The sequence below is a fragment of the Pelmatolapia mariae genome, linkage group LG7 (assembly GCF_036321145.2).
Source record: "Pelmatolapia mariae isolate MD_Pm_ZW linkage group LG7, Pm_UMD_F_2, whole genome shotgun sequence".
In the NCBI taxonomy this organism is placed as follows: Eukaryota; Metazoa; Chordata; class Actinopteri; order Cichliformes; family Cichlidae; genus Pelmatolapia; species Pelmatolapia mariae.
The window spans coordinates 33,365,123-33,491,626 of record NC_086233.1 but is presented as its reverse complement, the minus strand read 5'-3'; the positions used below and the strand labels follow the sequence as shown (position 1 = coordinate 33,491,626).

Genomic DNA, 126,504 nt, shown 5'->3' with positions numbered 1-126,504 from the left:
TTTTAAGATTTCAAGTGTGTATTACATGATTAAAAGGTTTTGTATTGCCCTTTGCGTTGTTTTTGTGTTTAAGTTACATACAGAACAACAAAAATCTAGACAATAAGTGGTAGAATTTTTATATAAAAACGTGAGGGGGGGGGGGGGGGGGGGGGAAACAACTAAAAAATGAAACAAAAGTAAAAGCTCTGCAGTCAGAAGAAATTAGACAATGTACAGTAAAGACATTTTTAAGAACCTTGTGTATCATCTGTACCGGACCCCCATTAGATTTTGTTTAATACCTTAAAAAAAATACACCTTTTCCTAGCTGTTTGACATTTAAGAAGAACACTTGTTCTGCATTTTCCCAAAAGATGAGTACATTTCTGAGATCAGTGTTTTTTGGTTGTTGTTTTTCCACGGCCCTCTTTTTTTTTTTTTTTTTAATTTACTTGTACTCTTGTGTTTGTTGTGTTGCTTCCACTAGAGGACACTGTTCCTCCAAAAACTGACGTCAGACTCTGCAGCCATGTTAGGATCAACCATAGTCTTTGGGATCAACAGGTAAGGCAGCCTGGTAAATACGTTGTTATGCAGGTAATCACCGTAGATGTTTTAGATCCTTAGGCTGTTAATGGTGCTGTTAAAGTGTGTGTATAAACATAAAAATATGTGTATATTTATTTATATAAAAGTATTGATAATATTGCCAATGACTCTTCACATTAATTATTTTTCTTTAATACTTCTACCATCATCTACTGTCTATAAATACTGCATACAGAAAACTAGACACAATGATTTACTGATTAATAAATACAACTGAGTTTTTACTAATACAAAAATGAATAGGTTTTTTGTCATTTTGCGTTGTATTTTTTCTGCTTATGGATTGCATGTTTATGTATGTGACTTTGCATGTTGCATCAGTTCCCAGTTCTCTGGGCCTGACTGCTGACTCTCATCCTGCTTCAGAGAATTATTTTTTTTCTGAATACAACCGACCAAGTATGATTAGTTTATCAAACGTGTGCATATGTATTGCACGAGAGAGAGTCCTAAAAAAAAAGAAAAAAAAAGAAGAAGGGGGGGAAAAAGTGATATGATTAATTTACCAGCATTCCGCAGGGTCAAGGAAATTGATGCAGGATAATTGGGCACATAGGGAATCCTTGGCAATTTGTGCTTTCAGACTCTACTTGAGAAATTAGATGTCAGTGCAAATGTGAAATTGCTCCTCAATGTTCTCAAAGATTCCATGAAAATTTAAATATAAATCTTAAGTATTTCCAGCAAAGGGATTCTTCCTTTTCTTTTTCTTTTTTTTTTGGTGCAAACTTGAAATGAAGCCCTGTGAAAATGATCTGAATGAAGTGAAAGTGTATGAGAGGGGAAAAAGACATCGAAGCTTGTGTAAAGTTTGGGGCTGCACTCCGAGGAAGATGTCAGGGCTGTTGCTCTCAGTAAAATCCTCATGCAAGAATTCATTAGATTCTTTCTGACAGGAAGTTTGAATTCATCTGAAGACGTGTAATTATAATATTCAAGATATGTACACCTATAATGTAGAATATAACTCAGATGGTGCAGTATAGCCTACTTTTTTCCCTTTGGGCTGTCAGCTTGGAAGCTACAATATACCAGTGTATGACGTGTGTTTGCATGAAGGGGAATAACTTACACAGGCGTGAATAGCTGATGTAAAACAGTTCAATCCCAAGGCTGTTGATTGATAACGTTGTCATGGGTGTTTTAATTGGAAATAAATGAGAAAACTCTTATTCTGAAAAACACCCAGACTCCTATAATTTCAGTTTCTTTTTTTTGTTGTTGTTGTTGTAGCGGTTATCAATGAGATTTAGCTCCAGTTACAAGGAACGCTGAAAATTGTTAAATCATAATCAGCATCATCTGCATCATCATTACAGAATTTGATCAAAACTTGCGGGAGATTTGATGTTTGTATGCAAGATCAAGATAAACTGATTGCTCCAAACTCCTAGTTATATTTAAATGTTAGTGTTTATTCCTCGCGGACACACAGTGCAAAAGAAAATGCTAAACAAGAATATTTTTGGTAAGCATACTACATACTGACACTCTGAAAAACGCCTTCATTTGTCCTCATTAAAAGCTTAAAAGTCCATGAATAAATAATCATTAAAGAGGATACTCCCGCCCTCCTTTTTTCTTTTCTTTTTTTTTTATCTTTGGCCTTATGCAAAATACACTCACTGACTAAATAAATATGCTCCATAAAGACTGTTTAGAAGTGTGCCCTCCTCCCCCCACCGCTTCCACATTTAGAAGGCTGACATGCACCTAAAGATCAGATCCTACATTGGCTGTTGGTTTTGGAGGGAAAAATTGGACCTCCGAGAGTCAACTTAATGCAATTAAGTGAGGATGATGAGTCTTTCTCTCTCTCCCTCTCTTTTTCTGTGCTGCTTGAATCGGTAAGCAAGGCGGAATCAAAACTTAAAGGCAAGAAGAAAAGAAAAGAGCCGGAGATGAGCGTGCACAGACCGGTCCCAGCGGTTTAATTATTTTAATTATCTCTCCTCTTTCAGCTTTCCTAAAAAAGAGGCCATTAAAGGATGCCCGTTTGGGTTAATCTGATTAAAAAAACAAGATGGAGGGAGAGATGAAAGGCTGCAGATGTCAGTGCTAATCAGGGGAGTTAAAACTACTATTTGTGAACTGGGACGGTTGTTAAAGTGGGTAGAAAGTGCGTGCAGCGTGAGTGTTTTTTTAAATGCGCTTTTCCTCACTTCAAAACACCTCCTTCCTGCAGCCTCTGTTGATAAACTTCCCTCTTATGCATCTTCTCAAACTAACGCCATGTTTAATTCTCCGCCGTGTTCTGTAACTGCGTTGGCAGCAGGTCAGGCGAGCACAGTGATGATGGGAGAGAAGTAATAAAAGTTTAAGTTGAGTCCCCAACGGTATGGTTTAGTTTTCATAAAGGGAGGATGGCACTGGAGGAAGTGATAAAAGCAGTATTAGAAATTAGCAAATTTGGAGTGAGAGTTTCTTTTTTGCCTTTATTTGGTAAGATTCTGCAGAAAGTTGGCCACTAAGGTATGGGAGTATCGATCTGCCAGTTTCTTTGGTTTTATTCTGAAATGTGAAATGCTTCTTACTAAAGATTTTTTTTGCCAAGTTTAAATTTTCTCAGCATCCAAGGGTTTAAGGGCTGGCAAGCGTCTTGGAGATCAGAAAGTATAAAATGTCTGCACATCTTCTTTTAATTGTATATTGATCTTAAAGTTTCTATCTTCAGCACTGGAAACACATTGGTTTCATTTTCACTGTACTAACAGATTTTTTTTGGTGTGTGTATGCGTGTGTTTTATGAAAAAAGAAATCTTTCTCGCGAAAACATCAATATTTCTGTCAACATATTAGCTTTTGATCGACAGAATGTTTATTGCACTGTAATACATATTATTGCACAGACTTTATGTCACTCAGCAGGCCAAATGCAACACTGTCAACTTTCATAATGCAAGGAGTTGTTAAAGTTCCTCTGACTGCAGAGCTTGACATTTGTTCAGGCAGGAATGAGCACAAAACAAGCACAGGTGTTGAGCCACAGCATGGCGAGAGAGGAGGGGAAAGGAGAGGGAGGGAAAAAAAACCCCCAAAAAAACAAAGATCTACTTTCAAACTAAATCAAGCAGAAGGAATGTCCTGAGTGTGTACAGAGATGGACGGGAGCCCATGCAATATTAAAGCGCCGTGTCTGGCAATGCCAACCGTGCCACTCCTCTCCGCGGCTCCCGCCCTCCCGGCTTCCCGGCCATCGGCTCTTCCCTCAAGGTGACACTTCAAAGCGGGCACGCAGACGTGGCAGGCCTGGCTGTCGGCATGAAGCCAGCCCCCCAACCCCCACCCCTCATCCGCCACCTTCCTCCTCTTTCTCTCCCGCCTACCACCTATTCTAGCCCCCGTCTATTCCCCTCCACCACCGCCACCACCACCTCAAAGACACAGCTCCTTCCCCTGCTGGGCCAGGTCAGCGCCAAGATCCACACCGCTCGCCGCCTCGGGAGTCCGCTGTCAAAAAACTCTTCTCCACGAGCTTAATTAATAACGGGCCATTCCTAATGCAAAACCTCTGAATCTGCAGCCTGTTTCCCTCCGATCCGATTGGTGAGCTCTGAGGCCTCGACAGAAGGCAGACAAGGAGAGGAGGGCTGGTTGGGGATGCATCCAAATCATTTGAATTTCGATGATTGAGATTCACATGCATTATTCTCCGTGCTTTATAACCTATTTTCTGTGTTGTACAGTGTGCCTGCCTGCCCACCCGCCCGTCTGTCTGGGTGTTTTTTAAAGATGTCTCTCTTCTGCAGATGATTGGAGACATTCGAACCAAAGAATATGGGGCTGCTCTCCTCAGCCTGTCTGGGAGGTGGGGTAGGAGAAAACCTAAATGTCCACACATACACACACACACAGGCTGCATCAGCTGGGTCCAAGGCCTGTAATCACCTCTCAGACCTGAAGGGAGAATTTTACCGAGAGCGCTGTGATCGATATTTGCCAATCCGTCTGCCTGTATCAACCTCAAATAAAAGCAGAGAGCAGGAGACAAGGCAGCACAGGCAGGTCGTGGGGAGGTCTGCGGCACTCTCGTTTGATGTCTGTGAAAGCGCTCATCAGTGTGTGGAACCGGCCTCATCTTGGCACGCCGGGTCACCTGCCGCCTCACCCTTAGCAGCTCACGGCTGATTGTCTCACTGTCGGAGCGAGTGGGGTTGTTGTTTTCCAAGGTGAGAGGACGGATCTTTTCCAGCAAGCTGGGCTTCGGGGTTTTTTTCCTTCCTCTTTTTTTTAATAGGGCCCCAGCTATGGCACCTCGCAGGCCTGCTCTGGCCGACATGCTGATGATGAGGAGGGGAACTTGTCCAGACCCACTCCTTTTCCTCCTCCTCGTCCTCTTCCTCCTCCTGCCAGTCCTGAGCTCATGTTGTTACTGTATTTTCATTCGCCACATGTGGTCCTCTGCCTTGTCCGTTGCATTCTTGATGGGCAGAGTAGGGGTACAAAAAAAGAGCAGGCTAAACAACCCTGTGAGCCTTGAGAAGCCGTGGTTAAATGGTACACAGCTCAGAAACATAAGGTCTGCAAGTACGAGCTCAGTCACAAGAGCATTGCGGCATTTAGGGCAAGGAGCTGGTTGTGTTAGCTGACACACTGATATAATTAGGTCGTAATAAATAAGAAAGGCAACGGGGAGTGAGGGCGTGCCTCAACAGTGGCCATTAGAGAAACCACATGGGTTGCTTTTTAAGAAAAAAGTCACCCGTCTACCTGGAAATACGCACACTTTCTCTTCTTCCCGCTTGGTCTCGCACACATTTGCTCAGTGTCCTACTTGCAGAGTCCTTAAGAGTGTTGTTCCAAACCCCAGAAGCCCTGGCCCTTTAAGTGAGCTAACTGGGATGGTTGTAGGCTCAAACCAACCTTAATTAGTACACTTACTGCACAGCGAGGGCAGGTATGAACTCGAGCCTCTGCACTGCAGTTTCCCTCAGATTAAGCCTCTTTTAGACGAGGCTGTAACCTCCCACAATGACTCAGTAATTAACTTCATTAGCTTCCCATTCTCTTTTTGGTTTGGCAAAGTAGGTTAGGCTTAGTTTTGGCCTCTGTTGAGATAATAGTCTTAGAATTCAGTTAATCTTGTCCGTCTGTGTTCTATCTCCTCTATCTCCACCGGAGTTGCTGTATTTCATGAGTGTTACCTGCTGTTCATCTCAGAGACACGCACGTGCGCAAGCAGGTTGTAATGACTCAGGCATCGGGTTTTAATAAGCAGAGCTTTACCCGTAGATCCTTCTGTGATTTGCATCCATGTCGGACACGAGGCGTAAAGCGAGGCTGATTGATTCATGGCTCGTCCTATATTGGAGCGAGAGAGAGGGAGAGAGAGATAGAGGAAGGCCGTAGATTTATTATCAAGCTCAGCGACAAAGGGAGGAAGAGAGTGTGCATATGTTAATCCGCTGGGTGAACGATGATCAAAGACTGGAACAAGCTGAGCCCTGCTGATCGCCTCGGGGCAAACGATGCTCTCCAAGCAGCTGGGAAAGTGTGAAGACGAGGAGTAAACAGATAGTTAGAAAAATCAATAGCTGAGGTTTTGGGCCATGGCTCGGTGTGAAGGTCAAAGTAGGCTGGTGTCCGCTGCGCGTGAAGGGAAGTCTAGAAACCAGGAGTGCTTTTAGGCCAATTTGCAAGCAGTGATGTGTTTACAGCTGAGTTGTTTCCAGGAATGGAGTTGAATTTGAGGTTACGGCCGCTCTGGTCGTCTGAGTTTTATATATGTATAAAACGCCATGAAAAGAAAAAAAAATCAGATTTCTGGTTGATTCTTAAGGATTCAGTTCATGAGCAGTGGCATGGGTGTGTGTGTGGAATATGAGGACCTCACGTCAGCTCATTTGGGCTTCAAAGGAAGCAGGATTTTCTTTTTAGTGTCAGTACACCCTGCGTGGGTCTCGTTTGTTCATCATCTGTTATCCCACCATTTTCTTCACACTGACCTAAAGCATTCCCATGAGACCTCTGCCTCAGATGCCCACACTGCCTGACTGCTTTAAGAATTTAAGCCATCTGTGTGATCCCGCCCTCGAAGATCATTTTTGGCTTGAATTATGAACTTCCTTCATTATAAACTTCTAATTCTTCTGTGGGCTATGGAAGAAATGCAGATAAGCAAGCAAATTCTTTTTCATCAAAATTGTCTGTTAAAAAAAATCTATTATCTGTCAGCACTCTGTTTTTATGTATTCATATCTTTTGTTTGCCAATAGCTGAATAATTAAGATTGCTTAGCTTTTTACCCCCAAACTTTGCCGTCTTTTGACTTTCTCCACTTCTGAAGCGGATTATTTTTGTGATTAGTCACTTTGTTTAATCTGTTAATGATGGCGTCCCCTCAGGCTAAATGCCTGATTCGCGCTTACCGGCTTATTTATTCATTTGTACTTGTGACGTGTTAATCTGCATAAACGGCAAAGAGCTCCACGAGGACCCCCGAACGTCTCTCTGCACCTGTCAATTACAAGAAATCCAAGACACCAGGAAGCAGCCACCCTGGTCTCCTCACCTTGATCAGGGTAGAAGGCTGCCTGTCAATCAGCTCTCATCTTCCCCGTCCTGTCAGGGAGATACTGATATTCAAAGCTTCATCTCTACCTCAGGTCTGCGGCATTAATCGAAAAGAACTGCTGCTAATTAGAGTTGATTAAAGAAAGCGCTGTACGCCGGAGAAACCGACAATACAAAAGCAACATCATGCAGTGCTTTTTTTCTTTTATTACTCTGGGGCAGTGGCTGACATCTTTAGGCTTGCGGCCACCTGTCATAGTCTGCATATATTAAATGCTCTATAATCACATATTTTGACCCAGCCATCATAGATTGCTTAATCGTGCAATGACTTTTGGAATGTGTCTCAATTATGTATTTTCTGGCAATCTCATTTTTGTCCATTTTTGTTTTGTACCATGTTGCAGCTGCCCAGTAATTTAACTGTGATGACAACCCCTCATTGCTTTGCAGTGGCAGTGCATGAGTTTACAGTGTTGCCTTGCTAACTGTCTACACCTGACAAGGTATGGATGAGGGTAGTCCAATTAAGAGACACCAATTCTCGCAAGACTTTGGCTGAAGCTAAATTATTTATAGTTTAATCATTTAAAATGGTTTTCTAAAAACTCCAGGCCTAGGCCAAGATTCCAAAAGTTTTGATTATCGAGTGGCGATTTTAAGAGTCAGCATGTAACTGAGGACTACACAAGAAAAACGCACACACTGAACATGGTGGTGTTTGTCACTGTTGTAGAGATTAAGTCTGGTAGAACAGAAGAGTTGAAACTGAAGACTCCCTCAGTCTTGTTCTGTGGCGCTTTATCTTTGTATCAAATGAATTGTAGACAAATGAAAAGTACCACACTGTAGTTTTTTTTCCTTGCCGTGTTCAAGGGATCCACAACATGCAACCACTTTGAGGATGCTGGGCCTACATCTAGGTAATTTTTGCTACTTTTAGAGTGCAGTTGGAGAAATGAAGCAAAGCTTGTCTTGGTTAAAGCAATTTGAGCATTTTTGGTAGTCGGGTGATACCTTACACCTTTACACCTTGAGCGACGTCATAAATCACAGACTGTTTCATCATTTACGTGCAACCTCGTGTGAGGAGGGGGAGGATGATCCAGATGAAGAATATTGAAAAGCACAATGCATACTATTCACAAGTTTTGACTAAACTGCCAGGAGAATGAATGTGCACAGTACATCTAAAAAGGAAGACCTCTCTGCAGATGACCTGTTCTGCAGAGTGGCCATTAGCAAATCCTCCAGTTTGTTGTTGGACAGTCTGAGACCTATAATTTACTGCAGCACAGTTCGCTTAGCCCTACAGCAGGCCTCTGGTTATCAGATGCAAATTTTCCCAAATGAAACGAATGGGAAATATCAACAAGCTCTGAGTAATTGCAGCTGATAAAAAATGCATGGGGGTTGTGGTGCCGGACTCGATTCCTGCAGAAGCAGGGAAGTTATCTCTCATTACCCAGACTGTGATAAAGCACATCGACTTCGCCATCAAGCCAAAGCAATGCATTCAGCTCCGTCTAATAAAGCCTGTCTACCACGCGTTTCCTTGTGAAATCCATTGAAGGAGTTTGTTACGGACAAGAATATTGTTAGTGGCTGCAACGATTAATTTTGTTTCTCTCTGCTTTTGACGCTTGCCACTGACTAAAAGTCTATGCATGTGAAGTTTAGATGTTTTATTCATTGTGAAACTTAATTTATATACAAGTATAAATGTACACTGTGAAAATCTCACTCTAACAACCTCCACAGCACACTTAAAAACTACAGTCTTTTGCAATTCATCATCGGCGTACTGAGGGGTTACAACATCGGCTTCTTTCCTTTTTTTTTTTTAACTGTGCCACAATGCAAGAATTCAGTCCTTCTATCCATCACCGGAGTAAGTAAAGGAGTCACGACAAGCTCTGATTCAATCTGCCATGCAAAACAGCTGTTTGGCTCCAAGAAACTTGAATAATAAAAAGGGTGGCATGACGGCTGTCGCAGTGAGCACAGCTGGAGATCCAAAACCAAAAACACGACACTAGATTATAAGGAATGAATGAGGGTGATTTCAGAGCAACGATAAGCAGATTTTTTTTGTGCTTACAGGACACGAGTCCAAACTGTTGAGATTTGAAAAACATTCCAAATTGAAAAGCAGATACAGATGAAAATCTAGGAAGTTTCTTAGCTCTTTTACTGCTTATTACATAAACTCACTGTGACTATTTCTGTTGTTTATTTTTGAACCTTTTCATCTGTGCATTACTGTAGTTTGTGCTAAGATGTTTGCAAAACTAAACGCAGCTTCAGCTATACTTTAATTGAATGATAATCAAAAAATTCTCCATCTGCTAAACTACATTGTAAATGTAATATAAATGCATTATCATACTCACCATATTGGCCTAATACAAACCCACTTAAGTCACAGCAGTCAAATCTATATTTTTGTACCCTGTGTGTCCAAATCTCATTGTGCATTCATGCAGTGTTGGAATAACGTAAAAAATTAATTTCCAACTGGGAAAATTCACGTGAACTCTTCCTCAAGTTGTATTAAAAAAAACCAAACAGATACAATTTTGGCAACTTGTTGATGTTCTACACAAAAACACAGTGAATGAAAATAAATTTGTCAAATCAAATCATAGAATGGTGGAAAAATTGCAGGTAAGGTACAGCTGTGTTTTTATTATTACTCCTTATACTGGAAACGCAGCTTCCAGCATGTTTTGTAAACACTCTGAGCATTAAAATTCAACAAATCTTATATGTAGCGTCCGTGTTGTTTCCACATTCTGGCTTTAAAAACGCACGAACACACTAAAATTGGAGAAACAACTTTGCAGTTTTGAACAGTGACTGCAGCTGTATGTGAGACAGTGAAGTAGTTTGAAAACAATGCATTACTGCTGGAGGATTTCACAGCTCTGAAATAAAAGAAATTTAATACCTTCCTGGCCCAAAAACCCCCACAAAAAAACAAAAACAACAAATTTTTAAAGTATACTTTGGAAAATGTTGGGCAGCTGAGCAAAGTATACTTGTAATAAACACCAGACACCTGCAAAAATCAAGTTTTTAATATTCACCGTGCTGTTCGAGCTGTCAGAAGACGCTGCCTGCTTGATGGCAGATTAACTGTGAACTTAGAGATCTGCCTGTATGATGCCCATGCATGCAGACGGGAAAAAAAAACCAACTTCATATCTCAACAAGGGTTAACGCTTGTGGCAGTGCACTGACGTCAACAGCTGTTCTCAAACAAGCCCTTTGATGACTCATTGACAGCAGAAGCTCCGGATTGCCACTTTCACTAACTGGGGAAATGTCAGCGTCTGTGCTCGACTGAGGCTGATCACAGTCCCCAACAGCTCCCGCCTGCCAGAACAAGGCAGTGATGAAATAGCTCCGGTGTTAATGGATGTGAGAGCAATCTTGACCCTTTCCAAAGAGCAGGCTCTCTCTCTCCATTAAAAGGGGCCCTTGCTTTGGTTGGGATCAGAGCCTTGGCTCTCTCTGTGCCATGGGGAGTAACCAGACAAAGGTAATTGTACGCCTCCTCTGCCCCTCCACCTCCACACCAGGACTCTGGGGAGAGCCCGTGGAGGACACAGACTTTGAAATGGAGAGAAAACACACCCAGACAAGCAATGATTAGGTTATTAGTGCCGAGGTGACTAATTACCTAAATGTACTGTCAAAATGGGGAGCAGGAGGGGGAGTTGAGCTGCAAGGTGAGGAGAGGAGAGCAGAGCAAAGGTGGAGTGTTTGGAGAAACTCAGGTTTATCTCCTCTCTCCCCCTTCCCCAGGCAGGGCTGCAGGGGTGGGTCCCTCACTATGTCTCTCTTTCCCTGCGGCATCCCCCCAGCCTGCTGCTCAGCTCCCAGTGACATCTGCTCGTAGCACTGCGTGCCCCCCCCCCAGCCCCTTGGACGCTGGAGTACCACACAACACATGCCTCCCCGTGCAGATGTTCAGGTCCCTGGGTCCTCCCTGCGTGGATCGCGTTGGGCCCGTTTGATGTGTGATGAAACGGAATCGAGCGAGCCACTCGGGGACCTGGGGAGCAAAGTGGGGAGAGCGGGGGGTGACGTTGGGTACCAGGGAAAACATGAGAGCCAGGGAAGGAGGTGGGGAGGAGGTGGGGAAGAGTACAGTGAAAATGGGATGTTGGGATACGTCTCATTATAATATGAATCAGAGGCCAGGCACAGACTGCAGAGCTGAGATGCTGCTTCACTGGAGGTCTGAAATGCTCAGGAGGAAGATGAGAATGGAGCAGAAGGAAGGACATAAAAAGGAAAAGGAAATAAATGAGACAAGAAGAAGATAATAAAAATGGAGGAATTAGGGAGAAGGGGGAGATAGGAAGGGAAGAGTGAAAAATAGACTGTAAAAGAAAAAAGGAAGAAAAGTAGAGGAGATGGACATATGAAGTGAGAAAACAGGAAACAAAGTTGAAATTAGAAGAAACATCAGTGCAGGAGGTCAAGTCAATGTGAGGGAAAGAGAGAAAGGAAATTCGAGGAAATGCAAAAGGAAGTTTTGGGGGAAGGGCGAAAGAGGAAGAAATTAGATAAAGAACTGGGAAGAAAGAAAGAGCAGAAATGAGAACATGAGGAAAAAGGAAAGTAAATTGGAGAAGAAGAAATTAATAAAATTAAATGAGAAACAGTGAAAATGGAAAAGTGGGCTCATGAGAAAATGAGAACAGCAAAGTAGATTTTAAAAAAGACAAAAACTTATGAAAGTAAAGAGAAGGAAATGAGACAAAGGGTGTAGGCATGGAAAAGCATGTAAAGGATGATGGGTAAAAAAAGACAGGAAAGAGGTAATGCTATTTGAAAAGAAGAAAGGATGATACAAATAGGTAAGAGGAGATTTTATAGTGAGAAGTGAGGAAGCAAGGTGGCAGGAAATGAGATAAAAGGAATTAAGTTGAAAGTAAAATAAGAAAAAGAGGAAGAAATTATGAAAAGGGATACCAGAGGGACCCATAGCGGGGGGAAAACATATATGAGAGAAAATGAAATGCGAGGAAGGAGGAAAAGGGATTAGATTAAAGAAAAAGAAGCAAGAGGATGGTAAAGGAAAGAAGATACTGAGGAGGGAAGTGTAAAAAGAAGAAGAAAGAAATAAGGGAAATGAAATGAAGGTGATAAAAGTAGAACATGGGTGAAAGAGAAAAGGAAAAGGAAAATCTGAAATGAAAGAGGAGAAGAAAATGAGAATAGACATACAAAAACATAAGAAGTAAGGAGGGATAAGTAAAGGAAAGGATGAGATAAAACAAGAGGAACCAAATGGGAATGTAAAGCATGGCAGGAGAAGCAGAAACCAGAAATGAGAAGAAGGAAGAAGTGACCGGATGAGGAGGAGGAAGAAAGTCAGAGGGAAGTAGATGAGAAGAAATATAAAAGATAAGAGGAGTGAACAAAGAAGAGAAGAAAAGATAAACAGTAAGCAGAAGAAACCAAGAGGAAAAGAAATGAAAGCAAGGAGCGATAAAAGAATGCAAATCAGAGAAACTGTGATAGGAGGAGAGAAAGCCGAGTCTTCGAGCTGGTCTCAGTGTTCTCTCATCTCCTTTCTGTCTTTTTTTTTTTCTCCAACATGGCTTCCTTCCCTCGACTCTTTGCTCTGTGTTGCTCTATATTCATTTACCACAGCATCTCTCTCTCTGCCTAATCTTGCTCCCTGTGCAGTATGTTAATTATTGTTGTGGAAGAATAGAAAGTTAATGACGAGGATGATGAGGATGATGATGCGATCATGATTGCCACTTAGTGCGGGCAGTGCTGCGCTTCGTAGGAGAAAAGTTTAACAGGAGGAAGTGGGTGAAGAAGCGCTAACGGGTGGGGGATTCAGGTGAAGTCAATGGATAGGTTAGCAGTTAAAGATCAAAGTGAAAAACAAAGGCGGATTTCAAACGGGCCCAGAGAGCTTGGCAACAGACCCGCGGCTCCTCTGATAATACTTAGATCTATAAATGTTCCTTTTTTTATTTATTTATTTTCTTATTTATTTTTAAAATTATTCATCGCCATAATAATTTGGGCCTAACAAGCACTTGAGGGAGACGGCTTCCTTTTGCATCTCTCTCCCCCATTTCCTCAGTTCCCTGCGCCGTGGTGCTGGGAGCTCAGGGATTTGGGGGCACTATTAGAGAGAATTTCTTTTATTTGCTGCTAATGAATGATATGCATGATACTATTTTCTTTTTTCTTGTGTACTTTGTGGGGGTAACTGCGAGGATTGGGGCAGGAGCTGGAGAATTGGACTCTTTTTCAAGGCTTTGTTCGCTTAACCCTCTTCTCGCCTTCCGAGCGAGTGCACAAGGTTGTTATCATCACTTTGCCAGATTTCCAATTCAAATATGTTATCATACTTCACTTGACATCACTGATATGGCATAGTTTGACTTTGTTTTGCTATTTTCAGTCACACTTTATGTTAATGAATTATGGGTTAACTGGTTTGTAGAGACAGTGAGCGGCGCAGCAGGTCTGTAAACAGCTCTGCCACAGAAATAACTGCACTTTCATTGTTCTTAACTGCTCTTCATTCTTTAAAAAAATTGAGTTCAGCGGTTTCTTCTGCACAACCAAGGTGTTTGTGCTCTGTGCCCACACTGTACTGAACTGATCAAGCAGTCGCAACATGGGCGCTAACACTAACATTAAGAGAGAAGCCTGCTTTATTTGAACACGATGGCCACGTCAGACAGAAGTGTTGACCAGCACAGACAAAAGCAGGAGAAGAAGCCAATTTGTTATCAGTCTTCTGTCAGTCTGTGATTAAATGGGGTCAAGTTGGCAATTACACACAGTCTGGTTCAGATAATACAGAAACTAACTGTGATAAATTGTTAAAGATATCTATTGCTGCAAAGAAAGAAATTCACATTTAACAGAACTGCACATTTAACTATTACATTTGCAATTAGCAACATTTATGTTCTATAGAACTATAATCAATTCAATTCAATTTATTTATACAGTTCCAAATTTCAACAACAGTTGTGAGATGCTTTATATTCTAAGACACTACAATATTAGAGAGAAACCCCAACAAATCAAATGATCCCCTCTGAGCATAACTTGAGCATAAACGTGAGAAGGTGTGAAGGAAAAACTCCCTTTTTAACAGGAAGAAACCACCAGCACAACCAGGCTGAAAGAGGGGCACCCATCTGCTTCAACTGGTTAGGTATGAAGCAAGAAAGACAGGACAAAAAACATGTTGTGGAGGATTAATAATAACTAATAACCAGAATAGAACTAGCTGCCAGCCAGCTGAGTCGAGTCCCCTCAAAGACTCATTCAAACTGATTGAAACGTGAGCAGTTTATCTGCATTTGTAAATTAGATAACAATTATTTGTAAACCTTTAACATTCTCTCTGAGATTGATTGCAGTCAGTTCAAGTTTAACAGATTGTGACTGTTTGCAGAGAGATTTCTTCCTACCAGGCAATATGAGCCCCATTATTCATAGTATTCCCACAGTATTTTTATTTATATAATGTAATAAAATTTCAATATTTGGTGTTGCTATATTGATATGATATCACATCACAAAATATCACGATACCGTGCTGTGTCGATTTTGTTTCTCCCACCTTTACAGTAAAAATGCTGTAAAGAATTTTCTGGATCTTCTATTTTCTAAAATTGCTGTATTTCAGTCAGATATTTTTAACAGCCATTAAGCATCAAAGATGCTTTTCAGATCAAGAATTGATAAAATATGCTATGCACCTTCAACGAGACAGTTAATGCTAGTTGTTGCTTTTTGAGTAAATGTATTCTGATGGGATTCATTAGTCCACGTCCCCTTTTTACCTCAGACTCAGTTTTAGAAGCAGATATTTGTTACTATTCAGGTGAGAGCCACTTTCCCTCCTTGAGTGCATTCATGTCAACTATTTGCTGTAAGCAGAAAATATTATAGGTCTTAATGGCAGTTTATTATTATTTATTTTTATGGGGAGGGGGTTGTTTAAAAAAAGCTGAAAACAAACCAAATGACTCGTTAAATCTGACATTTTTGCCGTCTAGTCTCCCGGTGCCGTACTTTCTAAAGTATTATTTTGCTGTTTATGCTGAGATGCTGCGATTGGCTGGGGAAACACTGACCTTCACCTTTCTATGCAGAAATAATGCAAATACCTTTTAAAGTGGAGTTTTTGTACAACACTCACACAGACACACGCACACAGACATAGGAACATAAACTATTTTGCCTGAAGTGATGGCTGCAGTACTGTATTTCAAATGTTAAAACAGCAACACGCATGAGTGTGCTCTGTACCGGCGTAAACATGGCCTGATAATGACCTCCCTCCTGACTGGAAAGAGATGCTCCTCCTCGACTGTCCCTGCTCGCTTCTCCTTTTTCTTCTTTGAGTATCCCAGAACTTTGAAGTTGCCTCTGTGCCACCTTTTGCCGAAATCGGCGGCTTCAGATGGGAATTGATGGAGGCGTTATTGTCTCCCTTTGGAGCATGCTGCAAGAGAGGTTTGTGTGATGAATGTTTGAGCAGTGGTGATAAAGCTGCACTTTTCCCATGCTGAGAGTCATGCCAGAGGCTTCACACACCTCACTGGTCAGGAGGGGTGAGTCCAAGCTGGGTAGCCCTGATCTTTACCTCCTACAGTGGGCTGTATAGATGGGGCTTCAGGGAGCTATTGGGCCAAAGGTCGGCTATATAAGTACCGAGTGAGTCCAGAGCGGACCATTGAGAAAAGACTTATATGTGTTGACGAGCAGATTGATTTTGCTGCTGCTTTCAACTACTTTAGACGCACTCCACAAATCTAAACTTTGTACTAACACGTGTCAACATGTCAGACTTGTGTTAATGTTTAATTCATGCCTGTAAATGACCATTAATTAATAACCCTCAAACTTCAGGCTCCTTCATATTGCATGAGCAAACATTTAACTTTTAATCTTGCAGCAGAGAGGTCGGCACATGCCGAAATTAAAAGCTACCACAGACACTCAATTAGAGCAATCCACTGAAGGATATCACTCAGATGCAACTTGGAGATGTTAAATCCCCGTCTTTGTTTGTTTGTGTGCAGCTTGTTGCTCCCCAAACCCTGAACATCTGTGCAGAGGGAGGAAAAGGGGAGGGGGCTGTGGGAGTGATGGCAGGCCACATGGGGAGGGCCTTTTCTCCCTCAGTCTGTCAGCCCACCTGACTGCTGCTATGGCAGGCCTGCCCAAGGCAAGACCACAGGCTAAGGCCTCCTGTGGGCCTCCAGCAGGGCTCGGCAGCCTCCCCAAGCCCATTAGAGCACCCCTCCTACCACCTCCACCCGAGCGGCCCCCACCCAGCCCTGCAGCCCTCTGCCCCAAGATGCCATTGCTCTCTGTCCTGCTTCTTTCTGCACTGAAATAACTCTATTGTTTTCCACTGTTTGCCATGTTGTGTATGTAATAGGAGCTGTTTGAGGGCATGTTTGATTATTTTTATTTATTTTTCTGCCTGCCTTGTCCTCAGGCTGCGAGGCATCAAATAAGGCTCCAGAGAGACTTCAGCTTCCAGTGGTGTGAGAGTATTTTTAGGGAACAAATCCCAGAAAGGCCTTTTTACAGTTACTGCACTAATGTGGTGTGACTGTCAAAGCTTCCACTTATGTCCACTGCTTCCCTGAACGGTCCAACATGGAGGGTTGCTGAAGCACTTAGGATTCACTGTATCTTACAGCGAACTCAACAGCAAGGAGTATTACTGTTGTATATTTCTCCCTCCGGTTCTTACATCTCCGATTTAATGAGATTGTCTCGGTAGCTGCTCAGATTCTCAGAGGCAAGGTGAGGTGTGATGGGGGGGATGATCAGATATTCTGGATATCCTGTGATTCTCTGTCTATTTGAGTCTTTTTGATCTAAATGAAACTACAGGGTGCAGAACAGACCCTGCATGCGAATCAGACACAGCGACTTTGCATACGAGCTGCAGAAATACCAGGAGAGCAAATTCATGTTCAACCCCAGTTGTGGATGCAATTTGTGAACGTGAGGTTCTGAAGCGTGCTGTAATAGTTCAATTTATAATTAATCATATCTGATTTGCCAGATTGCCATAAACTTGGGGAATAAAAATCTGGGAGTGTTGGGGTTTCAGATTTTTTTTTTTTTTTTTTTTTAATCATTAAGTATTTATGACCCGTGATGGATATATAAACTGTGTTAAATCTGTTGCCTTGAATATTGATTATCTCTAATTAAAAATGCAGTTTGATAAGAAGGTTAGCAGCGTTCTCTGGTCAGCCTCCCTCGTTTTACAACTTACATATTATTTTTTTAAATTCCTCACCTCCTAGTGGTTTTCTCTCTGCTTGCAGTTCAGTATGCCAATTAGCTGCAGAGGTCTTTAACAAGGAAGTCATTAGTTCTAATTAGGATGTGGTTAACTGCGATGCGTTAAAAGGCAAAACCCATCATGTTGAAGGATGGTGGTGTCGCGAATAAGCCCGACTGGAAACAGCTGTTGACTTTACAGAGAGGGTCATGCTATAAACAAATACTCCCCTGAGCACAGCAAAAGCACGGGACACCCAGTCTTACAAGATGATTGGCATGCAGAATTAAGCAGCGGTTGAGTGGAGTATATGATTGAAAATAAAATGTGCTGCTTTGTCTCTACATTTTATTTAGTGGATATAAATTGGGCATTTCTTAAAATGCTTAGAAGCACAGAGATTTCTGAGAACCTGGAAATCCAACTGTGTCTCAAAAAAACCCTCTTTATATAATAATATAATATAAAATAATGATATTTGATCACTGACATCATATTAATGTGCTTTACCCACAAAAATGGGCACCCTATGGATGCAAAAAGTCAACAGTGACAAGTTATTTGAGCCAGTTGATTGTTTACTCTTTTTCTTTTAATATTTATCCACCTTGATAAATATACTTTATTGCAGTGCACCAAAACAGACAAGGCAGAAAACAATGATCATGTTATCAGTTAGAGGAGAAGCAATATGAGGTGCGAGTACAGAGAAAGAGAGAGGAGAAAACAGAAAGCCATAATAACAAGACTCTGAAGTATACACCAATCAGACCAACAGGTGTTTTACTAGGAAAAAAAGGTCTGAGCATTGAGTTGGATGTTACTTTGACACAACTCACACACCTAAATATTGTTGCAGGGCAACACATACTCTGACAGCAATGGTACGGTCCAACAGCAAAGGTCTTCGCCAACAAATAATTGTCAGGAATGCTTTGGGGAACATTTTCAGCCCAGTGTCACAGCATTTTGTGAAATAGCCACAAAAAAGCAATTTATCTTTTGGGGTTAATAAACAAGTTATGTTTCTGTGTCAGTAAGTACAGATTTGTGAGTAATAGGAAATATATTTTTTGTAAGAAGCATAGGTTTTGTGTATGATGAGCAGGGAGGTGTCATCAATCAAGGAAAACAACGTTTTAAAAGACATAGTAACTGTTGCATTTTTACCCAAACCGTGATCTTTTACTAAAGATTACCAAAGTGGTTTTTTTGTGCTTAAACTTAACTAAAATTAAAATGTTCAGTCTGCTAAGAAGAGGCCAAGCCATTGACATGGCCTCCAAACTACCCTGATCTCAATGCGATCAATTCTCTGATCCTCTCAGAACAAGTTTGACTGAAGGAAGCCTCACACTGCAAAAGACTGAACCTAAAATATCTGTTATCAAAGTCCTGGTGCAAGACTGAAGAGATCTGTTAAGCTCTGTGAAGCTACAGATTCACTTGGAGATTCACTTCAGCTTTCAGATCCCTTTCTTGTGGAACCAAGTCCTAGTTTGGAATCAGGAGAATGATGCCATCTCTAATTTTAAGATTAGACTCAAAACTTTCAGTTTTGATAAAGCTTATAGTTAGGGCTGAATTAGGTAACTCTCACCTACCCCTTTGTTATGCTGATATAGGCTCAAACTCTTGTGAGGCTTAATTTGATGAACTGAGCACGTGTTTATGTATCACTGCAACATGTCATTACATGTCAGAGTACACGTCTTTTTTATCCTCCTCTTTTAGCACCAGAAGTGGACAAACTTGATCTTAGAGGGTTTGAATGTGCTCCAGTTTTGGCAAAAGGAGAATAGTAATGCAATGAAACTGTTAGCATTAAACTGTGATATCGGTGCAGGTTCAGGTATCTGTCCCAATAATCACAATAACCAGTTGCAATAGCTTCTAATTTTGGCTACCTATCAGGGTTGTTAACAGCCTTAAATCCACAAGTTAAGGCTGTGGTAAGGTTGAAGCTCCAAAATCGATTTAACTGTTGAGCAAAAACACACTTTTAGGACTGTGGACCTCGACATTTAGATTTCACAAACTGTTTTGTGTGAAACCTAAGAGTCTCATTACCTGAAGTGACAATAGCTGGCAGACAGCTGTTTTCGCTAATGTGCGTGCGGGGATGGGAGAGAAGGCAGAAGAAGATGGCAGGGCGGCAGCGGCGGGGTGTAGCTGAGGATGTGCAGGTGCAGAGCGAACGTGACAGAAAGGTACACAGGCAGAAAACAGGCAGAAAGTGGAATGAAACACGGAGAGAAAAGATAAAGAGGAAGAAGGGAATCAGCGAGCTTGACTCGTAATGTTTGAGTCGTGGGGCTCGGCATAAATCATTGTAGATTACCGAGCCTGTGGAGATCTTTTGACTTGTGTTCCTCCTCTTCCTACCTACTGTTTGACATGAGAGTGAATGAGGTAATCCGCGGTGCTCAGGGGTACACAGGCTCTGCTCCCATCTGGGCTTTGAACCTTTTGCTCACCTCACGCTCGGTCTCTGGTGTGTCGTGGTACAGTGGAGCATGTCAGACAAAGAAATTAAAGATGGCAGTTTACAGGGAAACACTCGGCTCTTTTGGTAACGTGGCTCCGAGAAGAACCTGACAAATTGATTTAAAAGGATGAAATACGTTCCCCAACCCACAAACGTTTTCCTCTCACCTTTTAAAATATATTTACCTCCCTGCCTGCTCCCGTTTTGTCACTTTTGGGAATGTGTGCGCACACTCCGTGCCTGTTTGCATGCCTCACATTCATTCATTTTTCATGCCCATAATGGCACTTCTTTGCAGCCATCAATCAGGTTTTCTTTTATTTGCATGTGAGATTGTATGTGAACACATACAATGTGTGTGTGTTTTTGAAAGTGCTCCTCTTGTAAGTGTGTTTTTAGAAGCAGGACTGCGACTCTTCTTTTGTTGCTCACAGCTGTCCCATATTAGGGATCAGCTGCTATTCCCCAGGCAGTAAAGTGCTTTCAGAGGACTTGCTAATTGGCTGTAATCTCCTTTTTAAACTTGAAAGCCAGCAAGCCTCCAGCCTCGCAGTTTACAAGCAATTAATGCAAGGGAACACCAATATTGCTGGTCACAATTGGTGTATGTGTGCACATTCTTCCTGCAGCTCCCTCTTATCTGATCTCACTCCTGTCTCAGAGGCGGATTGACTCCTCCTGTGTTGTGGACCCCCAGTGTAAACAGCTACTCAGCAGTGGGGCGTTCTGGGGAAGTGGCGCAACCGGAGCGGAGGGGGGGAGGGATGGGATTTGGTCTGAATCTTGAGGCGTCCATGGGGATGATGGTGGGGTTTGGGGATCGGAGGGGTTTCCTTCTTAGGCGCTGATGAAATAATAATGCACAGAGTTGGCGAGGCTGAAATTTGCACATGAAAATCCTCTCCCTTCGCTCTCCTTGCGTCTAATGTGCCGCCGATGACAATCCCTGCCTCTCACAGTTTATATGCAAATGAGTTCTCTCAGCTTCCTCCTCCTCCTCCTCAGAGAGTCGCCCAGCCGAGCTGGAAAGAGCCAGATAGACGGAGAGATAGAAAGTGAAAGAGACAGAGTGGGGCTTTTTTGTTGTGTTTTGTTTGTGTTTGTCTTGTTTATTTTTAAAAGGATTTTAAAAGATGATAATATATTTTAATTTTTTCCTTTGTTTTTTTTTTGTTCTTTGTTTTTTTTTCCTGAAAGGCAATATGCAGATTCTCTGAAGAGTTTGAAATGCCAGACTTTTCTTTTGAGTTTAATTGGAACATAATACCGGTAGTCTAAATAAAGTGTTTGTGTGAAGTGAGAAATGGTTGTATAATGACTCTTTTCTTTTTTTTCCTTTTTCCTCCAACAAACAAGGCTCATCTTTCCCACAGGAGTCTCTGAGTCTGACGATTCTCTGTCGATATAAATATTGTTTCCTCTTTGTGACCTCTGCTCTTTTTTTTTTCTATAGGCATTTGCACAGCTGTCTCGCTGAGTTATGTAAAGAAGAACTGGGTGTTAACATCACATCACCGGGCATAAAATCTTCAAAATTGAGGTAAGATGAGGGAAAGATGTGGAAATGCTCTAAAAGTGATGTTTATACTTTAAAAAAAAGCATCACCTGAAGAAGACAGAACAACTAACAAACATAGAAAGTGTCATTATAATAACAGAAAGCATGATTTACAGATTTCATGAGCTCTTCTGCAAGTTATACATATTTGTATCATTTTCCATACAGAATCTACTGGGTCAAATACTCTATTTAACTAATAATTTTAAATTTAATTAGCTAAACAGCAGATCGTCCTAAAGACAAGATAAAGCTGGAGGTTTCACTAGTTTCCTGCAACACCCAATTCAAAGCGAACAGGACCTAGTCAGATGAGGAGGGAGACAGATAGGAAGAAGAGGAGGAGGGAGAAGAGAGGAGCTTTATGTCAGCCCACTCTCCTCAGTCACGGCCAGTTAGTTAAAGCAAACGCAGGCGGACCCTTGAGAAAACGCAAGGCGGCGGAGAGTGCCAATCACGGCCGAGCCCTGGGCATTCCCTGGTACAGCTCGCCTTGAGCAACTTTTTATTAATTTAATAAACATCCCACAGAGACGGAGCGATGTGGACTTACGTACCCTTGCAGACAACAGCACTGCTTGGGCCTAATGAGATGTGCTACTCTCACACACACACACTCGCCAATTCACACAAAGTGGGCACACTCTTTCTGAAAACACACAGCCGTGCAGCCCACAGGCTCAGTTGCTCAATAAATATGTCAAAAAAATGTCACTTGCATATTGTGGTTTCTAGCCGTGAAAATAGTGTTGGTTTTATTTGCCAAAGTTTTCAGTTGTACATCCTGAGATTTCTGCCTCTACTCCACTGCAGTGAAAGTGAGTGGGATTTTATTCGTGGTTACAAGATTTAGAAAAAAATCATTCTTTTTTTTAAAATATCTTTTTCTAGGAAACACTGGTACTTTGGATCATCCACATAACACCACCGAGCGACAACAGAGAAGAGAAACGGTGAAGAGAAAAATGGTTCATATCATTATTAAGGTTCAGTCAAAAAAAATTCAGAATATTCTTTAGGACTGATGTAAGTCAGGTGTATTGGTATCAGACTAAAATGCATCCATCCATCCGCTTATCCTTTCCAGGGTCGCGGGGGGCACTGGAGCCTATCCCAGCTGTCATAGGGCAAGAGGCGGGGTACACCCTGGACAGGTCACCAGTCTGTCGCAGGGCTAACACATAGAGACAGACAGCCATTCGCCCTCACATTCACTCACCGATTCATCTAACCGATTGAGTGTAATTCATAGCCATGGGGGGCAGCGGAGTCTATCCCAGCTGCCATAGGGCAACAGCCTGTTGCAAGGCTAATGCAAAGTAACAGGCAACCATTCCCACTCTCAGTCACACCTATGGGCAATTTAAGTACCAAGTAACCTAACCCCACTAACTGCATGTCTCTGGGCTGTGGGAGGAAGTTTGAGTACCCAGGGAGGACATGCAAACTCCACAAAAAAGGCCCTGGCCAGATAGTGAATTCGAACCCAGGAGTTTCTTGCTCGAACCCTGGACACAATGCAGCTTTTAAAAATACCTATGTACAAGTGAACAAGGTGTCCAAACTTTTATATCAATTCAGTTGTTAACTTGCACTCCATTTTTTTAGAAAGTGTTACTCTTTCTAAAAAGATAGAGTACTCATCCACTAAAGGAAAATCCAGATATAGTGCTTTTAAATATGATCTTTCAATGCTTTGACCACCATAAATAAAATTCCATTCACCTCATGGCAGGCATATAGCTCAAAACTTTGCCAAAAAATTACATTTTTATAGATACTACTAAAGGCAGGAGAGAAGATATATCTTTCTTTTTTTGCACTTTGGGTGAAATGTCCTTTTAAACTGGCATGCTGTCTTTGAAGTGAACTTCTTTTCTTCGGCCTCTTAAAGCACTCCTCAGACTCGAGTTCATTGCGATTCCATGGGCAGCGTGCGATGTGCCAAGGGGTCCAACGGCAAGCACAAAACATTTTGAAAATAATAATGATCTCACTTTAACGCTTGTTTCTTCCTTCTCCGACTGCTTATGGCGGTGTCGGTGTCGATGGGAGTCATTAGAAGGGTCGGCCGCTCCTCCCAACTGATGAGGAGCGGCTGCAGCAGCAGGGACCAGGGGAGTAGGAAGAGGACATACTCCGGCACGCTAACAACCACAACCATCATCACCATCGCCACGCATACCTGCTGCTCTGGGGAGACGCTGCCTCCTGTCAAACAGCGGATGGACCCTGGTTTGCCAATGCAAAGTCGTGTGTGTTTGTATGTGTGCAAATGTATGTGACTGCAACTGCTTGTGTGTGTGTGTGCGTGCGTGCGTGTGTACTCCTTCTGTCTACATAATCCTCCCCAAGTCTCGCCTCACTCTTTGGATTTGACTGTTCACTCCTCTTTTTCTTCCTTCACCTCACCCCTCTGCCCCCCACCTCCTTCCTCCGTCTCTCACTGTATCACTCCATATATTCATGAATTTCCTGTTTATCATGAAAACTTATGCATGAAAATAGAGGGTGGGAAGGAAAAAAACAACAACAACGACAAAAAAAAAAAAACACTAAAAAACAAACAGGGTGAATTTTGATCGTCTGGGTGCAGCGCACTGTGCACAGGCAGCCCGGTCCTCGAGGGACATATTCAAGAAGCCCCTGGTTCCATCTCCCTTTTCTTTTCATTACATTTCTTTCTCTCCTCCCTTCCATCCATCCATCCACCCACCTACCGCCTCCCTCCTCTCCTTCCTAATATTCGTCCCCCTTTGCTTTAGCCTCCCCCACCACCTACCCTCTGCCTTTCTCTTCTCCGTCTCCCCTTGACAGTGTCAAAGCCAGTTACAGACAGAAGAGCTCTCCTTCTTAAATAATTCACAAGTTGATTAATAGACTCACAAGGGTATAATTAGGCAGGGGAAAGACAGTGGCTAGTGTAACCAGTACAGTGCTTAGGGGAATTAGAGAGCGGGGTTATTGAGGAAATGGAGAGTACCAGTAAAAAATAAATAAATAAATAAAATACAAAAAAAAAATGAGGCGGCTGCAGTGGTGGACTCATGAAGGGGATGAAGAAGAGGGGGAAGAAGGAGAAGAGGGGGGGCACCTTTTTCTGAGGCTATGTGTTGGATATGAGGCAGCCTCTCCAGGAGCATGGAGCCTGGGGTTTGTTTGATGTGGAAATTGGACAGTTTGAATCCGTCTCCTTTAATTTTTCACAACTTACAGGGCCCCCCTGGGTGCCTCACATTCCTCTTATAGGATATAAATTAGTTTTTTTGTCCTCTCACTCCCTCATTTTTAAACCCCTTTTTTCTCTTTCTCTTTTACACATTACCCAGGTACCCCTGTTATTATTATTATTTTTTTCCTGAACCTTCTTCCTTTTTCCTTGCTGAAGAGAGTTGTAGTTTCACCCCCGATGTTTGTCAAACAGTCAGTCATCAGCATAAAGCTTCACTTATGTTGCCTCTAAGGCATCTTTTGTATTCTGAAAGGGATGCGCTTTCTGCTGCCAGGCTGGTCTTCAAAACAAACAAACAGAACAATAGAGCAACAGATCTCTCTTCTCAGTTCAGACATCATATTTCTGTTGTGGTGATCTCTGTCTGCCTCACTTTCACTTTTAAAACAAAATGAAAAGAACCATCGGAAATACACCAAGACAGGTACAACACTGCCTTTTCCTTGCATGTGTTTTTCCCTTTCCTCCTTTCCGGGAAGTTCTCTGCGAGTTAAATCATTTATATTGGATACACACTGCTCTTTCTTTGGTTTGTTCCTCTGTATTTATTTCATTGTCAGTATCTCAGATTGCTTCCCACAGCCCTGCGCAGCTGTGGTTTTTTGCACTCGGTATACGCCAATATCCAAACAGACTGATGTGTCCATCCAGACACACCAGCACGCGGCTGACTCTGATGTGCGCCATGTCTGCCTGCATGTCGACGTGTCAACTCTAATTCAAGCTTCTCTGTTTTCCCTCTCATCTGTCTGCTCCAGATGTTGCGCTGGGTGTCAAAATGGATCTCTGCTCCGGAAAAGAAAAAGGTGGAAAGCAACATATTTCTCTGTTTGTACAAACTGAGAGATAGACTTTGAAATTCATTTCAGGCTTGCAGGAGGAGATGAGCCCAATTCAGCAAGAGTACGCCTTGATGCCACTGCTTGTTATCTGCCCTGAGACTTCTGACGTGATTGCCAGGAGAAACAAAAAAACATACAATGTTTAATGGTTAATTCACTTCTTTCATTGTCTTCCCTGTATTTGAAAATAGCACATTAATTATCCTTTTCTGTACCATGTAATTGGCCCTTCTTTGTAGTCCCCAACAGACAGCTAATGCCTTCTTTATATTTTGTAGGCTGTGCAAATACCCTGCCACCAGGAGGCGCTGAAAAGAGCGAGACCCCTGTGTGTTGATTTATTTATCTGTGTCTGGATTAAAGCCTGTATACCTGATAAAGGGGATGTCAGAGGAGCTTTGACAGCCACAGAGGCAGCAGAGTGTGTGCGATTTGGTCGCTGCGTCGGCAGAAACAAGGAGTGTCGATGGCATCTTTGAAGTCTTGACAGACGAGAGCCTCTGAACATCCCCTTAATCTTGCCTTCCCCTCAGAAAGGCGTGTGAGCAGGCAGGTTCTGAGCACACTCGGCTCCCTGTTTGCCTTATTCTCTTAATGACACAAACCATTCAGCCACCACGCATGATAGCATTTCATCTGGCATAATGTGTGGTGGCTGCTTACTTCAAACGCTTCAGCGCCTCTCCGCATTAAGCCGGCTGGAGACGGCAAGAGCCAGGACATGAACACACAAGGCTTTTCCTCGTGGCTTGATGGGATGCCTGTGTATAGTGTATGCTGTTTGATTGTGGTGATTGTTTTTCGTGAGCCCACCGAAAGCAAATACAAGGAATCTGCCGTGTATGATTGTCTGGAAATCTGATCAATGGAAAGAGATATGTTTCGCACCTGAACACTCTGTGTGCCTAGAGTAATTCACGGAGCTTATAATGACCCTTGAACCTTGAACTGTTCCCATTACTGTTTCTTCACACAGTACTTTGCGGTATTGCTTCGTCACGTAAAGACAGATCACTGCAAAGACAATGTCAGAGAAGGGTGGCTTTGCATTACTCTTCGCTCAGTTTGCAGCTTATTCGCCATCAGTGCCAGTTTGATGTTTTTCCATCAATTCCCATCTTCCACTATATCCCATTCAGAACAATGACAGACCAGGAATGCAACTGGAGTAGAATATGAGGGGAGTGTACGTGGTGGAGGACTGGAGCTTCTGGGCAGAAGAGGGCGGCAGGGTTAATTACTCCATTACTGGGTGGCTCAGCCAGGAGCTGTTTAAACAGGCCCCAGTCAGCAGGGGATTAGGCCTCATTACTCCAGCTAAAGTTACGCCCACGACCCTTCCCCACTGCCGATTACTGTGGGTTTGTCTGGTATTCTAGGGAATATTCATATAGAGGGAGGATGGGGAAATATAGAAAGGGAAAAGAGTCTAAGACCAAGCGAATGGAGAAGGATAGGTGAGGGGAAGAAGAGCAAACTGCCAAGTACAACATGGCAACTCCAGTACATCACTAGCATCATCACCTGAGCTCAGCCAAGGCTACAATTATCCCCCAAAATGCTCAAGCGTAGCAAGATTAGCATCTGAGGCTTAGGTTACCCTCCCTCCCACCAAGCCGAACTCTTCTGCCATTCTCAGCCACTGCCTCTGCATCGTCCTCCTCCAGGTGTCTGATGGCACTTGGTGATAATGACGGTACTCTCATTTGCAGGAAGGACATGTCTCCTGAAATTAGGTTGATGTTTGTGCTCCATGAGTGGAGCACGATGGGTCGGTTTACCAGGTCTATAGGGCATGAAATACTTTGGTTTACAGTGACAGTCATGCCACTCAGCGATGAAAGGAGTCTTTATGAAATTGATGATGAGGTGTTACAGCAATGAAATGCATTGCACTGGAACACTATAATGTGGCTAGAAGAATTGATGATTTATTGACTTTGATGATTTTTCCTTATCATGAGCAGAATTACCTGCAGGGTTTTACCAAACATGCAAACATGCCTTACTGCTATGCCAGTGGCACCATGGGGCTGTATGTAGGCCCACTGGTGAATCAACCTATAGAGTTTATGCTTACACAGAACACATGCCCATGCTAAGCAGGTGCAGTATTAACCTGAACTCAAGTATTTGCTCATTAGCATAAATTGTTAGTCACTAAAACAAAAATCCATAGATGTGTTGTGATCCAAGTTTAAAGATAGACCTGACCAGAGCAGAGCTGCTTGGAGCTATTCATCCTGAGGTTCAGTTCAATTCAGTTTTATTTATATAGCACCAAATCACAACAGTTGCCTCAAGGCGCTCTATATTAAGGAAAATTAAGGTAAAGAACCTACAATAATACAGAGCAAACAGAGAAAACCCCAACAATCAGATGATCCTCTATGAGCAAGCACTTTGGCGACAGTGGGAGAGAAAAACTCCCTGTTAACAGAACCAGGCTCAGGGAGGGGCAGCCATCTGCCGCAACCGGTTTGGGCTGAGGGGAGGTTACATGAACATCTGTACCAGATCCATGACAGTTTGTCTAATACTTGTTAAGTATATATGTTACTGTTTTTCCTTGTTCTGCTTTCGATTATACTAAAATACACTCCAAAGATTTGGCAATGTTCATGCTTTTTCAAGGTAGGCCAAATCAATGCCACACTAATCTAGTCATTTCAGTATATTTTGACCACAAGAATTCCTTTAACTGATTTTAGTTGAACTGGAATATAAATCACCTTCCCCTATCGGTAGATCCTTGTATGTATTAACAGCTTTTGGATGATTCTTGGACGTGACTGACCTTTACAAAGGTGTTTGAGTTTAATAGTCTTTGTCTGTGAAACAGCAGTAAGTGTCTTGTTGTGTTTTCACTCACTCCTGCATGCTCCTGTCAATATTGACATGCCTGGGAGGATAGAGAATTTACGGATGTATTCCAGCAAAGTTGCCGATGGATCAAATGGCTAAAAAAGTGGATGTCTTCCAATTAGAAGAGTCAGCTGTGTACTGGGAGAACTAATCCAGGGGCTTTTCAAAACAGATTTCTAAGAGCTTGAGTTGTGGCCTGCTGAACTGCACACTCAAAGTTTTGTGTCAGTGCCTCCTTGTCTTTAGTTCAATCACCTGGAACACTTAAAAAAAAGCAGACATACACTTTTGTGCCACACATTCACACTGTAGCCACGCAAATGCCTCCAGAGGGGCTGCCAAATGCAGTCAATAAAATTCCCATTTCATATGAGTGAAAATGCCTTTTTTTATGAAAGAGAGACACACTCGCTCACCAAACTATGTGATTTAAGTTTAAATCCAGAACAGAGCTTCTATTATATAATTGAGGACAAAAAAAAAAAAGAAAGAATAAAATCAATAGAAGCAGCTGGATGTGGCCACGGCAGGCGCGGATCACATCCATATTGAGAGTGTACCCTCTTCGATCTGTGTCTGGGCCGGGCTCAGCTTCACTAACCTAATCACATACGGAGCAGGTCGATTGGAGGACTTAGCCAGTGGCGCTCTCTGATAGCATATGTTAACACGATGCTCCCTCTTGTTCACCGTTAAGAAAAAAAAGCTGCACCTGAGATCCTTGGCCATTCAGAGCTCAAAAACCAAGGATTATTTTAAACATAGCCTGAGGTGAGAGCGAGATTCTCCGCTCCAGTAACCAGAGCGAGCTGGAGGTGGGCAGCTAAGGACAAGAGGGGCAAACAGGATATTTATCCTATTGATTTTCTAAAGTTGAAACAAGAAGATTTAGGGGGGCTTGACTCTTAAAATTCCCAAGGAGCCGCTCACTGCTCAGCCCCATGGCCATAAACACACACGCACACACACACACACGCAAACACAAAAACATCTTGCTAGTGAGAGGTGTGAGGGAGGTTTAGGGGCCTTGAGCTGCAAAGCTGTGCTGTGCTGTGGAATGATGTGCCCCAATGTGTGTCAGAGGAATCATTATAGCTAGTGCTAGAGTTGAAGCCCGCCTATGGTGTTAGCGTGTGTGTGTGTGTGTGTGTGTGTGTGTGTGTGTGTGTGTGTGTGTGTGTGTGTGTGTGTGTGTGTGTGTGTGTGTGTGTGCATGTTTGAGAGAGAGAGTCATGTAGCAAAGTGGAGGTGTGAGCAGACAACAGATGGGAAGGGCCTCGGTATTGCAGAGATGTGGCTTTTGTCTCTCCCGCTGAAGAGAGAAAAAACCTGCAAATCAATAACAAACCTGCTGTGAAAGAAAATGTGTGGGAATGTGACTGAGCTCACAGAAAGTGTCCTGGAAATTTACACATTTTGGTGGCAGGTTCGCAGTCTGAGGGATAAGAAAGTTTGGCTGTTGTTTTCTATATTCATAATCTATACTTAGTCTTAATTTTTTTTTTAAAAAAATATTTGATAAATTAAGTCTCATGGCACCTTAAAATGGTGAATTGCAGTCATTTTAAGGGTACAAAATTCTGGAGGTAAAGGCATAGGCGTTGAGTACTGACAGCTGAAACACCTCCAGTACTTAACGAGGAAAAGAAACCCTCTTCCTCTGTTGCTTAAGTGCAGAAAATGAGCAAATATCTGACTTTTTGCCAAAAAAAAAAACATACATAAAATTAGGCTTGAAATTCAGTTACATGTGCTGACAACAACAGATGAAACATTTATTGGGTCCAATCCTTTTGATCAGGGTTGTCAAGCTTATTTCACATCATGGGCCACGTACAGCCCACTTTGCCCTTAAGTGGACTCTTTCAGAGGAAAGAAGGTTAACTACACTATTATTATTTTCTAAATAATGGAACAGTTGTGGTCTATTGAATGAAATAAATCTGTCAGTATGACTCTTTGTGCTTAAACTATAAGGAATAAATGTGCAAAATTACAGAAAGACAATTCTGCTGGCTAAGTTTTTGTTAACTCACAGAAAAAAAAACTTTTTACTGTGGACCCACTATAAAAGAAATAGAAATTTCTATAGTAAATTATGAAAACCAGTGAATGTTTATCCATTACTTAGTTACTTTAGTGCACTATGAATGGCAGGAAAAGCTGGAAAAAGGCGATGAAAATGGAAATGGAGTTAGAAGTTCAAAATGAATGCCTCTGAGCCTTAAGTTTGAACCCCTGCTATAAATCCATCCACTTCACCAAGATTACTGATTTTTATCAGGTGGGCAAAATTTAGTCTCCACCCAAACAAAAATTGGTTGGCATCCCATTCCAGCTGTTCCATTTCCATCTAGACATTTCTGTCTGATGTCAAGCAAAGCAGAACATCAGTGCTGTATTTTATAGAAAATAAAGAAACAATCTGCAGCTGTTGGATTCTTGGTCAATTGTGCATAAATTCAATAGGGCATAGTTTTGTTGCTTGCTGAATTGAAGAGGAAACGATAAACAATGAGGAAAAAACAGGGACCGTTCCAAAGCAGAAAAGATTTATGAATATATTTATTTGTGAATTAATTGAAGTCTGAAGAAAACTTGAATTCCACCAGTCAAAAATTAATCAAATAGTGCTGCAGGGCTGTCTCCAAACTTTTTTCACTTTGTTAACAACTCGAATGGTAACTTTTATTGTCAATCTCCCACCTGAAATGTATTCAGATGCTCAATTTTGGTGCAAAGTTTTGAAGGAGTTTGACAATGTTTCCAGAACAACAACCAAAGTGAGTAGTACAAATAATAGTCACTGCATTCTTTGCCATGTCACCGCTATCCTGAAAAACAGACCCCCTCCTACCTCACTGACCTTCACCACAACTACAATTTTCTGCCAGCACCAGCCTCCTGTCTCCACCCCCCTCCAGAACCAGTGTCAAAGCACTGCCACCTCTACCCCATCACCCCTATTCAAAACCCCTTGCATTTTACATCCAGCCCCTCAGTAATCTCTTTACAATTTGCAGACTTTGAGGTCAAAATGTAACTAGACGTAACTAAACATTAGCCAAATTTATTTTAAAAGACAGCAATTAATTTATTACACAATTTAGACATCTAAAACATATTTCAAACAATTGTTGTTCAGTTTTAACCCAAACATTTTCAACCCTAGTTCCAAAAAAAGTTGGGATACTGTGTAAAATGTAAATAAAAACAGAATGCAATGATCTCGAATCTCATAAAGCCCAATTTTATTCACAGTAGAAAATAGAATACATATTTAGTGTTTCAACTGGGAAAATGTAACATTTTGGGAAAATTATCAGCTCATTCTGAAGCAACATGTTTCAGAACAGAGCATGTTTACCACTGTGTGGCATTTTTTTTTTTTTTTTTCGTTTCACAGCAGTCTGGAAATGAAAACTTTGGAGACCAGTTGCTGGACATTTGGAAAAGAAATACCCACTTTGCCTTAGTTTACAATGAGCTTTGGCCCATGAATCACGTGGCTTCTTCTTTGTATGATAGAGTTTAAACCAGCATTTGTGGATAGCATGGTGAACTGTGTTCACAGTGATTTTTGGAAGTGTTCCTGAACACATGCAGTGATTTCCATGACAGAATCATGCCTGTTTTTAATGCATTGCCACCTGAGGACCCAACGATCACAGGCACAGCCTCAGTTTTTACCTGTATCTATTCTTAAAGTGTAATTGCTTTGGCCACAATATTTTCCTCTTTAGTGCTCTTTGGCCTGGAGTTTAACTTTATTGCCAGTTAAGCGTTAACCCTTAAACACTCAAAGAAAAAACTTCATGTCTTCCTTCTTAGGTTGATATTGTTAAACTGGTAAATGGCGTTAAAGTAATGTAACAACTTGTATAACAAGATATTTTCTTCGGGGACTAATAAGCATAATAATATCTCATGTTTTGCTTTTGTTTTTTTAATAATAGTAACAATTCCAACACTGATGTTTACTGATAATATATGACAAATGCCAACATGTCTGACTTGGCATTGTGACATCATCTTGTAGTAACTACAGCGTCATTCGCTCACTTGTTCATGTTTATATGTCCCCTTATTAAACCACGTGGGATCCTTGATGTAGTCCATTCTTTGGCACTTGTTTGCTGATGCATTTAGAAAAGCAGTGCTTCATTCACGAAATAAATGAGCATATATATGAGTTGCAACACTTAAATGAATTACTAGCTACAGCACTGATTCTTATTCCTTTACATTGTTTCTAAACAGACTCAGTGGGAAAATGAAAAGATGGCACTTTGACATTTTAACACATTACCTTATGACTCTTGAATTGAGCGATATTTCACACAGCCAGGTTTAGTTAATCCTCATCACGAGATATTAACTAGTTAGACTTTTCAAAAGCCTAGCTAAAGATGTGCTATAAATAAATTGTGCTATTAAAAGACTGAAGGGTGTAGAATGACAATTAGACTTTTTTTTTATTCAGACACAGCACTGAAGCATGATGAAGAGACATGATCCTCTACCAATGCAGTAGAGACTCAAATCCCAAAAAGTACTTTTATAAGGTCAATACCTTAATTTAAAAAGAGGCAACAGAGTGGCAGTGAGATCAGAGAGTGTCATAAGCCACAGAAACAGTGATCACAATGTGGTTGAAAATTGACTTAGTTCTAACTAGTTCTTGTTAGTTTAACCATATTCTGACTAGCCACACCCCCCACTTCTCCCCCCTGCTGACAGATGAGCTCAATTACTGATACGTCTTTGTTTAGACACACATGCACACACGGTATGACACAGATTTTATTAGACAGCAAAAAAACCTAAGCATAAAGGTTTGTTTTTAGTTTCAATCGTTTACTGTTATAAAAACAAATATATCTCTGTGTGATTTCAGCACTTTATGCTAATTACAGCTCATCAGTCACAGGCCTGCAGTGCTGGCTGCAACTCTCATTTCTGCATTCTCCACCTGCTCCTGTTGGACCTCCTGGGTCAGTCTGCAGCCACGACTCCACGCTCAGCGGTCACAACTCGTGACTCCTCAGTCATGCTCGCAGATTATTGCTAATCTCATAGGTGGTGAAGAGGTGCTATGTTAATTGTTCTTTGGAGTGCCCCAATTATGCCATTAACGGCCCCTCAGTGATGAGGCTAATGGCGAGAGACCTCGTTTGCATAGCATTATCTTAATTGAGCCCGAGGCCTGGCATGAAAACAACCTCGAGATTATGTTACTGATGGATGGTGGCAATGGTCCGGCGGCAACCATTTACCCGACAGCTATATTAATTAACAGCTATCCAGTTACATGGGCTTTAACAGGGATGAATAAGTTAACATGGTGACTGTGATGGTGGTGGTGACAGCACTCCTGTGCCTATGTGTGGGCTTTTAATCGACGAGACACACTAATACAGGATGTGTGTGTGTGTGCGTGTGTGAAGAGGGATGCAAAAAGAAGGCCTGGCATCGGATCTTATTACCCATCTCCTAAAGGAGGAAACGGAGCCAGCATTAGTACCAGCCTTTAAATAAATCACCACACAAAGCCTGCACTAATACTTTTAATCGTGAATTAATTACACACTCATTGCAGGGAGAAGACCCATAAATGTTCCAATATGCTCAAGCCTGAAATCGTTATTGCACAATATCTCAGGAAAAGAACAACTCCAGAGTGTGTCGCCTTATGTAACGTAAAGCCAGGACTTATTGTGGATCACCCTCGGACCAGAACTTGGACTCACGCATGCAGACACGCAGAGCATCTCTGGACCAGGGTGGAGTTTTCAGTGAAGTGGGCCAGCCAGGTAACTCTTTTGTTATGTAAAGATCTGCCATGTGATCCGTTAGGATAAAAGAGGAGAGAAAAAGAAGCCGTTCAGATAAGCTTCCCCTCATCAGATAATTAAGGATGCCTTTGCTCCAGTTTCCCCTTCTTAGCATAAGTGTCTGATCAACTTTCAATAAGCTCATCAGTCAGAGTTGGTCCTCGAAGCGCCGCTGCAGGGGTTGTTGCAGGTTCCTCCAGGATGCGAGTCAAGTGCAGTACCAGGGGGTCTTGGCCTCTGGCGTGCCCAGTAGGGTGCAAATAAATTTAAAATTGTAAAAGAAAATCAACAAATTACTCTGCTAGATGCAACCAACAGTGAACAGACAGCTCAAGGATCAGTCATAGCTATTGTTTTGCAGTATATTTACAGCCTGGAGTTTGTTTTAATATTTCCATGTGGATTAGATATCATTAATCCAGCCTGCCAAGACTTTAACATTTGAGCTATGCCTTTTCTTCATTTTTCCTTCACTAATCGTTTAATCAACTAATCAATTTGTTCAACCACCACATTTGTAAATTTGTTTTTTTGATTTTAGCCTCCAGTTTCCAGCTGCCTGTGCAATCTGATGTTTTGGGGGGTTTTTTTGGTCCCATGTTCTCTCTTTAGATGTCACTGCTTTGACAAACTGTGCAAATGAGCCACAAATCCGGAAGCACAATTTGAAATAATTTTTTAATAACATGCAGAGGAAGTCAACAAGTCGCGCTTGCCTTCGGGCTACAATAAGTGAAATTACTTACTGTTTGTGCTGCCGTCTAATTGCAGCCTCTCAACAAACGGTTTAGACTTTTTTTCCCCCCCTGTTAGATTTTCCCACCTCAATAGCCCTTTGCTTCTTGTCAAAACTCTTCCTCCACCTGTCACAGTGTGTGAGTTTTGTGCACGGTCGCACCCCCCCCCCTTCTTTTCCATCGCCCCCCTGTCTCTGTCTCCCCTGCTGCCAGTTTTTAACTACACTCCACTCTGGCCTCTGCTCTACTTGTTACAGCCCCAACACGAGTGCAAACAATCAAAGTCTTTGGGAACGCTAAAATATGCATGGCTATCCGTGACAGACAGATAAAGCAGGGCAATTAGCCACGTAATCCTAGAGCATCGTACGGAATAGTCCGCCTCAGCTGTCCTCCCTCCCCTCCTTCCCTTTACTCTCTTGGTCTCCATTAGTTAAATGTACTCTGTGTGTCGGCTCCCCATCAAATCAAGTAACACTTCCCCTAATTGGCTTATAAATAATACAGCAGGGCCTACATTATAATTTCATCAGTGGTAAACATTGCGGGGGCAGTTGGTAAAGAACCTATCCCTCATTAATTTCTTAATTTGGGTAGATGGAACGAAGGGGAAGTGAGGGAATGAAAGGTGGAGAAAGAGAGGGAGCTGCGGGGATCGGATGAACGGAGGGACTCGTATCACCTCAGGTAGAGGGAAGGAGAAAGAGGGAGAGATAGACGAGGGAAAAAAAAAGAAAAAACAAGAGGAAAGATGCTGCTGCCGCTTGTGTTAAGAGATGTCGGATATTCAATCCGGGGGTTTTGTCAGTACTCCTGTGCAATAGGTGATGAGGGCCCTGCTGCCCCCATTTTACACACAAATACACACAAGTAAACACAATCTCCCTCCCCATTCTCACTTGTGTTTCTTTTTTTGTATCAACTTAATGAATATTTCATAACAAGCTGCATAAATATTCATTCTAATGGTTTTGCACATAGTTATTACCGGTATTTTCTTTTTTAAAAAAAACACACAAAAAACAAAAATACTTATTTAAAATTCAGTATAACCAGGCCCTGAAATCATTTCCCACTCCCATGCAGGCACACAGAAATTATCTAGATCAACTAGTCAAATAGTATTTCAACTGCAAGTCACTGGAGCTATTACGAAAATCCTCCCCAAAAGCTTGTTGAAGACACATATTTGTCTTTGGGAAAGGCATAAAGTTCATGTCTAATTTTTGTCATCAGCTGCAATCGCAAGACAAACCAGAGAAATTCCCAAAAGATTGGCTGTGTGATGAAATTCTTTTTGTAAAAGGCAATAGGTCTGTAACTAGCCTTCCTCCCCTTGGCAGCTAAATGTCACCCAAACCTGCAATTATATTGCATAATGCACTTTTAAGGGAATTTTACATAGCCTGTGATAGATGCTAGGAAATATGAGGTGTACGAATATGACACCCTCTGATCTCTGAAAGACAGATATTAAAGCAAACTCTCAAATGAGCCATACCCCCCCCCCCCCCCCCCCCACCCCCCACATTCTTTTCCCGCTGAAATCTGAAAAAGAAAAGGCGCCGAGAGCCCTTCAGCCATCAAAAGGAAAGTTAAGTGCTTCACATTCTTGGTGAGATTTTGAAAATGAAGCCACCTGAAGGCAATCTGTATCCGCTGGAACCTGACTTGTCACCGTTACAGAGAGCTGTCACTTCACGGTGCCAGCGCTGATGGAGACAGACATCCGTCATCCGTCATCCGCTGAAGTGATGAACACTACGTGATGTCTTGCAGGCCTGCTGAACAGGATGTTTCACTTATGATCTGCAGAAACACGCTCGTGCGGAGCCAGGAGAGCTTTTTGTTCACTTATCACTGTGATCTGAAACTAAGTAAGAAAATACAACATTTTAAGGCAAGAAAGAAAGAAAGAAAAAGAAGCAACTACCCATCAATCACACCAAAAGCCATATCACATGGATCTCATTAAACTGGAATGTACTCAGATCCTTTGTGTAAATATAGCAATCAGTTCTGAATTAGAATTGTATAGCATGTATAATTTATAGCTGAAAAATCCATTCAAGTATCAAAGGAACCCATTCTTCAGCGCTGCAAATTACTGGTAGATGATAAGACATCCATAGTCAAAATCTATAAAACAAAGAAACCAGTAATTCCTAATCTTTTCAGCTTGTAGCCCTTAAAGAAACGGTGTCTTCTGGCCCCTCACGACTGGCTGCATGTGCCTACTGGTTGTGATATATTAAAATCTTTTCTTTCCTTTTATTTTAGCAAATTTTAAAGAGGTTAATTATTCATACTTTCACAAGAAGCACAAAAAGCTAAAAAAGCAAAAAAACCAAACCCAAAACAAAACACCGAAAAGGCAAAATAAATTAATGAACTATTTTTTTTATATAACAGCAAAACCAGCATTAACTGGCATCACAAACTTGTATTAGTATACATAATGTTAGACATAATAGCTGAAATCTTATGTCCTCAGCTTTGTATAGCTTATTAATGTAGCGTATGCAAAACCCAGAGTTGTCTGTGAATTGACACTCCCTAAATTATTACTGAGTGAAGCCACACCAAGGTTTGGATTACAAACTGCACAGGCAAAGCAGAATACATGGGCCAGACTCCCGAGACCACCAAAGACCACCAAAGACCACCAAAGACTTCAGTTTTACTGTGCAGCAATCAGTTTTTAGGGATATCATCTTGTAGCTGGGATCTAAATTTAAGTCTAAATTTTAGGAGAACAGTATTTCATCATCTGGTACAATTTACAACCTAAGCTAAGAAACGTTCCATTTCATTACGACATAGTCATTTAATGTTTATAGTAATTATGATGGGTGGATGGGTGGGTAAGCAAAATACTGGACTATTTTGCTTACATGGGAACATATTAAGAAATTCGAGGTTTTTATACCAGTCAAAGATTAGCAAAATAAATACAAAATTGCACTTTAAATGATAATTTAATTTATTAAGGGAAAACAGCTAGCCAAACCTAACTGGCCCTATGTATGTTTCACTAGCCACACCCAGGCCTGATTACTGCCAGACCTGCTGAATCAAGAAATCACTTAAAGAGAATCTGTCTGAAAAAGTAAAGTAGGCACAAGAAAAGCAATGTGTTAAGTCACAATCTGAAGAAACTCAAGAACAACTGAGAAACAAAGTCATTGACATGTATCACTCTGGAAAGGGTTACAAAGCCATTTCTAAGAGTTACTCCAGTGAAAGTCATTTTCCACAAATAGAGAAGACTTGGTAAACCTTCCCAGGAATGCCCAGTCTACCATGAAAGACAAAGACTCCAGGAGGTCACAAAAACCCCAGATCAAACCCGAACTGCAGGCCTCTCTTGCCTTGACTAAAGTCAGTGTTCATGATTTAGCAATAAGGAAGAGACTGGGCAAAAATGGCATCCATGGGAGAGTTCATAGGTGAAAATTGTTTGCCAAGAAACGTCTTCATGATTCCTCAAAGTTTAGGGAAAATATTCTGCGGACCTACGAAAGCAAAGCTGAACTTTTTGGAAGGATTGAGTCCTCATATATCTGGTGTAAAAAAAATAACAGCATTTCATAAAGAGCAGTCAAACATGGTGGTGGTAGTGTGATGGTCTGGGGCTGCTCTGTTGCTTCAGGGCCTGGAGGACTTGCCATAATTGATGGAGCCTTGAATTCTGCTCTCTACCAGAAAATCTAAAGGGTTCAAACTTGCTTGATGATCTGAAACATGTAAGTGTGACAAATGTGCACAAATAAGAAATCACAGCACTGTCAAGGTTCAGATCACGGGATATTCAATTTCACAGCAGTGTCTTTTTGTTACACTCCTTTCCTAATAAATACTATCTCTTAAGATCGTGTTAAGCGTTTGACGAATTACATAAGTTATCGTTCAGACTCGTCAAAACCCCTCGGAGTGCGACTGTTCTCCTATCTATGTTAAGCAAGCAAAACTCGATTTACAAAATCAAGTCATGGGCAAATTCAGAGACAATATTAATATATCACTGAGTTCTGAACATGAAATAGTCAAGGTAAAAAAAAAAAAAAAAAGCACAGCTCTTTAGATCAAATGTAATGTTCCAGTCACTTCTGACCTCTGAAAGCAGGAGATGTTGCGCTAACCGTCAGAAAAGGTTAAACCAACCACACACTCAATGCAGCCCCTCCACTTAATTACCGAAGAACAAGAGGAGATGGGGAACATGTTGAGAATGAGCTTAATTAATGTAGCAGTAAAAAGTGGCCCTCCCTCTCCGTGTCCGTTCTGCTGTTCAGTATTAGTTCCACTTCGGTGCTCTCAAAGCCTCGAACAAATAGTGACTCTAATGATGGACATGCAACCTCCCCCCTCTATCCTCCTCACACAGCCTCACGGCTGGTCTCGGGTCACTGCCCTCCCTGCTTGTGTTCTCCCCCCCTCCAGCTTCCCCAGGGAGTGCGTGGGGGGTAGTTAGACAGCCGTGTTCACTCCATCAGCTCGGAGAAAGCAGAAGACAACCTTGCATACTGACTTCATTAGCACTGACAAGTTTGGGGGGGATGCGGCTCAGTTTATAAGACTTTAGAAACAGAAGAGAGGAGAGCCTCATGGGGGTGTAAGGGAGTCAGATGCAGCTCTGGATTGTTGCTGTGCCAAAGTGTTTATTGTGATGTATTTCTGGGCCCAAACTCTATAGACAGCCATGTTTATTTCACAGCTCAGGGACTATCTGCTTCCTGTCTGAATGATATGTAAATAAAGTAAATATAGAAGAAAAGGGAAGGAAGATTTGTCAGATGGGGCTGGCCAATCAAAGGAGTGAATTCAATTATGAATATTTGAAGTTTGATTCACTGTCACACATGGAGAAAGAGGGATTATGAGAATAGGACCTACACAAACTCTAGGCATACTTGGCATGCAGTAGTGTTGGGTAATCTGTTCCATAGTCCAATTGTCCTGTTGTCTCCCTCTGTGATCACCAATAAAATCAGCACTGGGATGGGGTTGGGGGAGTAATTAAAATGCATCCATTAAGGTAGCGTTATCCATGCGACATAATGCACAACGTGTGGCTCAAAACAGCTTTCTCACTAGAGCTGGTGACAGTGGAGCACATAAATGGACACCAAGAGAAAGAACACACCTGCAGGAAAGCTTTGTTCACCTAGAATGATGCATAATTTAGCCTACCATAATTAATGAATGTAAGTGGGCAGATATCAGCTGAACAGATAAAACAGTATTAAGTCACACTTGCCTTCCTTTTTCTTTTTTTTTAGCTTTATAGTTTTGCTTGTTGTTCAGTTTGTTTTTATGTATAAAATGGCTTACTTGTCTTTACTTCACTCTTCATAGTGCCCTTCTATAAGCTGGCTGGAGAAGTGGTAGAGGAAGTACATTTGGTTTACAGTGATTACCAGGTAAACACAACAGCTCACGCTGGATTTGAATGGAAAACAAAAACACACACAGAGAAAAACTATACCAAAAAAAAGGTAACAAACTGTTCAAAAGAACATAAAGAGACTTAGTCAAATGAAAAAAAAATGTTGCTAGGCCTGTGGCATTTGGGCAGTTGGCTCCCTCAAAAATATATTTTAGAGGTTTTGCAGACATGTTACCACTAATATTAACTTGTTTGACAATTCAGGGTCAAGTGAATAGTCACAGAGGCATAGAAATCCATCCATGACTATCTGGCTTTCATCAGTCAATAAGGAAAAATTTGTGATGTCTGTGGGAAAAGCCCCCAGTCACACAGGCCTAAAGATCAGTCAGTGACACTGCCAGTACTTAGAACGTGTTTGTAGACAAGTCGGTGTCTTCCATGCAAACTACAGGTCATGGGCTACAATTGTTATATCACTGCATTAATGCATTACTGGGAAAATTTTGCCCGGGAAGTTGTCCCCAGTCACTCTGATTATCATCAGTCTTGATTAGTACAACCCTACTAGGGAGCTCACCAATCAAAGAGCCAACAGTACACTGCCTGATGCTGATAATACGATGTGTGGAATGAAGAACAAGAACTACAATGTACAGACAATGGCTACAGGGAACAGTTTTCATTGTTTTTAACACTTGTTTTTTCTTCACAAGAAATAAGTTTTCTGTCTTCCATTTGAAGTGGGAAGTTGGAAATCCCAAGTTCTAAGATGGAATTTTCAGATGAAATACTTTCCTCCCGAGTTGTTCTATCCATTCAGAATGTCACACCAACCACCATCCCTGACTTCTTAATCCAAGATGGCAGCAGTGAGCGTAAATTGTAGTAAAACTTCCAAGTCTTCCTACAGTGTCTGTGAACAATGACCAGGCTTCATCAGTGAATGTGGTGCAGAGGTGTTTTAAAGAGCAAAAAAACCCAAGATAAATAGCTCTACCTTCTTAGTCAGCAAAACAAAAGCTGTTTTTGTTACTTGTACTACTGGAATGTGGTCAAGTCAAGTGGGACATCACTTACTGGTCCGACATTTGAGGTAAGCATAAGCTAACAGGCCAAAATAAATAAAACAATAAGAGTAACCAACATTATAACTTGTTCCACATTTTTGGCCCTGGCCCCAGTGCAGTACACAGCTACAACAAAGCTCTACATATCACAGAAGAACCACCAAAGCACGCTGATGCGGACTAAACCAAAATAAACAAAATCAATGTTACAATGTACTTGCAATATACAGCAAATGAAGAAAAATGTTGGTTTTTTTCTTGCACTATTCTGATGTTGGACATCAAGGTGCTTCCTCGCATTACAATAATGCAGTCTTGGATTAATACTACAGAAAAATTGACACTTTAATACTGCCCAACCCTATCATCAACTCCTCCTGAACAAAATGTTAAAAAATCATCAACAGACACAGTGTTGTGATCCCAACAGGCGATGCAATCACATGTCTAAGGCAGTAAAGTAGCTGCCATGTTCTGCGGTTTAAATTGGAGTATTCTGAAGCAACAAAACAAATCGATACTCTCTCGAGAATACACTGGGACTCATGTTGGAAATCTATTCTAAACAAAACAAAAGGAATATCACATGAAATTAAGGTGTGAAAAGGTGCCATGAATGTTTTATGCCTTCCAGCCACTGACATAAAGGATATAAATATTGTATGCAAAGAGAAAAATCCCCTGTTTGAAGTCTTGAGAGCAAAGACACTGGGAGAGAAAGGGAGGGGAAGCAGGTAATTACTAGTGGAGATGCTCTTTGACGGATTATTATATTAAAGCAGGAGGAGGATCAACCAAACACAGCTAACCTCTAACAGCGCTGGTCTCCACCTATCAGTGACAGGAACATTACAACCTGAGGAGCCACTTGCACTTGACAAACACGACAACGAGCAACAAATCCCCAGGCTGATAAAAAGAAACCTGACTGCCAAGAAGGCACCGCATACTGCAAACCTACCACAGTCAGATCTAATGAAAAGCTAAATACGAGGCTTTGAGTTACTTTAACTTAGGCTACAGTCACACTAGGGGAAAACACTACAGACTGCAGTACAACCAAAATCATTGCAACTTTGCAATCAGCTTGCAAATTCTTACCTCTAAAATGATCACTTTAACGACAGGAACCAGGTCTGCAACCTCTTGCAGTCAATTGCGGTCTTTAAACCAACTTGGTGCGTCAATATAGCAATAAGACAGAGTCAGTCTGCTAACTGTTTTTGATAAACCTAATAGCTATTAACATAAACCTTAACAACTCTTTTCTTTATTTGATGGAGACAGCAAAAAAAAAAAAGTAATGCAATCACTCTCCAACCACTGTTTTTCCTGGTCAGCTGGAGGTTGCCATCCTATTCTTACTGCAGTGTGAAAAGAGACACTAGAAAGGACAGCAGCTGCGCAAATATAGGAACAAATTTTTGTCCTCTGCTCCAAATTTTTATTTTTGGACTACTTACACCAGCTTTGGATTATACAAAATTCAAAATTACCTTTGAATACACCTTACACTGAGCCTTGGCACAGCCCCTCAGTTGATCAACTATGAAAACCACAGCTTATATAGAAGACTATAAAACTAGTCACTGTGACGCCACCTAATGGTAAATGAAGTCTCCTGAAACCTTGAGCTGAATGTTCTCACGGCACCATCTTTGCTATTTCAAACCAGACTGTGAATCCAAGCATGTTGCAAGCTCATTAGCTAACTTAATTAAAGAGTCATTAGTCTGTGATCACACCCTGGATAACCATAATCCTAAGAGGTGGGTGGGGCTTAAGTGTTGTATCTGAAATATCTGAATATTCCCTCTCACTGACATCATAGTGGGGCAAGAGGAGAAAAATTGAAATTGAGCATATAGAGCAGTCTGAAGTCTGGGCTTTTGGCTCATAATTCCTTGACTCTTCAGAAAATGTTTAATATAACAACAAATGTGGAAAAGCACAAAGCTCCACTTGGAATGAATAATATAACTTTTTCTTTCACGTGTTTTTTTACATGTTGCTTAAAAGTTGGAAAGTGCGCTTATCAGTTCCACCGGGGAATGCCGTATCACGCTGAGTGGTGCAACTCGCATCATACCTTACATCAAAAAAGTGTAAAAACACGCAAACAGTGTGTCTTTTATGTGTGTCTGACATTTAAAAAACAAACAAATCACAAAGGACATCACAGGGAAATAAACAATGGTTTGAAACAAACTGATGAAGAAGACAAGATGTAGATAAAAGGGCCAGAAAAAGACTAATAAATGGACTTGTTTAAAACCAGTCAAAAGTGAGCAATCCTTATTGAGAGTTTTGTAATTTTTGGTTATAAAATAAATAAAAATAAGCTGCGTCCACATGGTCTGCAGGATTTCTTTCAAATTTCAGAAGAAAACTTCACAGTAAAATGTCATTACATTTATATATTTTCTCAGTAGTCATTTGTGCACGTTTTGCACTCTGACGGCTGTGTAGTCTACAGACACGTTCGTTTAATCAATTTAGAAACTTTTAAGACTGTTCTTATAATTTTTTGGGACAGAGCAAAGGCGAGGGAAGGAAATCTGTGGGTAAAAGCACGGGAATAACATTTACACCTTTGTGGACCTCAGGAGGAGTACTGTAGAAGCCACATCAGAAGTTAAAGAGAGTTCTAGTTGTGTTCTTTATTAGCCTTGGCACTGTTCATTTAAAAAAGGACTGCCTTATGCAGCTTAAAAGCAAACTAATCATACAATAGTCCAGGGCATCTCCTGCAGCACTGCACAGGATAATGTGATAAGCGATTCAATTTCAAGCAAAACGGGAGACACTCCTTTTTTCTACCGATGCGCTGAGTCTTCTGAGTCTTGGACCAATAAATGCCACCACTGAACTGAGAAATATGGGCTTAGAAAAATAAAGTAAAAAGCTTCCCTTTCATGAGCTCCTGAGAGTTTGGAGCAGAGCTGCCTCCTCTCTCCTTGCCCGGGGGCAGGCTATCATCTCTGGTGACACCAGAGGAAGGGCAGCCCCAACCCCGCCCCTGTCGGACCTGGAGATGTAAGGCCGCAGTGGAGAAGAGGCTCTGCTGCCGGCCTGGTCTCTCAGGTCCGGCTTCCTCTTTGATCACCAGCAGCCGACCTCCATGTCTCCACAACAAGGAGGAGGGCCAGATAACACGCTGCTGAGCCTGTAACCCCACCCTGCAGCCCTTGTTCTCTCCAAATATGAAAAAAGGGTTAATTGTATTTAACAATATGCTCTCTATCCTAACACCCCCCATCTCCATCACCTCCACCCTCCCGTCCTTGATTAGAATTAGAATCACATCTGGCGCCATGTTCTGTCCCTCATTACTGCTGAATCTCATTACAACGGGCTCCCGTGGGAGGGACGCGCTGGGTTTTTAAGCACACTTTTTGCTTTCTTCCTGCCTCTTGCTCATCTCATCTGCCTCGCCGCTTCTTCTCTTCTACGTTTACATTAGCGGAAGTCCTCATCTGAGAGAATGACTGAGCACCACCACCCTCCATCTCCTCCTCCCAGAGCTTGGAAATTGTTTTACAGTGCCAATTAAAGTAGGTATGTTGAGTTTCTTCCAGAGTATGTATTATTCAGAGTGTATTATTTGTTGCACTCAAAAAAAAAAAAAAAAAAAAAAAAAGAGGAGAAGAAGAAAAAACCCACTAAAATAGGACTCGCAGAGTAAGTTCCACTTACTTGCAATAAAAACTACACCAAAGGTTTGGAAATAGAGTCAACATGAGGAAAATGAGGGAGCTTATTTATGGCGCCCTGAAGTCCTACTGAATAATAAAAACCTCCACATATAACCACATTTTAAACTTTGTTTCTGAGCATCTCTGTCCAAACACTGCTCTGAGTGGGAATTCGCTTTAGATGAGGGGTGGAAAATAAAGAAATGTGTAAAGTTTGACTCCAAAATGTTTTACCTCGGTAAAATATTAATTTAAAACTTTAGAGGCAGGAAGCACACACTGCACACTTTGTAACTGGAGTGAAATAAGAGTTTCAACAAATATTCAAAGCGTTTTATTTGCTCTTTTAACATACCAATATAAAGTAATAAAAACATGAACAAAATATATCAAATTAAGAAAAAAAAAAAGCAGTGGTGTCTGACAAGATTGGACCCGGTGTCAGAGCCGCGAGCTCTGAAGGTCGCGGGGAAGCCCTGAGGTTTTAATGATCATTTAGCTCTAGATCATCGGCGAGTCGCAGAGCGTGCAGGGTGCCTGCAGTATCTTCTTTATCCACTCTGGATCTGCGGGGAAACAAAACAACTTCTGTTTGTACTCAAGATTACGAACAACAAAATCATTTAATGTGGTTATGTATATATTGATATCACAGACTTTGAAGGGTGACAGGAGTACAATTTAAGCCCCCCCCCCCCCCAAAAAAATGGCCTCATTAAGCACTACGAGTATACAATTGAGCACAAAATAAGGGCATGTGCAAACTTACCACTGGATTCATTAAATGTGCACACTGGCCAATTTGTTCTCACTGCCATGCATATGTTACAGGATCGTTCTACAAACACAGTCGTACTCTCGTTATTTGCAATCTGCGTAGTGCCACACCCCTTTTCTCTATATAAGAAAACACAAAAATCGATAATGTTCTTGTCCACTAAAGCAATAAAAGTGGGCCAATCAATAGTGCACACCATTCCTAAGAAAAGGATGTGGCTAAATAATAAACATTTTTAGTAAGTAAGTATACAAGTGAGGTTTGAGCTGGAACAGCCGAGGTAATGTGTCGTGCCCTCCGAGACACGGACTGTAGTTCAGACAAAGAAAGAAAAGGTTTGATATCAAAAGATAGGGAGAAGTAGGTGATGAGATACAGTAAAAATGGATTGCAATGGAACGCAAACATATTTAATAATTATGTAATAACCATTTTTATATGCTGAGCATTCAAAACTGGGGTATGATCACTATTGTTTGTGAACTGTATATTTTTATTTGTGTTTTGTTGAGTCTTCATTAGTGGTACTGGAAGGCCGGCCTATTCTAATATGTTATATAAAAGTACACATACATTAAGCTAAAGCTTTATCCTGCACATTTACAGTTGTTATTCAGTGTCATTTACATAAATTAAAATACATTACAATTCATTGTTAGCGTGCATGCATAGTCTAATACCAAAGCACCAAAAAGAAAAATTCAGGTGAGAAAATATTGATGAAATATTAACAAGCTCAGCCCTAAACTTTTCACGACACACCACAATTAAGTGAGCCGCCCCTTGCACACACTGGTCTGACAAACTAAGCACTTCCTGTAATGAGAGGATGCTTCTCTCCTGCTGCTTGCTACATGCAAGACAGGACAAGTGTAAGCAATGGTCAGTCTGCATTGTCTTCCAACATTTGTCAGAAGTAATGCGAAGGAAACGGCTTACTTTTCTAAAACATCTATAACATTTGTCAGAGTTTCTGACCACTGGTTAAACAAAAACATCTATGCTTGAGTAAATTAACCCACAATGAATAAAATGGGTTAAAAATTGTATTTATCCCACTGTACAATACTGAAAAAACTAATTTTAACCTCATGTTTGAATCCTTGAGTTACATGAAATAAAAGTAAAGAAGGACATAAATAAAAGTCTTAGCTCTTTCTTATTTTATTCTTTGGGTGCTATTGACGTAGAAGTATAGAACAGGGCTTTCTAATGAAGTATGTGAGAGATAAGAAATTACTATATTAGGAAGTTTACTGTGAAAGTGCATTATCTCACATATGTGAAGTTTTGAACTCCATCAGTGAGGCAGGACTTAGGGGAAAAGAAAATTCTTCTTTGTGATCCCAAAACACCCACGACTAAAGTTAAATCTCACAGACATGATGTGCTGTGGCTCAGCTGGTGAAACGGCCTCCTGTCTGCTACACATCATGAGATCCTGGGTTTGACTCCCTGTAGTGTCTCGGGCATATTCATGATGGCAACATGGCTGGTTTGTTTATCTCTAATTATTTAATGCCATCGCCATATATTTAATATTAATGTAGGTTTTTTGTCTTTTGCTGTCAGACATAGAGCTTCTAAATTGTTTTTAAGAATTTCATGTATAAAAGGGTTTTCATTCCAAACAAACTGCTGTGATAATAATAAAAATAGTAAAATAGGAACTATAAAGAAGGCAAACATCCTCAAGATGTTTTTAGACAAGTGGGGGGTGATGCTGATTTTGACAGATGCCACAACTGCACAGACCTGTCACTCATTAGCTCAGATAGGCTGGGATGACCAGCAGAGCTGCCCCTCAGGCGGGTTTGATAAAGACCTGAGATCATTTTTTCCCCTGCAGGACCCACAGAGCCTGCTCTTTTCCCACTTCTGTGTTTATGTAGAATAATATATTTTTTTCTCATTTGTATCATTATTGAGCTTACCTCCACCCATTTATATGCTATTATGATGATATGTACATTACATGTCATAGAGACATGTACTGTAAAACCAATGCAGAGCAAAGATCTCTAACTTACAAATATATCTGAACATAAATATGTAAGAGGGTTTCCTACATTTAATGTGAAGCAAATCATACTTTCCCCAAATCCAATTAAAGAAACTGAAATACTGGACAAAATGACCACAGACAGAAATCTTCTTAATCAGTTTGAGTAAATAGTAAACGTCTGATAATCAGATTACTAATAAACGTTCCACAGACTCACCGAGGTTTTCTGCGTTTCAGGCTTTTTAAGACCGTTAAAAGAATGCAAATTATTACTGTAATGGTCAAAATATAAAGAAGGTATGAGGAACGTATGGTATGAGGAAAAAAATGATAAAGATAACAATTATTTGTTAGCATACAGTACAATTCCCCTATGTTTAAGCAGTATATTTAAATCCTAAATTCTAATGTTACAATTGTGTACTGTAATGACTCCTTATCAGAATCGATGTAGAGCTCGTACCTAATGAGTGAGCAGCACTCAGCAATGTCACTGTGGTCGGGACACCCCCAGACTGATACAAAAACCTTTGCTGGCTTGCCTGCACAGTCGAATGCGGGCTCGAGACAATACTAAAGGCTTTTGTAAACTTAATTCTTTCCTTTAAGACTTTTATGAGGAAACAGAATGCAATCATTATTTCAGATATAAAGGCAATCAGAAAACATGTTTACATGCATTATATAGTAATGATGTATGTAATGCATTCATCTCCTCTTTCATCCCGCAGCTCTGCTGTCACACCTGTGTTTCTGTTTACAGTCTGTTGTGAACAGGCTGATTAGAAATCCATCTAACTGTACACATGGCAGTGGAAATCAGCTTTTTTCCAACTAGCGCGGAAAAACCCCCCAACAGGTTTTTCTAATCCAGGTTATCGTTTACTTAAGAAATCAGGACCAACGTGTCTCCTCCTCACTGGAACCTCGGATAGTTCTGTTTTTTTTCTCCCCTGAGTATCAAAGTATTAACCCCTTCAGTAATTCACAAGCAAAAAGAAAAAAAGTAGTCACCCATTCTGTTAATTGCATTGTTGCACGTGCATGTCAGTGCACATTTCTACCCTCCCACTGAGCTGACCGACCTTAATGAAGTCATGCAAAGATCGCTTACTCCCGCTCCAGCATTCAGAATTCCCCAGCTACACATTTCACGTCCTAGCCGAGAAAGTGACAAGACTGAGCTTTGTGACCAGTAACTCAACTCTTGCCTTATAAGAAAATACAAAAGCACACTGGCTAAAAAGAAAGAAAAGACGCTGTGCTAATTTCTGCAATCAGTCACAGTTAATAAGTATTATGTTTGTGTGGCTCAGTCATCCAACATGTCGAGCATTGATCTGAGCGGCAGAGGCTGATGTTGAAGGTGACAGGAGGAGACGGCTGATCGAGAGTGCGACTGTGAAATGGAGGTGGAGGGAGATGGAAAGTGGCGCTTACCCTCAGGCTCTGGCAGTCTGGCGATGCTATCCAGCAGGAGGCACCGTCTGAACGTCAGCGTCTGGCAGGCCTGGTATGACAACGCACACCTGGAGGAGACCGAAAGAAATACATTAGAGAGCTGGCTGCCAGGGACAGTCGCGCACACACACACACACACACACACACACACACACACACACACACACACATACACATTATAAAAGTAGAGCAGAAACAGTGCTGAGGTGCAGCTGACGGGCACAGATTTCCCCTCAGTGCCCACCAGAGGCACCACGTTCAAGCTAGAGAGCAGGCAGGAGAAATGTTTGACAGACGATATTTATGAGACGATGAGAGTGCTGCATGGGTAAATATCAGAAGGAAGGAGCCTTGATTACTGCTCTGAGAAGATAAATAAACCGTCAAAGAAGGCGTTCGGCATTAAGATTCAATTCATGTCCCAACGCTCAGGCTCAGCTGTGGCATCTGAACCAACGGTGCACCTACTCATCCTGTCAGGCTAAAGCTAAGAAAAACAACCATCCTTAGACGTTTTGAGTTTCTAAAGTTGCTCAAGAATTTTCTGCATACCTGAGCCACATGTGTCCATTTTTACACATGGTTTGTTTGTGGTCTGTGAAGGGCAGCACATCCTGACACAGGCTGCAGCGCTCCGAGAACGTCTGCTTGTTCATCTTATTCTTGATGTGGCCAATCAGGACCTGAAGGACAAAGCATACAGGACCAAAGGGTCTAAATGAAAGCAACCAATGCAATCATTCCCAACTTGTATAGCGGAGGCAAAGAAGGCAGCACAAGAACAGTTTCTTCCACTGCAGCCTTACATCTAACAAGTATCCCCCTCCTACATATTTGCCAGACTTGCATGTTTCAGATAAACATAACCTGAGTAAATACAAAAGTTAGAAAACTTCCAAACCCTCTTGGTCCTGTATGGAAAAAGTAGCCCCCTAAACTTACCTGGTTGCGCCACCCTTGGCAACCACTGTAACTGCAATCAAACATTTGCAATAACTGGTAATGGGCTGGTTTCAGTCATTATGCAAATGTACTGTTTATAAAATTGAGGAAACCTGCAGTCAGCTGAGGCTACGTCCACACTAGCCCGGATAGATTTGAAAACGGCGTTTTCGTCTGAAAACGCTCCGCGTCCACACTAGCGTTTTCAGTCGTTTTCACAGAGTTGCGCGTCCACATTGAAACGGCCGAAAACGCTTACGTTCCAGTACTGCGCATGCGTGAAACGTAAGACGATTCGGCCTGCCTCATTTCTGTCTGCCGTTTATTTACTTTCCGGCTCTTTCAAACGTCGCAGCAAAATGTCGAGGAAAAGCACCGAGTTTTTTAAATGGACTAACAATGAGGTGGAGTTGTTGCTGCATCAACCTTTGGAAATTTACTTACCTGGATGATTGAGAATGCATCAAGACAAAAACTGGTAATGAGTTTAGTGAATTCTTAGCCAACTATTCTTTGTAATCGACCCGCACTGAAGGGTTTTCAAGCTAGGGTGGCCTGTTTATGGGCATGCCAAAGCACCTCAATTGGATTTAGGTGCTTGGATTGGATTTTCTAGGTCATGAAGCAACAACTGAAGCAACTGGGGTCTCCAGTTCTTTAGATGCTGTTCTAGGTTCTTTTGTGACTTCCTGGATGAGTCTTTGATGAAATGTTTTAGGAGGCCGGCCACTCCTGGGCAGTGATGGGAATAACGGCGTTACAAGTAACGGCGTTACTAACGGCGTTACTTTTTTCAGTAACGAGTAATCTAAATAATTACTATTCCTATCGTTACAACGCCGTTACAGTTACTAACAAGGAAACGCGGTCCGTTACTATTTTTCAACAAACAGACGGTTGAAGCTGTGTTCAGCTTACCGCATCTTATATCAGTAGCACGGAAGTAGCTGACTACGTAAGTAATCTGGACGCTACAGCTTTAAGCAGCTGCGTGCGCTCCCGCGGACGCGAAAATCACGATCACTGTCTAGCACAACACCTGGAGCTAAGGGGGCAAAACAATCGCATGAGTGCTGCTGTTTGACTGAGGAAGAATAAAGTAGTCGTGGTAAGCCAATCACATGACCACTTAAAGACAAAGCAACAAGGTGATATATACCAGTTTATAAATTGTGTTGATAGGCCACGTAAAACCAGAGTCATGATAAACAATATATACGCGGCGTTTTTTCCTCAATAGTTTCGTCACGTTTACTGTCTAAGGACAGCACTAGCAAGCACTCTCTGCTTATGACCAAAAAAAACAAAAAAACAGCGGAAGTTTTAGGAGTGACGGCGAGAGAGAGAGAGAGAGAGCAGAAAAAGAGAGAGAGCGAGTTTTGAGATGTGAGAGATTTGTGACGTTTAGCGTGTTTGGAGTGTGTAGTTAATGTGTTGTCTTGTGTAGTTAGTGTGTAGTGTTGTGGATAGTTTTGTGTTGTGTGTCAGAACAGTGAGGTGTCTCCAAGTAGAAAACAGGAGTGATACACCTGCTGTCAGACCTGCAGGTATCAGGCTGTGATGTTCTCCTTTATAGTGGACAGAAATATTTGGAGTGGCACAAATAATTTGTGTGGCATCTTATTGAAGAACAGCTGATTGTTCTGTAAATAGTTTGAAATGGTTATTTAAAAAAAGGGTAAAAGTAAACTTGTGCATAGGATTTTAAAATTGACAATTTATAGTTGCATTTAAAGTTATGAAATATGATTCATTAAAGATGTTTGTGGTTGTTACAGTAAAAAATATAACTTTTTCTACTCTGATTTTATGGTTTTTGTCTGATTTTAGATCAATTGTGTTAATACAGTATGTCAAAATGAAAACATGACTGTAAATTCAGACACGTGAGGTTGTGCTGAAAAGGATGATACCAAACAAGGCAAAGTAAATAGTTTTTAAAGGTGAAATGTGGAGGGCAAATAAAAGTAGTTAAAATGGCCAATTATACCCTGGACCCCAGAGGGTTAAACTTTTTTTTTTTAAAGTAACGCAATAGTTACTTTTCAGGTAATTAATTACTTTTAGAATATTGTAACTCAGTTACCAACTCAGTTACTTTTTTGAAGAAGTAACTAGTAACTATAATTGAATTACTTTTTCAAAGTAACTTGCCCAACACTGCTCCTGGGAAGGTTTACTACTGTTCCAAATTTTCCTCATTTGTGGATCATTGTTCTCACCGTGGTTCACTGGAGTCCCCAAAGCCTAAGAAATTTTTTTGTAACACTGTCCAGAGTGATAGATGTCATTGAATTTGTTTCTATAATCTACAGGTTCTATTCAAATGATCATGTAAAAACTCTGTCCTTTGACTACTACTAGAGCTGGGCGATATAAGATTTTTTCATATCACGATATGTTTTTTTCATTTCAGGCGATAACGATATATATCACGATATAAGCCAAATAACTATATTTGTAAGATTGAAATGTGCCGTTGCTCACAAGTAAAATGTGAAATAATCTGCAGCTTGTTTTGATTTAAATATTTATTTCCCATAATAAGTTCAACAGGGTAGATGTACTTAAGGAACATGAGACTTCAGTTTCAGATAAATAAAGGCAAATATTGCAAACTACACAAAAGGCAGCCGCTAAAGCGTTTAAGTTTCAAAATAGAACAAACAAAACAGACTACTAAATTGTCAATTCCACTTAGAAACAAAATATTAATTCTAAAAATAAATCTTAGTTCGTTTTACAGAAGAACTGACAAAATTGACTAACTTTTGTCAATATCAAATAAACTGAGAACTAAAAGGAAATTCTCAATCTCTCCTTGTTGTATAGCTTAGCTTTTCAAACAGTTTTAACAGTTACTTTATTCTGACAAAAGCCGAATGACGAATTAGCGCTTTCAAACAAATACACATGTGCGCCTTGGCACTTGTGCTGTACGTAACAAGTCACGTGATGTGACGCTGTGGCTGTGATTGGTTCGGCTCTGCGCTACTTAATTTGGATTGGCTGTTCTTTTTTTTTTTTTTAAGAGGACAAGAGAGATGAGGCCTATCGCAATAGTTAAATTTTTCTATCGAGAAAAAGTTATTTCGCAATACATATTGTTATCGTTCTATCGCCCAGCTCTAACTACTACTAACATTTTTTAAATAATCTGAAACATTTAAGCTTTTCAAATACTTTTCACAGCGCTGTATTCAGGAAAACCAAACCAAAAGAACGTGCAGTGGTGTCTTAAGCAGAAAAAAATAACACGTGAGTCATTACCTCTGATGCTCTGTCGTTGGTGTCTTTAGAGAGATACTCCACCAGGCCACAGGTGGGTATGCTAATGTTCTCTGCTAGCCAGGTATTGAGGTACACCACCCCTAACACCTTCTTCATGTTTTCTCTCATCAAGTGAGTCTCTACGGTGTTCATCCAAGCCTGTACCTCTGCCCTTTGCTCCTCCTGATTTTCCTCCTTCTCCAGTTTTTCTCCTCCGGGCTCACCTTCCTCTTTCACAGCATCTTCTTTGTCTTCTCCATCCTCCTCTTCCTCATCTCTTATGAACACCTTGCTTCCCTCTTTTGCAGGTTTCCAGTTGTTTTCTGTGTTAGGTGACTGCAGTGACTGGTGAAGTATTCGCACCAAAAAGAGCTTGAACCGCCACAAGTAAGGCGAATCCGCTTCCCGGATCTTCTGATCGAGCTCGTCCTGCAGTGATGCAGGGATGGACTTGTTTTTCAAAATCTGCCACCTCACCAGGTCGAGCAGGTCGGCCATTTTATACAAGTTCTGCGTAGGGGACCTAAGCAACAACGCTGCTGCGGCTTCTGGAGTTTTTAAGGTCACAAAGTGAACCTGGTAAGTCCTGTTAACTGGATGATAGCCATCAACCATACCTTGCGTGCTGACAAGTGCAATATATGCTCCGTTGCGGCTCACTGCAATCCCGTGTATCCTCCTCCCCGTGAGGTTCTCTGGTCGCATCATTTCCTCCTGCTTAAATATTAAAGTGCTCTCTGTAAAAGTTGGCGTCAGCTTTTTAATCCACCCGTCTGTGGAACAAGTGTACACCGCGACACCTTGTTGACTGACCGCTAGGGAGACTACAGGAAGGGAGTGCAGCCCAGCCACGTGAGAGTTGTGTACATTTAGTCCAGCTGGGGAAATCACAAGTAAACACCAAAAGACGTAGCAGCCACGTGATGCGACGATGAGGCTGCAGCTGGATTTATGTATCGGGTGGATCATCGGGACACATTTGATGTTTTCAACAGCGATTTCATCGCACTCCTTCCACAGGATGACGGGGTGTCGGAGGGTGAAGTACCCCTTCACTCCTGACAGGCTGACTGGCATGATCTTGACGGGTCCCACCTCACTGCCGACGATCAGGCCGCTCATGCGACGATCTGCGTTTTCATACTCCCACCACGCTAAGTCACTTGGTCTGGTCACGCCTGATTCGATGATGTCATAAAACGTGACATCTGCCCCATCCGTAAAAGGCAACACAAACTTCCACAAGACGAGGTCACCGTTTTCCATCAAGACAGCGAGGAGGACCATCTCTAAGTCTACGCCCGTGTTGTCTGGCTGAACCTGTTTAATCGTGTAAATACTCGACCACTCCATTCTCAGAGGCGTCTGCATACGGAAACGCCGCTGCAGCTCGTCAAAGTCCTGTAGGTTAGTCTGCGGCAGCTTGTCATCCTTTCTGGCATAATTCCGCTCTTTTAGCCTCTCGCTGTACTTTTTAGTAAGATCAACTAGCGTGTTCCACTCAAGACGCTTGTGGCTGTTATGAATGGTAAGTCTGTGGTCAAGTGTTAGGCAAGCGAGCAAGCAGCGTCCACTCGAGTCACAACCCAACGGAGACCAGCTGGCGTACTTTATTCCTTTGTGCACGCCTACTGATGGGTTGATCACGCTGTCGGCCAAAAATGCTTGCCTTACTGTGGGATCTGGATGTGTAGCGAACTTCACCATTGCTTCAGACAGCTCTACTGATGGCCCCACCTTAAAAGGCAAAAACAACATATATTTAAGGATTATAAAGTCAAGTTTGTTCTTAATTTCATGTGCAGAAATATTTTATTTGATAAACCACCAACACTTCAAATTGATACACCTGTATCAATTTGAAAAGCTGTGTGTTTACACTACTGCCATTTTTGGTGCTTTGACCAAATGTGAGGACTGAGGGTGGATCAGCAGAGTGGACATCCAATGAGCATACCCTGGATAATCCCACTGACTCCAACAATGACCATAATTGCCTAAATTAATTTGATGTTTTAATCCCCATGACTTGACCCATAAAATCAAACAGCAAAGTATTAACTTAGGTCAGAAAAGTAAGGCACAAGAGGGCTGATTTTCCCATAGCCTCCTATACAAACATTATACATAGGTGTTGACCCCTGCTGGCCATTGAAAATAATGCTGGTTTAAAGCACTTTTGTATTGCTTTACTATGATATTTTATATCATCAAGCCAACATGCCCCAGCCCTTCCTGTCTTGTTTTCTTACAGGTTGTCTCAGCTTGGGGGGGGGGGGGGGGGGGGGGGGGCACTGTAACAACACCCTGCTACAGGCACAAAACTGGTTCTTTATGCCAGACTTGCTCAGGCTACAAGGAACGTGCCATATCATAGCATCTGCTATAACGCAGATATAAAATTTTCACGTGATATAAAAGTATCATATCTTGGTGTCAGTGACATAGGGATGGCACATGTTTACATTCCTATGCACCTACAACAACAGCACAAGAGCCACATCATCAGCCTCTGATGATGATTAAGTACAGAAAAAAAGAAGCAACTTCAACAACATCCAAAAGAGCTGAATACTTTGCAAAATATGCAAGAAAACTATGCAAAGTGAGAGCAGAACAGAAGTAACGTCATCAGCTACAACTCAAGACCTACCACAAAGTCCTTAGAGATGTTGCAATATTGCAAAGATTTACAGAGAAGCACCATATAAACAGTATTTTTGAAAACTATTTAAAAAGTGTGCATTTATCTCACATATAAATGCACTTATATATATATCATGCTTCTATGTGCACATCTGAATGACAGTATGCACTGCTAGATGTTAAAAAAGCATTAGAAGCACTACATATAATTAGCTGTAATTATCTCTTTTTAGCAATCATTTATTTCTTCTGTTAAGCAACAAAATCATCATCAGGTTTTAGCTTAATAAGTGGTATTTCCACAGAAAAGACTAAAACTGTTACCAAAGCACTGATGATTTTCTGTTTCTCATCTAATGAAATAACCACCTAATTATTGCTGCTCTACAGCGAGTAAAACCTAGAAAAAGTTTTATGTCAACAAAATGGACAAACAGGATAGACGCAGTATAACCAAACAGACTGCAATGAATAAATTAGAGATATCTAAGTTTTGTTACCTCTTTTTTTTAATGCAGGATCATTTTAGGTAAATGGTGAACATCATGGCCCAGCTTCACCACAGAAAACAGCCTCCTGGGTGGCTGTACTATTATACAGACAATATCATGGCCATGCTTTGTGAGCCACAGTCTACAGCTCCCAGCTCAGTACCTCCCATTAAAAAGCAGTTATTCATATCAGCCATTGACAGCTGGAAACCAACTTGCCTGTCTGCCACCGTGCCTAGTGGATTATAAAATTCAGCTAGGTCCAACAATGTATCTGCCAAGTGGATTTTTGGACTGGAGACGAAACCTAAAAGCACTCATGTTTATACACAAGAGCAGCTGCGAAGAGACAAATTTACCGCAACAAAATTGTTTCTCTCGTTTTTTTGTTTGTTTAAAATCAGCATTTGTATTCTATTACTTTGATTATCTTCCCTGCGCTTTAGTAAATAATGAAAATACAGAAACATTCACCACTGCCAAACTTATAGCACAAAAGTGAATATTAGCTTGGCTCCCTTTCTGAGACATGTGTACACAATTTGTTTAATGAGAAAACAAACATCAACACCATTACAGGAGTAACACATATCAGTTTGTGATCACCTATTTATGTTATTTATTTACTGAGGCAATGACTTTAATAATTTATGAGCAGTGATCATGCTCTGAAAGGTCTTGCACAAAGCTAATGGGTCAATAAGTTGAACACGCAATGCAATCTGTAACTGAGTCAGGGTTTTACTTTTTTTTGCTTCTGCAGACTGAAACAATTGGGAATGTGTTACAAGCCATTTTGTGCTTCAGGCCTGTAATGTGACGAAAGTACATACTTCATACACCTTCATTTAAAGGGGTTTCACAAAAATACTGCATCAACTGTTTAGAGTACAGCCATTTTTAAGCACTGTCGCCCAAATCACAGTTTCATGTCACTGGCAAGCAGTTTCATGGCCAGGAGAGACCTGTTCCTTTGTTATTTCATAACAAATTAAGCAAATCGAGGATATGGAGTTCTGCTGTTCAGAGGTGCCCATGCAAGTTAAAGAAAGTATTACTATTACTAACAAAACAAACGTAGCAGAGATACAAAAAAAAAAACTTCAGTAGTGGCCAAATCCAAATCAGTAACCTGGTGCATTCTTAAAAAGAAAGAATGCACTGCCCAACTCAGAAACAAAAAGACCAAAGATGATATCATGAAGTTCAAGACGACAAAATTAATTCCAAGGTCTAGAAAAACCAGCACGTAGCCAAGTCAAGAACATTCGCTTGCCATTGTGAAAGTCTAAAATCAAGAGACGCCTTCATGAATGCAAACACAAAGGGTTTAATACAGGGTGCAAACCACAAAAACCTATGGGTCCAACTGTATGTAAAGCTCTGATCACAAGAGGAGACACGAGGGAGACTGAGGGAAGAACCTAAGAGTTTATTTATTTCCCACTTCCTTCCTGAAGCAATGTTTGAAAATCTCATTTAGAAACAACATTAAACAGCTGATTTAGTCTACCTTGATTAGTAGACATAAGTGGACAGATGTGAGCTTGTTAGCTGTACCCTACATGACAGGAAGAGTAGTTACATGGTGGAAAAGCAGGGCCTTAAACAGCTGGTTAAAAAGCTCAACCGAAGATAAAACATCCCAGCAAGAAAACATTTTTTTCTGTTTTATGATGTGACAATATTGTGAAGCTCCTAAAGAGTTTCAAGGCTAGTTGCTCTTAAGGTCAGCTGTTTAGCAGTTATACTCTTTCTTTTGTTCCTCGGTTAATGAATGACTGTCTTGCAGTGTATTTAGTATAGCTATAAGATTAGCTATTAACCTTGATTAACATGGTTTGAGGAAGTTACAGTTAACTCTTCCTGTTTTCCTTTATATCCATATATACAGTGGCTTGCAAAAGTATTCGGCCCCCTTAAACTTTCCCACATTTTGTCACATTACAGCCACAAACATGAATCAATTTTATTGGAATTCCACGTGAAAGACCAATACAAAGTGGTGTACACGTGAGAAGTGGAACGAAAATCATACATGATTCCAAACATTTTTTACAAATAAATAACTGCAAAGTGGGGTGTGCGTAATTATTCAGCCCCCTTTGGTCTGAGTGCAGTCAGTTGCCCATAGACATTGCCTGATGAGTGCTAATGACTAAATAGAGTGCACCTGTGTGTAATCTAATGTCAGTACAAATACAGCTGCTCTGTGATGGCCTCAGAGGTTGTCTAAGAGAATACTGGGAGCAACAACACCATGAAGTCCAAAGAACACACCAGACAGGTCAGGGATAAAGTTATTGAGAAATTTAAAGCAGGCTTAGGCTACAAAAAGATTTCCCAAGCCTTGAACGTCCCACGGAGCACTGTTCAAGCCATCATTCAGAAATGGAAGGAGTATGGCACAACTGTAAACCTACCAAGACAAGGCCGTCCACCTAAACTCACAGGCCGAACAAGGAGAGCGCTGATCAGAAATGCAGCCAAGAGGCCCACGGTGACTCTGGACGAGCCGCAGAGATCTACAGCTCAGGTGGGGGAATCTGTCCATAGGACAACTATTAGTCGTGCACTGCACAAAGTTGGCCTTTATGGAAGAGTGGCAAGAAGAAAGCCATTGTTAACAGAAAACCATAAGAAGCCCCGTTTGCAGTTTGCCACAAGCCATGTGGGGGACACAGCAAACATGTGGAAGAAGGTGCTCTGGTCAGATGAGACCAAAATGGAACTTTTTGGCCAAAATGCAAAACGCTATGTGTGGCGGAAAACTAACACTGCACATCACTCTGAACACACCATCCCCACTGTCAAATATGGTGGTGGCAGCATCATGCTCTGGGGGTGCTTCTCTTCAGCAGGGACAGGGAAGCTGGTCAGAGTTGATGGGAAGATGGATGGAGCCAAATACAGGGCAATCTTGGAAGAAAACCTCTTGGAGTCTGCAAAAGACTTGAGACTGGGGCGGAGGTTCACCTTCCAGCAGGACAACGACCCTAAACATAAAGCCAGAGCAACAATGGAATGGTTTAAAACAAAACATATCCATGTGTTAGAATGGCCCAGTCAAAGTCCAGATCTAAATCCAATCCAGAATCTGTGGCAAGATCTGAAAACTGCTGTTCACAAACGCTGTCCATCTAATCTGACTGAGCTGGAGCTGTTTTGCAAAGAAGAATGGGCAAGAATTTCAGTCTCTAGATGTGCAAAGCTGGTAGAGACATTCCCTAAAAGACTGGCAGCTGTAATTGCAGCAAAAGGTGGTTCTACAACAGGGGTGGGCAATCTCAGTCCACGAGGGCCGGTGTCCCTGCAGGTTTTAGATCTCACCTTGGGTCAACACACCTGAATCACATGATTAGTTCGTTACCAGGCCTCTGGAGAACTTCAGGACATGTTGAGGAGCTAATTTAGCCATTTAAATCAGCTGTGTTGGTTCGAGGACACATCTAAAACCTGCAGGGACACCGGCTCTCGTGGACTGAGATTGCCCACCCCTGTTCTACAAAGTATTGACTCAGGGGGCTGAATAATTACGCACACCCCACTTTGCAGTTATTTATTTGTAAAAAATGTTTGGAATCATGTATGATTTTCGTTCCACTTCTCACGTGTACACCACTTTGTATTGGTCTTTCACGTGGAATTCCAATAAAATTAATTCATGTTTGTGGATGTGACACTTCTTTGGATGTGACAAAATGTGGAAAAGTTCAAGGGGGGCGAATACTTTTGCAAGCCACTGTATCTCTCCCCTGCACATGACTAAACCTCAACCTTGTCGCTGTCCCCCTGATGCAGGGCTCTAGACTAACTTTTTGACATGGGCGCACCGGTACGCCTAACTTAAAAAATTTAGGCGTACCGGCACAAAAGTTAGGCGCACTCAAATTTTTCAACCGCTTCGCTTAACACCGCAGTTTTACATGTGCACCTTCTTTGGGGGGAAGTCCATACAGACAATATTCATTTCTAAATTATTAACTAACAATCGTGTGTTTAAAGTGCTTTGTCAATATTGGAGAAAATGTTAAACTTAATCATCATCTTGGCTCCTCTGACGACCTGTTTGCTGTTGCATGCTGCTGAAAGGCAGTGGGGAGAGGGGACACTTGGGCAGTGCATTTATTGCAGCATAAAGTGTGTTTTCTGGATACACTGCTGCTTTTTCAGCATTCAAAGATTGATGGCACCATGTCAGAGCTGGCTATGAATTTCAGACGGATCAGTCCTTAACACAAAAGTTATCAACAGTTCTTTTCATCTTTTCTTATTACCCACACCTACATCCACTTCTCTCAGGCCTAGGCTGCTCACTAGGGCTGGATATCATCACTGATTTCTATAATCCATTCGATTCCGGTTCTCAAAGTCCTGATTCGATTCAGTTTAGCCTCAGACAGTCAGAAATATTATAATTCTGATCATTTATCAGTACTGACACTTGTGAGACTTCATCAGAATTGTGAACATCACAGCAGGTGCCTTTGTGTCATAGTAACTGAGAATAAAACACAGAAAAACATGAAGGAGATTTTCCTGGTCTGTCTTTTTATAGCAGATAACCTTAAAAATATTCTGCAATATTCTGCAATTTTGCATAATTTTAAGGAGTTTAAATTTCTTCAGTATTAAACAGCAGAAATTAGGCTTTCTTGTCGGACGTCATTTACATGAAAAAAGAAAAGACAGCGCTGTAAACAACGGTAGACTGGTGGGTAATAAGCGAATGAATAATCCAGAAAACAGAGATTTGAGACGGGAAACTGTTCTTGAAGTACACACAGGGAGCTGTGTAGGAAGTGTAATTTTTATCGTGATGGAAGCAAAATAGCAAAAGTCAGAGGGAATTCATGACGACATTGATCAAATGTGAAGCGCAGTTTGCTGCTTCTTTTTGGCTCGGCGAATTTTGGTTGGAGAGACAAAACCTGCAGCTCAGAATCAGCGCAAAAAGACGTAAACACAGAGCGACCCGACGCATCAGAATCGCTAAGCTCCGACAGCGTGTCCGTCTGCGGGCCGTCCGGTGAGAAAGCCGAGAAAGACAAAGCTGATTCTGATGCGTCGGGTCGCTCTGTGTTTACGTCTTTGTGTGGAATCCGTTAATGAATTGATATCGCCTTATTAAAGCTACTCACCTCTCTCTTCTACCTGCACTTTCCACTGGACCACGGCCAATCAGAGAGGTCCCGCCCCTGACTATCTCTGATTGGTTTAGTCCACGATAGGGGCATAATGTGTGTCTGTTGTTGACCACATGGAGAGTTGCAGAGATTTTTTTTTGTTACCCAAACAGGTGCGACCAAATGTTGGTAACAGTTGGTCGCACCGGTGCGACCAAATGTTTTTTTTTAGTCGCACCACGGAAAAATTTGGTCGCATTTGCGACCAAATTGGTCGCACTCTAGAGCCCTGTGATGTATTTATTTCTTATGTTGACCATTCTGGTTACTCCACCTCCAGCTCTGCATCATGTAGTTTTGTCAGTGCCATCTCCAAACCATACATCATAGCAGGTCTGAATACCATCTGTTAAAACTTCCCTTTCATTCTTGTTGCTACCCTTCCTTCTATCGCATATGCCACCTAACACTCCACTCCCCCCCCCTCTCTGCACTCTCTTCTTTGGATGGTGACCGCGTTTATGTAAACATCTTCACCTTAATAATAATAATAATGGATTGCATTTATATAGCGCTTTTCGAGACCCTCAAAGCGCTTAACATTACAATTCCACTATTCATTCACTCTCACATTCACACACGAAGCGAGGCTGCCATATTGCGCCATCGGCCCCTCTGGCCAACACCAGTAGGCGGTAGGGTAGGTAGGGTGAAGTGTCTTGCCCAAGGACACAATGACCAAGACAAACAGAGCTGGGGATCGAACCGGCAACCTTCCGGTTACAACATGAGCTTCCCAACCCCCTGAACCACGATCGCCCCCCTTCACCATCTCTGCTCCTTGCAGCTTCACAGTTACTTCACGTCTAGGGCTGGGCCATATATCGAGATAGAATATGGGTAAAACGCGCATGCGCAGTGCCTTTGTTTTCATATGCACATGGCGGAAAAAGCATGACGGCGACGGAGAATAAAAAGGGCAAAGCGGATCGTTGAATGAAACGGATGAACCAGAATTGGTTTGTAAAACTGCTGCAACTTCAGTTGTGTGGTGTGGTGTGGAACTGGTTTAGCTTTCGTCCGTCAGATACACAACAAAGCACTATTTTTGGTAGAGCATGCTAGCGGGCCGTCGTTATTACCGTGTTTTTTGAAAAATACGGCACACTTAAAATCAATCCTTTGATTTTTCTGAAAATTGACAGTGCCCCTTATAATCCCGTGTGCCTTATGTATGAATTCTGGTTGTGTTTACTGACCTCGAAACGATTTTATGTGGTACACGGCGCTCGAAAATCTGTCAAATGTTTCAGTACGACTTTGCTAAGCTACCAACCCGCACCGCTTGATGGATTGTCGGAGCATTACGGCTATCGTAGGCAGGAGCCTCGCGGAGTGATACGTACTGCGCTTCGACATAATATTACTGTATTGTGCGTGTATAATGTCTTTTTAAGTTTTGTGGATATTATACATGGTTATGCTGAGGATATGTCGGCCAATTTCCACTGGAAATGCCTTTTGGTTAAACTGTCAGCAAGGAATTTGCATTTCCACTGTTAATTTTTTATATAACTTTAATGCACATAACACAGCTGCTTGTTTAAGTGAAAATACATTTTTGTTTTATTGCACTAATAAAGTTGTGGAGTTGTAAAGTATTTTGTCTAGTGTCAATTATATTGTCAGTTATATCGTTGTCGCAAATTTTCAAATGTATATCGTGATAAATATTTTTGGTCATATCGCCCTGCTCTACACCAGTCTCCCTCTCACTCACACATGTATTATGTCTTTCATTCCTCTTTGCTCCACAGTATACCTCCACCTCTCCAGGCTCTCTTCCACCTGCTCTTTACTCTCACAATGTCATTGCAAACATCACAGTCCACGGAGACTCCTGACTGACATTATCAATCAATCTGTCCATCGCCACTGCAAACAAGAAGGAGCTCAGAGCAGATCCCTCGTGCATGTCCTGCACCACCCCCACATACTTCTCTGCTACTCCGGACTTCCTCATACAGCACCACAGCTCCCCACTCTGTACTCCTATGTTTTCAAACAAAAACTAAACTATCCCAAACTAAACTGAAATTTAAAAAAATAAATAAATAAAATAAAGGTGAGCTTTGCGCAGAAGAAGTTATTGTTTCCCAATCAAAACAGTGGAGCACGTGACTTGTAAACACCACATCAGCTCAGTAAGCTAAAGCTACAGAGCTGCATGGGTTCTGATATTTCCCTCTTATAAAGTGTTGGTGTTAGCAGGTAACAGGTGACTGTATGCGGTCGCTTACCCGCAGTTTGTATTCCTCGGCTGGGACGGGGATTGAAGTCCTGTGCAGCGTTAGGTCCTGTTTGTTGCTGTGGACGTCGCACACCAGCTCCATCACCGCCAGGGAACTGGATGTGCACACAGCCAGGCGGTGGTCCTGCGACCACGAGAGAGGCTGGAGTCCGCTGACCGGGGCAATGAGAGGAACGACGGGCTCCCGCTTGACCGACACATCCTCCGCTTCTGGCTCAGTCTTAATGACTACGTTTTTGGGCAGGGTGTGCACCGAATCACAGGTACTGGCAGCCGCCATGTTTTCTGGGCGGCGGAAGTGACGTCAGACAAGCGCGGGAGGAGAAAAGTGGGGAGCTTCCTCCGCCGATTATAAAATTGACTTTTATCAAGTCATTTAACACACATAATAATAATGAAATAAATAATAAAATAATAAGAATAAAAAATATTAAAAATAAAAACTCAGCAACATTAACAAAAAATGTTTCCATAATGCTTTAAAACACTGCTAATAAATTCAAGCATCGAAAATGCTTTTATATGATTTTTATATGCATGCTTTTTATTATTTGCAATTCACAAGAAAATGTTCATTAACCCCTTTCATATTTTGCCACATTGTGCTTAATTATAAATAAAAGTCAACTGTCTGGCTTGTACAGTTAGTAATATTTTTTTAAGCTCAAGTGAAAATGTAATTGCTTAAAAAGGGAGTAAAAGGGACTCTTGCTGCAAAGTAAAGACATGTTATTGGGTGCAAGCTGTGACCTATCATGTTATACCAGATCAATACATGTTATTAAACTTACACAGGGAGCTTTCTTTGACCATGATACACTTAATCTCTGCAAAGACTGTAAGAATCTTTGACTTGAAGGCATTAAGAGGGATCAAGAATTGCAAAATTGTCTCTTACTTGTCCTATACACATTCACTGGCCACTTTCTTAGGTATATCTGTTGAACTGCTTGTGAACACACAAATCAGTACATTTAAGCACGTAGACACGGTCAAGATGACCTGGAAGTTCAAACTGACATCAAAATTTTAAAAAAAAGTTCATTTACTTTGAGTGAGGCATGGTTGTTGGTGCCTGAAAAGCTGGTCTGAGTATTTCAGAAACTGCTGATCTGTTGGGATTTTTCTATACAAACATTTTGGAGAATGCTCAAAATAAAAAGAGAGACTATCCAGTGAGCTGAAGTTCTCTGGGTGAAAATGTATTATTGATGTCAGAGGTCAGAAAGGACAGACAGCTTTGAGCCGACAGGAAACAGTAAGGCAACTCAAAACCCATCTAAATATCTTCAGTCATGTTTAGACAATACACAGACTTACATTAAGATGATGTATGCTAAACAGGCTGAGCTTCTTATTACAGTATCAAGCAACAAAAAATAAATAAAAATGTTGCCTCAGAGCAGACACAGCTTCATCTAAAACAGATATGAAACTGCAGCACAACTATATGTAAAAGATTGCAAATTTTGATTTTTAACCTTGTCAAAACTAAATAAATAAATAATAGCAGTGTAGTGATAGCTGGCATGCTGTCACCACATCTTCAGTACCACTGTAACAACGCTTTATAAGGAATATTTAAATTTCTAATCTGGATATATATATTTTTGTCTGTTCTGTGTAGGCTCGCTGTTGCCTCGCAGCCTTGGGCAGTTTGTCAGGACTTGAACTAATTCGATTAGATTAGATGAAACTTTAATGATCTCCATGGGGAAATTTTGTCATGTGTGTGACACATTCATTCAAAAAGGGTATGTTGAAATAGCGCTGGCACTCCACAGTGACATATTCATTCAGCTAGCCCGAGCACTGACAGGCACGGCATTAGTCACTTCATTTGTCTGCGTGTGGTGATTTGTCACCAGGAGAGATCATTAATTGCCATTAATTAATAAAAATATGAAACCTGTCCCTTTTTTGGTTGATGGCTCAGGTATGTATCAGCACGCCGTGTGTGATGAGTCACTGGCCACTCCTGGACCGGTCAAAGGTCAAGCTGCTGCAATCGGATGCAGAGCTGGATAGTCCCAGACAGACAGACAGTGATTTGTTACAGCCCCTCACATGAAAGCTTCTCTCGCAGTAGCTGCCTGACTCTCAGCAAGATGACAGCAGGATTTCAACAGACAGAGTTATTTGTCACAAAACAAATCGTTACAAATCTGTGAGACAAATACAGAATAGCGCACCCACCATGTTTTAATCTCTCATTTTTCTGTCTTTTGTTTCGATAATCGAAATGAATAAATGAACGGGGACCATGATATGTTTCATTCTTAATGAAGCGTGTAGTGAATGAATATTTTACACACCTGCTGTGTGTCTTTGGTGGGTTTTGACTGGGGACCCAGTCCCAGGCCTCGATGTATGAATGTTGGATTAAACATTCATCAAATGCTGTCACAAAAACTTTATCCGCTCCTGTCAACCACATATAAGGATGGAAACATTGCCAAGCACAGGCCAAAGAAGCCCAGCCATGATTTGAACCTAAGCCTCTGCTTCACTCGTTGTGTGGTGGTGGAATTATTTAGGCTGCTCTGGACCCATGTCTTAAGGTATATAGGTTAGGTAGTGTGGGTTTAAGGATATGGATGGGTCAGCTCAGGTCAATCCTCTGCATCTCTAATATCCACCTGCTGTCTTGTTATTGCCTGCAGGTTTCTCCCCGGCCCTTCAACCCTCAGTAGATCACATCCTCTGCTGTTTGCTGGCTCAGAGTGTCAGTGGAGCTGCTTACATGTATCTTGCGAAGAGGCCCGCAGGGACATTTTGATGCATGGTTCATCATACATGTTTTAATCATTCAGTCTTTCAGACACCTCCCTGGAGGAGGCTGCTGCAGCACATTACCAAGCACACACAATTAGTGATATAATCATGATGATGATAATGAAATGTATTTAGAGCATGTCAGCGTGGTTCATTCTGTTCGGGGAGACATTAGCAGGATTGTAGCCCCAGAAAAGCCTCAACGCTGGGGCTCCTGGCGCTCTCTAGCTCTCTCTCTGGAGACTGGCAGAGCCCGGCAGGTTGCCACGTCACAGATTAGCAGTCATAGCGGTCGACCTGGCACTCTTTCTGCGCTGTCAACTGCGAAAGCCTCACCTGACAGGTGTTGCTCCCAATCAGTGCTCCTCTGCTGCCCTCCTTACTGTCCTTGGGGCAAGAAGGGATGAGGAAGTCTCTTTTCGACACTTTATGCACCCTGACAGCCTCTATTTAGCAATGCGGGCCTTCATATAACAAAAAAAGCAAGAGGAAATCCCCCCCTTACTGAAAAACCATTGATATCATATCAGTGGCATCAGTAGAAAACACAGTGGTGCCCTTTTATTTAGCTCCCCTCAGGGATGCTCAGTCTTTTGTTAAAGGTCAAGGCGATAGGATTTCAGCATCAGAGGTTTCAGTGCACGAACAATGGTACATGCTGTGAACTGTTTTAACCAACCCCAAACAAAACAGTGATGATAGTTAAAATGATACCAGATGGCCAAATTCTTTCTTCTTTAAAGTAAAGAAATGATATGTAGGTCTCTGGCAAACCAAACATATAAAGGTTGTGAATGCATGAAATAAGAATTTGGTGTCTTTTGAATCTCTTACTTAGTCCAGTTTAAAATGATGCCTGTAGGGGTGTAATTCAAGTGTGTTTTTTTAACTTAAAAATATTCTTTATCACAAAATAATTAACTTAAATGAGACAAATGTACAGCTAGTTTAGAGAACATTTTTTGAGATGACTATGGGATCTTACAGTTAAGGACACTGCATTAGTGTTTTCATTATTTTTAAGATTATCAGTTTCAAAGCAGAGATACGTAAAGGAGCTTATGATAAGTATCACTGTTTAGCTTGCAGTGTAACTGTAGAAGAAGCCCTAACTGCTGATGCAGAAAAGATACCCCAAACCATGACTCTGCCTCCTCCAAATGGACTTCTCACACTTTGGACACACTTTTCTCCAATTTTCTTAACATATATAATATAATAAAAATCAAATTAATACAAGGCGGCTGCATGCATGACACTGGATGCTAGGTGGCTCCTGGCTAAATATTGAGAGGACTGTCATTTTAAAGAACTGTTTAAGAACTGGAAAAACTACACTCAATTACAATTGCTGCAAGGGTCATTCTGTCAGTCTTTACCTGTAAAACAGCCACGAACTCGCCATCTTTCAAAGTGATTGATATTAGTTTTAGGACAAAAAGGAAATTACGACCAAGTGCAAGGCTTCCATCTGTGAAGTGTCCCAAAGAGTTCATTTAAAAGCTTCGAATTTGAGGGTTAAAAAAATTAATGTGATGTGCAATATTTGCAGTTTTGATATTCCCCTCAGCTTGACCCCCCAGTTGATGTTAGGATGATTTTAAATTATCCTAACATCAAATTAAGATCAAATTCAGGATAATGTAAGTTGTTGTCTAATTTTGAGTAATTTTGAATTGTAGTTTTCACTAGTTTTTAATCTATTAACTGATATTAGAGAGAAAACCAAGCTATTTAAAAGAAAAAATGTTGCAGTTATACTTTGAACTAACATTTTATTTGCTGGTGAACATATAAAATGCTGCACACATATGTATATAAAGTACTGCAGGTTTTGTAGTATGCCTTCTATGCATTGCTGCACGCTGTGTAAATGATGCATGGCTCAGACTTTCCTGACTAAATTATGAGAGGACCTTAAAGCAGTACCTAGCAAGAGTTGCCATAATTTCACTAAGAAGAAATGAGATGTGGGCCAAATTTGCAGGTTAGATTTGAGAATCATCTGTTAATGTCTTGTGATAGCCTCTGACATTGCTAAGCCGTTTGTTCTGAAACAACCTCCCTGACAAATCCCCATATAAGAATTATTATGTTATATAGGGGGAGGTTTGGTCTGAAGTCACTTTTGTCAGTTAAACCACATTTTAATATTTATTTGGTTCTAAAGTTTTTCTTTTCTCTGACTTCATACTTGATTGGATTGGATTGAAATGTACTTATTTACTTATTATGTAGCATTCCCGCAATAAGTAAAATGCTTTGGACAGTCAGTAGACGATGCACTTTTTCGACTGGCTGAAAGCATTTAGAAAAAAAAAATGCATATGCAGGATTTTGCTGTCTTCTAGCCAAAAGTTTGAAGAAGAAGGGGTAAAGCTAAAGGCTATGGCTCAACTCGGTGGGTAAGTAGCTACCTAGGTAGCTTAATTGCTGCCTATGCTAAGCATTTGATCAGACTTGCTTTTTCTTTGCTTTTTCTTGAACTTTTACAAACTCCATGATAGCTGATTTAATTCTGAGGCTTTGGCCTTAGGCTTTCATCTTATTATACTGTGAAGACTCTATTGAACACATGCAGAACAATGCCTTCTGTGTTTTCTATTAAACCCAAACAATGTTTTATTGGCTTTATATTGTCCACAGATATATCTTTATTGGCATGTTTTGACTTTGTGCAGAGGAGGAAAACAAGGAGTAATTTAGAAATGATCACTTACAGTAATGTGAAAAACATTGCAACAGTCCTGTAAAAAAAATCTAAACACAACCCATGATTCAACAGCTTGTAGAACCAACTTTAACAGGAATAACATTGACCGATTGTTTTCTTTATGACTTCTCTCACATCATCACAGAGGAATTTTAGCCCACTCTACTTTACAACATTGCCTCAGTTCTTTGAGATCTGTGGGTATTCATTTATGCACAGCTCATTTAAGGTCCCAACACATGATTTCTGGACTTGCCAGACTGAGCCATTGCAACACCTAGACTCTTTTAGTTTTTTTAGTCAGTCTGATGTAGATTTGATTAAGACAGACAGGCTCACATTCGACTTTCAAATGACTTGGTATACAGAGGAGTTCATGTTTGACTCAAAGTGACAAGGTCCTGTGGCTGTAAAACAAGCCTAGTCTCTGTGGACTGTGATGTTTGCAGATGGCATTGTGATCTGTAGTGAGACTAGGTAGAGTGGAAGAGACCCTGAAGAGGTGGAGGTATGCTATGGAGAGAAGAGGAATGAAAGTCAGCAGAAGAAAGACAGACTACGTGTGTGTGTGTGTGTGTGTGTGTGTGTGTGTGTGTGTGTGTGTGTGTGTGTGTGTGTGTGTGTGTGTGTGTGAGAGAGAGAGAGAGAGAGAGAGAGAGAGAGAGACAGGTGTAACAGTGAAGCTGCAAGGAGCAGAGGTGGTGGATAAGTTTAAATAAATAGGGTTAACCATCCAAAGCAACAGCAGTGCCCAAGAGATATGAAGAAGAGAGTGCAGACAGGGTGGAGTGGGTGGAGATGATTTTCAGGGGTGATTTGCAAGAGAAAGATAGCAGCAAGAATAAAAGGGAAGGTCTATAAGATGGTAGTGAGACCTGCTTTGATATATAGTTTGGAGATGGTGGCACTAACAAAAAGATAGGATGCAGAGCTGAAGATGCTAAGTTTTTCATTGTGGCCAGAACTGACAAGATTAGAAATGAGTATATCATACTGACTGCTCCAGTTTGTAAAAAAGATAGACAGCTGCAAGGCTAAGATGATTTTGGCATGTTCAGAGGAGCGATAGTGGACAGAAGATGGAGCTGCCATACAAGAGGAAAAGAAGAAGACCTCAGAGGAGGTGCATGGATGTAGTGAAGGAGGACATGCAGAGGCTTCATGTGACAAAAGAGGAAGCTAGCGATAGGGTGAGATGGAGGCAGATGATCCCCTGTGGCAACCCCTGAAGGGAGCAGCTGAAGAAGGAAGAAGAAGAAGAAAATAATGCTTGACTTTGAGTGTTGTTAGTTTTGTAAGCTCGCTGTGATTGTATTTTCAGTAACTGCAGAAAAATACAGCCTTTATATTTTAACACCACCGCACATGGAAAATGAACTTCATTTCCCATTTTGCATCAACAGGATACACTGACCGTCCACAGTGATGAGCATTGATTCCTTTCCAATGCAATGTTCTTGTGGGAACCACTGTGCCTTGCAGTTTGCTGACACACACCACCCATCTAAAAGCCACTGTAGGCCTTGTAGACACCCCCCAGGGCAAAGCACCCTGCTACTGGAACTGCCTGTGCCAGCAGTGAAAGTGCACACCACCACACAACAAAAACTGTTCAGAACAATGTAAGGATCACGATAATAAGCCTAAGGCATTGGATAGGACCTCTAAAATTCCCAGATCTCAATCCAGTCAAGTAGGGCAAGGGTTGTAAAAGAAGACACTCAATCCAAGATGGGGCAACCTCTGGAGAGGCCTGAGCTGTTTAGATGGTTTTAATGTTAGCTGATCATGTGCATCTTTTCATAGGACGAGACCTAGAGCTAGCAGGACATCGCATGCTTTGTTTTGTAGGCGGGACGTAATATAGCACTTAAAACTAAAATCCTATCAAAGTGTGTTTCCACTGACCAGTTTCACATTATTTGCATTGTAGTGTAGAAGTAAATTAGCTTTTATCGACAAGACTGCAATGTCTAAGAACACACTTTCTTAAACTGCTGAATAGCAAATATGTTCATGTGTCTATTTCACAACTTATTTCAGTCTCTATTAGTTATAGGGTGTATTAACCTGGGGCCAGGCCCTATCTATAGGTTATTAAGGAAAAGACGATAACAGAATGGATGGAACTCAAGAGGAAAACCAGCCTTACTATTTATTCCCAGTGATAATGGCTAAATTATTCATCCTGTATGATGATTAATTAAAAAAAGGCCCCGGGTCCTGTGGCAGGTACAGGCTGCTGAGGCACACACTGACATTCCCATGTGATGCACTGGATGTCGCACCCTCCATCTGCCCTCCTTCCTGCTTTCCTTCGCACGTCTTCACAGAAGAACCTCTCATGCCTCTCATGTCTGTGCACCCAACATTTTAACCAATTTCACAAATACATGAGGTGAAAGTGCCTGGTAATCATGTAAAAATACAGAGAGGGTCAAGTAACCATTTTCATGGCTTTCATTACAGTTCATTAGATTTCAAATTTGTAACTTGTGCAGATGAAGTAAAATACACCGATTGTGAATTTCTCAGCCAATGTGACACCAGTGTTTGGAATTGCAATTTGACCATTAGCTGATTCTAAATTTATTTAGTTTTTGTTATTTATCCCCACGCCCCACAGTGTGGAGGACAGGCTTTGATGACCTTTGCTCCACATTGATGCATCGTGTGACTCGGCCAGCAGCTGGCTTCTGCCAGACTCAGGTAGGCAGTGGCTGTTGCATTCTCTGACCTATTGTGGGCAGCTGGCAGTGGGATGACATGCCCTGTGGCAGTGCCAGGGGAAGGCCAGTAAGGCTGGGGTCCAGGCCTACTCTTGCCTCTGCTTGGGCCCCGCTAATGGAACAAGGCTGGGCCGCCCATATGGCACTTGTGAGAAGAACTGGGGGCTCTGGAGGTTGGCACGCGTAGTCACCAGGCAGTCTGCCGTTAGATATTAAACAGGACAGGGCCAGACCTGTGTGATCAGTGCACAACCATCAAGGATTATGGATGTGTTAGCTGATGGGGATGGAGTCACAACTGCTTCAGAGGGCTGAGGCATTAATTTGAAAAACAGAATACTTGCAAGAGAAGAGCACATACATGTGGGCACAGGCTTATATTTATACAACTTTCAGCCAGACTTCCTGCTTTCTAACTACTTTGAGAAGTCCTCATGATTTTGCTGAAGAGATGATCAACAAAACATTTCCAGTTAACAAGCCAGAAACTTGGAGAATGTCCTCTAGTTGGAGGTCAAGGAAAAATTGGTTTGCCAGGATATGCACAGTGCTAGCTCTGCGATCAGGAGCTGGCCAGATAGGGCTGTGTCTAGGCAATGAGGTAGACAGGGGGAGAGCAATGTAGTCCACCAGCCCTCTCTGGCACTGGACTGACCTGGCTCCTCTCTGAACTGCATGGGATCAGGGGAAGGAGAGCCACGTGGGATGGGAGGTTGGAGGAAAGTGAGTCGGACCGGACTGCAGTGCTGCACTTTCTACAAAAGTGTTCACAACAAGATGTTCTGAGATAATGCTTACCCTCTGGAACAGCTCTGTGCTCCTTGCTGACTGTACCTCACAAACTGATGCAAACTGAACTAAAATTACCGCTTCAGGGTGACACTGGCAATTTGTACTGCAGACCTAAAAAGAGAGAAATAGCTGGGGTAATTACAGTCAGCGGAAAAATGCAGCTTGACGTTGCCCTGGCCTGGTTTTCCTGCTAATACTCCATTAAAAAGTAAGGCCTGACTTTTAAAACGGGTCACTTTTGCTAACACTCCCTCCCACCTCCATTTTCTTCCACCTCTCCCCTCCTACACCCCTTCTTCATCCTCCTTCTTCTCCTTCCACCTCCCACCTCTCTGGATCTGGAACAAAAGCCACCTCCGCTGCCGCCGCCTCCCCTCCCCATCTCCTGCTTTTCCATTTTATTGGTGACAGCTGCTGCGAAACAGACTCTCGGAGCGAGAGAAATGATGTGTCAGTGGAAGGTCCTTTAGCCCGCGCTGCTAATCTGTCACACGGCGTTTGTTGTTTACTGTTTCTTCCTGCTCGCCGACTGGCCGGCTGCGTGCACCACGCAGTAATGGCGACAGATGCTGACCCACAGAAGTGTGAATCTTGGCGATTTCTCCCTGCTGTCAACCTGTAAATTACAGCTATCGGGAGTAATTAGACCCGATAAAACCCTTCCAAGCCTCAACCCCCCCTTGACACACACACACACACCCACACACACACACACACCCACAGCACTGGCCTGTCAGTGACCTAAGTGTGTCATCTGAAGATATAAAGGTGCAGGTCTTAACTGCTGTGTTATTTTTTTGCTTTTGTAACTTCTAAAGTTTTATCATCACTATTATTCTTTTAAAATTCTATTATGGCCCTAAATTCTTCACCACTCTTTCCTGGTTTAAGGGTGTTATCTCTCTTTTGGGTCAAAGTCTGACATCCTTCCCCCAGTATACTTCATGACTTTGAGGACTCTAAGATCGATGTTGGCAGCAACCCTGAAGTTGCAGAGGTGAGCCCGTCGACAGTGAACTATCTTGGATGGATCTGCAGGCATTGCCATTCGTCCTCTACTTATCCTCGCTGAGGTTTTTCAGGGACAGCAGGGTCTTGGGCACAACCAGAGAAGTCAGCATCAGGGCCACCTCTTCTTGCCCTGGCATCCGTGTTCAGCCCGCAACCACCACGGCGGCCACCACTGCCAAGCATGCTCTTAAAAGCAGGGCCTCTGCCCCTTTAGATAACTCGTGCGATACGAAAGGTCGCGCAGCCAGGTCTTGTCATCCTCTTCCTTAACGCTCTGCACTCCTTCTACACCTCCTTCTCCAGTCCTCGGTGCCCACTTCCTGACCATCAGAGCCAATCACTTTCCACCCCACTCCTTTTTCGCCACCGATGCCGAGCGGCAATCTGTCACCCGGGCACTAGGAGATGCCACCCTGCCGTCCACCTTCCGTACACTGCGGTAATGGCTTCTGGCAGCTCCAGAAAGATAAGTAACGGGCAAAATGGCAGGAGATAGGGGTGAGGCGGGGCGGGAGGACTGAGGGCAGGAGAGTGGAGGACCCTTCCTCATATTCAAGCTGCCCTCATCTTGCCACTGTTCGACCCTCCTCTCCCCCTTTCGCCTCACCCTGCTTTGGCCCGGTCGCTTTGCACGATACTTCAGTGAATAAATGAGTCGTTTTAATCCGACTGACAAGCTGGCATTGCCCAGCCCTGCCCTCCATCTGTACTGGCGGCCAGCGCAGCAGCAGGCCCCAGGCAGCCCAATGTGCCAATCCAACACACAGCTTATCCTGGCTGTAGCTTCAGGGACAGAAGGGTTAGAGCTCTATGCGGCAGCTACCCTCTCCACCAAAAGAGCTATTTATATAAGAAAGGGATTAGCTGGTAGAGGCTTTGATGAACTGAAAAAAAGGATGAATTTGCTCCCATATTGCTGTAGTACGTGTTTGAAGTCTTTTTTTTTTTTTTTAGATGAACGCTACAGCGTGCGTTTTGCTTTTGCACGTGATAAAATAAACCATTCTCAAAGAGGCTATTTCTGTTTTAAGGTGGCCATTGGTTGTTTGCAGAAGCAATCACAAGATCAAATCCACGCATCCCTGCAACACATTCAATTTAAGAAGACTGCAAAACTGAAAGTAAAACTCTCCGAATTTCTATCCTGTCCCCACCACTGAGGGGTTAATTTTGCTCTGTCATCTTTGGCACAGCAAGAGGCCAAATGCACTATCAGTCCCGCAGTCCGCCATCCTGAGCAAAAAACCCAAAGGGAGAGAAAAAATACTTGGCGGCGGGAGGTGCTAAACCCTCTGCTCCATTTCCTCTCTCCACAAGCTCCGCTCCACTCCTACTCTTGGCCATGTGACACCTCCAAGTCGTTTGGGAAGGGACCTGGTAACATTTGAGTGCCCAATTAAGCGCAGGGGCTCAGTCCGCACCCCCCTCCGGGTTCCGTTCAGGCACGTCACCGATGAGCACGCTGCCATATTCCCTGTGAACCCCACACACACTCGCATATAAACACACTCCTCCCACCCTCTCGTTCTTTTTCATGCTCACTTCCCCCGTCTGTTCTGCCTCTTTTTCACACAAACACACTCTCCTCTCTGGTTAAAGATCCCCCACAGATCTGATTGCAGCTTATCTTTGGAACAGGAGGTTATGACTGTTTGATCCATGGCCGCCGAACCCGTTGCCAGTTATACACCGGGGCCTGGATGCTGCTTATTAACCGGAGGGGTCCTCCCGCTGCGGCGCTGAAGCCCAGTGTTTTGCTGCTTTTGGTGAAAGATTAAGCACTGTTTTCTTAAATTAGCCTGGAAAACATCAAGCATAGAGATAAAAGAAGATATTCTTTATCCACAAGGTCAAATAGGCGCTCATTATCACCCAGATTGAATAATTACTGAACTTAAGAAGTGCAGAAAAAAATAAAACAACAACTCAGAGTTAGCACAGTCAGGCCTTTTGAAGTGTTAAAGGACTGCTTATTCCCTTAACTGGAGTGAAAGAGCATCACTGTATAATTTAGGTTACAGGCTCGGCGGTGACAGCTGGGCAGCATTGAAAGCCAACCAAATCGACATAAATCACTGACTTTTTTTTTAATAAGTAGGTTAATATCTCAGAATGGTGTTTAATGTTTTATTCAGCGCTGAGGCAGAGACAGTGTAAAGGGACGGCAAGTGTTTTTGAATGCAGATGGGAGGTGGAAGGCTGGGCAGGGTTTGGCAACTCTCCGCGGTCGCCTCAGAGCATGCCGGCCCTGTAAAAGAAGCGCAGGAGCTATCCTCGCCCCTCTCGGGCCCTCTCCATACTAAACAAGTGCTTTGTAAGTGTGCCGTCATTACTATTCATCGGAAATAAATACTTAAGCAGTGAGAGCTTAGCACCCTGCTGCTTTACAGTTATCCATTATTTCTGTCACCTGCTTGTCCTTCTTCTGTCTCCTCCTCTCTTTGCCTCTCATTCCCTTTTGTGACTGGATGTTCCGGTGCCCTTCAACTCTGTAGTGTGCTGGGAGGGAGCTGGTGGCTAGTGCCCATGTGCCAAGCCTCCCTGCTTGGTGTCCCATATTCTCTGCCCTCACCTGAGGCCTTGCCCCAACAGGACAGCAGGGCCAGAGGCTGTATTGTGTGCTGCACTTCCCAAGATGATGCCTTTGTCTGTTTACAGCACTTTTTTCCTCTATGCTCTTTTTCTTGTGTTGCTGCACAAACACAACAGCACACCCACACAAACACATCTCAAGTTCAAACACTGCACCAAGTCCACTCCAGTTTCAGACACGGGGGCAAAAGTCCACTGCACCCCGTCCTCTACGGTGGGTTTTTGGAAGGTGATCCGATCCTTTTTCCTCTGCCATGGTGCTTAGTGGGCTGGCTGGCTCTGATGCAACGCGGCGTGTGCTGGCGTGGAGGCTTCGGGCTGGGCCAGTGTGCTCAGAAACTGATGAATTGCAGGCGAGATGCGGAGCGGCAGCCGAAGAGGAGCTCCGGCAAGCGGCCGTCACGCGCTATCACCGTCTGCTTATGTGATGGGGGAAATCAGAGAGACAGCGCTGACAACTTAATTTAACACCAGATCTGGAGGAAGCCAGAGTGCCACTGCGCTCTGGATAATTGATAACTCTGCCACCCCTCCACACCTTGCTTCACCTCGCAGGTCGTCAATGATCCAAATCACTAGTGCACAGATTACTATATAGCTTAAAAGCTTCTTCTGTTCTGATAAAGACACACACTTATATTACAAAAACACGGTTGTAAACTGAAAAATGTGTCTGCAATGCAACCTTATTTCCGAGCTTCGTTTGGGACTGAGTATAATTAGAAATAGCAATATAGAGCAAAAACACAAATTCTGTGCTGACTTTTTTAACCTTAGCTTAATAATCTGAATGTTTTTGCTTTTTTTAAAAATATGCCTTTTCTTTTTAACAAAAGAACACAGTAACATCAACACAGGAGAAACAACATTTTGATTTCCAGATCAAAGAAAATATTGCTATTCAACTATTACAGTTTTCAATAACTGGTGCTATAGTAAACAGACCACAGTAAGCACTGAGGTTAAAAACCCGGCTTCAGCTTGAAGGCTGTTTAGGCTTCGTGCTACATTCTTCCGTCTGCAGTCAGACTTAAGAGCGACTACATTGTTGAAATTTCTCCTTGGGCCATGAAGCCGTGGCGCTGCAGGGGGATTGCGCTGCCTGGATCTTCTTCACAGGCTGCCGAGCAGGAGCCCGGTTGACTGGTAATGCCTATTAATTACTAATACAAACTGCTAATTAGCAGACCAAACACTGGCATCTGTACAGTTTGTTTTTCCCTGCAGCGGTGATATTGAGTTCTAACACAAAGAGGCAGTAAACCTGAGCTGCCGGATGCACATCAGAATCAAAGGGGGACTTGCTGCTAAGCATACTTAATGCCAGGATCAGGCACCAGAGTGGTCAAATAAAGGACAAAGCCAAATTTCATAACAGTGAGATGATTCATGACTTGTAAGATCAGCTAAGTTCATAGTTGCGAGGTAACAAAATATTTAAATAGAGTGAACGACTGAATGCAATTTTCCCACACTATGTTTTCTGTTTGGTTTCTCTCTGTAATACTGTTACCTCACTGTTCAAAGTGCCCTTTTTATTTGATTATTAATAAATAGGGGTAAGATTTTTTTTTATAGCTTTTACTTAATTTCCCATGCCAGTAGTTAGGCTTTAGCTGCTTTCTATAACGTATTTGTTATATTTAAATCCCGGGACAGTTTTGATGATGTCTGGGAGGATTCTGAAATAAAAAGATGCTCCCAAAGATGATCAATAACTCTTTTGCTGTTAATTGTTTAACTCAAGTAACATTTTTATTAACAGTGCTTTGCTGGAGCTACTTTCACTTAACTGATGATTGGAGTCACAGTAACAGAAATGCATTTCCCTTGAGACTCAATCTATTATCAATTCTATTTAGATTTTTAAAAAATATTTTTCACTTATTCTTTGAAGACATGGCATCATCCTTTTCATTGTTTTTCTTCTGTAATTGATGCTTATTGTTTTGTTTTGTTAGGCAGTGAAAATTTGATCCCCAAACTATTTTTGGGAATAGTATAGAAAATCTGAAAATGCCCAACCGCTCTACCCTGATAAAGGATGCTGAAGTCAGTGCATTTGTCAATTATAACACTTGGCTAGCAGCGTTACCTTTGAGTATCCCATCCCCAGGCCCCACCCAGCTCTTCCCAGCCAAGTCAAGACTCAACCCCACCCCGCCACCCCGCGCTTCTCACACACAAAAAATAAATGAGTAATCGGCCACAAAGTGTCAGCCAGCCCTAATCCCCTTTTAATTTCCTTGTGGGGCCTGCGCCAGGGCTCTGGCTGCAGAGCGAAGCTGGCCGCCGATGGCAGGATGGCCGCAGTGACAGGCAGGCAGCGCAGGCCTGGGGGTCTTTACTGGGATCCAAGCAAAGAAAATACAATAACCACGCACTGCCACCACTGTTTGCCTTTCACTTGAGCAGGATTTAGGCTTCCCCAGCACACTGCCGAGAGTGTGTGCGAGCACACGCGCCCGAACACTCAATTGTCATGCAACCAGATTGCTCTATGGACATATGCATGCTCTTTTTCTCTTTGCTTTCCTCATGATGGTGCACACGCACACAAACACACACCTACATGCATATATTAAGCATGTGCTTGAACACTCAAGCACACCCATGGTAATACTGCTCTAGATGAGGCTATTTATATCCTAATTTATACAGGATGGTCTCAGCATAGGGGTCCCTGCCACACAGCTGCCCATTCCTCTGCAATCCCACAATGCCAAGAGTTTTATCTCCTTTTGAACAGCAATTTATTCTCTTCACTGTTATTTAAAAGTAAAGGTCCCGTCATTAAAATGTATGCTTTCTCAGTGCACTGGCACCAGAAAAGGGCAGCCGGTGAACAGTATTCACCTCCCCGTTCACATAATGAAAGGCGTAACGGAAGAACGAGCTGCAGGCAACTGAGACGCCTCGCATCTTTGTAACACATTTGCCTGTGAGGTGGGTTCAGTGGAACAAAATGATGAAGGTTATTCTGGCAGATGAAGGAATTTTTCATGACATTTACACATAGCAGGGATTTTCTCCGTGGGTGCACCCTCATAACACTCTGTACGCAGCATATGAGCTGTGGCATATGCATTAAGTGTACAAAATATTAAAAGTGCCTCCGTGTTCCAGACGGAGCCCGTTTTCAGACGAAACTATAAACACTTTTTAATGTGCTACTTTGTGCCAATTATAGTGAAGAGATGTTTGTAGGAAATAGTTAACATATTCAGACTTGCATACAAGTTGGCAATCAGTAAAGGAGCTCGGATAGCACACCCCAGCCAAGGCCAGCGCTCTATTTTGCAACATAATGAAAGAGATTCAGATGTGCACCAAATTTAATAATTTCTGCCTTTTTCCATGCACCACCTCTCTGCCGAGGTTAGAGAAATTTGGTTAGGCAAATTTGCAACTTTGTAGTTTGGAAATGGTGGTGCCATTACAACGCCTGACCCCCAGAGAGAAGGGACAGGTTTATTTTTCAACTGATAAGTGCACAAAATAAACACGAAAATACCCACATGGATATTTTCTACATCATTGGCTAATGATGTTGCAAACAATCATGCTTAAGCATGGTTTTGATTACCTTGGAGTCATGTCTGAATGTTATTTGGGGTGCCAGTAAAGCCAGTAAAGACAGAAACTAATACAATTCTGGGGCGGTTTTCCCTTCCTAGATTCACATGCTTTGATTGTTTGCTTTTTTTTCAGAGGTAAATGTATTTGTCCTTCAACTTCTTCCATGACATGCATTCACTCACATCGATTCTGGTAGCTTCAGCAATTTCTATGTGACTCCTCATGTGGAGGCTATGATTATTATTCTTTGTTTTGAGGCAATGATTGTTATTCTCCCTCTGATATGTTCAAAAACATTGGTGATAGAGTTACTGGAAATGCATAAGAGGAATCAGTAGTACTAAATGAGCCAATAAGCGGTGCTGATGCCATGTGCAGTTACATTTCCAGACAGGTACATGTTGGATTATGGTGTAGGGTTTTAGAGGAGTAGATTTAACATAGAAGTCTAAATCACCTGTCAGTTCTGGAGATAATAACTAGAGATATCTGCTTCTTTTGCATAAAACCAAATGCTCTTTTGCTTTGTTTGTTCACAATGTCCCCCCAAAAAATATGTTTAAAAAAAGCTTCTCATGCATTTGAACCCCAAATATCCACAAACCTCTAGTGATATGAATTGTTTTACTTCTGCTAAATAGCTGTGCAAAAGAAAGCAGCTGCACACTTTCTTTGAGGCTTGTGCTCATGATAGCATAACAGGATGTAAACATTAATGGCCTCATTCCTGGGCTGAGCTGGTAATGTTGGCTAGCTACACAACGTCTTTTGACTGGTGGATAGACAGTAGAAAGAAAACATGAAACTGCAAAGTTTTTTCTTGTTGCAAAACAAGATGAGAGCCATCAATTTCCATAATATTTAGCAAACTGCAAACATCTCTACAGCTGATATCTCCAAAACTGGGCGATCCTTACCGAAAATGTACTTTTTCCTGCACTATTCATTACATATGTCACAATAAGTAGATATTTAGGATTCATTTTAATTATGCAACATGAGGCAGATGTAGTTGCCAATGCAGATCTGTCCATCTTCTATGCTATTAACCAAAATATAGATAAAAATAAAATGTTTCAATAATTTAGTCATAGAAAACTATTAGCTGTGAATGTTAGGAAATAAATTTGTTAGTCTCATAGCCCGAGGAACAAAACTGTCCTAGGAAGCTTTGATTACCCGCTACAGAGCTGTTTTGGTGTTTGTGATGTTTCCAGTTAGGATGTGTTCCATCGCTCTAGTGCACAATAAGGATTCTTTATCATTGTTTATATTTAACAATAAACAGCTGATGTACCAGCCTGTTTCAGTTCCCAGGGTGTCGAATACTGCCGTTTTGTCAAAGCTGCTGTCGTCTCACAGATTCGCAAAAGTTGTCCTTTGGTGTCCCACTCCCTACTCAGCACATATGGAGGCTTAAAGGACGTCTTGGAAGCTCACTTAAGCTCAGAGATAAGTGTAATTTTTATAGAATGCAGGGTTAACTTTGTGAAGAAGTGGATTTTAGCACAAACCACAATTTTATTCTAAAGCCAAACAGGTAGCCATAACCAGCGAGTGAGACAAAGCAATAGCTCCCAAATTTGTGACAGAAATATAATGAACATAACTTTCACTGACAAATGAAAACATGGTTATGTCCCTGTAAAGAGAAAATGCAAAACATTTACTTGGTCAAACTTGGTCAGTTTGTCAGAGTTTTTAAGATGCCAGCTTGGCCTTCAGGAGTTTGCTACACATTTTTAGAAGGTTTACAAGCATTTACTCGGTTAATTAGAAAAATAATCAACAGATGAACTTTATTTGGGTTTTTCATTGTTAGTTTAGCTGAAAGGAAGGGAAAAGAAAGAATGACACCACCTTGGGTTCTGAAAAGTTGTGATGGCAAATTTTCACCATTTTCTGACATTTTATAAATTAAATGATTTATCCGTTTCTACTCTACCCGCCACTTAAATTTATATTGCAGCATCTGCTGTGTTTGATTATAAATAAAGCCCAGTAAGTGGAAAAGAGAATTTCCAATCATCATCTACTTTCCGTCTATAAAGGTTTTTCTAAGCGCCGGTTTTCACAGCAAAGGTCTTTATGGCAACATAAGGGGTTAGCCTAGATTTCCAGTTCAGTCTCATTTAAGGCTAATTCCTGTGTGGGTCTGGATGTTTGATCCCATTGCCCATCTGAAGTAATTAAAGGGTTATTAGTAAACAGATATTCACGCTCGCTCACTCTTGCCAACTGTTTCATGCCATCTGCTGCCGGCGCACGTGCTTTGACATTGGAAATATGCTGCTGAACTGACACGGATGTTACAACGCATAGGGAATGAACCGAGCTTTCATCAAGTCTAAACACAGTCAAACAGTGTCATTTTTGCTGTGTGTATGTGTGTGTGTGTGTGTGTGTGTGTGTGTGTGCGTGTGTGTGTGTGTGTGTGTGTGTGTGTGTGTGTGTGTGTGTGTGTGTGTGTGTGTGTGTGTGTGTGAGGGCGTGTCAGAGAATAATAGAGAATATAGCCCACTTGTGCTATTTTAGACCCTCTTGTTAATTTCAATCCCTTTTAACGGGCTCTACTTTGGATAGCAGACGACCACTATTCATATCATCTGTTCCTCCTCCTCTTCTTCTTCTTCTTCGTCTCTCACCGCCTCTCTCGCTCTTCTCTCTCTCTCTCCTCCGGCACCAGCTCTGCCCTCCTGTCTGTTTTTATCCTTTTTTTATTTTCAGTAATATAGAAGGGATTAACCCTGCTGCCCCCTTGGTGGTTACTGTTTCATTTTATTCTTATTAAAATCTTAAGAACCTGCTTTATTATTCCTGTTTGATACTACCTCAATAATCCTCTGCCTGTCTGTGCATGTGTGTGTGCGTGCGTGTGTGTGTGGGAGTGGGTGTGGGTGAGTGTGGCATGCAGCCACAGACCCATAGGTGTGCTGCGTGATGGATGTGTGTGCTTGTGTTTGGGCTGGCAGGAAGTCCAGGACACAAATTTGAATCATGGATTCGCAACATATAGATGGAAATACACAATCTTATACAAGGACTTACATCCAGGATCTCCCCCCCCCCCCCCCCCCCCCCCACACACACACACACACACACACACACACACTCACACTAGGACACAGACACGCACACACACATTTAAGACCTTAATAATGGAGAGAAGCCTTGTAATATGACATGTTGTACATTTCAACTCATTGTCTCGTGTGTTTTCTGTAATTCACCGCTTCTGACAGATGTATTTTTTCTCTCCCCGTTACGTGTCGAGATGGCTATTACCGCTGATGGGTCTCTAGTGTTTGCTGTGATCTTTCTTACAGTGCGCTGCATTGATTTTGTGAAACCTCTGATAAATCTCAGACAGAAACTAGACAGGAGTGTTGTCACAGCAAAGCTTCCCTGGATCATCCAGTGATTTCTCCTGCAGTTCCACTGACCCGGGAAGGTTTATTTAGAGAATCGGTGCAGAGTGGCACTGTAAGGTGCTGTCTGTTAGTGTTTTATTGAATCCGCTGCTAAATATTTTAAATCCGCTGAACATAAATGGTAAGATGGTAGGGGGGTATCGATTGATCTCATTTCTTTCGCTGAATTTTCATGCGTGTTTTGCAACAGTTAAGGTAAATGGCAGCCGTGCAGTTGCTCTTGATTTTTATGAGCAGTCACACGGGAGGGGGATAAATTAAGATTTGCTTTCATCCTGCGTGAGGAATAGCTGATGTGACGTTAACCTATCATTTAGTATGCTTTTGGAGAGCATCTGTCCAAGTCCAGATGTAAGCTTTTCAACCCGGAGGCTGATCATCTCTTCATTAAAAAGTGTGATACTGTTCAAGCGTCTCTGCAGGCAGCACAGAAAGCACAGAGGATTACTCTATCGATTTAGCAAAAGGTCAACGCTATTTGATTTTCTTAAAGGTTACTATTTATACCCATTTATCGACTGCCATCTTCCTGTAACATGTTTGAGCGCTACGTGAGAACGTCACGCATAACTCATTTCCCTCTCTTTTGTCCTCTTGTTTGAGAGTCGTCAGCAAAAGTGTGTGCATCCTCACTTCTCATTTACGATGCATTAAATTCAGATGAGGGGAGGATTGGTGGGGACAAAGCTGATCGTGCTGCGTGAGATGAATCAGGAACTGAACCAAAGTGTTTCATTAAGAGCTGCTGGCTGGCTGCTAGGACAACATGGGAGGGCACATCCTTCCTTCCCTCTATCCTTCTTTTCTTTTCCACCTTTTCTGCCCGCTCTCCATCCTTTTTCATCACTCTCTCTCACGTCCTCTGCAGGAGCTCATTTTGTCATTTCAACCCTCGCTTCGTAAAAAACGCCACAACCCTCTTGTACTTTCCTTCCTCACCGTGTGCTCCTCTTTCCATTTCCCCTACCTCCTTTTCCTCTGTTTCATCAAGACCTGTGAGAGCACCTCCTCCTTGCAAACAGAGACATAACCAAATTCTTCTCTCCACCCATCCCGCCGACACCCCCCCACCGCCCCACCTCCTCCCCCATTCGCCTGTGCACCGGGGTCACACCGTCAAAATGACTCTTTTTATTACAGTTCATAAACAGCGGCTCCCCGGCGGCCCCGGGAAATTTCACATAAACTTTGATCAAACAGACGTTAGCCTCCCTGGTCCTCAACCACCTCTCTCCACGCGTGAAAATAGCTTCGCTCAATCACAGGCAGAGAAAACACACCGAAAACAGTGCAAATAGCAAGGTAGTCACTGATATATCAAGTCATTATTGACCAGAACACCAGGGGAATAGATCTCATATAAAAACAATAAGTTACTCTTTGCCTTTTCTTTTTTCCTCTCCTCTACCCTCTCCTCTTTTAGCGGAGGCAGAAATGTGAGGCCAGGCACTGGCAGTAAACTTTGTGGCTTAGAATTAATAGCTTTGAGGGGAGCTCAGGTGAGCAATCCAAAGTGATAAAAGCATCCAAAATAAAAGCCAGCAGTTGATTTAACTGTGTGTACGCAGACACTAGGACCCGCACAGTTCGTGGCTTTCCCTCTTCTCGTCATCCCTTCCATCTCATTTAGTAGAGCTGTCAAACCATTTTTTCTCAGCGTCGAGGGCTCGCAGCGCTCCCCTGTTAGTAATTGTGGTTGAGGCCCGCTGTAATGGAGATGAGCAGCAGCAAAGCAACACACAGTTTTGTTGTTTAGCCTGGTTTTTAAGACGCCATTTCACAGCATTTCACCCCGTAGCTCCAGATCTGAAGTAACATCAGAGTTCAGTTCTTTGTCTTTTTTCTCGGGTCATGCTTCAATAGCCTCCAGCACTGGTTTTCGCTGTAAATGTTCAAAGGGACAGTTGACACCAATGTCAAAAACACACATTGGGTTTAGTTTGAGTTGCCCAGTTTTGGAGATATCGGCTCAAGAGTTCACAGTAAGCAATCAGAATGCCAAAAAATCTGTTGGAAAAATTCACCCCTATCCAGAAATCATGACCTTGTGTTTATTAAGTGTATTGAAAACTTCAAGTAGTTTGTATCATTACATCCAAGAGAAATGTCATATCTTCAAAACTAGGGAATCATATTTGCCTGCTCCAGCAAATATGATGCAAATCAAAACTCATATATGCATATTATAATTTAACTGATTCATTTTTAACTTCATCAGAAGACTCACTAAACACTCAATTTATTTTTTGTAAATTAAAATTTTCTGGCAATTACTTCATAGTTCAGGCTTTAAAGGGCTCAAATTCTCTCATATACACATATATTTTTCAAATTGATAAAAATTCAAGACTGCAGATTCAGAGCTGAAATCAAGACAATTAATAAACAAAAAATCAAGCGGCAACAACAAGCTTTCTGTATCCTTGGATACTGTGCATCTGGAACATATTTAAGGTCTGGATTGCAAATCCAGATCAGATTTCTGTTTGGTTTTCTTTGATAGTTTTTGTTAACCAAAGAGCTTAAAAGTGCCAGAATCACTCTTTTTTCACAAGGTCACTTCTTAAGAAAATTCCTAATTTTTGAGAACTGGTGCATCTAATGTGCATCTCACTTTCCCATAGGATCCTCAGCAGGTTGGTGTAGGTAAGCTATAGTTACTCCTCTGTGGTGTTTGTGTATCGGCCTCCTTGCCACACTGTGCTGGCTTTGCCTGGGTCTTCATATCAGCGGGTCTATCTTTCCCACCCCCTGCTGACTCCTCGCCTTTCCTTCGCCGCATCTTATAACTCAACCTCCCCTTTCTTTAATACTCCGTTAGCTGCGCCAATTACTCTATCTGCGCGAGCCATCTCCCCACTCCTTGCCTCCCCTGGCTGCTAATCCTCTCTCCGTCCTAACTGAAGGGGACAGCAGCTCTTTGAGGTCACACACCAATGTGGTGTTAAAACGGAGAGCCCGGTTACAGAGTGACACATCTCTTCATCCCGATCAGCTTCTCCTATGTATATATATATATATGTGTGTGTGTGTATATATACGCTCTGTTGCTATTATTGTCTGAGCCTCTTCCCCATTTCTGCCTCGTCTCCTCTTTCTGCTCCTGGGGGTCAGGAAGCAACCTGGAGCCAGAAGCAGTCTACAAATTGTCAGAGAAGCCCAGAAGAAGAAATGGAGGCTCGATGCCCCTAGTTCATTATGACTCAGGATGTGAGTTAGGCAGCAGTATGTGTTGACATTGTCATAGTTATCACTGGAACATCTGTGTACGGCCTGTCAGAGGTGTGTGCGTGTGTGGCGGCATGCATACACATATTGCAGACATGCGTGCTCTCTGTGCATTTTTTCCTGTTTTTTTTTTTTTTTTTGTGAGTCCATGTGGAGAATGATGGCTCCAGGTTTGGATGGCGGCGTCTTGGCACCCTCGGGTCTGCTGAAACCTGCCTCTGCGCAGGATCAAGGGGTGCAGGGGCTGCTGCCGCACCCAGCCAGCCTGACTGCACGCCAGCTGCAATCCCCAACGCCTCCGCCACATCCTTGGCAGGCTGCTCCCCTGCCCTTTTTCCTCCCCGCTCTGGCAACCTCCGAGCTTCTTGTGAATTTATTTTATTCCTGCTTCCTCGTCTTCACACCTCAGGATAGGTGACATACATTGAGGCTATTAGATGAGGGGGTTTGATCAGCGGGCAGTTGATAATTGCTCAACCTTTAAATGTGCTTAAATCACATAGTTTCACTGTAAATAGTCCCATCATCTATTAAAAAAATCTCCAACAAGCACGATGGAGCAAGGGTATAAATTATGCTGCAGAGCTGTGGAGAAAAATGTTTGATGTGATGGATTTTTATGGGGAGCCTGTTTATCTTTGTACTCATGTCAGTGTTTACAAATATGTTGGAATTATTTTGTATGGCTCACAGTATTTGTCCTTTACTGTGTGTAAGAGGATGCTGATATTCTTAGGTAAAAAAAAAAAAAGTGTTATGAGAGCTGTCAGGAAAAGTTGATTCCCATAAACAGGCTAACTTGAGACATCTGTTGTGAGAAGCACTTGAATCACTATTTACTGTTTTGCAAATTTCCACTGCACATCATAACTTGTTGGGGTGTTTTTTATATTGTTTATTCTCAGCCAAGTGGGAGAATTTGTTGTGTTTTCTTGGGATGTTATTATGGTTGAGTTCGGGGACTGTCAAAGGGACACGGCGCTGCGCAGTTAAACTGGGACTCTCAGTACCCATCAGGCCCCTGTGAGTCTTTGTGAAGACGACACCACAGAAGGCGCCTTCCAGTGAAAGCGTCACATCCAGTTAGCAGACACCCAGCTTGCTAAAGAGGTTAAACTGCTGCGCCTGGCACAGCCAATTGTATTGATAACCGTTTGAAGCTAGTTTTCTCTCCTACCTGGCATCACGCTTCACATGCTTTATTCAGCTTGCCACTCCAGACAAACTTCAAAATAGGAGAGTGTGTTTTCCCCCCACTCAGGTGTATACAGGTGTGGGTGTCTGTGGGTGTCTGTGTTTATGAGTGTGTGTGCAGAGCTAGGGGCCTTTGCTGTTGTTTGTTTGTGCTGCCTCCGTGCTATAAACCGGGCCTCTGATCTCCCAGGCAAGATGCCTCCAAATTCCTCTGCTGTTCCTTCTCCATGTAAATATATCGGTGTCAGTTTGTCTGATGATGAAATGCGCATTACGATCGAGAGCAAGGCAGGGAAACCACGGCGCTTCTTTTGCGATTAAAGCCATCCTCTCGGCAGTGTGAGATCTCCGGCTTCTGCGTGATTCAGAGAATAAAGTTTCTGCAGCAGAAAAGTGTCTCCTCTTGACTTCTCGGCCTATTCCTACTTTTGCTTTACTCTTCTCGGCTGTCTTTCTTGACTCTCTATCTCTCACTCCACCACTCTTGCCTTATTGGCTTGTTAGCCCGAGGTCCTCGCTGTGGCCTGGAGTTATGGCTCTGTCGGGCAGGTGCTTGGCCAGCCCTGGGGGTCCTCAGAGGCAAATGGCATGTCAAGAAGTGGTCACTGAGGTAGATTGTCTTCCCCGTCATCAACATCGGAGCCACCGGTCTCACTTGTCCAATTAGGGGCTTTTTGGCTCCCCTTTAAGTCCCTGACCCGTCCACTCTTGACTGATTCTCCAACATCAGTGACCCCAAGACGGACACACCTGACACCCTCCATGAGTGTGTGAGATACACATAAATTCTGTGTGTGTGCAGACAAGTGGAAACAAACATTTTTGTTTTTATGTGTGTGTGGGTACATATACACATGAATATGTTGTTTATGGACAGCTGACATCATGCATACATAAATACTACTAAATTAACCCAAAAAAAATAGCATGTGGGTTTCAAATCCTCACTGATTCCAACTACTTAGAAAGTCATTTTATATCATTGGAAAATAATCTTTGCTGCGTAAAAACAGAATGCAGTGATTTGCAAATCTCATAAGCCCATAATTTTTCACAATAGAAGACAGAAAACACATCAAATGTTTAAACTGACACATGTTAGTATTTCATGGATAATATTAGCTTGTATTCAATTTGATGGCAGAAGCACGCTGCTGGGACGGGAGGAACAAAAGGCTGGAAAAGTAAGTACTACAATAAAAACAATTAGAGAAAGATTTAGCAACTAATTAAGTTCATTGGCAACAGATCAATAACATGATTGGCTATAAAAAGAGCATTTGTGGTACAGTTTAAAATTACGAAAACTTTAATATCTCATAATCTACACTACATAATAGCATCAAAGATTCCAAGAATCTGAAGAAATCTCTGTGCGCAAAGAACAAGGATCCCTGTGACCCAAGGGCCTTTAGTCAGCACTGCATTGTTCCTGTGACATCCACAAATGCAGGTTGAAGCTTGATCATACAAAGACGAAGACATATGTGAATATGATCGAGAAAGGCTGCCGTGTTCTCTGTGCCAAAGCTCATTTAAAATGGACAATGAAGAAAACTGCTCTGTGGTCAGACAAATCAAAATGTGAATATCTTTTTGGAAAACATGAACACTGGATTCTCTGGACTAAAAAAGGAGAGAGACAATCCAGGTTGATCAGCGCTTATTCAAAAAACCTGCATCTCTGATGGCATGGGGGTACATTAGTGCCTATGAAACTGGCACCTTGCACATCTGGAAAGGCACAAACATTGCTGAAAGGTACATAGAGGCTATCTTATCCAGCTGGAGTCTTTTACAGGGAAGGATTTGCATATTTCAGCAAGACAATGCTAGACTGCATCTATTACCACGTATACAATGTTAAACACGGATGGTCCCAACTTTTTTGAGACGTTACTGCCATCAAATTCAATATTATTTTTCTTAAAATGATACATTTGGTATGTTTTCTGTGTTCTTTTGTTCAGTGTTTTTTTAAACAGCATCCGGGTATTTTCAAGTTTATTGAACTGATATAAAATGGATGTTAATTTGTTTACTCTCAGTTGAATAGAGCTGAACACTAATGCGACAGTGTTGGTAGTCTTGTATCAGTAGCCTAACAGCTGCCTGCCTTTTGATAATGACAATAAATCAGTGAGATCTTTTTACATGCAAATCAAACCAAGGCTGTGCTAGTATTCCTGCCTGCCATCGCTGATCGAATCGATTGTTGTGTGCTCGCTCGCTCGCTCACTCCCCTGTAGGCTGCAAGCAACATCAATTACTTCCATTCCTGACTGAAACCACGCCGTTGCTCCCTTGACGCATCTGCAACTTTCCCATAATTTATCCACAGCCAAGACTCGAGTCAATCTGACTAAATTCTATGAAGAAAAATCAGCTGATCTATACCAGCCTGTAAAACGTCATGCTTGGCATATTTAGTTCTCTTAGATGTAGATTTAATTTTGTTGCTTTTCTCTGTTTTAGCTTTAGGCGCACATCATCATTATATATATTTGGATGGTCGAACAGTATCAGATCAGTGATTTTTATAATGCATCTTTAAAAGACTTAATGACAGAAACCCTGTAGGTGAGACACTTGATCATAATGACTGAATTTCTCCTATTAACCCTGTTCCCAAACTCCCCACAGAACACTCCCTCATTTCACTAATGCAGCAATCAGCCCGCTGGCAAAGGTGGGTACCTGTTATCCAGCGACATACTACTTTTTGGGGGGGCTTTTTTTTGCCTCCACCCTTCGCTTGCCCACTTCTTTGTCCTCACCTCGACACACAGACAGGGAGTGAGGAAGGCCTAATTCAAAAAAAAAAAAAATGCGTGGTCTTGCTCTGCTCTCTGCCCTCCACCAGGAGACAGAGTGTGAGAGAACTGCCAGACATCACACAGAAGCAGCACTGAAAAATACATGTATACCACTCCTCATCTCTTATTGATGGCCTCTCCTCCCTTTATGTTTATGAGGTGAGAGGCCTCCCTGTGGCCCCGACAGTGACCCAGAGGATCCACTGGGGTGTGCAAGAAACTGCCTGTTCCCTCTGATTGAGCCCTCTTTCAAATCAAACCACAGTGTGCACATTCTTCCACATGTATAAGTACATTTATGCTGTGCTGAAGAGGGAAAAAAAAGGCTGCTTTTCCAGAATTTGAAGGACCAGCTTTATTATGAGATTGCTGACCTTGGTTGTTAGATAGAGGAAAAAAATATATTTTTAAAGGTCTGACCTGTTGTGATTAAATTTTTGCCACCTAATCAGGACCGTGAAACTTCCCAGTTTACAAATATAAAAATGGCAAATGTCTCCTGTTGTCTGGCAAGTGAATTTCTTATTTGTCTGCATCCGTTTTTCTTTAATTTTGCGTTTTCCTGCAGATGTGTAACATGTCAAGGCTGAAAAATAGAAAGACCACCAATAATTTGTTTTGATTTATTTTTCATTTATTTATTTATTTCCCATTTTCTCAAATGTCTTTGTCTAGACTGAACAGTGTAAGATTTACTCACTGTAGGTCCCAGAGGCATTTGTAGTGCTTGCTGACCGTTGGGGGTCAGGGCCTCGGGCTGTTTTTTTTTCTCCTTTTGCCATGTTGTTTGACCGGAGTGGTTGCAGAGAGGGCAGTGTGGCAGGTGAAAAAGCCTGACATAACAAGGTATTGATTGGATAATCGGCGTCATCTGATAGTAGTGTGGCTTACACCAACCCCTGCTGAGAACAACACGGCTTTAAACACTGTATGGGAAAAGTGGAAGTCCCTTCAAGAAGAAATATATTCTAAAACTTGGGTGGCTCTGGTTTCAGGACAGTTTGTTAAACATTAAAAAATAAAATAAAACAAAAAACTGTCATTTAAGAAATGTCTCACACTGATAGAACAAAAAAAAGCTGCTTTCAGGGGGGGGTTTTGTAATCTACATCATATTAAACTGAAACATAATTGGCATCAGGAGTTTACAAACATTTTCCCGCATTTATTAGAAAAAAATAATAATAATAATAATAGCTAGCTCTATAAAGTTAATGCTAGCTATTATTATTATTGGGGTGTGTCATGAACTAATGAATGAGGACAACAGGCGTAACATATTTTGAAACTAGTTTGCATTGATTATTTGTGCACAATTAAAAACAAAAGATTCAGATTCAGGTGTGGACTCAGACAAAGCTCCGTATGGTGAAAACTGTTCAGAGTTGAAGATATGGGAGAAATTTCCTGTAATATTTTCAATTGGCAGACGTTGACAAGAAGAAATAAATAGAACCCAACATTACCGTTAATTCATTTAATCCTGCTTATTTAAAAGCTGCTAGAAAGAGTTGACTCCACGCCCAGGCTTGCCTTTGTTCCGCTAGCCTTTGTTACCCAGTGAGCTCTGATTTAGCGCTTCTTTCATTGGTCTTTGTGAATGAAACGAGTGGCATTATTGTGGGTGTTTCCATAATCTAAAAAAGAAAAGACGACTTTTCAAAAACTATTTGAAAGCTTTTATGAGTTACATAAACTTTAGCTAAAATTACTTTGTGAACACAAAAAAACTACAGCGTCCATCAAACTGCCGTCATGCCATTGTTAATTGGTCTTGTGTACATTTTTTTCTTGTTTCTTGTTGAGTCAGGATGTTTAACCCAAGAACATCCAGAGGTTGTGGGAAGTTGTCCTGTTTAAAGGAGACAAAAGATTAAACATTGAAAAGGCTAAACAACATTTTTTTGGTTCTTTTTCGAAAAAAGCTCTTTAGTTATGAGCTTAGTTGAAAATATCACACCAAAACCGTTTTTGTGTGTTAGCGACCTTTTTGTTTTGTTTTTTGTTTGTTTTGCTGACTAACCAGTGAAGGATATGTAACACTATCAAATAATGGTAATTTAGCTATAATAATAATGCTGGAAACACCGCAATTTATTGATCTCTTACCAACAGTACTTTAGTAAAACATTAGCCTGCGTTTTGATTACCATACTTTAGGACTAATAGCTGGCTAGCAAGCTAGGTAGCCTTCACCAGACTAATTAATAAGAAACTTTTGCTGACCTAACTCAAATAACACGATCCAAAATGTTTGCATTACTGTTGCTTTAACGACTGAAATTTTTGGCTGATACCAATGACGATGTTTAAAATGACAATTAGCTGATACCTAATGTGGACACAGCTTTGTTGCTATTTATCTCTTCTTTTTTTTCGACAAGGAAACAAGGACGTCTAAAAAGTCTCTCACCCTTTTTTCATACTAGATTTGGAAGACAAGATTTGGAGTTCCTGGTGTATAATGATTGCGAAATTGATGCTTCGCAACATTAAACATCATCCTCTATGCTAACTGGCTGATATTAGCCTATTGCTAGATCAATAAATGTCTGTATCTTTAACTTATTTTCTAAGCTTCATCCAATTTTAGTGAAAAAAAATAGAGAAGGAAGGTTTTTTAAATACACTTTCAGTCAATTTTTATCAGTGGTACTGAAGTTCTTGGTGGTTTTAACGATGCCAGAATGTATCGTCCTAAAACTACAACATATGCCAGTTTCAGTCAACATATTGGCATGTGTGAGATATTCTTTCTCCTCTGCAGTCCAGTGGAAGAAAATACAGAAATTAGATGTTTCAACTGTAGACTGTGTGTGCGTCTTCACTGAGTCGATCCCCCAGTTCTCCTCTCCTCTTCTCTCCTGTCTTCCTCCCTAACCCTCCTTGTGATCCGAGAGGAAAGCTTTCATTATTTGCTGAGATTGGGATGTCAATCCCCGCGCCCCTGACCCAAGTTTGTAGTTCTCCGCCGTCATATTGGGGAAATGATTAGTGGGGTTATCTCCCCTCCACTCCACGAGGCTTTCATTCCTCCTCACGGCCCTCTGTACCTCCAGGCAAGGAGCGGATCTCTAACTGGGAGGCTGCTGCTCTCCTTTTACTCCTTCTCACTCCCTCTTTACACTTGCTGATACTTCATCATGTTCTTCATCTTTTTAAGCGTCTCTGTTCATTGCTGCGTCAGATTTATTTTAAAAATAACCTCTCCTTTCTCTTCAGCTATTGGGCCAAAGGAAATTTTAGTGGAGTGAATGAAGTCGTGGGTGACTCTGTGTGGAAGCGAGGACTAGCTCAGGCTAAAGTGTGCCTCATTTTGCTTGCTTTTTATACTGAAGCAACACACATAAAAGATCCCTGCATCAAGCTTTGGTTCATTTATATTTTTGCCGTGAAGACTAAAGCATTATGAGTCTTTTATATTTTTATATAATAAACTAGTTTGCCATGTTTTTGGAGAGATACAAATATATATTTTTAGATTTCTAATTTCTCTTTTATGTTCCAAAGAACAGGTTTAAAACACCACCCTTTGTGGAAAAACTGGCAGAAAAATCTTTAACTTTCTTTGTTTTTAACAACCAAAGTCAAACACCGTGTTTGGATTATTACACACATGAGGATCTGTGTGTAATAAAGCGATTTTGCTTTGTTTTGAAACACTTGTGTGCTATGATGGCTTCAAACGTTATTCCAAAATGACCCAAATGCACATAGCATGTGGGATGGAGACTTTAGGGATGTGGGGATAAATTGATATAATTTCTTATCTGACTGAGCGCAGATATAATGGCCCAAATGAAAGCACATTTCGCTTGTGCGCACGAAACTGTAAAATTAGAGCTTTTCTTTTGTGGCTATTGTTCGAGGGGGGGAAACACGGCAAATTAGGCCACGCGTTTCTTGAACATTTTAATTGATCTATTTTTCATCTTCCCTCGCGGATTTTTTTTTTCTTTTTTAAAAAAACAAAACGCTGGCAGTGCATCGCAACAGTCTTACTGCAAGCTGCACATGTGCCTCATTGGTCCACTGAAAGAAATAAAAGGAAATATAAAAGCTTTCACACCACGAGCATAATGCAAATTACGCTTTGATTGTCTCTTAATTTCATCAAAAGGTTGATGGTTTCTTTTGTTTACTTTTTTTCTTTTGAATTAATATTATTAGTGGAGTCCGTGGGATTAAGCAGAGTCACTGATCTTTTGGGTTTAAGCCTTTTTTTTTCCCTTTTTTTTCCTTTTTTTTTCCTTTTTTTTTTTTTTATGTCAGTCGGGAGCTCAACTAGACTCCATCCGCACTTCATTAACCCTGAGCCCGGGACAATCCACGGTAAGAGCCGGGGGATTTACCACCAGCCTTTCACATGCAAAGAATAGAACAAAAAATCTCCGAGTCATCCAACAAGACACACGGGGGCTTTTGCTTATATAATCAGCTGTGCACTTTGCAAGTATACCCCCCCCCCCCCCCCCTTTTTTTTTTCCTCCCCCCAAAAATGGCTCGTTGTTAACTGAATCGGTCACGGATCCTTGTGATGGGACTATAATGATCTTTTGGCAAATTGGGAGGTGATTTTTTTTTCTCCTTCTCTTCACTTTCCCAGTCGTCAAAACCCGCCGGGCCGGCTAACTGTATTTTTAATGCAATTTTACGCATCATGAAAGCGCACGTTATCGGGCCGTCAGTCTGATATTTCACGGCATGGTCAGCCACTAAGTGGAGCCCCCAGATAACAGGTGCCTTGCGTGGAGGACAGCAGGGGGAGCTGGCTATCAAACCCATTATCGACTTTCAATTAAAACCTATTAAAGTCTTTTGTCTAATCGTTAACATCCTACATGCCAAGTCGTGTCCGTCAGCCTGAACTCCTTTAACCCCCAAAGCGCCATGGCCGAATAACTTGGGTCCACACAGACTTGGAGGATGAGAGTGGGGTTGGTGCATGGGTGGCTGGGTGAAATTTGTAAGGATGAAGGGAGGGGTTGTGGTGGTAGTTGTGGTGGAGCCGCTGACCAGCTGTCCCCACGCTGATCCCCGGTCTGCAGTCAGCTCCAGCCCGGTCACCAGCTGTTGGAGCCGTTTGGCAGAGGAGCGCGCATCCAGCACCCTCAAGGAAAAAAGAAGGATGGAAACAATCAATTTCCAAATGGGGATCATTTAAGGCACTTAAACAATTGCGCACATGACATTAATATTTCATCTCCTGCATTGTTTATGGAAAACGAATTGGAGTCGCTGCTGTTAATTTAGAAAAGTGGGAATGAGAGAGAGAAAGAGAGAGGGAGGGAGGATGGCAGGAGACAGGGGCTCCATTTTGGACAGAATACCCTTCTGCTTTGTTGGCCCTCCTTTAAAGACATTAGCTGGAATTGATCTTTGATTGCACTTTTGAATGTGTGTGTGTGTGTGTGTGTGTGTGTGTGTGTGTGTGTGTGTGTGTGTGTGTGTGTGTGTGTGTGTGTGTGTGTGCACTGTCCGCGTGCGCTCTTGCTCCTTTTGTTTAATTATCTGTAAAGCCCTTTGCTGTCAAAAAAGGAAACGAAACACCCGATGAGCGCAACTAATAATAATATTAAGTGGGAAAAAACCGCACTAACATTTCCAGAGACGTCTGCTTTTTTATTGCAAAGATTAGAAAAAGTGACAACTGTCCACCTTCCCATTAATTAAAATCAACACCACCAAACCAAACAGAGGAGGGATAGACAGTTTTTTCCTATAACTTCTTCATGTAAAGTGATTTAAAGCAGCAGGATGCATCTCCCCAACTTTTGCTCAATAACACTGACATTCCTTAAATGTCTTTTTAATAAATCCCACTGACGTTTCGCTAAACATCAAACAGGACTCTGCTCATACCTTCATACTGCTCATACAAAATTCTTCTTCTTCTATGATTATTTTAATTTGCTAATATCTAGATTTCTATTTTCGTTTTTTAAAAAATGCCAAATTAAAAAAAAAATACTCAAAATGATTTTTTTGCTTTTTAAAAAAGCTGTATTTGTTTAAAGATACTTTTTGCTATGTAAGCGGATAATAAGGTTTTTTTTAAAACAAACAAACAAAAAAACGGCACGTGTGTACACAGCGCAATCCGAAATAAAGAGTACCCCCCCCCCGCCCGCCCCAAAAAAAAAAAAAAAAAAAAAAAGCTAATCCAGCACAACACGATCCCCTCAAAAATCAGAGCTTCGAGCTACCGTTGGTTTCCTCTTGGCTGCATCAGACTGCACCAAGTGTTGCTGCTGTTTTTGTCCACCTCGTGTAGCTTCTTCTGCGTGATGCCCCGCGTCCACGTGTTGATTGCACCTGAAAATCCCTCCCGTCACACACTCAAGCAGCCACTTGATTAAATGAAAGACTTTTATTTCCACATTTATAAAAGTAATTCTCTTTTACATCAAATCCCCCCTTTTTTTCTGTCCAACTTTTGCTGTGAATTTCACCAGAAAAAAGAAAAAGAAGAAAAAAAGAACTTCACGAAATTGGGGAGATAATTTGGGGGAAAGCTAGAGGAACGAAATTTTTATTAATAATAATAATAATAATAATTAAAAAATATATAATTAAAAACGATCCAGGAGATATACGAGAACCACTCCACAAGTTTGATATCTGCAATATACATTTTTTTTTCACCAAAGGAGAGTATTAACAATTAAGGGTTATCACGGGTTTCATATGAAGTAACATAAGTAATCCACAATGTTCAAATACATCTATAGCAAATCAACAGGCGGTTACACCTGTATGCGGACCCGAGTCCAATCATTTATCGAAAAAAATACAAAATGAATAATCACTGAGGTGATTGCCTTCCCCTCTGCGGGGATCAAACAGCTTTTAAATAAATTACTTGACAACTGTACTCAGCTAAAAACTTCAACTAAGAACAAGAAAAAGACTTTTATAGATTTATTTCTTTCCATATCTCTCCTGTATATGTGCCTACACGTGGGTCCGGGCAGGTAGTCCATCCTTTCTCAGACAATATGTGTTTTTGGTTTTTTTTGTGTGTTTTTTTTTTCTGTATAATTTCTGATGGCTAATCTAGCCTATTATGTTATACTGGATCACCGTGGTCTGAAAGAGACGCACTAACAGATCAAACAAACGGGAAAAGGTTTTCTTTTAAAATCAGTCTTTTTAGGTTAAAATGCAAAATATTCTTATTTACAGGTTCATGACGGCTTCACGTGTAAAGAAAAATCAATGACAACCTAGAAAATCAAAGAAAATAGAAAGAAAATCCCTTCATTGTTCCGTTACATCTTCAAATAAGCTATTATTCAAATTACAGGGGTGGTTGTTCGTTTCCACTTTTATAATAATAATAATAATAATAATAATAATAATAATAATAAAGGTCTAATTAGCATTGAACTGAAGGTCAAAGTGCCACCGACAATTGCAGTTTATCTGTTTTTTGGGAAAAACACTGAATACTGTAACTGGGTTCAAATAAATACATAACTTAGATGCTTTGATTCATATTGAAAAATAAATAAGTTATAAATAAAGTTCCTGCCCCCAAAGACACAAAGAAAAAGAAAAAAAACTTCCATACAGGCAGCGGGGGGTCTCAATCACAAAGGTCCGTCCGTCTGGGTTCATCGTGGATCAGTTTTCACCATTTAAAGGCCGAACAGTTTGTTTTAGTCTTAGTTTTCTTCGGGTTTTTTTTTTTTAAACTCTTTCTGTCTTTGTGTCGTTTATTCTAACGAGTCCCAAGCTGCCAGGATCGGCGAAGGAAAAACCAAAAAAAAATAATAATAAAAATAAGGAAAAATAATATCTGCAGGGGCCCGCTCACCGCTGCTGAGCTGGCCGGGGAAGCACGCCGCTCATAGGAGGCAGGGGAGGCGGAGGAGGTGGCGGCTCGCTGGCCCCCTGCAGGCCGTGGAGCAGGATCCGAGGAACCAGGGGTCTCTGCAGGGCCGGCGGGGGCGCCGATGGGCCTCTGTACAGATATAGGGCAGCTCCGGGGTCCAGGTTGGACACCAGGCTCTGCGGGTAGAAGTACGGGGACGGGAACATCCTCTGCAGGGCGGAGTAGTTTCCAGCTTCGGCCAGAAGCTCGAGTCCTACCGCCGTCTGCCTCTTCCACTTTGTCCTGGAAGAGATAAAAGATGTTTTTAGGTTTTAGCTTCTTTTCTTTCTTTCTTTTTTTTAAGTGTGGAGCATATGTATATCTGAATACGTGTCTCGTGTTTGACACACCAAAATATCTCCCATCTGTTTACCTGGAATCCAATTAACATTCAAGTGAGTTTTTTTTCTTTCTAAAATCACTAAAATCTCCAACCTGCCACATGTATTCACACCCAGCGATGTCTGTTAGGTTGCCAGTGTGCACTCCATGCAGGTGAATAATTCATACTAAAGATAATTGAGTAGATATAGTAGTTTGTTTGAATTATTAATATGCACACATGCAATGATACATTATTCATAGTCCAAAGTGTTGTTTTTAAATTTATTTATGTCATTTAGCTGCCTCAGAGACAGACTGCAGATAAATAAAGTTATCTGAACCCAAAACTATTTTTATTTATTTTACATTTGTTTCCTGTGCAGCTTGTGCAGCTTTGCTAATGTATTTGAAAAGCTGATATAGAAAATATATTTTTGAGGTCACGTGACATGTCTCCATTATGTGATGCCCTTTTAATTTTTTCTTAAGAGTATATAAAATACAAATATCCAGCACTAATCCACAGAAGTGCTGCCAGTCAGTAAGTGCTCCCGTAGATGTACAAGTTAGAGCTGAAATTTTTATCTAATAAGAAGAAGAACAACAACAAAAAAGAAAAACAAACAAATAAAGCAATTTGTTCCTCTACTTCAAACGTGAAAGCTGTTTTTATGATTTGGGATCAGATGTCAGATATATTTAAAGTTATTCTAACATTTTATGGACCACACAATAAATCAATTAATAGAAAAAGGCAGGCTGATCAATAATCGAAGTTAATGGTTCGTTGCCGTCCCGCATTCACTCAGATATGAGGTGAAATCTTGCCACCTTCAGTTGGAAAACATGGCGTCCCGGGTCATGAGCCGGCCGTGAGAAACGAGATTAACCCCCACCCCCCTCCCTTTTAGAAAACAGCAGCGACTTTACCTCCGGTTCTGGTACCAGGTCTTGACCTGCGTGTCGGTGAGGTTGAGGGAGGCCGCCAGCTCCATGCGGTCCTGGACGCTCAGGTACTTCTGCCGCTCGAAACTGCGCTCCAGTTGGGCCAGCTGGTGGTCTGTGAAGGCTGTCCGGGCCTTCCTGGGCTTCTTCAGCCGGACCTGAGGGCTGTCTCTGCTGCTTGAGATCTCTCTGTCTCCCTCCTCTTTCACTGGTTGACCGAAACAGAGTGAAACCAAAGTTAAGGCCTCTCCCACAGCACACAGTAGATCTTTTTTTGCGTGCATCCTCCACAAGAAGAGGAGGCTAATAAATCTGTGCATGACTGTCCTACAGGGCAAACAACTATCAGTAAACACAAACAGAATAAATGGTTTGCCCTGTTACGTTGCGCTTACCTAATGTAGGATTTGAAGACGAAAACCACAAAAATACAAAATTAAATTTGACTTTAAGGATTTGTCAAAATTTTTCTGTTTTTTGTGTGTAAAAAAAACAAAACCAAAACTTATTTTGGAAATTTTGATTGGAAATAATATATATATCTATATATCTATATAGATATATACATATATGTTTGTGTGTGTGTGTGTGTGTATTAAGCCGAACTTTTGACCAGAAGGCTTTATTTTGTTTTTAAAGTTTCATTTTTAAATGAACACAAAATCACTTTCTGCGGGCTCCAAAGTGCACCGTTTAATCTGCAGATATAAAGAAATCAATTTTAAAAACATTTCTAATGTTAAAATATTTTATAATTTGTTTTTTAACCAGCGATGAGTTTTATCTACGTTTTAGAAGAGCTGTCATTTTCGAGTGAAATCACGCCACTGGAAACTGCGCCTATAGGCTTATGGAGCTGTTTGATTTGGCCTTAAATTGTTATGAAAAGCTATTCCAATATTCACCCCTCCAATTTGATATTTTCCTGTCAGCAGACACACAGCCTTTGTTCTTTGTACACGTGGTGTCGTGTCAGGAAGAGCATTGATATGTAGTCCTTATAGTTAATTCTCTGATAGTTAAAAAATATAAAATAAAATAGAAGAAGAAGAGAAAGAAGAAGAAAACAATAGAAGCGAGTAAGGCGAGAGATCTTGGTACTTGAATAGTTGAGTCGTCTCAAGAAGCACAATAATCCGCCTAATTGAGCCACAAGGGAAAGGACGAGCCTTTCAACCGCGACCGGAGAAACTTCACAGGACCGTGGACATGAGTGGAAATCAAGAGCTGGGCGGCCGGGCGCGGTTACAAATCTGATTAGCGCCGGGGACAAATTGCATCAAATCCCTGATATATTACAGGAGGCGGATTCGTGGAAATCAAAGTTACCGTGGCGGGAGCCGCGCGTGGGACCCGCGGCTTCCTCAATCAATCAGCGCGTCGGTGAAGTGTCTCCATCCACTCTGTGATGCACGTGAGCGCACGGGCGGAAAATGTAGAAGAAATCAGTGACTTTACGTTTAAATGAATAGCTTGCGAGAAAACATAATAATAATAATAATAATAATAATAATAATAATAATAATAATAATAATAATAGTTTGTAGGTGTATTAAGTGTGATTTTGTTTGTATTTCCTGTTGTAGCCCACAGCGGTGGAGTTCTTTCCAGGCACTGCTTCATTAAACTGTCAGTGGAGGTGGCACGTCTGTTATGGCTGACATGATTGGAAACAGAGAGGCCCTTGATGGCATTTATCTGGAGGCGACCCTGTCATCTCTACCATTCGTGCCTCACTGACATCAACAGATGCTTTTCGGATATTCTGCTTAACGCAGAGCTTGAAGCGGACCACGCGTGTTTGCGTGTACAGGCAGGCAGCCGTTTTTGTTTTGTTTTGTTTTTTATTTATAATAACTTGATAAAAGGCTCTGGTCTGTCACCATCCAGAGGTAACCAAGCGCGACTCAGCACGAGAGATTTTCACGTCGATATTTTGCTTATCGTTGGCTTCGCTGACCTGCTACTAATCACATAAGAGCAGTATGTTTGTATGATCACCTGTGTCTGCATATTTTATTAGAAAATAGATGCCTCAATTTTTGTTTTTATAGTAAAAAGATTGAATTATCAGGAAATAATTTAAGACGTTAGAAACGGAACATTTATTTTATTTTTAATCACCAGTCAACACTCCAAAATATCCAAATTAGCCTTTATTTTGAAAAGCTGATCTGTTGTTGTTCCAACTTTATGCTCTATTTTCTTCCACATTACACTAGCTTACACATTTTGTGCCAGACAGACATGACCCTTTTATTTCATTTATGATTATCGTATGCAAAATGAAAGGCGAAGAACAATAAATCAAACATAAACATCATACAAAATAAATAACTGAATAAAGAAATAAGTAAAGGTTTTAAAGTGTTAAAATATAGATTTGAAAAACTCATTCAGTGGAATTTTTAACTACCAAAAGGTTTTTTTTTTTGTTTTTTTTCTTTGTTGATGTTGTCTTGTTTGTGTGTCTGTTGAGCCAAATATGTATTATGACGTACATCAGGCTTGCCTCCATTCTCCTCTGTAGAGTAGGCAGGCAGTGTGGCACCCTTACCTTTATATTCACTGTCTGACGATGAGTTGCTGTGGATTTTCTCCATAAAGTCGTCCGCGATCTTCGAGGCCAGCCTCCCTGCCTCCTGAGTCGGCTGTCCATTGCTGGAGTAAGGTGCGCAGGCAGCCAGAGGCTTACAGTCCGCGAGAATATCTCTGATGAGAAACGACGAGGTCACGGTCCTCTGCTGCGACCCAGCAGATATCTGCGCGTGCTGCAGGTGCGGTGGTAGGCCGACGCCGTGACCTTGCCTCTGGGCTACCTCGTCCACGCACTCCCTCCTCGGCGACGGAGGCGACGAACAGCCGCTCTCCACGTCTGATCTGGGGCTGAACTCCAGAGGGGAGCGGCACTCTCCCACCAGACTGTCCCCTTTGGACACCGGACTCCCAGGCCTGTGGGACAGCAGAGAGTCGATGCCAAAACTGGACCCATTGGCGGACGCCTCCATTGTCTTGATGAGGCCTCCTCAAACTGACATTTGGTATTCAGGACAAGTTTTTATTTTAGGGCAAAAGGGGTTGTTTTAGTCTCAGCTGATCCAGAATAGAAGTGACCCCTTTCCGGCATCAACACAAATATTTTTGGATATGCTACAAATGAAGATAATTCACCCGCTAGTTCCAGTCCCCCCACCCCCCAGCCGGCTGGTCGTTATTTTTAGGCCAGATATTTCCACGCTAAGATGAGTTACACGAATGGTCCATGATTCCAATGTTCGTCTTTCGGAAAAGTCTAAAAAAATAAAAGAGAAAGAGAGAGCGCGAGAGACGAAGGAGTCTCTCTGAAATCAACCGTAGGAGTCACAATCGATTCGTTTGGCTTCCTTCGGGATCAACTCCTTCTGTTTTGAGTTCAGAAGCCTCTCCGGGTAGATGAAGCGATCATTGCTGACATCTCACCTGCAGAACCCGAAAATACCCAGAAATACGGAGGATTTGTGGAGCAGCAGCCGCAGCTCAACGGCGTCTTCGGGAAAAAGCTGTTCAGCACCATGGACAGGGACAGGCGCGTCAACCCTGAGACGGGACCAGGGGACAGTTTTCAGGGCAGCTGGTCATGAGGCTTTGCGGAAGACAGAGGCAAACTGCTCGCATTCCTTCAAGGGGGTCGGACAAACCTTAAATAAATAAATAAATAAATCTTTAAAAAAAGAAACCCAGTAGAGTGTGAGAGAGAAGCGTCCGAGAGCTGCTGCAGGAAAAGAGAGCAGCAAAAGAGGAAGAAGCGGAGGACGCGGGACGATGAGATGCGCAACGCAAAAGCAAAAATAAAAAAAAAGCTGCGATAAACTGGGTTAAACAGTCACATCTGGCAAGTAAAGGGACGAGATGTGGTTGGGGTGGGAGGGAATCCCAAAAAATTGAACTTGAGGAAAAGTCAGGAGCTAGGTTTTAAGAGCGCCTCGTCCACGTGAGTCCCCTGTGACAAGCCTTCATTGGTTGAGGGGAGCTGGAAGTGGACCTCCCCACACGCCCACTCTCTCTCGCTCCCTCTCTCTCTCTCTCTCTCTGCCTCCCACCCTGACTCCCCCATCCTGGCTCATCCTCACTTTGATAAAAGAGACACTGAATTCATCAGGAGACTCAGATCCAACTGTTTACAGGCAATTTTCACACTGTTTGCTTTCATTACATCATTGATGAGGCTTATAATGGGGTTATTATGTGGGGCGGCTCGCTGTTTTTCTTCTCGACTCCTTTTCTTTGACTGGATTTGTTTCCCACCTCCACAGATTCCATTTATACAGTTTTCTTCCCTTCAACGATTTAGAGTTTTTTTTTACTCTCACTAATTTTACTTTTAGTTAGTTTTATTTATTTGTAGGATTTTCAGGTTTAACATCGATTACAGCGATTGACGGGTTTTGAGATTGCACTATTAGTCTAGAGCAATGCCAACATTATTATTATTATTATTATTAAGTTATTATTAAAGTTATTAAAATTATTGTTTGCATTTTTATAAACACAGCCCTATTTATTTATTTATTTATTTAATTCAATTCAATTCAAATCAATTGAAGTGGGCCTTTTTGTGTTTTTTTAAAAATGATTTTATGTTTTTTATTTTTTGTTTTTTTCCATTTACCTTAAGTTGCAACTTTACAATCATCATATATATATATATGTATATATATATATATATATATATATATATATATATATATATATATATATATATATATATATACACACACACACACACACACACACATAAAGGCCAAAAATAGAAAAACATACTAAAAGTTGCTTTTCTTTTCTTGGTCTCGCGGGTGAACAGTCATCATTTAGAGCATAATAACGATCTCATTGTCGCTGGTAATTATGCACAATAGTCCGAGCAGCGTGACGCCAAAACTTCAAGTCGCCTCAAGTGCCATTGTGCGCACTTTTCACCTTAACACGCGTGAAATGCCATTGTGTGCGCGCCTTGAGCTCCATCCTGCACAACAGTTTGCCCCGTGCGACGGCCTCGACAGCCCCTAATAATCTAACTAACCCCCCTCCCATCATCACCGACACCCCACACACCCCCTCCCCCCTTCATCCTCCACCCCATGTGACCACCAGATTGGAGGCGCGCGTCGGTCTCAGACACCGGCAGGTTAGTGAATCCGCTCCCCGCTCCCATGGGGTCCCATCACGGCTGCAAGCTGTCACATATGAGGCGGGGACAACACAGATATAAGGCAACACACCCACTCTGACTTAGCTGTTTCTTTCTCCTCTGCTTGTGCATGAAAGGAGCAGTGGTTTGGTGCTTTCTCGAATTTTTTTTTTAATTTCCCCTCTTTATTCTTACCGTGCCATGCATCCACAGGCTCCAGCGATGTTGTTGTGAATTAATCATAAGGTGATTAAACCGACTTCTTCCTGCTTGGGATCATCATGTGGCCTTTAAAACTTAGAGAAGCTTTAATTATTCCTGTTTGTTTCCTTAAACACCCCCAAAGTCCTCTTATGTTTAATTTAATTTCAGTTGCTCATTATTGTGTTTTTATTTTTTGACCCATAATGTAGGGAAAAACACAATAATTACATTTAAAATTAATATTTAGAAATGGAACCAAAGCTCCTTTTTAAAAAACAACAACAAATTTGTAGGTAACAAATAAATCAACAATTTAATTAATTAGTTAAAATAATAATGATAATAATAAAAACTGGGGGTAAAAAATCAGTCCATATGTGTAAAAAATAATATTTTACATCATATACACTATATAAAGTGTCTTTATTGTCAATACATATATAACCCGTTTGTAACCCATTTGTAATTCTTAATTATTTTAAATGTGACTTTAAAAATAATCATTAAAAAATTACAAGTTTGCCAACATTTTATGTTTGAGTGTCTTAATTCATTTAGATCAGTATAAAACTGGAAAAACACTGGAAACAGAAGATATTTTATGTCTCTTTTTTCCCTCATTAAATCATTTTTGGATCAAACAAACCACTAATATCGACTACATGAACATCTTGGTTTTAAAATTAAATGTGTTTTTGAGTTTAAATTTAACATTTTAGGCTTTTGGTTAAGTTTCTAAATCCTGGAGTATGTGTTTTTTGGCAGAAGACAGTGGAGATAGACTGTAACTGTAAGTGTGTGTGTGCTTGTGTGTGTAGTGTAGTGAAATGATTTGGCTCATGCTTCTGCTGGTTTTGAGCAAGTGTCCCTGTGGTCAAGTAGAGTTTTTTTTTCCTTCAGGAAGTGGTCAGAATTTGAGGGCCAGTGCAACTGTTAACCTGGTGTTGATACACAAACACACACACACACTTTCCCTTTTTCGCGATCTTTTTCTGACACACACACGCGCGCACACACACACACACACACACACGCACACACACACGCACTGACTTTGTAGGAGGATGTTATTGATCCATGTTAAAGGAAGGAAACGAGGATGTTTTCAAGAAATGGACACTGAATGGTCAGTTGCTGCCTGTCTCTGCAGCACTCACCTGGTTTAATAATACTTTATAATTGACCCACATTAAACAGCCTTCCACTTAGAAAACAAAATTGGCACCCTTGGGCTATTTTAGTGAAGTGTAGACTGTTTTTTCTCCGGCTGGAGTGACAGCTGTACAGTTCAATTTAATTCAGATTATTCAAGGCCAGTATGGATGTAAATATTTTATGCTGATCAGTCTTTTGTGCAGAAGCTTCAGTGGGTTTACATAGAGCCTGAGACATGATAAACTGACACCAAGTGCAGTTTCATCATAATAGTCCATACTGACTTGTCAGTGTTAATAATCTATCTGCAGATATGTGCTTTATTTTAACCCCCCACCCCCATTGTGCATTACTGGATTCCTGTCCATAAGCTTTACTACTAATAATGCCTGCTGGGCCTTCTCAGCTTTCCATCCTTTTGCAAGGAGGAGGAAAAAGAGGAAACATTGTGCTACATTTTATTTACTCGCTCAATTGAGCAGACGTGTTAAATATGTATCTAGATATGTTTTGTAAAAACGTGTGTCGCCTTTGAATAAACTTTGGCATCTCTATCGTTTCGGAACATCGAGTAAAGCGCGTCTTTCGAGGAGGATGTATGTAAAAAGATGACTCCTTTAAACAAACAAACAGTGTTTATAAAAAAGAGGGGAGGAGGAAAAAAAGGAAACAAAAAAAAGCTTGCTCCGGTGCTGGTGCTGCACCTTGGACCAGTCAGGGATGCAAATGATGCACCTTAACGCCATCAGGTACTGGAGTTGACAGAAAATAATGAGAACCCGCTGAATCTTTTATAAGGTTAACACTCACATTTCCCAGTCAGCTGTCACACAAGAAAGAATTTAGCACATGCATGCGGGCAAAATAAACCTTCATCGTCTCATTAATGCTGACAGGGCCCTGGACCGGCAGCTCCCAGCGCCTGCACCGCCACCACCTTCGTTTTGTGTCTGTAATTTGCAGCGGAGACAGACCCCCTTCTCCTGGAGAGAAAGAGAAAAGTAGGAGGAGGGAGATATTACGGAGGAGAGTGAGAGGGAAAGAGGGGAATGGTAGGGGAGCGAGTGCAGAAGAAAAGAGGGAGGGAAGGTGGGCCGGGGGGGGGAGAGGAAAGATGGCTAGCGCGCCAGGAGTCTGATTCTCCCCTAATTGGAAGCATTGGGCATTGTCAACGGAGGATTTTCAGCTGCTCACTGACAGGTAGAGCCGTCAGAATGATAGCCCACTTGTCAGCGCAAAAGACCAATAAAAACAAACCACTTTTGATTTAATTGGAGGCCTAACCATGGTGTGTGTGTGTGTGTGTCTGTGTGTGTTTGTGTGTGTGTGTGTGGTATAGTGCATGTCTGTATGTGTTGCCTGCAGGGCCGGGGCCATGGGGAGGTGGGTGGAGTTGAAAGGATGAGTGGGGGCATTTGTGTGTGAAGGAAATCATCACTCTAGCCATCAATGTACTGCTCGCCCTTCCTCCATCTTTGCCACCTCTCCTCGTCCTCCCTCTCATCCTGACTCACTCTCTGGGGGCGAGTGGTCACCGGGTGCCTGTGGTGAGAGGGTATCAGAAGAGGAAGGGTTTTGATTCTGTCCCAGGAGGGCTTCCTGAGCAGCAACATCAGAGCCACAAAAAAAAAAACAGTTTCTCCTCCTCCTTCATCCTTCCCAGTTTCTCTTCATCTTCTTCGTCCATCAATAGACTTGAGTTCAGTACAGGATGAGCAGTGTTTGACATTTCTTCTGCTATACTCTGTCGAATGAGACTCACACAACTAGAGGAAACCATCATAAACTTTCCTTCTCCCGTGAAAGCAAATGTCACAGACATCAGTGACAGCTTAATGTCCACGATGCTGACATGGCATGTTCAGCAAACGCCAGGTCACGCGTCTACTTGTTTGCACAATTTTAGCCATTTTTCTTTTTTTCTTCAAGCAAAGTAATGACCTTAATCTGTTAGTAATCATCAAATTTTGCTAATTCATTATCAAAGTGGCTAAGTGAAGCATTCCTTTCTTGGCAGTTTTGAGTGGAGAAGTTTGTTTAGCAGAGAAATGGGGTAAAAAAAAAAGGAAATGTTGTCTTCGTGGTATGTTTAAGTTAAATTACATCCAAATGTGATTACATGACCATTTAATACAATTTCAGTATGTTGTGTTTCTCATTAGCATCACACTATTGCACTATTGATTGTTATAATAATTAGGATGCCTCATTTGGATCTATTAGCTTTCATCATTGTATGCCCATGCATCTGACTATGCAGCTTACCCTCCCGTCCTGCTCCGTAGGCTCGGTGTGCATGCCTCTTGCAGCCAGTGTTTTATTATTCCTGACAGAGTTCAATGAACACATCTGGTCAGAGGATAAGAGGCGATGGAGGGATGTTGCCAAGAGGCAGAGAGGTGAGTGAGGAGCCAATGAAGTGGGGTTTGGGGAGGTGGAGGACGAGGGCCTACGACCATTCATCATAGCTGTCCCTCATGAGCAATGCCAGCTCTTTCAGGCAAGGGCCAACTTTCCCCAGCCTTTGACCCAGAGAGAGCACCTAAACCATGACGCATAAGTTTAAGGAGCTCTGTCTTTTAGTGCTTTTGTTGATATTTTGTTTTAATCACCACTTTAGTTGGTTGTTAATCCTCCCAGGTGTTTGTGTGTGATAGTGATGAGTCATAAATAACAGGGCAGACAGATTTCTAAGCGTCAACAACAGCAAATGCAGAATTATGAGGATGTTGTTACAGAACCATAAAATGTTACTGGGAGGAGGAGATGCAGGCAGATGGTTGGGTCATCAAAGTGTATCTGAACACACTTTGTTTCACATTATCTTTTAGCAGTAAGTTTCAGATTCTCTAAATTTCTTTAAACCACAATCCTGCATTCTTGTAAGTGATAACTGTAACTCATAAAAAAAGATTTTCCCCTAAGCCAGACTAGGTATTTTTTGTGCAAAAGCAGTAATCTGATTACTTCTTTTCAATAATTTGTGGCGTAAATGATGAGAATGTGTAGAAGGAGTTGGCTTTTTGAGGATACACAACATGACAGTAGCAAACCAAATACAGTGCAGGCAATGACTTTGTATTAAGCAACCTTATTGGATGTAAAATCTTGTCAAAACAAATCTTTTTAGACCAAAATGTCCAATATGCCAGAGAAAAAGAAACAAAGATAATCAACTTAATGAGCATGGGCCGAAAAATACACCCAACACTGATGTGTCAAAAATTGTAGTTCCTTAAATGGCCACTTTGGGCTGGCTCCAATAGCATGTTAAAATGCCTAACTTTTTTTTTTTTAGTATGTTTATTAAGATTTTTCATATAAGGGAGAAAAAACAATCAGACAACACAACAGCAAGGGCAAAAACACACAAATAAGGTAAAAGATTACACTGCAGCAACAAAAACACTCCTTCAACACTGGCAATAAACAGAAGGAAAACGCCAGGGTGGTAGACTGAGTTATTTGCGATTGATCAAAGAGAACTTTGTTTTAATACATGATCTAAAAAAGGTTGCCACACATTACTAACTTACTAAGTTTGTCCTCTAATGTATACCTAATCCTCTCCATGTGCAGTAGAACAGTCAGTTCTGTTTGCCACATTTTGAATTGAGGTACAGTGTCAGACTTCCAGAGAGTCAAGATAATTTTCTTAGCAATTACCATTCTGAACAAAACTGTAGTTTGTGCAGCAGGGCTGAGGTGTAAAAGGGAAGAGGAAGATCCAAACAATGCAGTTATTGGGTCCAGCTCTAATGTGCAATTGTACATATCAGAAAAACATTTAAAGATGTCCAGCCAATAGTTGTACAATTTGGGGCATGTCGAAAATAAGAACAAAATGCCTAACTGTATAGCAGAAATAAGCATGTTTACAGCCTGATATTAAAAAAAAAAGTCTTAATATTCCTACAAATTTTCTATGTTCGAAAATTCTATGTTACTTACCCAAACCATTTGCCCCTTGCTAACCAAGCTTGCTAACATCTGCATTAGCACTACACCTACTTGCTTAAAATGGTCATTTCTTGTAATTCACTTCATGATGCTCATTTATACACAAACTTTAGATCTAATGTTATCTCTAGTTCATGTTGTTCCTTATTAGCTGACATGCAGCCAGTTCTGCCTACATTTGATTTGTAAGCCTCCATAGCTGTTTTTAAACAGCAAATATCTTCTAACTGTAGACACAGCCAGTCTACACTTTTTGTTCCTGTGCTAGGCAGAAAAAAATGCAATCAAGTCACTCAAAGTAGAGATAAGTAACAAATCTAATGTATTATTTAATGTACATCCTAAAACAATTAATTGAAAATAGGTTTTCACTAAGTAATGACAAATATTATTTAAACACCTTTCTTTTCTATTTTGACTGAGTCACCTGTAACACTTCCCAAATTAGTGCAATAATAATTATCCCCCCTATTTTTTGCCCATTAAGTGCAAAGCCCAAGAAGTTCCATACAAAGTTTTAAAAATGCTCATGTAAATTTGCCGGAGCCTGAGGCGATGTCTTCAAATAGCTTGTTTTGTTCAAAAAGTGCACATTTACATTGATCTAACGCAGAGAAAAGCAGGAAAGTTTCACTTCTGTGCAAGTGGAACCAGGGATTAGTGCATTCCAGCAGCCAAACATGTGCCAGTAGTAGTCAGAGAGGCTGGTTTTCCACATGTATTTGTGTCATAGTTCAATGTTAATCTGTCATGTAGTCTCCTCCTGAGTGATGGTATATTGGTGGGTTCACATTGGGCAGGGGGTCTCCTGCAGCTGCCACAGGGAGACACACACAAGCTGGTGGAGAGCCAGTGGAGACATTCGCCTCCAGCTCCTGCACCTTCAGGAGAGGCAGAAGGTCCAGGTTCACACCCCTACCCCCTGTCCCGCCAGGGAACACACAGGCGGGTCGGGCCCTTGGCCTTTTCCCTCCGTGTGGGGAAATAGGAGCGCTGAAGAGGCCGTGCTACATCCATGAATCACATCATGATTGTCACTCAGGACAACCCTCTCCACAGAGAGACACACACAAATGAGCATATGCACAAGTAATTAAAACCCAGTGCTTGACAAGATGCTGTAGAAACCTGTTAAAGTACCTGAAATGGTGCGCTTCACCGGGAGACGGATTACGTTGGGTCCTGCAAACTATTTTAGTTATTTCATCATTATCTTGTAATGTCAGAGAAGTTCGAACATTCCTATTATTAGACCTACGTAATCATTTTGTCCCAACAATGGTCCTAACCACCAAAAAGTATTCTTATTCTGTTTTATTAGATGTTGTTGTTTTTGGCCTTACATTGTTTTATATTTATTAGTAGTTTTAGGACATCTTTGGTAAGTTAATTAACACGCCTTGTAGATGGTCTGAGGAGCACTTTGATGTGGTCATATAGCTTTAAATTGGAAGACGAATTGTATACTCTAAAGAAACTGTGTTATCTTCTATTGCTCAGTCTTTAATCAACAAGCTGTTTCCAGTATGTTAAATAAACATCATTTAATACATGATGAGAAAACATATATGTATTTTAGAAGATTTTCCAAGAGAAAACCCCTCAAAAGTACAGAAGAACTTCTCAGTTTTTCCAACTTCAAATCAGTTTTATGAAAAATTATGAAAAATTCACTTTTAACTTTGCTGGCAAATTAATTACACTCACAAAATTTGTGTGCATCTCTAACTGTGCAAATTCAACCAGATAGCTGTTCCCACTGGAATATTAACATTATGTCAATATTTCATTTTTTGAATATCACAGTTGTCATCAGTGTTCTTATACCACGACAGCACATCTAATTAGCCTAGCTTACATTTTAATTCCATGACTACAAACTCAAACTCAAATACTTTTTTCATACTAACTAACCAGAAGTTACTAAAAAAATGTCAGACTCTCTTCTACTTTTGCACATATACACACACACACACATACACACACAAGGTGGATCACTGTGGGGGGTCTCCAGCTCTCTGTCCCGTCCTTAAACTCCCTGCTTCCTAATTTGGCCAATATGCAGGTAATATGTGGGGTCGCAACATCTCAATTATCACACCTCCTGTCAGCGACTCCCAATTCTCCACTCGCCACTACCTTCCCCTCCAACATGCCTCCAACCCCCACCCTCACCCCTCCCGCCGTCACTTTTATTGCTTCATTAGTATGCTCCACATGCTCCGCCGCACACCCACACTCCGCGAGCCTTCAAACCCTAACAACTTTTGGCACATCAGCACGTGATGAGGGGATGATGAGGGACTCTTTCTACTAAAAGCCCACCTGCCTGGCGCAGTGGACCATTTTTTATTTTTTCCGAGCGCGCAGCCAACCTGGGGATGCAGAAAGTAAGGGAAACAGTTGCGCAAATGAGTGTGAGGCTATTTCCAGGCGTCACATCTGAAAAGTCATAGCAGAAGAAATGATTGGACTAGAGGTATGGGCTTTATTTTAAGTTTTTTCAGTACTGGTGCCAATATAATGACTAAGTTTTAGTGCCATAGATTGAGAACATTTTTTAAAATTTGAATATTTAATTCTGTGTCATCATATAGCATCTATTCAACCAAACAAATGAAAGTCAGTGTGGAATCAGATGTTTTTTTTATAATCTTAGAGCTACTAATAAAATTAAAAGAACAGTGTTAAGGAAGGTGGATGATGTCTTTGCGCAGTCATCTATTGAAGACCTTTACCTGAGTAAAACAAGTAAAAGAAGTAAACAAGAATGCGACCAATCATCCAGTGTCCTCTTCCTATACTTGACAGTTTTGATGCCTGATGCTACAGACGTATTGGGAAAAAAATACTGAAGTTGGATGCACCTGCCACAGTTCACACCAGACATGGATCACTCATCCCTTCCCCGCTCCCTTGTGCACCTGCTCTCCTGCAGGGATGCCTGATTTCTGTGTAAAATACCTGTTGGGATGCATGCAAGCATGCTATATTTCCTGTCACAAACATCCATCCCACAGCTAAGCAGGTATGTCCAAGGTGTGCTTAGAAAGCATGCGCGCACATGCAGGTCGCGCGAATGTGTGTGCGTGCGTGAGTTGGGGGCCGCTCGGTGCTGAGAATAAGACCCCAGAAAATGCTCATTAGAGTTGACCTTGGCACTTGGAGCGAGTGTTTGATGGATCGGGTACAGGGCCAAACAAGCCCCTAGGGAGCCATGATCTTATCTCTTATTGTACACACACACCTCCCCCTCTGCTGACCCTACTCCACCCCTTCCCTGCTCACTCACACTCCTCTACTCTACACGCATCACAAGCAGAATAAATCTGTGTCTGACACTACAGGAAAAAAGAGAGAGAGAGAAAGAGGGAGGAGGAGATCGGTGGGGGGGTGGGTGGGGGGCGCAAGAGGCCTTGCGGGAGTAAAGGAGAGAAAGAGAGGGAAGGCAATGCTTGAAGAAAGGTGGGGGGAAGGAGGGTGACAGGAGGAAAGAAAAAACACACAGAAGGCCGAGGAAAAACCAATAGCTCACTGAGGTGTCATTACCTACATAAGTCAGGTCTGTATGTGTGGTTTTAAAAAAATGAAAAAAAATGTCTGAGGCTCATGGCCTGTTAAAGGGAAACTGAAGAAATTGGCTGAGTGGGGGAGGAAGGAAGGAGAAAGGGGTGAGGATCAGTAGATGATGAGTCTGGGATGAAAGACGAGCCTCTCAGGTGTCTCTGTAGCGCCTTCATGGTTTCTTCTCTTCCTCTTACTTGTCCTTCTTTTCAATAACACACACACACACACACACACACACACACACACACACACACACACACATGCTCACACAGACAGGTAGACAAACACACACATTCACAGTCTTGCCATCGCAGCCCTCATGTCTACCCACTACGCTCCCAACCGGGGGGACACACCAAACACACAAAGAGACATGAGGCAACATCCACCTCCAGGATAGCAAAGTTTCTCCCCCACCACCCAGCATCCCCATATTCACAGGGGTGGCATCACAGGCTTGTGGGCTCTTTGTGTTCTCTTCTTCTGCTGCAGCGCTACGGGGAGAAAGTGACACTCTGAAGTCTTAATTGAGGTTTACCTGCTGTTTTTTTCCTCAGTGTTGTTGTGCGTTAAAGTGTGGTTAAACTTTATAATCAAGCCTACAGGGTTTACGGTGTGAAGCGCTGAAAGCGAGGAGCGTGTGATGACATTACAAACACAGTTGTTTACTGGGCTGCTAGCAGCTGCTGCAGCTAGCTCACTCACCTGCACCTACAACAACAACAAAACTCTGCCACACTCTCACTGTCAGTCAACATCCCTCTAAACAAACCGCTGAGTGTTCCCAGAAAAGGAATTCAAGTAGAATGCAACTATTTACTGAATCTTTGGGAATGCTTGAATGGCTCCCTCTCTTTTCACTTTGCACTTGGTCCCCCCAATTGCTGTCTGTCAGTCTGTCTTTGCAAGATCTGGAAGGGACTGAGAGACTGATGTCTCAGCTCCTCCAGGATCCCACCAGGAACGCCTTTTGACAGTTGCAGGAGCAGCAGGATACAGCGCAAAGATGTTGCTGTAATTGCACCTGGTTGCGTCATGAAAAAGTAATAATTTGCTGTCAAGGACGTCAAGGTGTCAGCGTTCGGCAGGAGTTGATAAGGTATTGACTGCCTCCAGAGTGCTCACTCACTCACTCTCAGTCACACTCCTTTATAAAGTTGACTCCCAGAGAAAGAGGGAGACAGCCGAGGTTGGGGAACAGAGGAGAAAGAGAGAAGGAAGTGAAAGAGAAGGAGTGGGGTTAAAAGCAACAAAGAAGTGAAATGAGCAAAGCAAAAATAGGCTAAAGACAGTCAATGTGCACACTCCGAGCTCCGAGGCATTAATTGCACTCTGTTTGCCACTTCGCAAACCCCGTTCATTCATAATGCATGCACAGATTGCGTTAAATTATACATAAGCGATCAACAGGCTAAAGCGGCGTGGCGTGCTCTCCTGGTAAGTTGAATAATACACAATTACCACCTGGCTCACTCTTCCATTCACTTTGATTACCGTCACACGGGTCATAACTCACTGCTGAGTGACACTCACAGCCTAGAAAAGACAAAAAATAGAAGAAGAAAAGAAAAAAGGGAGACTTCTTGTTGTGAAAATGACCCTGCTGTTCTCTTGAACCTCAATCGTGAGAGAGAACACAAAACCTTGCAGGAAGCTTCCACCTCCACTAAAAGCAAATACACCCTTGTGTGGTGCCGAGCTGGGGTTGAGAACAATGTGATAATGGCTCCAATGGTATTTAGAGAGACTTGTGAATATGAAGTTTGGATGAAAAAAATATTTTAAAAATGTCATGCTTTAGTTTTATAATAAAACAATATGCAGAAACTTTATTCCTTTAAGAATATTCAAAAAAGCATTTGAATCTTGAAGTGACCTAGAAAATGAACTTTTCGACATGTGGTTAAGATTCAAGATTAATTTTATTGTCATTCAGCACTATCTCAAGGATGCAATGCAGAATGAAATGATGTTGCACGAGCATGAGCATAAAAACATATAAAAGAAATCTCAGTACAAAGATTAAAAAGAGGCATGTGGAATAAATAAATAAATAAATAAATACAGAAGCAATGGTACAAATTTAAAAACACAAATAAAAAAAGATTTAATTATTGCACATAAGAAATGTTGATTGCACTGAAATTTTTGTTGACTGATTTGTGATGTGTAATAACCTACAGAATAGGATCTGTTTCTGTGCTGTTCAACAGTCTGATGGAGATTGGAAAGAAGTTTCCACGGATCCGCACCGATCTGCACCTCTCGCTACAGTAACGTCAGCCGGTTCCGGTTATGCTCTAAATTGATGTATTTTAATCTAAACCATCATCTTTCTCAAATTCTACCCAAGTAGCTTTGCTACCTAACCAAACTATGAGTGAAAACAGAAGTAAACACTGAGTAAAATAAAATTTGAGACCCAAACTCCAATTTCATCACTGCCACCACCACAACATGGATTTTTCAGGGAAACCCTTCCGTGCAATTTTAGGAAAGCTCTCTGTTTAGATGGTAATGAACAACCATAATAATCACTTAGTTTGAAGACTAATATGCATATTTTGTTGGTACATTTACTGGGTGCTGCAACACATTTGGTTTTTTACCAGCTCACTAGCAGGCACCATTGACTCAAACATGATTACATAACAATTATAGGTAGAGGGAACAGGAGAAGCAGCTATTCATAAGTATTCATATGTTGGTTCTGATAAATGATCTTTAAAAAACACAAACAAACAAAAAGATACCCAAACCAGGTTATTGAATAGGTAGAAGATATTTTTGGGCAGCACTTAAGCCATTGAAAACCAAGTTGTCCATGGGGTACAGTCAAACTGACACATTTGGTTTTTAATCATGTAACTTTAACTATTTTTACACCTCACTACTCTGCCACTTTTAGAAGCCCAGAAACTGTGATTGCTGGAAATGTTATTGACCACGTTTTGTTTAAAAAAAACTGCAGGTTTGTTTGAGTCTGGACGGCCAAAAATGCAATCTGCTGGAAACAGTGATATAGAATCACTGATTTACGAAAGTTCAGTTGAAACATTTCAGGTAGACTTACACACCTTTTGCATCAGTACTCTTCTAATTACCACAGCATCCTCTGGTGATGGATAATGCTTCTGTTTCTGCTGTAATATGTTGCTATATTTGCTTTGCAATGACTCACACCATTTCCAGTGCTATGACCATGTGCACTGGTCAGTTAGTTTCAGTAATAATTCGACCTCATGGTTGGCCCAAGTGTGGATATACCCTTAAACAGCTATTCCCTAAAAAGACAAATTGATGAATTTGCTCTTCTCTTCTGCACTTAAAGCTGCTGGATACACCAAAAGTCTAAAGAGTGGAAAAAGAAGGGAAAAAACACTGAGCTTTTCTCTGATTAAAAAATCTTGTCATAAATTTGAATTACAAATTGCAGAACATCTGCATTTGGAAAAAAAAGTTGCCACTGGCACAGGTTTTTCTCAACTTTACTTGGTGATGGAAAACTGTGGTTTTCAGCAGAGGCAGAAAAGGAGAAAAACTGAACTGCAAGGAGGAAATCGCTTAATTGATAAGCTGAACCGCTAATCCGAACACTCTCGCACTGAATGTCTAGACACTGGCATCCTGTGCTGCAGTATTTCAAGACAAATCACTTGTCATCACTAGCCACCCACTGGAAGTGAGAGTAATTTTCACCATGAGAAAGACAGAGGATTTTACTGTTGTTAGAGCTATAAAAAATATAACTACCTTGTGCTTTTCTCTTTTTTTGTGGTTCAGAAATTAGCCAATTACACTTCTTCTTTAATGGTAGGCTGAAATAAGTATGACTCTCATGTTCAGTGATCTCTAAATATATATTTACTGTTGTGCAGTTTAGCTACAAATGGTAATCAGTCAGTAAAGCTGATGACCAGAGTCAGCCACAAAAACTACAGATGCTCGACAACAGTAGGCAAGCGACTGTTGGCTCAGCATGTCAGAGACACTCCAAAAGCATTCGTTAACAGGTGCTGGCATGCTGGCTACTACGGGGATCAAACCTGCAGGCTTCATTTACAGGACTGTCTATTTCTCTTCCACCCAGCTGCTCTCTGATCTATGACCTACTGCTCCATCTTTGATCAGGGACAGGCCTTCTGAAGTGGGATGATGCCCTGGGCTCGAGGTTTAATATTGAACTTCCCTCCATTTCTCTCCTCTTTGTATAGTCCCAGTCATTTCATCGTCATAGGTAGATGAAAGACAGATTGCTCATGTATGTTTGACAGCTAAAGCATCCACATGTGTGAGGAGAATAACATCTGCTTCAGTCTCTGCTGCTTGCTTTTTCGAATGAGGCTTAGCGTTAAGGAGGAATGCCCTCTCCTTCAAAGCTGGGCTGACGTAAGATAAAAGCTCTCACTAAGAGTAAAGAGAATCAATGCAGCAATGAAGTAGTTATCTGTCCTCATTGTCACTTAATGAACCGTCAATGGAGCAGCTTGGACCAGCTTATAGACTTCTCATTGTTGCACAGGGGCTCCCAGGGTTGATAGATTCAACGTTAAGGGTCAGGATTTGTGGAGCTGGAGGCACAATCCTTCGGCTATTTCCCAGAGATCTAAAAGCTGGTTAATCAGCTCCCCCCTTCATGATCTCCCTGGCTGTTCATCTTCCCATGGACGAGTTCTATCATTCTTTTTACCGCTAGCCTCTGCGTGCTTTCTGTGCTTTTCTTCTGCTGTGTTTGTGTTTGGGATTTGCCCAAGTGGCCCCCAGATCAGTTGACCTGACCCCTGCTTGGCGGAGAATGGTTCAGGTCTTAGCCGAAGCCTCTCTTACATTTTAATCAGAGCCCTCTGGTTTTTCCACTGCCACACACGCAGAAACATAGAGAACTTTTTTTTTCTTTTTTTTTTACTCAGTTAAATTATCAGCGTGATAGTTGCTGTGCTCCTTCTCTTTAACCTGTACTTTTAAACTGTGGTGATGATGAACTAATCTCTCGCAGTGCCTCCTGTAATTAAGCTTGCTGTCTTTATTTCTCTTGGATCACCTTGCATTAAAAATTTCCCCCTGGATATCAAGTCCCCCCCGTCCCCTCCCTCCTCCCCGTCTCACTAGCATCTCCCCCCTTCCTGTGCTGTTTGTCAGCTGAAGTGATTGCCTCCCTCTTCCACCCCCTCAGTGGCATTTAGCTATTCTCATTTGCATGTACATGCCCTCGCTGTGCGGCCCGTGGGCTGGCGAGATTGATCAACAATGCCACGCCGTGTTTTATTACACGTCAGTCGGAAAGATGGGTACCATGCGTGAGAGCATGCAAACGTGCATCTTGGTGGGTAAGCATGTTGTGTCGGTCGTGATGCTTGCAAATAAAAACACGCAGATAGCTCGTATGTCGCTTCAAGATTGTGACAAACGTATACATACGCACACAAGGCACACTCGAGACCTGGTTAAAAGGTATTGAAAACACACACATCATCTTGGACCCTGTGGGAGTTGATGCAACTGAACATGTATATTCTTGCTCGGTGAAGCCTGTGTTTACGGCTGTACTTTAGCGTAGCCTAAGCTTTCATCTCCTCATATTGCATACTGAGCTGACAGATATTAATATGCAAAATAGGAGGATGCTGAACAAAATGCTGATAATTAAGCGAAGATGTTCTGGGTAGAATCGCGCTTAAGAGTGTGCATGTGGGACCCAGCACATGGTAAGCCATATGCCTCTGCGCAGTTAGCGCTATCCTTTGGGGTAGAGGGGGTTGGGGCCTGTTTCCACAAAGGCACAGTACAAACGGCGCATGGGAGACATGAACTGTATCCTTATCGTGCTTTTATAGAGTCATCACAGAAGAAAGATGCTCATCTAGGAATACAATGATGCTTTATGTGAGACCGGCACAAAGGTCAAAGGTCACTAGGATCTCCTCACTCTGACATCACTGGTGTGACCTTATGAAAACCGGTGCCTGTGTTTTATCTAATAAAGGCGCATCTCTCCTATCTCAGGTTGGCTTCCTTACCCAGCAGCTCCTTCTTCCTTCCCATCCCCTGGCTGATCTTGCCTTCCCTCCCCAGAGGGAGTGAGGGAAGTAGGGAGGATTTTCGTGCTGCCGGGGGCGACAGGCTCTCTGTGCCATCCACTTACACAAACGGCAGGATCAGCGCTCCACACAAGAATAATTAGAAGATAATGGGTAGTAATGCAGCCCGATCTGTCCCGATTATCTCCTGGCACCAACCGGCACAGCGCCATCTGGTGCCAGATCTCGGGGCAGCGGCTGCTCTGCCACATGAAAAGAAGGTGGGCTTAGGCTTAATCTCACACCCCATTCTGTTATTGACTGTCTGTGTGGTGCTGTATTCAAAAGTGAGCGTGTGTGAGAGTGTGTGCGCATGTGTGCCAGTCTCTGTCTGCTCCTCTGAGCTGGTTGATATATATCACAGAGAAAAAGTGAGGTTGCATTTATATTACATGCATAGGTGACAGGCGGTGTTGCTGAGTGTCTTGGTGATCGACAGTAAAGCAGAGTGTTGTTGAGAGCCCGGTGTGAGTTTCTGCAGTGCTGTTACATGGACAAGTGTCTGTCACACTGGGCTCTCTTTCTCAGCTTAACTCCCACCCTGCGTCTTCTTAACCAGCCTCTCTCCCACAGCTCTGGGCCAATTCAATATGACAGTCCATTGTATGGCCAGTGTGGCCTGAGGTTTAGCACGTTAAGGCGTCTTTGTGCTTTGTGTTTACAGACGCTTTATGTGCCCAGCAGAATTCAAAAGCCCCTCGCACACCCCGCACCTTTACACAAACCAAACGGTCTAATTCCCATAATACCACTGCTATTATCTGTTAGCCTGAGCAGAGGCACGTTGCTTTATCAAATCATCCTATCACGTACGTCCAAGCCAGCCGGTGCCATTTAGGAGAAGTTCTGGTTTTGCACTTTAAGGGAGGGAAAGTCCTAAAAGTGGAGTCTCGTTGTGTTACTCACCTGAGAGCAGTCATTTTTTATTATTATTTGAAAAAAATGCCAAACACTCACTCATTTCTGCCTGTGAGAAGTGGCTTTTGCTTCTCCCAGTGTGACATCACTGTAAATGTAAAGACTGTTGGCAAAATAAAATCAGCATTTTATGTAATTTTCTCACACTGTATGGAGTATTGTATGTACACTTGATTTTGTGCTCATATTATTTTATTTGAAAAGCACATTAATTTAACGGCTACATCACGTTTTCTGCCCGAGGTTATTTCCTGTTATAAGAGAGGTTTTCCTTCTCTCTGACTCCAAGTGCTTGATCATAGTGAGTCATCTGATTGTTGGGGTTTTCTCTGCATTACTGTAAAGTCTTCATGTTAGAATAAAACAGGCAAGTGTTCTTCTGATTAGGCGCTGTATAAAGAAAATTGAATTGAATCACACTAAATAAATTGGGTACAGTCCATTTAATATTTCACAATACATAAGAAAAATAAATTATTATTTTAGGAATTAGCTCTTGGTTACATGTTCTTACCAGTATCCAGTGGCAATGATTAAATGATTGCATAACTCACTCTTGCAGCCGGCGGTTCCCCTTACAACTGCTTTTCTTATATTATTTGTTTATTGCCCTCGTCCTCTATCAGACAAACAATATCTGAACGGAGAGACCATGATGTTTAAATTAAGTAAAGGTCCTGGGAACTGAACCTGGAACCAGTTGGTATGCACCCTAATCACTTGGCTTTCATCATCTATACAAAATACACTCCCCCCAAAAGTTGCAAGCTCTGGCAGATTTCTGGCAGAAAGCAAAAACACATCTGTTTTTTGCGTTCTGACTAATATACATAGACTCTGCATAAAAGAGAGACATAGCCACGGCAATGACACCCACTGATTGAAGTCCAGTCTTGGGTCATTTTCTCCAAGAAATTTAATATAGTAGTACAGGCCCATACTCATGCCCTGCTCTGCTATATGAATATCACTTTATTCTGTTGGTAGGTGGTTGCTAATCAATAGGATGAGATCATAATATCAAATAAAGATAACAACATAATATTACAATTTTTTGGACATAAATTGCATTGCTGTCGTTAAAATGAAATGATTGTTTTATAAAGTGTTACAGGTGTATAAATATTACAAATGAGTCATTTTAACCTGTTGGTAGGTGGTTGCTAGGCAAGATGATGATGTCATAGCATGTGCTGGCAAAGATGTACCTGTGTGCCAAGTTTAGCTGCTCAACTCCTGATCGTGTAGGAGGAGGAGTTTGTGGACATACAGACAGGTTTTATGCATTATAGTAAGATTTGGATTTCTTTTAAAAACCAGAGGAGTCGCCCCCTGCTGTTTATTAGAAAGATTGTAGCTTTAAGCCTTCATTGGCTTCACTAATATATAAGTATTATTTTAATTATTTGTGTCATTAAACATGAACTTGTCAAAATGTAAACATTAAGAATTATGTCATTTATCTTTAGGTGTATTATCACCATAGATACACACATTTAGTGCTGCATGGTGTGCATATTTGGGGACAGATGTACTCCTATAGTGTAACATCAATAAAACAGATTTCTTGATCCACACTAGGAATGCATAGAGACTATACTGGAGTCTGTCATTTTTCTAAGTCAGTATCTTTGACCAGCAGGTCACTGTGCAACCCCTAAAAGACAGAATGAAGAGGTTGCATGTCAGGAGTTACCATGTCGCCCTTTAAATTGCCTTGATAGACCACAGTCACATGCAATTTGGTACAGTTCGGTAGATCATAGTTTAACCCCACCTGGTGCCAGTTCATATGACTTTCTTTTCCTTCCTCCGTCCCACTAATTTGCTCTCCATACACAATCTTTGCTGTTTATTGAGATGCTAACTCTCTTTATGAGCACCTAATCCCAGGGCAGGGAGGATAATTTATGAAGCATTTACATGAAGAAGCCCAGCTAATTGGAAGCATGTGTCTGCGTAAGCCTCACCAGTGCAGAGGCACACTGCAGATGAGCAGGCTAGGATTCTCTTCGCCTGTAACATAAAATAGTAATGATCGCTACACCTCAAAATAAAGAAATTCTCCATGACTCTACAAGCCAGTGAAGTGCACACTTAGTGGTGCCATATGTCAAGGAGGCCAAGCTATTGGTAGAGAGTCCGGGAAGCTGTCTTTTGTTTGCCTGGACACGAACGGAGGCAGTGTTCTTCTCAGGCTAACTGCCCCATCAACAGAGAAATGAGCCGTCGGAGAGGTACTCAACGCCTCTCTTAAGGCTTGACCCACAGTCTGCCACGTCCAGGGTGAGGTCAAAGGTCAGGTAGGTCAGTCTTTGCCAGCCAGCCAAGAGGGTACTGGCCATTTTGATGTCAGATGACACCCTCCACTCTTCATTTGCTGCACCCCAGCTTCCGTGGCCCTATTCTCTCCAAACCGAGCCTCCCTCGGAACACCCCCATCCTCATTTACATCAGGTCGTTTGTTATGACTTTATGATTATATATGGGGCTTTGTCTGGCTGTGCATGTACCTTCACCACTCCCAGCTGGTCCCCATTAATAACAGGGCCCCGGTGTAGACAGAGCCGGAGAGACGGAGGAGCTTGTTAGCGTCATAACCGAGCGCAGAGGCTCAGCATGTGAGAGTGGAAGGGCCGACAGGACAGGAGGGAGATGTACAGTACACACATATACACACAAACACACACACACACAGAGTCACCTGGAGTATCTTTTTACACTCCAACAACAAATTTGAAGTACATGACATGATGTCCGGCATTTGTCCTAGCAATTGCACAAAGCCATCATGACGTATTTCTGTGGAGCTATATGTGTAAATGTGTCAGTCTGCTTGTGTCTGTGTTTGTGTGTGTTTGTGGGCCACTGGGCATGTGTTGGGGTGAAATCATAATGAGGCTGACTGGACGAAGTGGGCTGCCATGCAGACGGGCTCCATTGTGGGTCCCAAACGGCGGCAGAAGCCCCTAAAATCTGCGTCCCTGATCTACGCTCCAGGAGTCGGTGGGGAATAAAGGCGTGGAAATAGGATTTATTTAGCACGCCTCATCAAAAGGGAATTAGCAGGGTTTGGGGAGGGAAGACGGGGCTCTGTTTAGAGCTAGGATGAATGGCAGGATCATCTCTGTAATCCTGGCCACCCCCCCACTCCTCCTCCTCTCCTCATGCACCCAGGAAAAAGAAGAGAATCACCCACATTAGCTCTGAAACTGCCTTCTGTACCCTCATTCTGAACCTCAAACCAGCGATCCAAAAAGAAAAAACAGTTTGTAAAATCTTGGCAGGTGAGGTTAAACCACAACACCTGGATCCTTTCTTCCTTTTTTCCCACCCATCCCTATTTTCTAATTCCTCCTCTCCCTTCAAAACATGGCCGCGAAGCTGTCAGACGTGATGATAGCGAGGCTGACGGCACAGAGCTGGCGCACCAACATGCAACAAACAACGAATGAGCATGTAAACTAAAGCAAACAAAGCCCCTCTCCGCTCCTCCAAAGGCAGGATCCCTCCCACCTGCCACCCTGCGCCGCTGATGAAACATACAGTAACAGAGAACAGCCATTAAATGGGCGAGCAGTAAAATCGGGTTGTACAATTTGAGGGGGGCTTGTTGTGGCACATCCCGCTCCCAGTCACTCGCACACACATGCACACACAGTCTTGTTCATTATTATCCCTGCTCGTGTTTGTGTTTTCCGACTCCTCTTCTGCCTGAGACATGGCGGCATGAGGGGGATTTGATACCTGGGAAAAGGTGACAGGCTAAAGGGTGCTTGACTGGCAAATCTCTGTCAATGAGGCAATAAACTCAAGTTTTGCTCAAGTTCCAGACAAATCTCATCGACATTCCTCTCAGTGTTTATATAATCAGATTTGCAGGCGGAGGTATCAATAATTGACAGGGAGCTCAGTTTCCTGCAGTTGGGCAAAATAAGGTGTAACCATCCATTTTTAAAATGTCACAGAACAAAAAAAAAGAAAGTGTTGTTTTTATTTTTGATGAGCTGCAAATGCCTCCTGGTCAATGTCTTAATTTCTCCCTTTAAAAAACTACTAAGCCACCAAGGCTTAAATGAGGCTAAAGTCCACACATTTAGACAAATGAAGTTTTAATTGTGCTAAAATATGCAACAGTATTAATCTAAATTTTCTGCTCCCAAGGGCTCATCTCAATCCCTTGCTGCTTCTACCTCCTCCACCTCCTCTTCGTCTCAGCAGCGGGGCTGATATAATGGGCTTGGCCAGAATAAGCAATGCTACTGTGCCCATATATATCTCATCGCCTGGGTAATTCCAGCTCAGTTTATGTGTTCTTGAAGCTGCGACGGAGCCCCGGCAGACCCATAGTTCCTTTATGTAACACCCAGGAGAATCTGCCCCCTGCACAGGTACAGGCCTGTGAGAAACAAACACTATCAGTAACCTGTCTGCTGTACACAAGGCTGCTGGGCCCACCTACACCCCTCTTCCTCCTCCTCCTCCACCAATCCATCCGTCCTCTCTTTTCGCTTCTCCCTCCATCTCCGCACTCCACAACCTAATCATCGCCGGCCCCCATTCCCATGATTTATCGCTCGGCACGCTGCTGAGAACCAATAGATCAGGCTTGCAGCAGGGAGCCCTGGAGGCAGAGAGGGACAAGGGATGGGGATGGTTGGTGGCAGGGGGGCTGGATGGAAGTGGAGGGGACCTGGAGAAAAACCCACCTAAGATGAAGTGCTCTGTGACGCAGAGGAACATCACAGCTCACAGTCGGCGTCCTTTGGTTCCTATGAGCACATTTCTCTTTCTTTCCTTCACTCCATCTCTGTGCAGCCCTCTCTCCAGTGTCCTCCTCTGTGTCGGTGTTATTCTCATCTTTTTTCTTTATGGATAGCCCCCCTTCCTTGTTAGAGCCCTCGCTGTTACTCCATAAGGAGCACATGGATAATTTCCACAATTAGCTTGGATCAGCGGCCTGTGCTCAGTGATCACTGATATGGAATAGGGCCATGGCCAAGACTGTAGCGCAAATGTTCTCCCCGAGCCCAGCCCGCCTGTGAAATAGCCAAAGAAAACCCCTGAAGTTCTCAGAAAAGACATGACCTCAGTGTTCACAATGGCAGCCGTTTAACATGAAACCACACAATTGTGGTGTGTGACCGCTGAACATGACACAAGCTCACCAAAGATCTACAAGACGCCTATCAAACCCGCTAATGTGTTCATCCTTTCCTAATCCTGTCATGGACTTGTTTTCGGTAGGCCATATGTCATTTTACTTGTGTAGTAACAGAAATGAATTTTATC

At 41.9% G+C, this 126,504-nt stretch overlaps 2 protein-coding genes across 2 annotated transcripts; both read right to left on the bottom strand.

Moving 5' to 3' along the window:
* Positions 1-45,450: 45,450 nt before the first annotated feature.
* Positions 45,451-64,440, bottom strand: gtf3c4 (general transcription factor IIIC, polypeptide 4). The gene is made up of 5 exons (XM_063478860.1): positions 64,149-64,440; positions 53,586-55,322; positions 49,926-50,056; positions 49,353-49,441; positions 45,451-45,695 (listed from the first exon to the last, which is right to left on the bottom strand). The coding sequence occupies exons 1-5, from the start codon at positions 64,437-64,439 to the stop codon at positions 45,631-45,633; spliced, it is 2,313 nt and encodes a 770-aa protein (XP_063334930.1). The 5' UTR covers position 64,440; the 3' UTR covers positions 45,451-45,630.
* Positions 64,441-98,828: 34,388 nt separating this feature from the next.
* Positions 98,829-103,233, bottom strand: barhl1b (BarH-like homeobox 1b). The gene is made up of 3 exons (XM_063480845.1): positions 102,722-103,233; positions 100,150-100,372; positions 98,829-99,138 (listed from the first exon to the last, which is right to left on the bottom strand). The coding sequence occupies exons 1-3, from the start codon at positions 103,170-103,172 to the stop codon at positions 98,835-98,837; spliced, it is 978 nt and encodes a 325-aa protein (XP_063336915.1). The 5' UTR covers positions 103,173-103,233; the 3' UTR covers positions 98,829-98,834.
* Positions 103,234-126,504: the final 23,271 nt, after the last annotated feature.

Excerpts from the sequence above, each read along its gene's own strand:
- gtf3c4 (XM_063478860.1), bottom strand. The coding sequence starts at position 64,439 with ATGGCGGCTGCCAGTACCTGTGATTCGGTGCACACCCTGCCCAAAAAC. Across the intron at positions 55,323-64,148 it reads CCGAGGAATACAAACTGCGG|GTGGGGCCATCAGTAGAGCT; the intron begins GTAAGCGACCGC and ends TTGCCTTTTAAG. Across the intron at positions 50,057-53,585 it reads CCAACGACAGAGCATCAGAG|GTCCTGATTGGCCACATCAA; the intron begins GTAATGACTCAC and ends TTTGTCCTTCAG.
- barhl1b (XM_063480845.1), bottom strand. The coding sequence starts at position 103,172 with ATGGAGGCGTCCGCCAATGGGTCCAGTTTTGGCATCGACTCTCTGCTG. Across the intron at positions 100,373-102,721 it reads GTCAGACAGTGAATATAAAG|TGAAAGAGGAGGGAGACAGA; the intron begins GTAAGGGTGCCA and ends TCGGTCAACCAG. Across the intron at positions 99,139-100,149 it reads ACCTGGTACCAGAACCGGAG|GACAAAGTGGAAGAGGCAGA; the intron begins GTAAAGTCGCTG and ends TATCTCTTCCAG.